The sequence below is a fragment of the Astatotilapia calliptera genome, chromosome 3, assembly GCF_900246225.1.
Source record: "Astatotilapia calliptera chromosome 3, fAstCal1.2, whole genome shotgun sequence".
Classification (NCBI taxonomy): Eukaryota; Metazoa; Chordata; class Actinopteri; order Cichliformes; family Cichlidae; genus Astatotilapia; species Astatotilapia calliptera.
Window position 1 is genome coordinate 20,824,143 of NC_039304.1, and position 124,250 is coordinate 20,948,392.

The 124,250-nt window shown below is 41.7% G+C and overlaps 6 protein-coding genes and 2 non-coding genes across 11 annotated transcripts; 6 read left to right on the forward strand and 2 right to left on the reverse strand.

Annotated features, from left to right (window-relative positions):
• The first annotated feature begins 5,674 nt into the window (after window positions 1-5,674).
• Window positions 5,675-38,068, forward strand: tesk1b (testis associated actin remodelling kinase 1b). Its single transcript, XM_026162284.1, has 11 exons — window positions 5,675-5,939; window positions 6,792-7,361; window positions 23,517-23,638; window positions 24,572-24,620; window positions 26,876-27,022; window positions 27,871-27,953; window positions 33,575-33,665; window positions 34,231-34,314; window positions 35,500-35,586; window positions 35,971-36,067; window positions 36,146-38,068. Exons 2-11 carry the CDS (start codon window positions 7,173-7,175, stop codon window positions 37,273-37,275), a joined length of 2,079 nt encoding a protein of 692 aa, XP_026018069.1. The 5' UTR covers window positions 5,675-5,939; window positions 6,792-7,172; the 3' UTR covers window positions 37,276-38,068.
• A 611-nt stretch (window positions 38,069-38,679) lies between these two features.
• On the forward strand, window positions 38,680-42,216 carry LOC113018901 (uncharacterized). Its single transcript, XM_026162317.1, has 6 exons — window positions 38,680-39,105; window positions 39,316-39,436; window positions 40,644-40,813; window positions 40,946-41,124; window positions 41,409-41,571; window positions 42,035-42,216. The coding sequence occupies exons 1-6, from the start codon at window positions 39,042-39,044 to the stop codon at window positions 42,163-42,165; spliced, it is 828 nt and encodes a 275-aa protein (XP_026018102.1). The 5' UTR covers window positions 38,680-39,041; the 3' UTR covers window positions 42,166-42,216.
• An 8,678-nt stretch (window positions 42,217-50,894) lies between these two features.
• On the reverse strand, window positions 50,895-65,028 carry pik3c3 (phosphatidylinositol 3-kinase, catalytic subunit type 3). The gene is made up of 25 exons (XM_026162280.1): window positions 64,456-65,028; window positions 62,828-63,016; window positions 62,509-62,652; window positions 61,320-61,449; window positions 59,542-59,628; window positions 59,239-59,334; window positions 59,070-59,141; window positions 58,856-58,960; window positions 58,159-58,251; window positions 57,840-58,025; window positions 57,386-57,516; window positions 56,857-56,938; window positions 56,682-56,749; window positions 56,484-56,589; window positions 55,890-56,006; window positions 55,458-55,589; window positions 54,476-54,604; window positions 54,238-54,307; window positions 54,072-54,136; window positions 53,908-53,992; window positions 53,745-53,819; window positions 53,131-53,299; window positions 52,568-52,658; window positions 51,344-51,469; window positions 50,895-51,191 (listed from the first exon to the last, which is right to left on the reverse strand). The coding sequence occupies exons 1-25, from the start codon at window positions 64,518-64,520 to the stop codon at window positions 51,177-51,179; spliced, it is 2,628 nt and encodes an 875-aa protein (XP_026018065.1). The 5' UTR covers window positions 64,521-65,028; the 3' UTR covers window positions 50,895-51,176.
• Window positions 65,029-69,159: 4,131 nt separating this feature from the next.
• On the forward strand, window positions 69,160-71,275 carry msmp1 (microseminoprotein, prostate associated 1). The gene is made up of 4 exons (XM_026154613.1): window positions 69,160-69,232; window positions 69,298-69,411; window positions 69,538-69,646; window positions 70,410-71,275. The coding sequence occupies exons 1-4, from the start codon at window positions 69,160-69,162 to the stop codon at window positions 70,600-70,602; spliced, it is 489 nt and encodes a 162-aa protein (XP_026010398.1). The 3' UTR covers window positions 70,603-71,275.
• A 9-nt stretch (window positions 71,276-71,284) lies between these two features.
• Window positions 71,285-76,544, reverse strand: rgp1 (GP1 homolog, RAB6A GEF complex partner 1). Of its 4 annotated transcripts, none has more exons than XM_026162295.1 (9): window positions 76,232-76,544; window positions 75,923-76,038; window positions 74,918-75,051; window positions 74,518-74,601; window positions 74,184-74,333; window positions 73,693-73,839; window positions 73,299-73,426; window positions 73,009-73,186; window positions 71,285-71,561 (listed from the first exon to the last, which is right to left on the reverse strand). In XM_026162295.1, the coding sequence occupies exons 2-9, from the start codon at window positions 76,036-76,038 to the stop codon at window positions 71,338-71,340; spliced, it is 1,161 nt and encodes a 386-aa protein (XP_026018080.1). In that variant the 5' UTR covers window positions 76,232-76,544; the 3' UTR covers window positions 71,285-71,337. The 4 variants fall into 4 exon arrangements, with proteins under 4 accessions (XP_026018080.1, XP_026018081.1, XP_026018083.1 ...); XM_026162296.1 differs by lacking the exon at window positions 76,232-76,544 and adding an exon at window positions 75,614-75,706 and having other exon boundaries at window positions 75,923-75,988; XM_026162298.1 differs by lacking the exon at window positions 76,232-76,544 and adding an exon at window positions 75,578-75,706 and having other exon boundaries at window positions 75,923-75,988.
• Window positions 76,545-76,870: 326 nt separating this feature from the next.
• On the forward strand, window positions 76,871-97,189 carry gba2 (glucosidase, beta (bile acid) 2). Its single transcript, XM_026162281.1, has 18 exons — window positions 76,871-77,295; window positions 77,422-78,089; window positions 82,988-83,079; window positions 83,347-83,462; window positions 85,385-85,603; window positions 86,365-86,604; window positions 86,786-86,888; window positions 88,104-88,257; window positions 89,557-89,682; window positions 90,021-90,205; window positions 90,481-90,585; window positions 90,683-90,790; window positions 91,175-91,326; window positions 91,434-91,540; window positions 93,631-93,773; window positions 93,995-94,110; window positions 94,996-95,187; window positions 96,436-97,189. Exons 2-18 carry the CDS (start codon window positions 77,896-77,898, stop codon window positions 96,634-96,636), a joined length of 2,553 nt encoding a protein of 850 aa, XP_026018066.1. The 5' UTR covers window positions 76,871-77,295; window positions 77,422-77,895; the 3' UTR covers window positions 96,637-97,189.
• Window positions 97,190-98,427: 1,238 nt separating this feature from the next.
• Window positions 98,428-98,501, forward strand: trnan-guu (transfer RNA asparagine (anticodon GUU)). The gene has a single exon. It is a non-coding gene; the product is annotated as a tRNA-Asn (tRNA).
• A 1,184-nt stretch (window positions 98,502-99,685) lies between these two features.
• Window positions 99,686-99,759, forward strand: trnan-guu (transfer RNA asparagine (anticodon GUU)). The gene has a single exon. It is a non-coding gene; the product is annotated as a tRNA-Asn (tRNA).
• The last annotated feature ends 24,491 nt before the right edge of the window (window positions 99,760-124,250 follow it).

The window sequence follows — 124,250 nt, forward strand, 5'->3', positions numbered from 1 at the left end:
CACCAGGACAGACCTCCATGGTCATTTGTAAGGAGTTGAGTTCACTATAACTTCTGTTTGCCTAATTTGCATGCTTTAAAACTCTGGAGCTTTTTTGCGTGCAGACTTTGACCTACAGCCAGTTAACCCACATTATAGCTGAGACCCAGTGTGTCGCCTTCAGCGAATAAACAACACTTTCTTTCGGCAGGATGACGTGACGGTCACAGAATAAAGGCATAAATGTTCCTTGACGGGTACACCCAGTCTAAAAAAAACAAAACATAAACGTATCACAATACCAACCGAGTGGAGAAAAACAGACAACCTGATCACCTGTAAGGCGACACCTGAGGCCCAGACACAACTGCTGGGCATGTAGAGACAAGAAGGGAAAACCAGGGGAAACACACAACTGACGGCGCTAATGTCTCTGTGTAAAGCTGCAGGAAAAATGTGGCCCGCAAAGCAATTATAGCTGCATTTAAAGTGTGTATAATTTTCCGGTTGCAGGGAGTGTAGCTTGCGGTCTTCTGTGTTTTAGGAAAAACCTTAAAGGCTTTGTTAGTGCACGCCTTCGGGGTAAAATGATATGGGGTCAGTGAACAACACAAGGAAGCCTTTGGGCGCTTTTCCATCTTCTTTCCTGTGTCTGCCGACATGAGATATCCACCAAATGCACTCTAGCTGCGGCTCATTACTGTGTCTCTCACAGTTTACACACAATGGAAACAACTCAAGCAGCGTCACCTATTACAGCATCCAACCGACAGACGCCAGCTGATAATGTTAAAGCCTCTGCTTCCGGATAAATCAGACAAAGCATCGCCCAGACGTTTAATTTTTCTAATGAGATCACAGACGTCAAATCCAGTCATCCTTCACCGGACAGTAATTTACTTTTCAGTTTGTTTTGAAAGGAGCACTTTGCTCTCATCCACTTTCCAGCACCTCCACTCAGCCCTGGAGACCAATGCAAGCTGATCTGGCTGTCCCTCGGGGTGCCAGAGCAGAGTGTCTGCAACTGTTGTGCCTCTAATGGACAATTTTCATTATTAAAATGACAAGTATTTAAAAGGTTCCCCCACATTCCTCTGCGCAGGGTCAGAAAATCTTCTGGAGATAAAGAGTCACCAATATTAGGGAAAAAAGAAAGATACAAAAATTATTTTCAATTGCATTAAAAATGCAGTGTGTGAAAATGGACAAGTCAAAGTGGTTGACACAGGAAAAAAACACAAACAAAAAAAGAAAAAGGACATTCCACCTCCCCCCCCCCCCACACACACACACACACTGCAATTCAATTCCAGCAGCAGATTAGAATCAAGCACAACAACATTTCCACATTTCTGCATCAACAAGTTCATAAATGCACACTCCACTGATAATGCAATGCACAGTTTACGCTTCATTCAGGGCTTTTACAAAGGTACAGATGCACATCCTGCACATATAAAACATATTCACCCAACAGAGAATCTATATCACCTTTAAAACATTCTGTAAATAAAAGAATCAGTGAAGACGTGGTGGTTGCACAGGATTTGAAACTGAAACTTTCAAAGTAACCTTTTCCTGACTGTGTTGTGTGTTCAGCATCGGTTACCACAGTGATTTAGCCAGGTAGAAAGAGAGTCACTTCTGTGACACAGAAAACTGTCTTTAAGTTCAACCTAACCTGCTAACCCATTAATTTTGCTTCCTAGTACACCCCTCTGGTTAAATAGGCTCAGCCCTACACTGAAAACAAATCCATAGACAATACAGAACGAGGTACTATTTTAAAGTGAATTCACAATAAGTAACCTGCCTTTGTTTATTAAGCCATGGTGTTTTTCTACAGGTCCTGCATTTATAAGGAATTAATATAGAGAAAAACGCAACTGATGTTAATTTTTGGAGTAGATAGTAAATAGAAGAGTGTATTATTTACTGTATATTTTTACATGCATGTGCCATGCGGTGTTTCTTAATGCAGCTCCCCTCACCAGCTGCAGCATCTCTGTTCTCTTATCTAGCTTCACGTTTTCTTCCACAGTAGGAGGAGGGATGGGGGGAGCTGAAGTGGAATGGGCCCAGGGGGAAGGTCCCATTGTGGCAGCCCCTACCTTACCCCCTAACCCCCTCTCACCTCACTGGTCCTCCTTTGGGGACCAGCATGCAAGCACATGAAACAGCTGGTGTGCTCCAAAAAGCAATTATAAAGCCCCGGGCCCCCTGCCTGGCTGACCGGGGCAGGGGATAGTGTGGTCATTAGCACCCCCGGACGAGTTTTAACGAGAGGCCACCACAAGGACGGTTGGAGGGGAGACCCAGCAGGTTCACATCACTTATATCAGGTGGAAATTGGAATTTCAGATGAAGGAGAGGTGTGTGTTTGATCTTTTATTTACACGTTTTTTGAGGGGTAAAACAGGTAGTCCATACAGTTTTTTTTTCTTCAGTTAAAGCATAAATGGCTAAAATAAACAAATAAATAAATGAATATCAAGCCAAGTTTCTCTATGCTGTGGGGATGTTATTCAGTTGGTGAAGCTAATGAAAAGCCTGTGTATCTGAATTAGTCCTTGTTCCTGTTGTGCTCTCTGTGGATTGATTTGTCCCCTGAAGGGAACTGGAAGCTCAGGTGTTGACTGTGCTATTGATTCGCCTCCTACCAAGTGTTGTTAAAACTCTTCAGTGGGGGAGCAGAATGAAAAACCACATGAACCAGCCTCATTAAAATACATGTTTTGGCCCCTTCAGGTGACTGCAGGAAAAATTGAGTGAGAATGATTTTTCAGCCTAACGCTACATGTAACATTTATATAACGATCTAGTAAGATCTAGTGGCTCAGATAACTGTGGTCTGTAGACTGTGCCTCAGACATTTACATACTGATTTGGTTCTTTGATCGAGGTTATTGACAGCAGTCGCCTATCCATTCATCAGGAAGGACACAGTCCACAGATCACTGATTATTTAAATGTCATGCTAGCTCAAAGATGATTAACAGGCTCCAGAGGTCTAGTAAACTTAGAGCAGATCTGCAGACCTTATCAATCCATTTCATCAGGCACACAGAGTATAGCCACTGTGATATCACTCACAGGTTAGTGAAGTCCTGTAGTAAAGCTGTAAGCTTAGCATTTTTGCAGTTAGCCTCCTGGTGTGTTGAAATCACATATGATGGAAAGACTGGTTCTGCTTTTTAGTGCTTTATGCATTTATATACTTACTCCTCAATGCCCAAGTGCGTTTTTATCTAGCATTCACATACAGCAGATATCTATAGGCTGTAATGTTCATGCGGTTTACATGAACAAGTAAAGCATCTCTGGCACTACCTGATGTGGTCATTCCTTGTGAATAAGGAAGTAGATGAAAGTAGCTTTTTATGGACTGTGCTTCTTTAAATAAGACTTGAAACTAATGACTGAGACATAAATCCATCATTAAAGTGTTTACTGATGTCACAGAGCAATAGAGCAGGGGGGTCTTCTTCTCATAGAGCCCTCCAGCCAGATGTGTTGCCCCCTGCTGGCCATTACAACAAACAGAAACCTCTGCGTTTACTTCACAATTTAGACCTGGAGGATACATCACTGTTTGCTCTGCACCAAATTGCAGTGCAGTCTGCACCATAGCTGCTGAAACATTTCACCAAAAAACAAAAATGTGAACCTCAGTGGCCCTAAAAGTCGCCATCTTCTTCTCCTTATTCTTCTTCCTCTTTGGGCTGCTATCTGTAGGTTCACCACAGAACCTACAGATAGCAGATTAGGGTGTGTCTCTGTCACACCAACCCTCTGCATGTCATCCTTCTCTATATCCATTAAGCTCCTCTGTAGTCTTCCTCAAAGCATGCCTTCTTCTTCTTCTTTGTGTCGGGTGCCGTGCCTGAAGCAGCCCTTCTCATTCTGGGCTTGTCAAAACATGCAAATGGAAAGTTAGACATTTTAATCCCAGAAAAAAAACCATCTGATTGCATAGAAAGTGATAGTTTTATTTTGGTGGAGAACTGCTCAGCAGCGTGATTTGATTGTTGTTTGCTCTTCTCACATGAAATTTATCTGAAGTCCGTGTCAGGACAACAAAAACTAATCAGAGGTTAAAATGGGACACATCAGTCGCTCACGTCACTGGGGAAGGCTCAAGTCTAGTACAACTCAGGGAGGTCAGCGGGGGTCAGAATAATCCCCCATCTCTCTCTCTCTCACACACACATGCATGAATGCTTACACATAATCCCCACAGCATGCTCAGTGAAGCCCAGCCTGGACTCACAGCAAATCAACAGTTGTTGTGATGAATAAGTGATCAGCAGGACTGAATAATAAATGACATGTTTTATTATAATGTGACTTCAGTGTTTTATTTTTTATTTCCCCTGCTTTCAGGATAGAGCTCATAAGGAAGAGAGCCACTAGCCTCCAGCTGTATGTGATAACGATGTGTCGCCACCCGAAGTATGTGGCTGTGAGGTGTGAGATGGCTCCACGCCGTATGATGGGCTTTTTTTTAATGCCTCTCTGGCATCCAGAACCTTCAGGTGCCCCCAGGCAGGATTCACAGTTGCCTGTAATGAACATCAAAATAATTTCATGACTGAATCTCATCTTAAAACAGGGACATTTATTTATTCAGCTATTTGTTTTACTTTACATCACCGGGGTTGATTTGGTTTGTACTCAGTTTGACTAAAGTTGTTTGTTTTATTGTATTTAATATTCTGTGCTGATATGAATTAACCTACTCTGTAGGTGAAAAACATGTTTGCAGCTGCATAAACGCACAGAACATTCAATGAGCCATTAAAGGGCTTTTTTTCTATGCACGTGAGCCTCATTATGACGCTACCCTGAGTATTTAAACCAGTGTAAAAATGTTTTAGGACACATTAAACCATAAATGTCTTAACATAAGAGAAAAAACTGTAATTTCAACACCACGTCTCAAGATTTCTATGTAAAGATGTGTAAAATTATAGAAAATGACAGAGAAAATCCTCCTAGCTCATTATGCACCCTGTCTTGTATTTATAAGACATACATGTTTTGTTGATTCACAGAATTTTTTATTTATGTTTATCTGTTACTTAATTCCTTTTTGGTTCAGCGTGAATAGCTATGTGGGAGCAATCAGCAGAAAAGGCTTAAAACTGATGAAAATACAGTTAAATGTCCAAAAATAAAAGCCAATCACATTTTCCAGCCTTTTAGTGGACCTGATTGGAGTCTTTGCTGGGCCAACTGTAGCCCCAGAACCTAATGTTTGACACACCTGCATTATATATATATATATATATATATATATATATATATATATATATATATATATATATATATATATATAGTATATTATAAGGCTGACACGTGTGCAGTAATGGGAGGCAGTGGATGGTTATCGGGGCCCAGCAGCCATGTTTCTCTGCCGCAGGGGTCTCCTGGGTAATTACAAACAGCCCCAGTCAGTGAAAAGCATCCAGACTTTGGATGAGGCAGCTCGTGTTTATTGCCACTGAAATGTCTTGCTGATCTGTTAGAAAGGAATCATAATAAAGATCGTGTCTAATATACAGCTCAGGGTTTCCGCACAAACGGACTCCTCATCTTCTCCAGACACTAAGCGCATGCACGCAGCAGCACGACCTGGGGCACTTCAGGCGCCCCCACAGGTGCATTTTTGCGGTGATCACGTGTGTGCCCGCCCCGCTCAGCAGCCTCCAATAAAGCACGGCAAAAGTCACCGCTCCTCTCCCTTCTAGCAGCCAACACCGCAACGAGGGAGGCACAGATCGGCAGCGGTGACGTGAAACGAAACAAGCACCGAGTCCGTACCCGCGGCTCCAGGAGGCTTAATTGGTAAACTAAAGCTCTCGGTAACCGGACGCCGCTGGTGGTGCTGGCTCGGAGCTCGGCAGAGGACACCGGGCCGTCCGGCGCATGTCGAGGTTGTGTTTTTCAGAGAAGGCCAGGTAAGTCAGACCCTCCTCCTGCTTTGCGGTGAAGCACGTCTCCGCTCTGTTTCAGTGCAGCTTCTTTTTATACGTCAGCGTATTTCTGTTTGAACCATGAGTCTGATGACCATGTGTGCGTGCGTGCGTGCGCTCGTGTCAAACTCAGCTCACCATAATTTAGAATCCGCAGTGAGCAATGCTCCGGGTTTTTGCGGAGCATCAGCACCGGAGGCACACACGCGCTGTCTGAGGATTGCTGAGAAACGACCCCCCACCACCCTCCTACCCTTTCGGCGTGACCGTGGGACCATTAGAGCTGTAAATGCCGGCTGAATCAGCTGTAAAAAGCGACTGTGTGTGTGCAAAGTGCAAGCAGCGGCAGCCAGGGCTGATATGTCTGCGTTCTGCGATGTTATCAGAGAGCAGGACATGGCAGACTACCCCAGGAATGAGAAAAAGAAAAGATATTTAGACTCCATCGTGGAAATCCATTCTACAGACTTCACGAGTGCACATCATATTTCAATGGGTAATGTAAGAGTCGCAGTTAAACCCAGCCACGCTTTTCCAAAATCGTCTTGTTTTATTTTTGTGACATATACGATGATTCGTCACAGCTGTAATTAAAGTATTGTCCCCCTCAGCACAAGCAGCAGGAGTTTTATTTACAGACTGATCGCATCAGACGCGCACACTTTATGATTTATTGAATTAACGCCCCTGTGCACGCTCCGCTCTCCCTCTTTAGTTTCAATAGGCTGGAGCTCGAGTGAGGCAGGTCTGCGCGCACTGGAAGCCTGGGATTCAATTGGTGGAAGTAGAAAGTGGAGCCCCGTCCTCCTTTCTTTTTCTTTTTTTCCTTTGCTGCAGGAGGAGCAGACTTGGAGGAAATTGAGAGAGACGCCGCTCAGCAGCAGCAGCAGCCTGCGCAGTTTAGAGAGAGAGCACGGCATGAGGGACTTCACCCCCAAACTGCGCACCGACTCTGCAGGATGCACCCCTGCAGCTGTGTAGCTGCTTGAGGACGCACTGAGACGAGCTCGTTCCGGACGTGTGCAAGAATCTGAGGGACTGGGCTTGACTGGTTTCAGACCGCAGCTGCAACATTTGGTTTATCGTTCCTGCTCTCCTGAGAGCCGTGCGCTGTGGCCTTCTAGCGGACATGGGAAATGTAAACAGTAGTCGGGCTGGATTTTAAACTACGCACACGTCCCAAGTCCGCCTCCTCCTCCCGGGCCGTCCGAGACGGAGATGGAGACGGAAAGGATCGTGCATGAGCAGGAGGGAGAGGCTGAGCCGCCCATGCACCACGTCCATGGAACCAACCGGATTAGACCGTCCTCATACCGGGCCCTGCGCAGCGCCGTGTCTACCCTGGCCCGCCTGGATGACTTCAGCCGCGAGAAGATCGGCGCAGGGTTCTTCTCTGAGGTGTTCAAGGTGAGAAAACGGGGTCTAAACGGGGGGACGGGACAAGTTTTCACTTAACTTCCACGAGCTGATTTTGAGTCTCGTTTGTGACAAGCTCGAAGTTTAACGTGCACATCCTGCTCTCAGTGGAGCCTCTAAACTTTCAGTATTTTAAGACTGCAAATAGATGTACTTCCTGACGCCCCAGAATGAGTTGTTGACTTCCTGTCAAGTTTCTTGATGGTGCTGAATAACTGCTGAGGAAGCTGATGATGCATTTTTCTTTTTCTTTTTTTTTTGATGGATGGCATCATGGTGTCCACACCTGTTTGCAGTGACCCATTAGTTGGTGAAAGATGGACGCAGTGTTTTGTTTTTGCCTCCCAACCCCGTGTGTAAGGGGATATGGTCAGTGCAGGTAGATCATGTACACCTGTAAGGTGACCCTACTCCTGACTCTGCTTGCACCAGTGGCCTTCATCCCCTTTTGTCACGCTGCCTTTTCAGTTGCGTCGAGCCTAATTCTGAGGTACGCCTCATTAATGATGGCTCTGAGTTGCCAGGGTGTGATGGCGTGAAAGAGATCACTCCAGGAGGAGCTGGCTGCGAAGAACCTTAATGCAGCGTAGCAGGTATAGCTTTAATCTCTCGAGTCTGTTTCATCACGGTTGTCTAGCTGCACCAGGAGCTCCCGGCAAGGTGTTTTAGCAGGTGTTTGTCTTTGTCTGAGGAGATTTTGTCAGCATAATGGTGTCACAACTGTCCACAGCTCAGTTATGAAATGTTACAGGTGTGTAGTTGAATTGGCAGGTGGGTGTGGCGCGACCTAAGACTTTATTAGGCTTGATTCAAAGATTATGAGGATTAGGGGGTTAATCTAGAGCATACTGGGGCTTTATGGGAGCACTTGTTGTCACTGTTGATAAAGCTGATGTTTTTTTGCTGCAGATTAATGAGCTAATGGTTGCAGCTCTGTATTTATTCGCTGAGCAGCAGTGCAGGTGACTGCAGCAGCATTTGGTATAAATGAACAGTTCAAGCTTCGTTTTTTTTTTTTTTTTTTTTTTTTTTTTTTTTAAGAATCTAATAGGATCAAAGTTGGAACAATAATTTAAGTAGGTTTCGTTGTTTAATGAAGGCAAAACGGCCTCATTTCTAATCATTAAGTTGACTACCTGCTCTCTTAAGCGTTCTGATGAAAGGTGTTTGCCGTTTAGTCTGTTTCTTCTTTCATACAGACTTGGAATTAACCGAAGTACTGCTAAAACCTAAACCCCCAAAATTCTCAGGCAGCGCAGTTGTCAAGTTAAACGATCCAGCTGTAGTATTTTATAATGGTGTGTTTTTTCACACCCTACATCACACTCGCATGTGATTCGACAGGCTTTTGCAATAAATCTGCGTCTTTAAATTGAATTTACTGTGCAAAAAATAATTGTTAGACACTATTCACTCTATAGGTGATGAAGGCATTCCTCTGGGGTTATAGCTTCTGTATATTTTTTTAATAAACTGTTCAAGTTTTATTTAATTTGGTTTTATGTTGGTAGAAGGAAATGAACTCTGGGTTAGTGCGTTGGACTTTGTTTAACCTTTTAAGTGCTCGTACAAATGTCGGTGTCAGTGAGGTTGCTGGTGGAAATAATTTGGGTGCAGCTCTTATCGTGTGCTCTGCTCGTATACGATCGCCACACTTCTAGCAGCAATGCTTCATAGGCTGTATGTACCAGCCTGGACTAAAGCTTTAGAGTATTCATAGTTGCATTTAAGTTGCAGGTGTGGATTTCCTCCATATCACTCCTGTCACAAGTGTCTGTGTGTGGCTGGTCAGGCTTTCTGTGTGTATGTATAGAAATAGAAACACTTGTATGTTAACCTGCCCTACAGTAAATCACTGCCTGGCTGAAGAATTTCTTAATTATCAGTTGATGTGTTTGACTTCAAAAATCTAAAATATTAGAAAGGGACAATGTGATTTAATTTGGTAAATAGTTTATCAAAGGATTGCGAGCTCTGCTGTTCAATACTGACGTCAGTGCCTATAAAATAAACACTCCTTAAAGGTAAATCTGTCTACAGTAATGACTAGTTCTTGTTAAGAGATTATTTTGAGCTCCTTCATTTTGACTTGCCAAACACCCAGATGAGGTAATGTGTCTGATCTTTGGATCTGTGGTAACTCACAGGTTAACAGCTGGCTGTAAACAGCTCCAGTTGTTTTCAGTGTGATGATCTTGTCTTTAAAAGCATTAGTGGGACTGTAGAGGATGAATTTGGTCCTCCTGCAGATTGTTGCACAACTAAACTCGTGATATGAAATCACATGGAGTGGGTGCATAAGATGCTGAGTACAGTAATTATTTCCATCATCGATCATACTGTTGAACAGGCGTTTGTCAGAAATGGTGGCACATGCTTATTGTGGCAAATCATGAAAATGAAAGGGGTAAAAAACACAAAATGATCAGTTTCATGTAAGGCAAAGAAAAGCAGCAAAGGTTTTCATGTCAAAACGGGACATTATTTCAAATATTTCTAAAAAGTTGGTCTCTACTTCTAACATTTTAAAGGTTAAAAAATTAATTGGCTGGGCTGTGGAGTCTAATGCCGTTTTCACACAGGCTTTGGAGGCCTGGACTTATCTACACGCGTAACCCAGTTGGCGTGCACGAGCGATCACAAATGACTCAGGCATCAGGTGCCCTTTATCACGTCCGTTCCTTGGTACAAAGTTTAAGGAAAAGTGATGACTGTGCAGCATCTACGCCGTCTCCTGTGCGCTCTGCTCGGGCCAGCGGATTTCCAGAAGGGGGAAGTCCTGATGATCATTTGTGCATTCATTTGTGAAATAAGAATGTTGTTTTCACAAGAAGTTGACTCATTATACAAAACACGATTAAGTAAAAATATCTAATTCTTGCTTTTGAGTGCTTCAGTTTAAAAGAAGTCCGGCTCAGGTCGACCTTCACTAAACGAGGCTTTTTGTGTTCGGACTTCACTCTTTGTGCTGTTCTCGTTCTCAAGGAAAAATGTTCTTGAGGCCACTCGGCTTCTTGAAGCCACTCCCTCAGCTTTGCCCTTTGAATGGCCAATGAGCATGCAAATGTCACTGTGCTCACTGCAGGCTTGTTAAGTTGCCAATTGAGTCTGGATGAGTGTGCTCTTTGATAGTGCTATATAAATGCAAAATTGTTACCACAGCTATCAGTCATATTTATAAAGTGTGCTGACCGAATAGTCGCTCCTGTGTCCGGGTTTAGCCCGGAGGAAGAAGGCCCAACTGTTCTGCAGAAAAATCCCCCTACCTGATGTTTTGTTTATGAAACTTTACTAAACTGAAAGTGTGTATGGGCCACACTTTGAAATGGATGCTCCTGCACTTACTCACAAAGGCCTCCTGGCCTCCTGCCATGTGTGTGCTGCTGTTGTGCTTCAGATCAATGGTGACTCGCAGCAGCACAAACGGGCAGCCATTCACATCTCCAGAGTGAAATTGTGCAATCTGGGAGGGGTCGGGGGGGAATAGAGGGCAGGGCGATTTAAAAAAAGAAAAAAAAAAAAAGAAGGAAAAAAAGGAGTGCACGTGTTAAGACAAATCCTCCAGGTGCTGTAATTTGTCTTTTTAATATTGTTCAAAGCAAAGTTCTGGACGTGTCTGTCTGTAAGTGCCAGCTTTTGCACTTGTGCAATACTCCTAATTCATCAGCCTGATAACCCAGAGGCTCGAAAGCAATAAAGCGCCCATTCACAATTAAACTGCATCATAAGCCAAAGGTTCAGTTAACTGTAGGATGTGGTTATTTATTCTGTCCCTTTCTCAGGGCTGCAGGGAGTTGAGCAAACAAATTGGATCAATTTCTAATTGGATTATTGTTTTACTTCATATTACTGCGTCACGCTCCGGCTGTTTCTCTCCTGATAATAGATGGCATGTTTGTGAACGCAGAGAATGTTAGATGTCCAAGAACAAGCACACGTAGAAGATTTGGTTCTCATTTGGACCTTCTCCATCATTTACATGAGACATGGAAATCTCAGCGTCCACAGAAAATCCCACTCTGCAAAGGCAACTTTGGTGTATCATTTGATGTTTTGTCTGTTCAGACAGGGTGTGTGTGTGTGTCTGTCTGTCTGTGTGTCTGTCTGTCTGTCTGTCTGTCTGTCTGTCTGTCTGTCTGTCTGTCTGTCTGTCTGTGTGTCTGTCTGTCTGTCTGTCTGTCTGTCTGTCTGTCTGTCTGTCTGTCTGTCTGTCTGTCTGTCTGTCTGTCTGTCTGTCTGTCTGTCTGTCTGTCTGTCTGTCTGTCTGTCTGTCTGTCTGTCTGTCTAGTCCGTCTGTCTAGTCCATCACAAACCTCAAGTGCTTGAGGAGTCTGAGGCTGGTGATATTACGTCACATTCGTGGCACAACCGAATTCACAGATCACTGACTGTATATGAAAGTTTCCATGTGGGTTCCACACATCGAATTCAGCTCACTGTGGCTCTGGAAGTTGTTGCACACAGGAAGTGACGAGGAACCGGATCCCGGGCTGAAGACGTCACGTGACTGCAGTCACACCTGAGCTGCAGCACACCTCGCTCTTAATGTGTGAGGGCTCTATCACGTCTTGTTCTTTCAGTTATAAATGTAAAACATGAACTGATAGTTGGCTGGGTAAAGGTAACATTTGCCACCTAGATATGGGAATTAAGCTGGTTCCAGATCCTATCGAATTTCCCAGAGGAACCCACCCGAGGGATTAATAAAGTTCTATCTTCAATTCATTGGACTTGTATACCTCAAAGCTTATCAGAGTATCTATTATCAGTGCTGGTATGTGTGTGGGGTTTTTGTGTTTGTTTGTTTTTTTTTGTGCATAGCTAAACTGTGATGTCAGTCTCATGCCATTGCACACCTCCACATGCAGTTTTATTCTCTGCCGCTCTGCTCTGTTAATCAGTTGGTAGTTGATGCTGAAAACTTTTCTTTCCCACACAGAAATTCGATCACATAAAGTAGCTGGTGAATAATCGAACCTTTAAGTAGAATAGGCAGATGTGCTGCTGTCAAAGTTTTATCTGTACTCATCCATAGTTCTTCCTCCAGGTATAGCTAAAATGATTTAATCTCATTATTTTTGACCTGTCTATAAATACATGACTGCCTAATTTGTAAATTATATAAAGCAAAATTTAAGCTGCTAACAACTGCTGTGCATTTGCAAGCCTCTTTGCAACCCACCTCCCTTCTGGCTTCTCCTTTTCATGCTGTTTCTGATTTAATCAGTGTCCTGTTACTGATGCCTGCCCTGCTGTGCGCCCTGTCTCCAGTTTTCCAAGTATGTGTATCGAGTTCCCAGAACGGAGCCATACCAGCAATTATAAAATTACTGCAGATGGACCACTAGCAGTCTTATTTTTCACTTACTGTGCTCCTGACTGAGCTGAGCTTAATAAGGTCAGAGCCCAGATGTTATCTTTCAGTGTAGCAGTTGTAGTAGTTTCACCAGTGCGTTCCAGTCTTTCTGCTCATTACTACAAGCAGCCTGTTATCTTAGTGTTATATTTAACAAACATGCTGTACGTGATATAATTCCCCATTTCCTGATTGCTTTATTCTTTTGGTAATTGAGCTTCAGCATCACTGCCAGTTTTCTCACAAACACTGAATTTCCATGAAACTCCTCACTGTAAGAAAGCCAGTCTTCCTGGTAATTATCATACATGCTGTGATTAGCCCGACTGGAGGCTGTGTGTGCATTTGTTTTGGACTCTGCCTAAACCTGATGTAAGATAACAAGCTCATGGAGAGTAAGTGGATAAGAAGTGGGATTTAGGAGTGTTGTCCCTGTGATTGAAGTGTGTCGGTCAGCTGTATGTGACGAGTTGGTAAGATGAAGGAAATGGTTTGTCAAACGCTGCTGTGCTGCTGCTGTTTGAGTGTTTATCAAGTTTATATCTGCCATCAAGACCTGTTGCTAGGCAAAAATTCACTATCATCAGCTATATTTGGCTTCTAGCAATTAGACTGTTTCCTGCTTTCTTAAATGTAGGGATTTTTTTTTTCTTAAAAAAAAAATTGTAATAAGGGCTTTGATATTTGAACATTTTAAATCAGGTTTAACATAGAGCTAGATTATTTTCAGCCCACCCGCTATAGTTAACAAGCTGTCATTTATCCACTATTTGTAGACCTGAAATTAATTTTGTTTAGTTTGTGAGTTATATGTACATTATATTTAGCAAATAAACGTGCTAGCTAATAAAGTTTCTTCCTTAAATATTCCTTAATAGAGTATACTTTGTAGGTAGGTTGTATTTTTATTCAATTTCAGGATTATTTTATTTAAGCCACTTAACATTGACCTGTGAATCATTTAGGTACATAAAGATGCCTAACTCGATAAATGAGCTTGTATCGTCTGCATATAACAAACAGCATGGTAAACAATGAGACTGAAGTTATGTCTTTTGGCACTTTGTTACTGGCAGCCTGTCACAAAAACACAGAACTTGTTCCAATTTCATTAGTTGAATCTATAAAGTGTGTGTGTGTGTGTGTGTGTGTGTGTGTGTGTGTGTGTGTGTGTGTGTGTGTGTGTGTGTGTGTGTGTGTGTGTGTGTGTGTGTGTGTGTGATTGATTAAAAAATTGAGGAAAACTGGGCAAGTAGAGGACAAAAGATGTGTCAGGACTGGGGAAAAAACATCTACAGTAGATTAACGATATCTGAAAGTCCTTAAAGTGGGAAAAATCCAGCACAGGACCTGACTGATGCATCTGGCCCTTCAGTCGACCCATGTACTGTTCACTGAAACCTCATCAGAAATGGTTGCAAGTCTTACAGTGGGGCAAAAAAGTATTTAGTCAGCCACCGATTGTGCAAGTTCCCCCACTTAAAATGATGACAGAGGTCAGTAATTTGCACCAGAGGTACACTTCAACTGTGAGAGACAGAATGTGAAAAAAAATCCATGAATCCACATGGTAGGATTTGTAAAGAATTTATTGGTAAATCAGGGTGGAAAATAAGTATTTGGTCAATAACAAAAATACAACTCAATACTTTGTAACATAACCTTTGTTGGCAATAACAGAGGTCAAACGTTTACTATAGGTCTTTACCAGGTTTGCACACACAGTAGCTGGTATTTTGGCCCATTCCTCCATGCAGATCTTCTCGAGAGCAGGGATGTTTTGGGGCTGTCGCCGAGCAACACGGACTTTCAACTCCCGCCACAGATTTTCTATGGGGTTGAGGTCTGGAGACTGGCTAGGCCACTCCAGGACTTTCAAATGCTTCTTACGGAGCCACTCCTTTGTTGCCCGGGCGGTGTGTTTTGGATCATTGTCATGTTGGAAGACCCAGCCTCGTTTCATCTTCAAAGTTCTCACTGATGGAAGGAGGTTTTGGCTCAAAATCTCACGATACATGGCCCCATTCATTCTGTCCTTAACACGGATCAGTCGTCCTGTCCCCTTGGCAGAAAAACAGCCCCATAGCATGATGTTTCCACCCCCATGCTTCACAGTAGGTATGGTGTTCTTGGGATGCAACTCAGTATTCTTCTTCCTCCAAACACGACGAGTTGAGTTTATACCAAAAAGTTCTACTTTGGTTTCATCTGACCACATGACATTCTCCCAATCCTCTGCTGTATCATCCATGTGCTCTCTGGCAAACTTCAGACGGGCCTGGACATGCACCGGCTTCAGCAGCGGAACACGTCTGGCACTGCGGGATTTGATTCCCTGCCGTTGTAGTGTGTTACTGATGGTGACCTTTGTTACTTTGGTCCCAGCTCTCTGCAGGTCATTCACCAGGTCCCCCCGTGTGGTTCTGGGATCTTTGCTCACCGTTCTCATGATCATTTTGACCCCACGGGATGAGATCTTGCGTGGAGCCCCAGATGGAGGGAGATTATCAGTGGTCTTGTATGTCTTCCATTTTCTGATGATTGCTCCCACAGTTGATTTTTTCACACCAAGCTGCTTGCCTATTGTAGATTCACTCTTCCCAGTCTGGTGCAGGTCTACAATACTTTTCCTGGTGTCCTTCGAAAGCTCTTTGGTCTTGGCCATGGCGGAGTTTGGAGTCTGACTGTTTGAGGCTGTGGACAGGTGTCTTTTATACAGATGATGAGTTCAAACAGGTGCCATTCATACAGGTAACGAGTGGGGGACAGAAAAGCTTCTTACAGAAGACGTTACAGGTCTGTGAGAGCCAGAGATTTTCCTTGTTTGAGGTGACCAAATACTTATTTTCCACCGTGATTTACGAATAAATTCTTTACAAATCCTACCATGTGGATTCATGGATTTTTTTTTCCACATTCTGTCTCTCACAGTTGAAGTGTACCTCTGGTGCAAATTACTGACCTCTGTCATCATTTTAAGTGGGGGAACTTGCACAATCGGTGGCTGACTAAATACTTTTTTGCCCCACTGTATATAGCGTCTTTCTGTGTGTGTGCTTGCAAATATGTCTCACTGTCCATGTAAAATGTAAAGAAGTGACGGTTTTCCAAAGAGTTTTGCACAGTACTGTACTCGTTTATGTTTGCATTTTCATAACATTTCTACTCTGCCTCTCACTCATTCGGTTTTTATTGGATTAGCTGAGCTTAACTTTCAGTGGATCCTCTAATTACTGAAGAAATGCCCCCGATGTACCTGTTACTCAATGTTGGAATTTCTGTGATGGTGGCAGGAATGTTTTCCTCTTCTTTCTAACATTTTATAGATTTGGCGGTTGCTTTATGGATTTATTACCCAGGTCGATTTATATTAGAAAAAACGACTTTCTTGCAGAAAACAAAATCTTTTCTTCCATCGTATTGGTCTTACACTTCCTGAAATGGCATGGGGGAGAGGGAAATAAAACATTTTTGTAACCAGCAAATCTGGGAATCTCCCAGCAGGACATGTCAGGATGTAATCGGTTCTTAGTAAATCCCGGTGGCTGGAACGATTTCAGCTCTGGAAATCTAAAACGACAACAAAGGAGGAGAAAAAAACAGATCTCCTGTGTTGCATACACACAAACCACGATCCATCATCAGCTGTCTCCTGTGTGCCTGTGATCATTTTCAGTGTTTGGGATTAGGAGGCGGGCTGGGTGTATGTGCTTGTGTTACTGTTGGATGGTGGTGTTGGTATGGGAGAGCCAGTGCAGACTTGAAAATGATTGCTTTTAGTGTGGCACTTTCCCTCATTATTCCCTTCCTCTGTCATTCCAGTCGGGGCCTGCTTTGCTGCAGCTCGCTGCACAAATATTTATCTTTGTTTATATTCTGCACGGCCACACAAACTCGAAAGTGCTGAGCGTGTGGTGTTTCACGTCTTCATTTAAACCGCTGTGTTTATTGAATGCAATTTTTCAACTTGACTGTGGATTAAAATAGGTAGTTGGGCAAGAGTTGCCCAACACTTATGTTTTCAGGTCCTTCCCTTTTTTTTTTTTTTTTTTTTTTTTTTTTTTTTTTTTTTTCCCTTTTTCACCCCCTCTCGTGGTTACCAATAGATTTATATCAGGAGACACTTTGTGTGTTTACATTGGTGCACAATGAGCGTTTCCTCCCGTCCACTTGTTGGTGGGGCTGTAGTCTTAGCTAAACCTCAAGGAGAGCAACTCCCCTGTAAGAAGGTAAACAAGTGGTTCAGTATTTGTGTCGCCAGTGACGGTGGCTCAGTTCACTGTTCCATTAAGGAGTCACCTCAAGAAAACAAGATGTACTCTCTCTCACTACTTGCAGTATTAAAGCCACACATGGTAATTTATTGGCTGTTTGTGTTTCATACATATATCTTCCTCCAAAATCTGCCACTTCCAAATCCAGCGGAAATATGTCCTCACTATATTTGATAAAAACATAAATTCCCCTAAAAATCTGAAATTAAGGACAAGTAATAGTCAGGTAATTACAAATAACACTTTCCAAAGTGTACCTGAATGAATTTCCACCTTGGACTTTGTTTCTTTTGGTCTTTTATTTTGAAATTCACTTAAAAATTAGGCCTCCGGATGATTTCCTTGCATTTAAGAAGGTTAACACGGCAAGGACCCAGGTCTGTCTTTCTTACTAGACTCCAGCACAGCTCCCAGGTAGATCCAGTCTTGGGGAGGCAGGGGTTGTTAGGTAATAATTTTTAAAAAGTTGGTGTTGTCATTTATGCGCATGGATTTGATGAGGTGTTACTTATATTGTATTTAATATGGACTCTAGAAGCTATCACTACAGCTGTATAACATCTTGTATGTCCATGTATCAGTGAAGGAAGTAATTTTTCTAGAAATAATCAGACACTCGATGACCTTAGTTAAAAAAAATAAATAAATAAAATAAAATATCGGTCATGTCTCATGCATGTATTAATCCAGTCGATCCAGACCTGGTCCTCATGTTCCTCTGTCTGCTTTAGCAGCCTCTCTGGGGTCAGCGATGATGACAGTGTGTTGCTGCATGCGTGAACTTAAATGACCCCTCTTTGTTTTGGCCTGTGTGTGAGGAGGCGTGGCCGGCTCAGTGTTGTTGTTGTGCAACAGACAGTGATCGGTTTTGTGACAGCTCGTGGACTGCACGCCTCCTGGATCAGGTTGTGTTTCTGAACCTGACCTGACCGCGCAGAGTGGGACCTCCCTGCTCGTTCACTGATGGACCAGCGCTTGGCTGGGTGCCTCGTCTCGGTCGTTTCCACGCGTGCGTTCTTATTGAAACGCAGTCTGTAAGCTTCTTCACGCTATAACTGAGAGCAGTGCCTCAGGCAGCAGCTTAAGCCTTGAGTTGTTTTGCAGAAGTAATTTTATCCATCAAACACAAGTTTACTTCCCCCCCCTCGGGACTTTGCTTGGTCTCTTCACACTTCAGCGTAAACCTCACGTGTCAGTTTGGTTGATGTGTTGCTTCCTTTGTTAAAAATGTCTTGAAATGCTGATTGTGAGATAAATGTTGCTTTCCTTTTGTTAAAATACTGTGTAGGAAGCACATTTAGTGATGATGATGATGATGATTATTACTTTTTTTGAAAGGGATGTTTTTCTTTCATATGCATCTACAAGCCAGTACTGTGAGGAGATTTGCCACATTTGTTTTGCTGTATACTACAAGAAACGCATTTTAGTCCAGTCTCCTTGTATTTCCACTTTCTGATGTGGTTTGAAGGCTGATTTACTTTTCATTAAAGTAGCCAGAGACGGGCTACTGCTGGTGGGAAGCTGAAGTAACCATGAAATCCTCAAGGCCTTTGGAGTTGACCCCATGTCTGGAGGCAAAGTCAGTGTGTGTGTGTGTGTGTGTGTGTGTGTGTGTGTGTGTGTGTGTGTGTGTGTGTGTGTGTGTGTGTGTGTGTGTGTGTGTGTGTGTGTGTGGTTACAGCCAGCCACACTCCACCCTCTGCAGCAGTGTGTGATCTGTTCAGCACAGATTTTCTAGTCGCCGCTACAAGGTGAAATCACACAAAACACACCACAAAACATAGCATTACATGAAATGAACATCAGCTTAAATGTTAGTGAAGCTTCTTTGATATTCAGGAAAAATTGTGTTTGCATATCATAAAATGTAATCTGCATTTTACACTTTACCAAAAACATTTGTTTGTTTCATTTATGTTTATAGTCCAAAATCCTTAAGGTTCACTTGTTTGTGGTGAAACCGATTTGTTAAATAGGTGGTAGTAATAGTAGCAGTGACTGCATTTTTCAGTGTATTATATTCTTCGTGCCAACATAAACAAAATGATTTTTTTTTTTTTTTTGGTTAATTTTCCCTCTTATCCACTTTGCCTCAAAGTCAGTTAGCAGCTCTAGCTAACATTAGAAATGGATTCATTAATATTAAAAAATATTAATCGCAAATGCCAAAACAACTGCCGTGTTTTGGCATTGAGACTCCTTACAGCAGTTCGCGGGCTGAGGGTACCTTGCGCTTGGATTAAACCCTGGCTGCAGCTTGCTGCATTAACCGTAAGAAGCCTGGCAGTACCGCAGCACTGCAGAAACGACCATCTGTCAGGTTAAACTACAGGTCTGGTCTCTCTGAGGCTGCAACAAATGTGTAGTTTTTCTCATAGTACGGTTTACATATGCTCTTTTCAAACCAGTCTTTCCTTCCAGTGCGTTGTCCATCTGCATCTCTGGCACGTCCTTCCCTCCCTCGCTGTGCATCAGTCTGCCTCATCGGGCTGCTGGCTAATGACAGACGCTGCTGCACGTTGGCTCTACTGAGCGAGACGGCAAAAAATGCCAGTGACCTTTCCTCTGCTGACAGCAGCACTTTACAAGGCTCTGTGTGTTTGAAGGCGAGCGTTAGGGTGTGGCTGGGCACATGCATGTGAGCAGAAGTCTTTTTTTGTGTGTGTATGTGTGTAATTGGTTCATATCATGGATAATCTCTCTATGTAGGCATGGACATTCCAGTGGCGAGTCCTTGGAGATGACCATCAAAGTGCTTGGAATGAAAAACACCACGCATACGCTGTTAGCCTTACAGAGTTCAGCTTTTCAGATGGCCAAAAAAACCAAACTGCACACGTAAGAAAGGTTTGCACTTGAGCTCCATGCTGAGTCAGGCTGACTCTGTGATGATGAGTGAGAGGTTGTTTGTTTGGGAGCTTAAACTGTCAGGACAAAATTTGACAGGTCGAACAGGGCTGCAGTTCCAACCACTGCTGTCTCAGCAGTTGGTGCATGTTTGCAATGTAACCTGCCTGTGCGAGTCAGTGTGTGTCTGTGTGTGGCTGCCCGTTAATCACAGGATTACACAGCAGTGTCAAAAAAAAAAAAAGATATCGTCTAAGTGTGTGAAGGCAGAGAAACCTAGACAAGTGTGATGTGAATCCACAGCCATGCAGGCTGCTTTCCAAGAGAAATTGGTGCTAATGTGTGCACAAAGAGGCTTTTTAAGTATAAAGTAACCTTTAATCAGCTTCAAGGCTCCATCTTCCAGCCCACATGAGTCTGCATCAGCCTCTAAGTGCAGCAGATGTATAAAGAGAAGTGGAGATTAGTCCTGCACTTCTACCCTCTACACTTGTGCTGCTCAGCCTTCCTTTTTATTCTGCAACAGGAAGTAAGCGACTGTTCACAAGTGCAGTTGTGTCCGTGTGCGAGTCTTACATGTGTGCACCCATGCATGCGTGCAGCGCTTGCAGTCTGGAGTCCTCGAGCGACCTTTTTAAGAAGAGACACAGCAGCCAGTCGATGAGAGTCGGCCTCAGAGTGTGTGTGAGTGTGTGTGTGTGGCATTACTCACTGCACTCTAGTCTGTACTCTAATAGGCTTTGTGGTTTTTCTATCATCAGTCAGATCCAGAGCTCAGCTAAGATCCAGGCCAGTGTCACTCTGACTTTAGTTCACGACTGCAGACTTTGAGCCTCTCTCACGCTCTCTCACGCTCTCTCACGCTCTCTCACTCCTTCGCTTCACATTTATTATGTCACAAATGAAGATAAAAGGTTACCGGTTTAGCTTTTATTGTTAGCTAAAAGGATATTTGATGTATAGCCAAGCTTTAAGGTCACTGTTTTAGACTGTGCATGTAAATAAGACTCCACGAGACACTGAATTGCATCCTGCTAACCCTAACAAACAGACTGAGCGGGTTTAAAGGGGGTTTAGAGACCGCTTTAGAAACATTTAACACTGATTCAGTCTGTTTGGCATGTATATGTAAATTATACTTCCCAAAACCACATCATAGTGCTGTCAGTGTTAATCTCGTTAAAATGATGTTAACGCCATAACTGCATTAACGCAGCAAATCTCTGTTAACGAGTTACCGCGGATGGCCCCGTGCGTGGGGCTGGCCGGTGTTAGCACGGTTAGCTCGTTAACGCGTTGATGCTGTCCAATGCTTTCCAGAAAGTAAAAATGCTGTTGAATTTCTACCACTGAAAGGTGTTCATGTGTGATCACTTTAACCTTTCTTGGTGTTGTCAGCTATTGAAGGCTCGACTGATGTGATTTGACCGATAGAAAAGAGCAGATTTAAAGTTGGCGGCTAAAAACCTGAGCAAAAGAATGAAGCATGTATGTCTGCATGTGCCATGTAAACGCTTGTACCCTTATACTTAAATTTGTCTGGTTTTCTGACCCGTGTTGTCCAGAGTTATGTCAAAAAAGTTGTAAAAAGATATCAAATGAAGTCTTCTATTCTGTATTAAGACTTTTTATTAATATAGTGTTTCACAGGACAGGAGCGAGTGGATATTCTAGCAAATCCACCCCAAGTTCAGACGGACGTCTCAAATTCTGCAAGCTTCAGGTCACATGTTAAAATTCATGATGGTGCAGTTTTTAAAAAGATAAAGTATGGCCTGTTTGGAAGGATTTCTAGAAGGAAGCCTCTTTTCTCCATGGCAGCATTGTTTCAGTTTTCAAAGATGCATTTGAACAAAGCCGAAGACTTCTAGAGCAATGTGCTTTAGACAGACCAAAGTGGAGATGTTTGGCCGTAATGCACAGCTCCATGTTTGGCATGTTTGCTGTAAACCAAATGTCAGCATGGTAGTGGAGGGATGATGATTTGGGCTTGTACAGCCACAGGACCTGGGGACCTTGCAGTCACTGAGTCGACCATGAATCCCTCTGAATACCAAAATGTTCTAGAGTCAAGTATGAGGTCAGCTGTCTGACACGTGGCAGAAACTGGGTCATGCACCAGCACAATGACCTGCAGACATGGCAGGAAATCTACAACAGAATGACTGAAAAAGAATTAAAGGGTTGTAACGGACCAAAGTCCAGACCTCAACCTGACTGAAATACTGTGGAAATTTTTTTTGAGAGCTGCACATGGTAAATGGCCTGTATTTGTATAGCGCTTTACTAGTCCCTAGGGACCCCAAAGCGCTTTACACATCCAGTCATCCACACATTCACACACTGGTGATGGCAGCTACATTGCAGCCACAGCACCCTGTGGCGCACTGACAGAGGCACATGAATGAATGCCTGCAAACCTTAGCGAATTGAAGAGTGGCCCAAAATTCCTCCACTATAATAAAGGTGGTTCTACAAGCTGCCCAATGTCCTTTTCTCACATTTACGTACTTATTTTTCAGTAACTGGTAAATTTGTAAATGTACCGATACCCTGTTACAATTGTTTGTGGTGAGATGTTACAACAACACTGTTGCGCGTCATAGCAAGGCTCAGCATTTACTGGAGCAGTGCAGCATGTTGTGTTTTTTTTGGTGTTGGCTCCTTTATGCAAGAGTACGCTCTCACAGAGCTGCTAGACATACTTTTAGACATTTTGGACAGGACCCAAAGTAAACCAGTTGAATACACGTAGCACTACTAGAGGACAAATGAGTTATTTTAATTCCAGCTTAATTGGCTGTAACAATAATGCTTTGGACCAGTTAAATACTCTAACATCATCGAGCTATATTTGTTTGCACGCCAAAGTATTTGTGATTGCTTTAATGGTAAAACAATTAACTTTTATAGACTTGTTAAATTACAAAAAATCTCTAAAGGCAGCAGATGAAGCGTGAGGGGTCAGAATGCATAAAATGATAGAAAACGAAGTCAGAATTTAGCAGCAGTCCTCTCTAATTGATTCACAATGCCAACATTTTCCTTTCACACTTACTCGTACATGTAAAACACTTAAAGTGCTGGCCTTTCTCACCACGCACACGCACAGCAAACCTTCCCAGAGTGTTTTGCTTTCATCTGCTGCTCGTACACATTTCTGTGGAAGTCAAACTACTTGCCAAGCAAATATGCACAAACATGCACCCGCCAGGAAGCATGTCGCATCGCCATAGTTACCATACCAGACGGCCTCATTGTCATGGCAGCAGGTTTGGTCAGACGAGCAGCCAAGAGGAGTGTGGAAGAAACTCGACCGACCCTCTAAATGCTTCGTGGCCGGTTTCCAGATATCATTCAGTCAGCACTTAGATTTTTATTGCTTCAGAGGGTGTTGATGGTGTGACTGATGCATGTGTGATAGATCCGTCATCACCAGCGCTGCGCCGCACGCCTACTCTCCTCAGCCATACATCTGTTAACTGTGAGGCGTCTTAAATATTTCTTTCATCCAAATGTGGAGCAGTCATGGATTCTTCCAGGCGTGTGAGGCAGATTTTAAGTGTTTTTGCTTGTGATGACAAATTGTCTTTTCGGCTTTTCAGCTCTCGTTGCTTCAGTTGATCTAAATAAAGCGCTTGTGCTCCTTTCCCTTTCATCATCCAGGTGCAACACCGTGTGTCTGGTCAGGTGATGGCTCTGAAGATGAACATCCTGGCCAGTAACAGGGCCAACATGCTCAGGGAGGTCCAGCTCATGAATCGACTATCGCACCCTAACATACTCAGGTAACTGAAATGTTGGCTTTCCATCTCACTGTTAACATGAACTCAGTTTTTACCTTTTCATTTAAAAACATTTCTTTCCAGTGTTTAATTTTCATTGTGATGGCATGTCTCATCGTACACTGTTTAGAATAATCGGCCTTCAAACACTGGTGATAGATGTGGTTTGTGTGGTCCACAAGAAGAGCCCGCAGACTAGATTTTCAGTGGGTTCATTGTCAGTGATTGCACTGCTGTGTCTGTATCGTTCAGTTCTGTCCGGTGTTGAACTGTTTTGGTTTTGTTTGTTTTGGGGTTTTTTTTTTGCACAATTGCACTTTGTGTAGTCCTGCGTTTGTTTGTCATGTGTAGCACCACATGGAGGAACGTTGTCTCGGTTCACCGTGTACTGTACCACTGCACATGCTTGAAATGACAATAAGGCCACTTGACTTGAAAATAACTTTTTAATGACCTTTTAATAAGAGTCTTTGGCACTTTTTGCCGTAGCCTGAAGTGTACATGGATGTAAAAGCGGGTGGGCTATAAAAGGTCCATAGACCACATTGGTGCGCCACACCTGATTTAAAAACATTTAAAACAAACAAAACAAACGGCAAAACAACTTGGTGCAATTAGCTGCACAGCAGACCATGTTATTGAACGATTGCAATAAAATGCTCCAGAAGCCACAAACTGTCTCGAGTTCCAGCTCAGTGATTCAGATTAGCAGATGCGACACTTGCCCGGCAGCTTCCTCTGTCGGGACATGCCTCTCAAAGCAGCCGTGCTTTGATAAAACCATTTTTTAAACTGTTGACACTGTTTAAATGGTTGTGTAATATACCCTGTGATAGAACCTGTCCCGGGTGTGTCCACCATACTAAAAAAAAATCCTTGAAATGTTTAAAAAGTTTAGACTTGACATTAATATATGTTCCTGTACTTTACCCACAGGTTTATAGGAGTGTGTGTCCATGAGGGGCAGCTCCATGCTCTCACAGAGGTAAGTCTCATTAATGTGCTACAGCACAGATGGCGATCTGGTTTTGATCTCCTCATTTTGCCCTTTGTAGTGGTAACAGGCGGCTGTGTGCATCTGCATGAAAGCAATGATGTGACCAGAAACTGATATTTATCTGCCTTTGTCCTCACTATAAACATTGTAGCAAACAAGATTCCCTTGAAGCAAGAAAAAAAGTCAAACTCATCAAATGGAGGGAAAATATCTGCAGCCTCAGTCTGTGGTTTTTAATTCAGTCTGTATGAGAAAGCCAGCCTAAATTAATGTTATACATTGGTTTTTGAGCTCACTTTACACTGAACGTGACATTTATTGTGCATTTTATATCTTTTACATTATTTATCTAAATGCTTTGAGGCATTTATGAAAAGTTTTGGCTCTTTTGATTTTGAAATCAAATTTAAATTGCACTCTGATCTCACCGTCTGTGTTTTAAATCTGGCCGTAAAGAGATGGTTTCTTCAGATCCTGTACTTCAAACTAGTATGGGTCGAGTTATTGGTCCCGGGGGGAGGAGAAAGAGAATCAGGCCTGCTGTAAGGCATCGGCTGGCTTTTTAATTTGCTAAATATACCCGTCTAATATCATCTTTGTTTACTGTTGTGTAAACTTTACATGTTGCAGTCAGTTATTTTTGAGAGGTTGTCTGACGTAGGCGTAGTGTCAACCTCATTAATTTAGTCAGTTAATTTGAAAATTGATCTTAAAAGACTCATAAATATTATTATTCAATTAACTGAGCCCTGCCCTCCAGTTTAAGTGTTTAGGCAAGTTGGATGAATGTGATTCTCAGGATTTTTCTTCTGAAATTGGTGATTTCATTTTCATTTCTCCACATAAACCCAGAACAGGCGGTACAAGCATCTGTAACTGCGGTACACTTAATCCTGGCCAGACTGAGGTCACACGGTTCATAACAGGTCACCTGTTTCTTAGATGTTGCCATAGTAACTGAGCAGCTGGTCAGTAAAAAGCATAAAGGTCAGGAGAGAAGAGGCGTACCTGCTCTAACGTCAGGTAGTGTCTTTAGTGGGTCGTGTTGGTCAGAGGTTTTATAACTTTTTGTTTTTCTTAATTTTTTCTTTTATTTAAATGATTGATTGACCAAGAGGTTTTATCATCATTCACATTTTTAGAAATGGGGAAATTCTTGTCACCTTGTGGTTAAATTGTTTATCATGCAACCTCAGTGGCTTCCCGTACAAATGAGAGCTTCTGTTGCATATCAATTTACAGAATATCCTGGGGGGGTTTTTTGAGTTTGTTTTTTTTTTTTTTCCCCCCCAAAATTTGGCTGTCAGCTCAACTTCTCATAAATGAAAGTGACATTTTCAACCATTGAAATAACAATGCATACAAACAGATTTCCAGTCTTCACCCAGCAGATGACTTGATGAATATGAAAAGTCGTGGCCTAAATAAACTACTTTAATCTTCAGTGAGGTTTGCCTGGCACAGTTCAACGCAGGAAGATTAAGTGCTTGAAAACTTGAGATTTAATTCTGATCTGCTCTTAACTATAACAAAATGCACTAAAAAAGGATCCGTAGTTGTTGTTGCAGAAGACTTGATGTTTGAGTGCGTATGACAACATTTTAGTTCAGTTACATTGTATTAATATAGCACAACAGCAATGCTGGAGACTGTTTGGCCACATGAACACCTGCACCCTCACATACTTTGGACATGCAGTAAAATTCAAGTATTTTAGGACCATCTGTGTCAACCTCTAGAGAAGAAGGATGCTAGGCTATGAAATCGCTGTAGATGCCATGGCACTGTATCTTGAAGTAAACTGAGATGATGTTTAAACAAACATGAAGAAAAGGAAAGCGGATGCTGCCTTCTTGTAACGTGGATGGTTGTGGACACATGACAGTGTGCTCTAAGAATGCAGCGATGTTTGCAGTATCCAGACTGCTGTTGTCCTTGTTAAATAAAGTTGTTTTTGAAAATAAAATCATTTGACTGAAAGCAATGTCAGGTTAAAGATTAAAACTTACAGTAAGAAGAAACCCAGATGATAAGCATTAGCAAGCATTTGGTGTCTGTGTGGAGGAAGAGCTTCGTTTTTCCTTTTTCTTTTTTTAAATAGGAAAACACCTCTGGAAGCATTTTCCTTTAACAACACTGGAAGCAGCTTTTATCTCAACATTTTTAAGCAGAATGAGATGCATGCATAATCAGTGTAATTAATATAACTAATTGTGTTTTTGTTTGGTCTCCTGATAATTCAGTACATCAATGGTGGCAACCTCGAGCAGCTGTTGGACAGCGACGTGTACCTGTCGTGGAGTGTGCGACTCAGCCTTGCTCTGGATATCGCCCGGGGACTGAAGTACCTGCACAGCAAGGGCATCTTCCACAGAGACCTGACCTCCAAGGTGATTACACACACGGTGCTCATGTACTGCTCGCACACATCACTGAGAATCAACACTCACTGAACCCACTCGCTCAGAAGGTTGTGACGCACATAGGCGTATGAATGCGCCACAATAGCACGAGGGCTACAGGTGAGCGCGCACACACGCACAGGGAGGCGCAGGAGTGTAAATACTTCGTGATTGGTAAACAGAAGGAAGGTGAAAAAGATCTGAGTACAGATTTAAAGGCGCTGCAGGTGCGTTACAAATCGTAAAATTACATCTGATGCTATCACAGAGGTCCAGTGTTGCACCTGGATCTGTGCCAAACAGCAGCCAAAACATCTGTGGGAGTCTTGGCAGGCGACCTTTACACACTTAGAGCCCCTACTCTCGTCTGTTTTTTCTCAAATTTTATTTTTATAGGTTGTTTTTGAGTATGCTACAGGAGCCTGTGTGTTTTATTGTATTTAAAATGCACATTAATAAACATTGTGTAAAAATGTACCAGATTTGGTGATTGCAGGCTTATCATCTGTGCTCCCGGCAGGTCGTAGACTTTTGTAAACTACTGCCAGTAACGTCATTATGCAACAGCTGATAATCCGCTGCATTCAACACTAGTGAGTGGGCATCACGTGTCGTGCGTCCAGAGTATTTCTAGGAGTGTAAAGGAAATAATTTGGGGGGGACGCTGCGATCTGATGCTCTGAATGTCTGAATTTTCTTAAAGTTTTCTTCTTCTTGCAAAAAACTAACCAAAAACATCTTTGCAGGCATGCAGAAAGCACCGCTCTCACATATTGTGGATGCACAGTTTGCTGCAGCAATAAAGTGATTCATGTGACCTTTGCCCCTCTGTTCAGAACTGCCTGGTGCGCTGGGAAGGTAGCGTGTGCTCGGCCGTGGTGGGAGACTTTGGCCTGGCAGAGAAAATACCAGATTACAGGTCAGTCCGTCGACACCTATCAGCTGTGTGATTAGATAAGTCGTGCTCAATAAATTCCACTCCTGCACTCGTCTCCGCTCTGTTTATATTCCATGCCATATCTTTCTCCGTGCACTCTCGAAATATTTCCCTCAACTTCTGCTTTTCTCCTGGAGACGTTCGGATGAGACACAGTCACACACAGAGACTGTTGCTCACTCCCGATCAGTCAGGTTTTTCCAAAGTACACAGGCACACGCTGCCTCCGCTCTGTTTCATAGGTCCAGGGGAAGGCAGACGGGACGGCACTTGGCTCGCAGTGATGTTTTCAGTGGGGTTTTTTTTTTTTTTTTGTTTTTTTTTGTGAGCTTTTATGACACACCACTAACTCACAGCTCTGTTGCTGGTGTCGCGTTATGACTCTTCCCCTTCGTTTTTGCAGCTGCATTTCTAGTGACATTTATGTGGTTTCTACAATTCATCACTGGCCTGTACAGGCTATAAATGACCAGCAATCCTCAGATGTGTCTTTATTTTAATTTCTGCAGCTATTTTTCCACTGACATCATGTCTGTTAAGTGGCGGATGATCAGATTCTTGGCATAAAAGGGCCCCGCTCTAAAGATTGAGGGGAAAAGACGTTAAAATGTTTACAGAAGAAAAAGTGGTTCAACAAAGTGTTAGTAGAGGGGACAAAACACAAATTCTTAGGTTCTCTTTTAAATTGTAGACTTGTTATGCAAACTGTTTTGTTTTTTTTTGTTTTTGTTTTTTTTTTAAATCTGACAGTGATCACATGTAAGTATATTCTCTCTGAATCTGTAAAATGACCAGCATGAGGGTTGTTGCAAGATAGTTGGAAAATAGAGAAATTATTCAAGAAGCAGTGCAGCATCTTAATATTTTCTCTTGCAATGAAAGAAGTGGTGTGATGGAGACGGTCCTGATGTCTGTGCCTGAAGTAAGGAGGTCTTGAAAACTTTGAAATGAAATTGTCCCACGGTTCATTAATTAAAATGCAGTTTTTACATAAATGGAAATGAATTTCCACTAGTTGTTACTTGGCTCTAGCTTCACTCACTTTTATTTGAAGAAAAACGGGCAGTCATGTAAAAGCCATTTGTCTGGAAATGGTTGCTTTGGAGGAAACTTGGGAATGTCACTGTGTGGGCAAAAGTACTGGGCCACACATCTTTGACTTCAGGTGCTTTGAGTACCGCTGCCACAGATGTATTGCATCAAGAACACAGACATGCAGTCTGCTTTTAGACATTTGTGAAAGGATGGATCATTCTGAAGAGCTCGATCAGTTGAGTGTGGTGCTGTAACAGGATGCCACCTTTGCAGCAAGCCAGTTTGTGAAATGTCCTTCCTTGTAGATATTCCACCATCAACTGTAAGTGGTGCTGTTAAAAAGTCGCTTCTAGGGCACCAGACTGGGATTTGGACTTGGGGACTTGGACTTGGGGACTTAGAACTTTTTATTGTCATTGTGCAGTTTCTTGCACAGCGAAATTGGGTAGCTGGACCACAAAGGTGCAAAAGAAAGAAGAGACCAATATACAACAAGGGGGGGATAAATAAAATAAAAAGCAATGTATATGTATACATATATGTGAGTCAGACTATATACACGGTGTATGTATAAGAAACACTGAAACAGACTGGGACCAGAATATTGCACATGAGCCAAAAATATTGCACAGAACATGGAAAGACTGAGATATTGCACATAGATGATCAACAGCAGTGTCAGGGTGGATGTGTTTGGGAAGTCTTTACACACTCTTAGTTTGCATTAAGAGTTCTGACAGCCCACGGGAAGAAGCTGTTCTTTAGTCTGTTGGTTTTGCACTTGATGGATCTGAGCGTTTTTCCAGAGGGCAGGATGTTGAAGAGGTGGGGGTTAGGATGGAGGTGGTCCTTTATAATTGCCCTGGCTCTGGAGAGACATCTTGAGCTGGCAATTAAGTCCAGGGAGGGGAGTGGAAAGCCGATCACCTTCTCTGCAGTTCTGATGACCCTCTGTAGTCTCTTCTTGTCAGCTGTTGTGCAACCAGTGTACCACACAGGGATGGCGTGCACCAGCACACTCTCGAAGGACACTAGTTCAGTCTGCGGCCTGTTACATCTCAAAACCCTCAAGAAATGGAGGCGCTGCTGGGCTTTCTTTACTAGGGCTGATGTGTTTGTGGACCAAGATAGGTCCTCAGATATTTGGGTGCCGAGGAACGTAAAGGAGGAACCTCTCCACATAGTCACCTTTTATGGATAGGGGAGGGGGATCGGTTCTTGTTTTGCAGAAGTCCATGACCACTTCCTTTGTTTTCTTGGCGTTTAGGGTGAGGTTATTGTAGTTACACCATTCTGACAGTCGCTGGACCTCATCCCTGTAGGCGGTGTCATCATCGTTGGTGATGAGCCCCATCAGAGTGGTGTCGTCTGCAAATTTGATGATGTTGCAGGGGTGCGGTCACTGGTGTAGATGGTGTATAAGAGTGGACTCAGCACAGATCCCTGTGGTGAGCCAGTGCTGTGAGACAGGGTGGATGATCTCTGGTTGCCAACCTTGACTGATTGTGAACAGTCTGTGAGGAAGTTTTTGATCCATGCACATGTGGAGGGGGGGGAGTCCAAGTTTACCAGCTTCTCTATAAGAATGTCTGGGATGATGGTATTGAAGGCCGAGCTGAAATCAAACTTGCCCTGGCATCAACATCAGCACAGAAACTGTGCTTCAGGAACTGTATTGCATGGGTTTCAAGGGCCAAGCAGCTCCTGTATGTTTAATGAGTAGGTTGACCACATGGAATACATAGTTTTCGACCTGGAACAGGGCCTTGGGGAGGTGTTTAAGAATGCCTTAACCCAGGCCTTGCTAGACTCCACCAGTTCCTATGTGTCCATCATCCTTTGAGCTTCCCACCTGCAGGAGGCGCTGTAGGGGATCTGTTGCTTTGTGGATTGGAAGGGGGTTGCAGGTGTAGGCAACCCCCTTCCAGTCTGATATCTGGCAGCTTAAAGCAAACAAACAAAACATAATCCTGTGGTTGCATGTGGTGTTCTTTCATGTGTCTAAATGAAAGCCCTTTCAATGTAAGCAAGCCTTTGTCCATTATAGTGTTGGGCTTTCCTTTTAGGAAGAATTGCATGAGGAGCTGCTCTTGTATTGGTGGCCTGAGGGTGCATGCAGCATGGCTTATGGGCAGGTGTTAAAATGCACGCTATGTTGTAATGAGTTCTCTCTTGCTGTGCATGAATTTTGGTGGCTGCTGATGATTAACGCTGTTAGATAAGAAAAGCAGTGACACCACGAGTGCAGCAGGTTGCTGCGTGTTGTTGAAACAAATAGCTGAACTAAATTTATCTGCACAACTATCTGATAAAGAGTGAGTCACTGCAGAGAACTAACAGGTTAATGTAGTATCCACGAGTATAACACATACTTGCTACAAATGACAGCACTTTACTTTCTGCATCAGAGTTTAGAAAGAGGAAATGCGGTACTTGACATCCATCAGTGTTATGAATTTTTTCACTTTTGGAAAATGCCAAAAAAGGAGTTTTAAGGAGACTAAATGTGTCAGACTAAAGAATTTGTTGTCTTTATGTACAGCATTTTTTTGCAGAAAGGTTTTGGCCATTGGTTGAACAATAAGAGTCTGACTACTGTTTTAAAAGGGCTGTCGAGGCTGACCTCAAAGCAGTGCCATAGTCAGTGTGTCTCTGCCCACACATGCAGACAAACTTGACAAACACTCTTGTCTCTTTAGTCCTCATCCTCCTCTGTCTCCAGCTATTAAGTTAAAAACACGACTCCTGTGTGTGTGTGTGTGTGTGTGTGTGTCCAGCAACTTCACAAGTGTGCGTCACTGTCAGGAGGGGTGACTTCGCTTGTCTCTCTTTCTGCAAAACCTGGCAAAATGTGTCAGATGAGCTGAAAAATAAGGCTGACATTTTTACAGATGCGAGTCTTCCATGTAACTGTCACTGTGGACTTACATACATGCATACTTCCACCTATCCAACATGACAGCTCTGTTTGTTTTAGACTTTGTTTCAATAGCAGCTGGTCAATTGTGGTTTGTTTTTTGTTTTTTTCCAAGGCTGTTTGCTCTTGATTCTATTCAAACACTGTTGCATCCTGCAGCAGGCCGCTAGCAGAAAATGGATGATGTTGGTGGGTGTGTTTTTTGAGTGTGTTTTTGACTGAAACTGCTGTGCTTGTGGCATGGGGAGGGGGAAAAAAAAGGAAAGGAAAGATGATGACAGGGGTTTAGCGCTCCAAATAAGGTCAAACTATTCCAGTCCTCCTCCTTTTGCTCTCCCGGCTTTGCTGGATCTCTGCTGTCCCTCATAACAAGTCATATCAGCAGAAGGGCGAGAGTAATCTGATCTGTTTATGCTGATGACTTTTCTGTTGTGGTGTTTTCCCTGTGCTGCCTTCTGCGGTCGCTCAGTTTGTCTCATTTCTTCCGGTCCACTTCTCCAAATGGTGTTTACACTAGGAGCTGTGACCGTCTCGACTCATCCTTTCTCCCTTCTGTATGGTTTTTTTTTTTTTTTTTTTTTTTTTTTTTTGCTGTATCATAGCCCTCAGTAGCAGATGGAAATAGCACAGAGGAAGTATCTGCCAGCTGTGTGTGTGTGTGTGTGTGTGTGTGTGTGTGTGTGTAGGCATGTGTGCAAGCACGTTGTCCTTGCACATTCTTGTCTTCCTTCCTTTTTAATTCGGTCAAAAATTGCACAACAATATCTCCAGATAACTGAAAAACACTGTGGTTTCTTAGATACTGAGGAAGTGCACATAAACACACGTACGCTTGCACAGAGTAACGGCTCACCCCGCACGACCTCTTGATTCGCTTCTGTGTCACTGAATTGGCCTGTGAAGCCTGCTCTTGTTGCACCTTTTATCAATCTGTCATCTTCTTTGGTCTCCTGCACGTCACAGGCTTCTATATAGAAAGTCATCATGTATTGTTTTGCATGCGTCACTACTGGGTTTTTGAAAATGAACATCTGTGTCCTAAAGGCCCTGAAGGTGGCACCATGACAGCTTAAATATGTGAACTGGAACTAGATAAATACTCAAAAGCATTGACTACAAAAAACAGCTGCATTAGTGTTCATGCCAAGCAGCCGATTGTTGCCTCTCCCCATTTTAAGCTGAAGAAAAGCCCTCCTAGGTCGATTTGATTTACAAAATGCTGCAAATTTAGACAAAGATCTTTTACTTCTGTTGAGGAAAAACATTAAACTCTGACATCACATAAAAATAACTAAATAGACTCTCAAAGGGGAAAAAACAAGCCAAAGCATTACATCGGTTTGCTGTTCTGGTAATTGTTTTTTCTGAAGTGGTGAAATGGCCCAAAACGACTCACGATTACGAAACCTCAGGAGCTGCCTTTGAGTTTGTTTTATCTGACCAGTTAAAAATCAGATTAAATTCAAATGTCGATTGTTTGCGTTTTTATATTAAAGCGTTGGAGGGTATTTGCATCATGAAGAAATCACTTTTAACAAAGTCGAGCATAGAGTCCACGCACATTATCTTAACAAAGCTTAAAAGCAAATTTAACCTGATTCCATTAAACTTGTGCATTTAGAGGTTTTGCTTCTTTCCTGTTTTCCTGCAGTGAGGAAGAAGGCCAGGAGCCTCTGGCTGTGGTTGGCTCCCCCTACTGGATGGCTCCGGAGGTGCTCAGAGGAGAGGTGTATAATGAGAAGGTACTGACAGCTCACTTTCTTCACTTCACTTCAGCTGCATGTTGTTTCAGAAGTCCAAGGTCCACAGTGGGCGTGATGAGAGCTGCTCAAATAAACAGAGGAAACAGGCAGTGATGTACAGCAATCAATATTTAATAAAGTGGTTATGTGGTTATGTAATTGGTGCACTCGTTGGCCTGGGTTATGACTGTTTTCTGTGTAGTGTAGTGGGAATCCTGATTGGCTGTAAAATGAGCGTTCACTGTGTTTTGGACTCATTAGAAGCTCCAGTTTGGTATAAACTACATGCAGAATATGGTGCGTATGTACAAAAATGATAAATTGGCTATAAACTACATACTGTTGAAAGCTGAGAGAAATTACAGCAGGCTTGTTTTGTCAAGCAAGCTTAAACAATGAAAAAGTGACAGACTTTTATCTTGCTGTTTATCCGATCTGAATTTAAAGTACACAGATAATATTAGAAGCCATACGTAGTCTGCATGCGTGTCTTTCCACTTATTTGGTCTTATCTTCACCTGCTGTGTTATCTCTGGCTGATAGACTGTTCGTCCTCTCTCTGCAGGTGGACGTGTTTGCATACGGTATCATCTTGTGTGAGATCATTGCGAGGATACAGGCTGATCCCGACATCCTGCCACGCACTGAGGTACTGATGACGATGTTTTCATCGCCTATCCTGTTTCCTGACACGCTCGTCATCTCACTCACGCCTCAGTCACAATCTGGCCTCTTTATTAAGGAAGTGTGGGGAACGTTTCTAACAAAGCCATTATTGATTTAATGTTTGTCTCCGCTCGAGGACAGACCCTCAAGCCTGTCGCCATCTGAAGTGCTCCTCCAGAGCGCGATGGTTGTGCAAGCAGCACTGTTAAAATGGCTCCTAAGATTGAGCAACAGGCGAGAGAGATAATTAAAAATATTTGAAATGATAGCTGCTGTAGATCATTTTAAAATCCTCTGAATGTCATTGCGGGCAAACAGAAAGCTGACTGACTTATTGCTTGTAAATCGAACGCTTAAAGGGCTCAAAAGAAGTGACGTGCGGAGCTGCGCTACCTGTTGTTTAACTCTCGCCTCAGGGACAAAGTCACCAAACCTCTCATTTTATACCTATTTATTTGTTGTTCTTTATTTTCTTTTTTTTAAACTGATTTTAAGTTGTTGTCAAACTGGAACATCAGTAAAACTATTCAGAACAGTCAGTGTAGATGGTAAAAACCAAAAGAAAGGAGTATGTGAAAAACATTTAAAGATTTTTGCCTCTTCTTTTTTTTTTCTTCTTCTGTTTTTGCTTTGATTTTGTAGTTTTACACCAGCCTTTATTAACAGCATGATAACATAGCATTTAGCCTTAATATTAAATCATAGTACTGTGTGATGCAGACAGGGGGTTCCCATTTGGTCCACTGGATGGTTTTGTGGAAGATCAAACTACTCCAGATTTTGGGAAATCTTTAAGGAAGTGAGATAAAGGGTCTCGTTTACTCAGACTACTCAGCTTCTCCAAAAAGCTGTTGGCTCTGGCCAATATTCCAGTTCATTAAATGGGCTTTCTGGTGGAACCTGCTTGAGATCAGAGTGGGCTGCATGTGGCCTATGAGCTAAAATGAGTTTTGACATGCCACAGACTGTATTAATCTACTTTAAGACCTTTTGAAGCTATTACAAGAGCACTGCTCCTCCTTGTGGCCATTTAGCAGTACAGCAATTGAAGATTCTGGTTGCAGTCGCTTGTCTCTGTGATAGAAAGAAGATGGAGTAAGGAGACTCTGTTTAAACAAAGTGCTCACATGTACTGAAACAGAACTTATTCGGTTTTGTGTTCTTTCAGGATTTTGGTCTGGATGTGGAGGCCTTTCGACATATGGTGGCAGACTGCCCATCTCACTTCCTGAATTTGGCTATCGCCTGCTGTAATGTAAGAAATACATTTTGTCTCATGTCATATGTGCTGTTAGCTCACTGCTGCTCGCTTTGTCATCTTGACTTGTGCATGATGTAACCTCAAGTGCAGTGCACTGACCAAAGGTTTGAGCTTCAGTACGAGAGATCAAATTGTTTTGCTGTTTGAAGGAAGAGTGTCCATTTTCATTTAGTTACAGTTGCCAAGAGCTTGTACACTTGATCCTGTCATCTTTAGATCTAACAGTAGTTATTGACTCTTGTAACTTGAGCTTAAATGCCAAAAATCCAGAGGAAATGTTTCAGATGCCTCCACATTTTAGTTTTTTTTTTATATTTATAATTGCTGCCTGTTTTATGACCCGTTTTAACTTTCCATCCTTTTCCTCTAATTTGACAGATGAACGCAAAGCTCCGTCCATCTTTCTCCCAAATCGTAGCAGAGCTGGAGAAGAAACAAGCTGAGAGAAAACAGAAGGTCGAACCAGCTGTCAAAGGTGAGCCATTCTGTAGAGGCTTCACTGAAGAGAACTCTGTCTCACTTCTGTAAACTAACACGATTGTTCTGCTTTCAGAAGCAACTTCTCCGCCTGTCAGCCCTGTGCGAAGGCGATCCCTGGGCCTGCTGTTAGACCAGCGTCTCTCCCGCAGCAAATCCGACATGCTCCATCCTTCAGAGACGCCGCCTACTGCTACCTTGGCTCCTCCTGCTCGGTTTAACCCCTTCTCCCAAAGGGAGGATCTCAAAGGCGGGAAGATAAAGCTGTTTGACACGCCCAGCAAGTCTGTCATCTCCCTGACCTTCACGCTGCCTCCTCCACCAGACTGCGATGACACCACTGCATCTGATGCGGATGCTGTCGACATGCCCAGGAGGCACAGGCGCTGCCACTCGCTGCCTTGCACACCTCCTCCACACCTCACGTCGGCACCAAACACCGTTCTCTCTGAGGAGTCTCCGTCTGAGACGGAAGTGAACGACGCAACTGAAGAGGACTGTCTTCTAGAAGACAAGGATGCTTACAGGGCGAGCGATTCAGGTCTCCCTCTGTCTCTCGAGGCGCTGTCAGTAAACATGTTTGACCATGAGAAGGAGGCGAAGCTGCAGCAGCAGCAGCAGGAGGAAGGGAGGGAGGAGGAGCCAATGGACTGCACTAGTTCCCCAGACATGCAAGACAGCACTTCGTCTCCTTACTCCAAACTTTCCTCTCCTCCTTCCCATTTCTCATCTCCCTTACAACCATCCAGTCCTCCTTTCTCAAACGGCTGGGGGTCGGCCATCTCTAACGGGCCTCCGTGCCTGCCACCGCTCTCCAATTTGGTCAACAATAATGTGGTTGTGAGTCGACCACTGGGCTGGAGCACCGCCACCAACAGCACTCCCACAACCAACAACAACGGCTACCACTCCCCAACAGGAGACCCCGCGGGCTCTTCTCCCTTTGGCTCTGGCAGCGGACACTCTCTGGACCAGGAGGAGGTCATCTCCTCATGTCCTGGCTGCTGCCTGGCTGGCCTCCGGTTCCCCTCAGTGTGTCTGAGAGCTCCTCCACGGTGTAACCCTTACAAGAACTTGAACGGAGACCACGCGGCCTCTCACGGGCTGCTTTGTTCAGGACCCAAGGGCCTTCCGCCCTCCCCCACACCCACAACCACAACCACCAGCCTGGAGCCGGGACTCGCCTTGCCTGGGGTGCAAACATAAACCCTGATTCTTCAACACCAAATGCACATAGAGCAGACGTGCAAACTGCACCAAAAGGTCACATTCTGGGGAATTAAGCAGGTCCTCTTTAAAATTTGCACAGATTTTAACGCAGCAATACTCTGCTTATTTTCCAGACACACTTTTTTGGTGCACAGGTGACTCTTAAGTGTTTGGGTCGCCTTACAGAGAGACTCCAAAACCGGCTGATTTTCTCCAACAAAGCCATGGGACGTAAAACCTTTCAGGCGACGCCCTCTGCTGGACTGAGGGTGGCACAGCCTGTGACGTCAGCCGTGCCTGTATAGATCTGATCGGCAGCGTCCAGAACTGATCAGCATGTAAACACTCCAGTCTGGGATCCACATCAGTTGGATGTTGAATATTTGCAGATGTATAGATTGATATGTCAGAGGATCCTGGAATGAGGAATGTTCAGCTTAGTATTATCGTTGTTGCAATGATGTTCGGTGCTGAATGAACAGGCAGTTTTGCTTTGTCTTTAATTATCAGGTGTATGATGCTCTGCTGAGGTGTGTTTGTGAATTGAATGCAGGTGTGTGTGATGGATTCAGAGTGTGTGTGATGCACACCATTCTTAAGACTATTTTTGTTGCTGTATGATCTCTGTTGGTCCTTCTGATTGCCTGGTTAAGCACTTCAGCTGTATTATTGTTAATAAGGAAACTGTTTATCATTATATTTGGGAATGAAGGTCTTTGACCTGCTTAAGAGATGTACAGATTCTTATTATTTAAACATGGCATTGAATAAAAAGACAGAATGCACTCATGTCTTTGATCTGCTGTCTACTTTGTTTTGGCTGCTTTAGATTCCTGGGGTGTTTCTTATAATCTTTCATCTCTATTTCAGGATAAATTGTCAACAGTTATGACCAAAATCTACAACCCCCATCTGCTTCAAATGTATTTATTTACATTGGAGCAATCCTAAACAGTCGTGAAACCCATTATTTATTCTGATGAGCAAAGACAAATCTTTGTGTATTTCCAAAAATTCAGCCCTCCTTTTATTCTCCACATTATGGAAGCTTGTTTTGAGGGGGGGGGTTTCAACATTTTGGGGGTTTTGAGTTTGCGCTCACCCCCATTTTTAATGAAGTAATAAACTGAATGAAAATGTGCAGTTTGGTTGACGTTGATCACAAAGAGGAAATCATACATTTAAATAAACATTTAGGTTATCCTTGATGTTGCAGTATAAACGCTGCAAACTGGAAAGTTTTGCCGCGTGTTGTGGCAGTTTGGCAAAGCACCTTTAATAACGGTAGAAAGGAAATTATTTATTTATTTTTAAATGACTTTTTTTTTTTTTTTTTTGTGACCTAAAGGTGTTTGTGGTTTGGTAGCCAAGCATAAAATTGACAACTGAAATGGGGTTAATGAGTACAGGAGCACCAAACGATCAGTAGAATGAACACTTCTTTCTTTACCTAATTTCCTCTGGGATTAATAAAGTATTCTGAATCTCATTACCATCCCAGTCTTGATTTTTATGGCCCTCCTCTTTAAGGAGATTAAAGCCTTTCCTCTCCCTTACAAAATCACCAGCCTTCAATTAAATCCTTCTCTCTCTCCACCCCTTCCACCGTCCTGCTGTCCTCAGGCCCTCATTCTTGCCTGCAGCTTACTCCGTCTCAGTGCTTCTTTACAGGTGCATTTGTCTTGCTTTAAAGGGAGTCAGTCACCTCCAGGACTTTACACGCTCTATAAGCCCTTTCCTGATCCAGAGGTCACCAGGTTGTCATGGAAACACAAAGTATAACCTGGTTGATGGTGCTGCTGGGGTTGTACATCCTGTTCATCACAGGTAGGAACTGAAGTCAGCGTTGCTGTTAAAGCCCCCTGTTCAAACTGTGCTAAAAACCAGTTTGCATCAGGTCTTCTTCTCCCTCTGTGTGCGCTCGTGCTTTAAAGTGTTAACAAAATTGGCACAATCGGAGTCTGCTGACCAATGAAAACCTCTGTGTGTGTTATGTGTGTCTATTTTTGGTGTACGGGTTTCGTGCGAACTTCCCAGGGTCGAGCGAGTTAGTCTGTTACACTGCAGTGGAATCACTGGACTTAGGTTGCCTCCTGCAGTGGGATTGTCCCCATGCCAGTCCTAATACCACCTACACTGTGCAGACAAAGACGCAGGGGTAAGTCTGTCTGAGTGTGTGTGTGTGTCAGAGAGGGAGACATATTCCTGTAACCTCACACACTGATTTTACTCCCACCAGTGCACAGACACTTTGCAGTTTATTGTGTCACGTTTAATTTTTTAATTTTTATTTATTTATTTATTTCTGCTGGTGTCTACAGCATTAGGTACGTTAAATTAGATGATCATGATTTTATTGTCTTCAGACACTTTTGGATTTGGCATTGGATCAGCTGTTAATATATAACTGCACAGTTACATTGTGCATACTGATTACAATAAGAATACTGAATAATGTGTATAACAAGAAATACAAATAATTTAGATTCTTGTGGAAAGGCAAACAAGTGTGTATCTATAGTACAGAGAAGTAATGAAAATAACTCATGAATTTCAAGATGAAAAGAGGATTGAAATGCAACAAATGCCCAATGTATCTATTTACCGGCCTCATGCTAACATCTAAGGTATTGTGAAACTTCTTGAGCCAGCCCTCATTTCTTCAGATTTTGCTAGGAGAATGGGAAATGATAAATTATTGAAACATGCGCAAACATGCATGAAAATGGAGAATATGAGGCAAAAATAGAGACAATTCTAAGAGTCAGTATTTGGTATGACCACCTGGGATCACTGTGGTGCTGAAAAATGAAGCTGCTGCCAGTGTGAGATGATATTACATTGTGGATAAAAATTTTCTTTTCTGTATTCATAATTTCATCAATGTTGACAAAATTTCCAGCAGCACTGACTAAAATAGAGATACAGAAACCATGAAAGAGCCTCCACTGTGTTTTATACTATGTGTTTTGTGACAGGCTGCTAGTATCCCCTAAAGATAAATGTTTAAATTGGCTGTTTGCTAAGTTGTCTGTTAAGTGTAGACATAACACTTGGTTGTAGACAAAACCCCCGAGTACAAGGACTGGACTGAAAATGGATGAAAAAGCATCCAAGATCCTAAGAAAAAAACTTAAGAGACCTACAGGAAGCCTGCTGTTCAAGAGCACTTTAAAAATGACAGGATAGTCTGATTCAAAGAAAAAAGGGTTGGCTTAAGACATTCCAAAGTCTGCTTTGCAGCTAGCTCTGACGTTACATGTTTAAATGGTATGCATATATGGTAAATTATATCATATGTAACTTTAAAGTTAATTCTAAATGCAATACTTACTTGTTCTTTAATTTTGGTGTTACTATTGCAGGGACCCGTGGCAGGATGTGCCATGGTGCATCTGGATCTCGTCCCGAAGCTGTGACATCTCTCAGGTCTTCTCAAACTTTGAGCTCTACAACATGATTCGCCTTGGTGTTCACCTCAGTCCCAGCTCCACTGTGTGGCTCAAACCACGCAAGTTTGACTACAGTGACTTCAGTAAGTAACAGTCCATAATGTTTCTGTAATGAAGCTAAGTGAAAATGTGCCACAGACTGAGGAGACTCTGCAGGTTTACTTTTCAAATATCATGGGTGGTTTGAATTTGAAGCCTCTGTCTCTCCTCTGCAGACTTCAGTCCACCTTCTGTTTCCGTCTCTTTGAAAGACGACCAGATGGTGGTGCAGGTGCACTTCCCCTGTGCTGCCAACAGGAGGTGCTCTCTGGAGAGGTGCTGTCCCATCTCTAAGTTGATTGATCCCTGGACCACAGTGACTGTGTATACTGAGCCGAGTGGTGCAGAATACCAGGTGTGGCTATGCTTTGTCTCCAGTTCTACTGATATTTAAGAACAAGGAAGTATTGTGTTCAAAAGGAACGTTAAAGCTAAATACACTTTAAATATGTAGTGTTAGCTTTAGGGTTTTCTTTGGCTGCTTTGCTACTGATTTTCAGCTCAGTTCTTGTACCTGACCATTTTCAAGGGAATGTTTGTTTGTTAAGCTACTTCAGATTGACCTATGAATCATTCAAGCAGCAGTACCAGTAGTGGTAGTAGTACCAGCTACACATTATACATGCTTGTTTCTTTCAGAGCCGCACAGTCTGGACTCAGGAGGTCGTGTCGTATGTGGAGTTCTCCGGTTTGCCTCTGGGTCAGAAATATTGTGCTGAGGCCAACTTCTCCTTCCCAACCTTTGCCATGGCGGCTTCACCGAAATCAGCCCCTCAGTGCGTTGAAACAGTCGCCAGTTCAGGTGAGGAGATGAGATACAGTTTACTTTAAAAACTAGAGGTTCCCAAATTAGCAGCTACCTGAACCATCTTCACGTTCGATAGCTTAAGAAATCACTGCTGCTTCTATAGTTTTGACACTGAGTACAGAAAACAGACCTGTCCATGGATCATTCACAACACATCCTACTTTCATTAGTTATGAGGTCCAAAATACTGCTTAGGTGCTATTAGGATACTAAGAACCTCCCATGAAACTGCAAGAAAGCCTCATAAAGACAGCTGTGCTTGGATCCTTAAACGATGTGAACCGCACTTTATAAGTCCAAGAGGTCAGCTAGATCTACTGCAGAAGCTTGGCTTGCCTCTTCCTACAGCTTTTCTGGTGATACAACTTGTAAATCTTGGGTCTGAAATGATTTAGTGTAGTTCTCTGCTTTTTTTGAGCAGAGACATGTTCAACCTGCATGCATTTCTTCCCTACAGGGCTGCTGCCAGCGCTGTGTATGGGAATCGGGCTGACTTCCCTTCTTCTTTTCCCAATTCTCATCATGTATCTACAAAAATCAAGACAAGCTACACCAGCTACTGAGAATCAGCCCAAGGTTCCGGTATGATTTATTGTGTTTCACTTTATTTCACCCTCTGTTTTTATAAAATACTTAAACACATGCAGTTTTCCAGATTAAAACATTTCTTCTTTCATTCCTTAAGTCGTCTGCTCAAGAGCCGATCCCTTTGGTTCCTCTGTCCCCGGGTATAGTTGACCCTTGTGAGATCCACTTGGAGTTTATTCCTGACCATGTTTCCACTGAGCCCTTTTCTGGCATTGTGTCCAATCAGAATCTAAATCACAAACAGGGAAGCATGCACTCCAGCAATCGTCTCAATTATGACACCAAATCGGATGAAGTGTACTGGGACAGCGGAGGGATGGAGCTAGATCGCGGCCTGGACTCTGGCATCAGCATCCCACTTGTTTCTCGCTCTTCTGAAGAGACATGTGAGCCCCATGGAGACTGAAAGGTTGAGAGCTTTCTCTTCGTGAATGTTGCTCTGTAAGGCTGGAGTTTGCCTCTTTCTCCCTCAGGGATGAAATAGGAGACTAAACTGCTCAAAGTATGGACTGGTCCATTTAAAATGTTTGGATGTGTTTCATTTATTATGGTCAAACACATTATGATTATCTGGAAGTTGACAACAAGTTGTCTTCATAGATTTTGGAAGCTAGACCTTTAAGCAAACATTGATGAGAAGGCCCTAAACACAGGATAAATTGAAGCCTTAAAAACTATAGTTTCAGAAAACCTTTTCTGCTGATGAAAACCAAGTGATAGGACTGAAACCTAGTGACTGACTGTTAAATAGATATCCAGGTTCAAAAATGAACTGTAACAGGAAACAATTGTCTTTTCCCCAGTTTGTAAGTACACATACATAAAATCTTTAGCTGAAGTCAAGAGCACCTGGTTAGATTTTTTTGTCTACAAAAAATAAATAAATCTGCAGAACTGAGTTAACTACAATTACATTAAAAAAAGAACATTTTCACAGGACTGGATAGAGTCTTAAAAAATGAGTACACCCCATGATTTGGGTGTCCAGAGGAGTTCATGGTTCATGGTGTTTTTCTGTTTTAGTTTTTCTGTGAAGAACTTTGTGATTTTTGTCTTGAAAGGTGCTATACAAATAAAATTTTACTTTACTTACTTACTTACACAATGACTCCAAGGTGTCCAGGTCCTGTGCCTGCAAAACAAGTCTAAATCATCACCCGTGCATCACCGTGTGTCACAGTGGCTATGACGTGTTTGGTTTTCTCCAAATGTGGTGCTGTACTTCATGGCCACACATCTCCATTTAGGTCGCATCTGTCCAAAGAACATTGTTCCAGAACTTCTGTGGTTTGTTCAGAAGCAACTTTGCAACCTCAGCCGAGCTGCCTGGGTTTTTTTTTTTTTAGAGAGAAGAGACTTTCTTCTGACAACCTCTCCAAACACATCAAAAAATGCTCTGTTTTTTTCTAATTGTTCTGATATGAACCATTTAAGTGACTAACTGAGCCCTGTAGTGTCTGAGAAACAGCAAAAAACCCAAGCTATGTCTACCTTGAGGTGAATTTGCTGGGATGGAAACTCCTGGGAAGACTTAGCAATGCGTTAAAACACAAATCAGATAACTGCCAAAACGTCTGCTTGCATAGAGGCTGTCAGACTTGCTGATGAACAGGTAATCAAGTGCATTTGATTATCACCACCCTCTTCATTTCTGTGGAAGCAGTAAAAGATGTATTTAGTTTTTCATAGGATTACACCGAACCTGCAATCGCTTACTTTTTCACATGACTGCAGACGGCTCAGCACTGCAACTACAAAGACAACAGTTTGAACCATTAAGATCTGTTAGCTTAATATTTTAACCTTTATTCAACTACTTCTAGTACAAAATAGCAGTGATACGTTGTGTTCACCAGTGACCATTTTCCCCCCAGTTATACGTTATCAGCAAATAATTTCAGTTGTGCTATTAGCTATTTCGATTGTTATCCATGCTGTTAGCTTGCAACTGAAATGCTAGCCATTGCAGTATTGTGTTTCTATTGTCTATCCATGATATTCAGTGGTATCATTAGCTTCTCAAATATCTCTAACTGTTAGCCATATTGCTTTTTAATGATCAATTTCTATCATTTGTTCACATTTTGGATGTGTATAGTTAAAAGTTATTACATGGGCTGACCTCCTGGGAAGATTGTAGCAACACATTAACGCACAGTTGTGCTATTAGCTATTTCAGCTGTTATCCTTTTTATCTTACAATTCACATGCAAGCCACTGTACTACTGTATTTTAACTGTTTATCCATTATATTCGATGCAATATCGTTTGAAATATGATAGCCAGACTGCTAATTACCGTTTTCTATCATTTTGACCAATATTTTTTTAAAATAATTTATGCATATTGCTGTTACTTAGTTTTTTAATTCTGCTTCTTATTTTTTTTTGAGCGGGGCGCTGTCATGCTTATTCAAGTCCACCCAGTTCTGTAAACCCCCAGCTGCTGTACAAACAGGCTACATCCTAATTGGGAGTTACTGTGAGGCTTATAATGGGTCCTCAGCACCCAATACTTGTCTTCTATTTTGGTTCTAATTATCAGACTGGCTGCTGTGTTGGTTGGTCAGGGGGCACCAGGGTTGTCCAATGAGTTTTCATGAGTTCACACCCCCCAAGGAGCGTCTTTGACGTGGATAATGGCTCCCTTAGGTTTGTTTGGGTGCCGTCTGTGCTTAACTCGGACCTCTGAACTTTCCTTCTCAGATTAGGCATCACATTGCAGAGGCAGCGATAAACAGAGGCCACCGGTTTACTGCTCACACTATGATTGTGTTTTGTTGTCCGCTATGAAGTAATAGAAATGTGGCTCCTAATCTGAAACCTACAAGCAGATTCCTGTCAGATATGAGTCAGTGTTTCAGGAAGAGGGTCAGAGAACTAGATGGTGAGTGAAAATTATCAGTCAAGCAAAAATTGTTTATCTGGGAGGTCCAAAAGAAGCCGTTTTGTGTGCGTGTGTAAACGTCAACTTACTCGGAGAGTGGTTCTTGTCCCCCCTGCTTTTTGTGCTGTATTCCACTCCAAACCATAGCTTCATAAACAAGAGCTAGGAAAACTTTAGACCCCCCACATACTGCCGGCAGCTCTGCCGATAACATAGTGTGTTGTTTTTCTGTCATTCATTGCTGTAAAATGTTTCTGACTCACAGTTGCCCCATCAGAGCTTTGCTGCCTCTAACCCGTGACTCGCACCTCATCCTGCACGAAGACAAGAAACATCTTGACATCTCACTTTTTTTCCTTCTGTTTTGCTGGTGTTGCATTCTTTCCGCAACATTGGGAAGTCCTGCGGGTTTGGCCATCCAATATTGTTTGTTTCCCCATCTGACTTTTCCAGAGTCCACAGAGACCTGGGGGTTACCAAAGCTCCACATACAAGCCTTTGGTTTGGCTTTGTTAATAACTACAGCGCATTATCTGCCATTTGTATTATTCAAGAAGTTTTCTTGGACAGGGTATTTTTTATCAGCCTCCAGTCTGTGACAGCTCTCTGCTACCTGATAATGACATGGAGTTTACCTATAACGCTTGTTTACAAACTGATAAATTATCCTTGTAGCAAAAACTGTCGTAATCTTAAAGGTAATCACGTTTTCCTCGTAAGGCTTAGTTAATTGTGTTGAAAGTGATGGCTTTTTAATATCATCCCTAATACCTAATCTACATGTAGTTTAACACAACGGTACACAATAATGTTTAGAGCGCCTCTTGATCATTTCGCAGCAGTGAGGTTTTTATGTTTTTCTGGTTTGGATGTGTGCTGGCCCTTGAGAGACTCCTAATTTAAAAAGTCATTGCTTCATTGTATAAAGCAACAAGCAATGTGAAGAAAAAAAATAATATATTTGTGATTTCTAATCCTTGAATGCAGCTCAGCTACAAAAGAGTTTGATCAAAATAGGACTGGTACTAAAACACTGCTTACAGTGTAGCAAATCTCTTCATGAGCGAAATGAAGAGTAACTCCTACCTGGTATTGTGTGAAAAACAAATTGCCTCCTAAACCTAATAACTGGTTTTGCTGTCCTTCCCACTAAGAACTGCAATCAGGCATTTGTGATTACTGGCAGTGAGTCTCTCACATCACTATGGAGATACTTTAGCCACTCCTCTTTGCACAACAGTAGTCACTTTCCCAGCATGAGCGACCTTTTGAAGGTCCTTTTAAAGGTCATGCCAACATATTTTAATTGGATTTAAGTCTGGACTTGGACTAGGCCACTCCAAAACCTTCATTTTGTTTGTTTAGCCATCTTGAATTGGAGTCCCTGCTGTGTTTCTGACCATTGTCCTCCTCTATAACCTGAGTGCTCTCGAGCTACAGGGCATGAAGTGATGATCCAATACTCTCCTTCAAGGTTGTTTGGTAGAGAGAAGAACTCATAGTTCCAACAATTACAGCAAAGCAGCCTCAGACCATCACACTACCATCACCATGTTTGACTGCTGGTATGAAATGCTGGCTTAGTTTACTTCTGCTCAAACAGGACTCCAACCCTTCAAAAAGTTAGGTCAGTAGTAGTTTTTTCCTTGAACTCTCCCATGGATGTCATTTTTGCCCAGTCTCTCTCATATTGTTGAATCATAAACTCAGAAATCAGTAAAAGGGGCGAATACGTCTTCTCTTTAATATAATAAAGATGCTGTTGGATGATTAACCATTGTGAAGTAACCCCTGTGGGTTAAAAGTTCAGCTAATACTGAACTAGATGAGGTTTGTTTTCAGTGAAGATTTCAATCATACTGGAGGGACAGAGGACCTGACCTTAGTTGAGGTGAGGTAGGTCCAGAATTTCCAGGAAGGCCTCTTTATTTATTCTCTGTCATCTGATCAGGATATTTGGTTTTGATAGATTTGTTTTATACCAAAGGGCATCTTCTTGAGCCAATGTGTAAATCTTCCAGGTCAAAAGAACGATTCTGTTTGTGGTCACCGTTCCTGGGTACAGAGCAATCGCATGGCGAATGAAAACTGCCAGTTTGTGGTTAAACCTGATGTATTTGGACTGTTTTTGAGAGCCATTCAACAGCTGCAGTCCAAAAGTTGCATAATGTCAGGAAAAACCAAAACAAACCAAACCCCCCCCCCCAGATGTGCTTACAGACTCAAAACATTGGTTCAGTTTAGTTTAAGTATTAAAGTGTACACATCACCTTGCTGATAAATGACACTAATATTCACCTTTAATTCTCATATTAACATTTAAGAGACCGAATTAATAGTTACAGATTTTAATAAGAGCTACCATAAAAGTTTATGGGCAGAAATCTGTGCCATCAGAAACTGAATTTGAATAAGTTCAATTTGAATTTGAATTGCTCAGATTGAATCTGAATTGTAACTTGAATAAATGCTTTTGAAAACTGAATTTGAATTAGTCTAATTTGAAATTGAATTTATGGTTTGAAAATGATCATCACTAATTGAAATTGAATTTTATATTTTGAAAATGAATTGATTTGCTTTGAAACTGCATTTTATCCTTTAAAAATTCAGCTCTCGAATAATTTCAGTTTCACTTCTCACCATTCAGTTTCAGTTCCAAAATTCAGTTTTTTGGAACTTACATCCGGTTCCGGTTCAAGCGCAGATTAATAGAACTACGTTTTACTAGCGGACCGAAAGTGTTACTGACGGGAATCTACAGCGTCTTGAGCTGAATTAAGACTTCAGAAGTCATTCGTCATGTCGATTGACCAGCGGATAAACTCTCAGGTTGGTAATAAATGTATTACATGTATAAGAACAAGCGTCATGTTAACAAAAGATAGCCGTAAGGTAACTTTTATGCTTATTGTAGCTGTTAGCTAAAAGCGCTAATTTAGCGTAGTTTGCCCTGAATTCAGATTTGACAACAAATATGATCGACTGTTTCTAGTAGAATTCCAGAGTTGTCATCTTGGACCCTCTCAGAGTATACTACACGACGCACGATGAAGGCCAAAATCGGGCCGATCGCCAAAACGGTCGCACGACTCAAAAATCGGCTCAAAATGGGCCAAAAATCGCACAGTGTGAGCCCAGCATAACACAGCATCCCAACTCTTTAGCTAACTTAATAACTTTAGCTAAAGTGAATAGTTAGTCTAATTCATTAGTGCAGCATTACTGGATCACCTCTGTTTGAAGTGATATAATATGATATACAACTATCACTGAAATAGCAAACTTTGTAAATAAGCAAACAACACTTCTCATTCTCTAAACGTTTGGCCACAGCTGTAGATTACACTATCAGTGCTTGTTCACTCTTGACAATAATAACATTTCTAAATTTACTTTGTGCATTTACAGATAAACAATATCTAATATTTTATCTAAATGACTGCTTTGTCTTTGAAAAGGGTGAAGAGCCTGAGGCCGGTGACAGTCCAGTTCTACTCTAAGTACATCCTTACAGTGGCTCACAGGACAAGGCCACATTCCTGTCCTGCCAGAAGAGAAGAGAAACTTCAGAGTCTTCATGCAGTTCAACCACACCTGTCATATTCCGTATGACAGGGGTCTCAAACTCCAGTCCTCAAAGGTCAAAGTGTCATGCAACTTTTCCATGCCCTCGAGGACTGGAGTTTGAGACCCCTGCCGTATGGTGTTCATGCTGTTTTCTACCCCACAGTTACAGCATGTCTGACTGCCTGTTCAGCATATGCAAAAATATATGATGAGTTTAAGCATGTGATGACTAAGGCTTTCCATTATGGTGTTTGTCATCACATGTCACAGACATCTGGATGATCATTTGGAATAAATAAAATACTAAAAACGTGTTACTTCATCTTTTATCTTTATTATTATTGTTCTTATTTTACACTTTTCATTGTTAGACATTAGGTTTATTTGTAGTAGTCCTTTCCAACGTCTTTCCCTCTTCCATGTTACTGTGGCAGCTTGTCAGCATCTATTTGGGTTTGGAAGTGGAACAGAAAGTAAAGAAATCCAAAGTGCCATTAAAACCAGGAGAGGTTCTTATATTTCAGAAGAAGGGATTAATTCAAAAGAAATGACCTCAATGCCATATTTTATTTAGGAACCCTAGAGAGCACTTTGCAAAATAACACATTCTTATAATTTCACCCTCAAATGAGCCAAGCTACGACTGTCAGGGAAGGTGATGTAGGTACAGAGCATATGAGAGTGGTTAAGTTAGTCTCTTGTCTAGATGAAGGCACAAGAGGGATCAATGGCAAGGCATAGAGATTCAGTATCTTCAGTCTTCAGTGGACACTCCATTTCTGGCACAAAACACCTGTAAAAGATGGTCGATTTAGGAGGTGACCCGACAACTTCAGCCTGTCAAACATATTAATGGAGCAGTATGCTTTAAAAAAAAAAAAAATTAATTAAGCATTCACTCAGTACCCTAAGAATTATTATGGTAGTTAAACACTGATAGTTGTATATCATATTATATCACTTCAAACAGAGATGATCCAGTAATGCTGCACTAATGAATTAGACTAACTATTCACTTTAGCTAAAGTTATTAAGTTAGCTAAAGAGTTGGGATGCTGTGTAAGACATAAATAAAGCTAAAATACAAAGGTTTGGACACCGTTTTGCATGTTTCCCTACTGTAGGGGTCTCTGCAAGCATACAGAGGGGTACTCTGAGAGGGTACAAGATGACAACTCTGGAATTCTACTAGAAACAGTCGATCATATTTGTTTGTCAAAGCTGAATCCAGGGCAAACTACGCTAAATTAGCGTTTTTAGCTAACAGCTACAATAAGCATAAAAGTTACCTTACGGCTATCATTTGTTAACATGACGCTTGTTCTCATACATGTAGTACATTTATTACCAACCTGAGAGTTTATCCGCTGGTCATTCGACATGACGAATGACTTCTGAAGTCTTACTTCAGCTCAAGACGCTGTAGATTCCCGTCAGTAACACTTTCGGTCCGCTAGTAAAACATAGTTCTATTAATCTGCGCTTGAACCGGAACCGGATGTAAGTTCCAAAAAACTGAATTTTGGAACTGAAATTGAATGGTGAGAAGTGAAACTGAAATTATTCGAGAGCTGAATTTTTAAAGGATAAAATGCAGTTTCAAAGCAAATCAATTCATTTTCAAAATATAAAATTCAATTTCAATTTAGTGATGATCATTTTCAAACCATAAATTCAATTTCAAATTAGACTAATTCAAATTCAGTTTTCAAAAGCATTTATTCAAGTTACAATTCAGATTCAATCTGAGCAATTCAAATTCAAATTTAACTTACTCAAATTCAGTTTCTGATGGCACAGATTTCTGCCCATAAAAGTTTGAGACTGTTCATTTCTTTGTAAATGAGTAAACTTACAAATCGAGCAGGTGATGAAATAATTATTTCATTTAGAGTAAGGCTGAACTTGATAACTAACAGACCAAACACTCTGGGTCATTTAACATATTTTAACTTGTTGTTACACACTTGTAAAACAAATAACCAACTTATCAGAAATGAATACTAATAAATGTATATCTTCTGCTTGAATCACACACACTGGCTTATGTTTCATGTCTCTGTGCCAGGCAGGAAATACTTAGTCACTCGTTGAGTGACTCATCGGCCCTCTTGGGGTTCGACTTGTTTCCACCCCCAGCGTCGACAGTATGGCTGTCTGCAGATGGGCAGCAATGCTCAATTAAGAAACATGCTGCATGTCAAAAATGCTGCATGTCAGCACCCTTTTTGGACTCAAACGCTAAAAGAAAAAATACACAGACCATCCAAATAGTCGTTTAGTTGTAACAACAGTCTTTTATTTGGCCATACATTAGATTTCAATCATTCGTTCAGGATTTAATATACACGATATATACATAAGCAAATAAAAGACATCAGCGTCCTCGTCTTGCAGTAAAGGTTGGCAGTGCAATCTTGGCCTTTTTAACAGTGTCACTGGGTTCCTTTCATCTTCTCCCACTCACACGTGCACCCACGCAGACGGCGTCGGTCGGCTCGGAGCCGTTTGATCCTGCTGCTCAAGTTCAGTCCAGTTCAGCCTCTCTCCTCTGTTCATCTGCGCCAATACTGAAAAGGGAAAGAACAAAGTGAGCTTAAATCAGCAGTTTGAACGCTGAACAACAGAAAAGCTGGGTCTCATCTTGGTGGAGGTATTGGAAGAAAGGTAAACTTATGCTATCAGCTATTTAGCTTCTGCGTTTTGAATTATTTACACCTACCTGTGCAAATTTGTGTATCTGCTCGACGACAGCAGCGAACAAAGCTCCGACGCTCTCATCAATCAGACTCTGCATGTAGTGAACCGCCTCCTCGTCCGACAGGTCCAGTCTGAACTTATCCTGCACCTGGAGCCACATAAATATCTACGCATTAACCCTTTATTCATCATTGTATTATTTTAGGGTCTTTAAAATAATATGTAAAGCGCCTTGAGGCAGCTGTTGTGGTGATTTGTTGTTATAGAAATAAAACTGAACTGAATTACCACAGGACCATTTTACAAGTGCGCTTTAAAAGACCTTAACTCCGTTTGTAGTAGAGACAAAATTCAAATGCAGAGAACAGAAGACAAGCTTTACAGGTATATTCATATTATATCACTGTAGCACAAAGCATTCACCTCCACCTGGATTTTACCAGATGCTCTTCACATTACTTTAACTCCCCAACCATTTTGAGCTAGAGGGAAAATTCAAATGGTTCCTGAACGAAGATAGTTATTTTATCATTTTAACCTCCTAGGACCTGCCGTCCACATATGTGGACATCACATTTTGGGTTATTTAGACCAAAATACTCAATTTTGCTCTACAAGGGCCTGATATCTACTTATGAGGACATTCTACTGCTACTGTGCTATTGAAATTTTAAACGAATATCCTCTTATTTGTCTTAGAAACAAAAATTAGGCAAAAAAAAAAAAATCTTTGCTTTACATTCATCAGGTCCCAATCAGAACAAATATCAAAGAGAAATTAAAAACGCATGATGTGGAGGAGTTCGGGTCTTAGGAGGTTAAAACCAAAATTACAAAATGACTCATCCTGTGTGATATTTGGGTCCCAAAGGTTTAAGTAATGTGAACTTTAAGGGTTAACCAGACATTTCTTGGTTACAGATAATGGGATGCTCCACAGGATCACGCTGTAATCTTAATCACAGGTTCATGGCAGTGCAGTAACAGCTCTTTGACTCAGTTTGTCTCAAATTTACTTAAACTTTACTGAACAATATTCATTATAAATAAAGCATGATTTGTTTCATGACAGCTAGTGTCTTCTTAATCCCCCTCAGGAAAACAAAAGACTTTCTGTAGGAGGCTACAAAGACAACCGATCTGATCTCCCCAGTACCCTTAATGACCTCAGCCCTGAAAAGAGCTTTAAGGGTGACTCCTAGCAGACTTTCAAAGGGTAAAGAGCTAAAGCTACCAACCACCTTACCTTTTTAACAGTTTTGTCAGGCTCAAGAGCGATGTCAGGAATATTGGCATCCACCATGAGAGAGAACAGGTTCAGGATCAGGTTGGAGTACCTGAGGAAGTGGAAGACGAGGAGCATATTGCACATTAGCTACAGTGGTGTCCATTAAAAACTGACAATGCTTTCCTTGTATTACATGTTTGCAGTTTTACTTGAAAGTAGCTTTTCAAGCTTTAAAGGTGCAAGTAAAAGTAAAATATAACTCCCAAGGATGATTAATCAAAGACAATATTTGGTAAAATTCACATCAAAGTGTTTTTTCCAATCACAGCAATGATCATCGTCATTAAACGTCTTTCTCAGACAAATTTAAAGACTTTTCAAGCTGCTATACAGTTTAGATTTTTTGCTTTTTAAAAGTTAAAACCAGTCTGATGATGGATTAGTCCTGTTTAATATCCCTTTAATCCACTGATTAAATAAACTCACTTAAAACCATGTTGGTATGTTTGTGTTGTTACTGTCCATATTCACAGTTTGCTTGGCTCAGAATCATCGTTTTGCTTTTATGTGTTTGCATGTACCTCCTAAGATGAAGAAAGGCGGTGTAGCACTGCTTCCTGAACTCCTGGTACTGTTCGCTCTGCATGCCTCCCATACCCTCCACCATCTCTTTGCTCAGCTTCATGGGCGGAGGCAGCGGTTTGGGGTCTCGGCCAAGGATGTAGCCGAAGTCTATGTGGAAGAGCTTCCCTGGATGGAGAAATGTGACAATTAAAAAAAAAAACTTAGAAAGTAGGAGGTTTTGATTTCTGAGATCATGAAATCCTCCAGCGTGGAACTACGGAAGCTTCTTAACTCAAATTTCTGAGAAAATAACGTGAATTTTCAAGTCAGAAATTTGAGATATTAACTTCCAATGTCAACTTAGGTCTACCAATCAAGAAAAAAACATTTTTTCCCAATTGACAGAAACGAGCTTTCCTTAGCCTCTGATTTCTAAGAAAAACAGATACATCTACTGGGGCGCTTGCAAGGTTGTCCTTTAAGTCCAGTCGTTTTAAGCTTTGATACAGTGCCAGTGGATAATAATCTAACAAATAAGCCCTGTAAACATATGGAAGTCACACAGCTACCTAAAGCTACATTAGAGATGACACACAGGCTTGATGTTAGTAAGTTAGTGTGTTTGCCTCACCGGTCTTTGTCAGCAGCAGGTTGTCCAGGTGTCTGTCTCCCACTCCCAGGATGTACGTGATGACACAGTAACCAGCTGGGAAATAACGAGAGGCACATTGATCAGATATTCAATCGGCTCCTCCAGCAACTAAATGAGCACCGATCTGTTACGAGCGTCTCACCGCAGCTCTTGACGTAGGTATCCATCACCTCTGAGCTGATGCCGTACGGCCCTTTTTCACTTGGCGCGTGCTTCCTAAAGAAGCTCTGTCAACACGGGATTAAAATGAGCACTTAAATCAAAGCAGCGCCCTGACGCGCCGTGTCTCTGACAAACTCTGCTCACCTGGATGTTGCCTTCAGTAGCCAGAACTTCAGCGACAGGAACCGACTGGACAAACTGCATAAAACCTGAGCACGCAACACGTTTTCTGCATTAGGCTGAACATCTTTAATACTTTGAAATCATAACAGCTTAAAACGCTGCTGCTGAGTTACTTCATTCTTCTTACCGTGCTTGGTGCTTGTGGCCAGAACTTTATAGGGTGTCAGCTTCAGGTCCAAATTCTCTTTTCTTAACAGCTTTAAGACAGAAAAAAATGATGATACACACTGACACAGACTCCTGACTTATGAAGATAATCTTGGACTTTGTCTCTCGTCAGTGATGAGCTAAAATATTTTTTTAAGCAAAAAACATCGTCTTCAACTTCCTGGGGGCATTCCCGTCTGTTAACGAGCACTTCTTACTTTGTCCATGAGCGAGATGATCTGCAGGATGAGCTGATCTTGTCTCAGGTCGTCTCCGTGTTTGAAGATGACTGGATATGTAGCTCCATCCTCAGCCTTGAAGATCAGTTTGGCGGGCATCAGAGCACTCTGACACACAAACACACAGAGAAAAGCCTTTTATTTTCGCATAGATACTGCTCGTAATCAGGACAATCTGCACCAAAGCAAACTGCACTGAAATCAAAGGCGGACATTCAAGCCTCTGCCTTTCTAACAGCACCACTGACGACTGAAGGGATATAACACAGTGGTCAGGGGATCACATCAAGTACAAGTAAATAAGTACCTGATAGTGAAATTAAACATGAAAGCACCCCTGTTTTTCTAATGTGCATCAAACACACTGTTAGTAAGAGAAAAGACAGTCTATTTCCTCTTAAGTGCCTGCAGAGGCTCTGTGTGAGATCTGATGCTATGGAGGAAATGAACGATGAAGTGAGCAAATTTGCACTTTTGATGAGTAATGACCACACCCGCGGTTACATTTACAAACTGTCTGAAGGCTGTAGCTGAGCTGCTGTTTAGCTACTCCACCTGCCTGATCATTGAATTTACAGTGCCACAAATCACCATTTATTCTCTCATGTTAGCAGTTTATTTAAATGGTAAATGGACTGATTCTTATATAGAGCTTTTCTACTTTAACTGAGCACTCAAACATATCACATTCGCCCGTTCACACACATTCATACAAGCACTGTTTCCTTTCTATCTAACACTCACACTCTGATGAACACAGAGATCAACTTGGGGTTAGCATCTGGCCCAAGGATACTTCAACATGCAGACTGGAGCAGCCAGAGTTCAAACAACCAGCCTTCAGATTAGTAGATGGCCTCCTGAGCTACACCCCCAGTCTCACAACGGCGAGACTGGGGAGCACTTTTAATGCCTTTTAATTGGTCGTGACAGCGAAAGGATGAGGTAAAGGCTTCTGTACCTTGAAGAGTGTGGCTGTCTCTGGGATGATGCCTTTGATCCTGATTTGAGGCTCCAGAGGAAGCGGAATCGCCTCGATCTCTGACAGGTTCACCTTCTCGTTGTCAGCCAGCAGGGCCTGAAGTCGCTCTGTCTGCAGACACACATGAAGGTTTGCTGACATTAACACAAGTAAGCAGGATCAGTGTCACCAGGAGCACACACCGAAGTCAATTAAGTGTTTGTATGTGTGAATAAGGAGTGCTTTTATTAAAAGGACAGTGTACTGCTGCGTATTAAAACAGGAAATAAATACAAACACTTCTCATAAATAAACCATGTTCAGGAAATATCTGTTGATTTACTCAGATATAAAAAAAACATGGGAGCCTACACAGGTGGGTTTTTTTAAAAGCACATTTAACACCGAAGCTGTTTTGAATATCTTTGCTACCTTCTTCTTGCGGTTTCCGCTCTCCCGTTGGACAGCCTTCATCAGCTGCACCAGTCTGTCTACAAACGTCTGCTGGGCAGCCAAGAGCGACCGCATCACCCTCACGGTCTTATCACCCTGGAGAAAAGAAAAAGTGTGAGCACACAGCAGTGGAGACACACACACACAGTCAGTTCTATAAAGCTTTGCTACATATTACATCAGTCAGCCGCTTTTATTGTACAGGCTTATCAGACCGGGGCAAATTTGGAACAATCCAGAATTTTAAAAATGACCCATTTACACTCAACTCTAAACTCTTTTTCTTGACAATATCCTTAAATCTCATCTAATAATATAAGTCCAACAAAGGAAAATACACTGAGACTTATTTTTATAACATTATGATCCAACTATGACACAGCTGGCAGCGTTATTTTGGGTATGCTCTTTGATAAATGAAGGCAGAAAGTGATTAAAACAAGACACCTTATTGGTAAAAGCATTGGGATGCAAATAGATTTTTACAGAGTAGCAGGGTGACATGATATATAACACTAACTCGCACTCGATGAGACATCAGCTAACTTTGCCAAAGTAAGTTAAAAATCTGACCTTTAGCAAAGCCTGACTGAACCTCCTCATGACGTTCAGGTACATCTCGTGGGTCTTTGGATCTCTCTGCTGTGTGTCCTGATCTTCACACTCCACAATCACATACCTGAGGAAGAAACGTGGATTTATACACACATTTTTATGACTAACTTCTTTTTGTCCAGGCAGAAAACAAAAAGCACTGTAAAGAGGACTCACCAGTACAAATAGTTGGCAAGTGTAGAGTTCTTGCAAGCACGAGAGATCAGGAACGTGCAAAGGTCTTGCTGCAAAGACATGAGGACACAATGCTGTGTTACGAACAACTGATAGGACAACATGACAGAGCAACGCACTGTCCACAGGTCCTTTATGGGGATTTTTATTTGCTCACCTCTAGATTCTCACTGTCAGCTCCCTCCTTTCCCTTCTGTGGCGTAGTGGATGATCCAGATGAGCCAGAAAGAATTTGGGAACTGCAAAGCATGTGACAGTTTTACACATCTACTTAAAAGGATTGTGTATATGTTACTGACAGCTGATTTTTAAAACTGACAGCTTCTTTTTAAAATGTGTGCATTGTTCATTCTTATTTCATTCCACGTGTAAGACAGCATTGTGGCAGATCTGCAGCTGTCTGGATCCAGCTGCAGATCTGCCAGTAAAATCATAACATTCAATGAGTTCATCGCGGTTTCTGAAAGAGAAATAATCAGATCCTGCAGATCGGCTGATGCTCTCTCAGCTGGGGAACATTTGGGGGTAAATTTAGACCCAGAAAGTGAACAAAAAAAAAACCACACACATACTTGAGTCATCTCAAAGCCACTTTTAGACATTTTCAGTTTCAGAGCCAGAAGAGAAGCTAATGCGATCAGCGGTGTTGACTCATTTATTAACCAGAATGGCTTTAAAGTACTGACCTGTCCAATGCAGCGTCATCTGAAAGTCCCTGGCCATCTCTCTTGCTGCCTGGATCTAAACCACCCTGAATATCACTGAAGTTCTCATACTTGAGCGCCTGCACCAGCTGAAGCAGGTACATCAGCAGGTCCTAGAGAGGAGAGACAGGAATTATCATTATGATTTCAATGTAATTGATTTAATACTCCTGGTTAAGCTTGATTTAGAGTCCTGCATTCCCCGCCGAGCCTATAGTGTAGTGATAGGGATTGTTGGTGGCTTTTATACTTCTGGTTGCATTGCTCTGCCATTACAGAGGAAGTGGAGCTGATCGTGTTGGAAAGTTTCATACAACACATGAACAAATAACAGTCAGACTTCAAGTAATTGAAAGAAAGAATAAAATGGAAAAACACATATTTGTATTCAAGTTTTTAAAAGGTTTTTCCACCCACACACGACCTGTCCTCCTACCTCATCATCAGCCTGCTGTAGCCGAGCCACCGCATAGCGTCTCACTGTGGGGTTGGTGAAATGGGATGACAGCAGCTCCAGAGAGTCCTCCACATCCATGGGCTTCCACTTTCCCAGCAACTCCAGAGCCTGCTTGGCCTCCTGGGGCAGATCCCAGTTCACACACTTGAGGAACTTTGTCAGGGCCTGCAGTCAGAGGAGGAGGAATCATTGAACATGTATACAGACGTAGCAGCAGCAGTCGCTGGGGGAGGAATAGTTGGAAGTTACACATAGTAATGTACACTTGGTTGTAACGGGGAAGACACCAGCAGCACACCTTTTCCTGTGTGGTGAGGTAGTATCTGAACTTCCACACCAGGTCCTGCTCTTCAGAACTCAGCTGCTTGGTTGGAGGGTAGCTAACGATGATCTGTACATGCAAACAAACAATTTTAGATTAAAGCAAGCAAAGTTATTATAGAAACATAATTGTTCTAACGATTCTTTCATTTTTTTTTCACTGATCTTTTGTGATGTCTACACTCAAAAGCATCCGTCTTCTTTTAGCAACAGTGTATAAACATAACACAGAACAGTTTCCAGTTCAGTACATTTTAAATGGGTTTCTGGATCGTGTTCACATATGGATTCTTTTTCTCATGATGGAGCTTTATCCTGCATTTGTGGATGCTGACAGAGAACTGTGTTCACAGACAGGATTTATTTATGGAAGGGTTCATGAGCCCATGTGTTGATTTCCATGACAGAATCGTGTTTTTTTCCATGAAGGCTATAAGATCACAGTCATACAATACTGATTTTTGTCCCTTGCACACAGAGATTTCTCCATATACTCTCAATCTTTTGATATCATGTGCTGTAAATGATAAGATTTAATGCTTTCTTTGTTCTATAGTAAATAAACTGTAGGTTTGTGCGATTTACCAATCATTGCATGTTATTTTGATTTATGTTTTACACAGCGTCATAGCATTTTTGTAGTTCTAAAACTTGAGTAGCTGCTAGCTACTCACATTGAGCTGGTCACGTGTGGCAGCATTAGGCTTCAGGTCATGATCTGAGGGCCCACTGCGAAGGCTACGAGCCAGTTTGTGATGCTTGCTCTCTACCAGGTTTTCCTGTGAAGGAAAAGAAAAGCCAAAGTTACAGCACGTGAATGAAATGATGTGTGAGCAAACTAGCACACAACATTTATATTTCTTCAACATCATGAAATCATTTTCTCACCATCCCCATCTGTGGGTCGGGAACTTTGACAATGTCGCAGCTGGTAAGAACTGGTGATGCATCGTCTCCATCCTTAATGGCGACAAAGGAGAACAGACCAATCAGCCGACACCGTTCCAACACGTGGTATCTACCTGCTGTGTGCTGGCACTAATAATCAGGAAATTACCTTTTCATAATAGACGATGCTGTACTCCTTGTCATTTGATTTGACACGAGGAAACTCCACCATGAGGTACATAAAGTTGGAGCTGCGCTTCTCACTCTGCAGAAAGACAATTTCACATTTTTCAATTTGAAAAATGTAAATAAGCGCGAATTGAACCGCAAATACAGTTGATGATTCAATTCCTCCTAAATAAGCCTTCATATCCTTCTGAGACTAATCTTCACATAGTACATCTTATTGATGCTTTCTCGACTCGACTGCAGAGTCGGCCTGTGCAACCAGAATCGAGCTTAACAAACTCACTTCATTGATCATCTCAATCTCTCTGAAGGTCAGCCGGTCCAGCCAGTCCACCTTCACCATGTGGCCCTGCCGATGAGCCTTTGTCAGCTGGATGGAGAGATGGGAAGGTTTGCAGAGAAATGAGCACATAATTTTAGCAAAATCAAAAGAGAAAAATACAGAAACGGCCGTTCTGTTGAACTGATCACAGCATGGCGGCTGGTGTGCAAACAGCCCGACCGATCATGCACAGTGCCAGCGGCCAATCCAGCATCTCCGCACACTCAGCAGCCAGTCCACTCATCAGTTAGTGAGTGTGGGTGTTGGGAATGTAAGCACACACTTGGCCACGAACAGGAAGCCCACAACTCAGCTGCGTAGAATAAATACTTACTCTTTAAAACAACATATGAACTGGTAGCAGCCTGAACACAACCTCTAATATACTTAAGCCAGCTGCATTTATGATGAATAATAATAATAATAATAAAACATGGGGAATCAGTGTAGTTGTTTTAGGAAACAAAATTTTAAAATAAAATTAGCTAACGTTGAAATAAAATGTACTCCCTGATAACCTCTTCTAAGTATCCCATAAAGCTACAACGAGTCAATGAATATAATTGTGTGTCCACATAAATATGAAATCCATGCACACACATGAAAACACACCAACATGTGAAATATGGAGGACTGAAAGTGCCAAAATCAAAAATAGAGTAAAATAAAAAACTGATAAACAAATCAATATGCACTCTATTTCCTGTTTCTTACCTTTGTAACAATTCACTTGTTTATTTACTTTCACATAATTTTCTAATTTATTTTAAAAAAGTACTGTATTATATTATTTAGGTATTATATGTCCTTAATGTGTTTCCCATACGTATTTCTTTTATTTTGGCATTTCTTTATACTTCATTATGCAGATAAATAGGCTTTATTATTGTCATTTTAAGTGTGTAGTTGGCTCATGATAGAAAGGTTAGCCTCCAGTCCGGTATGGTGACTCTCCAATACAGTTATGTCAAAAAGAAGGTTTTCACAAAATACTGACATACTTGACTATTATATTATTTCATATATTTATTATTTTGCCTAAGCATTTCTTTAAATATTTAGCAAACAATATTCATATTTGAACGATATTTGAATTAAGTGTTTATTAATGTATCTCAAGTCATTCATTTCTTAATTTTGGCAGTTTTAATCCTCCATAACAAGCAGAAAACTGATGTGTGTAAATGCTTTAAAAAAACACAGCCATACATCTTCACAGACAAAAAAAAAAAGTTTTCACACCAAAACCTGGATCAAAATGTATTTGTAAACACACTGAACAGATTTATGCTGTTTACAGGTTTCCCACATAGAACAGTGCAAAGTGAACAGAGGTCTGACACGAGGAGGAAGTGAGTACTTAATGTCCCTGCCACAGTTTGAATTGTCCTGATGTGGTAACCATCATTTTCATACCGTGTTATACAAATGGAAATCTATTTGCAGATACATTTTGGCCATGGCCTTGTTCATACATATACAGTACACACACATAATCTGCATTGCCAACACTAACTCCTGCAGTGGTACTCACATCACTGAGTACCTCCAGGTCAGGGCCCTGGAACAGATGATGGTTTAGACAGTGCTTTGCATTGGATGGTTTCTTTTTATCCAACGTTTCCTGTTCACCTTTGACTCTACTTCATTGCCCAATCCTTTCCTTTCAGTCCTTTAATCACTCATCCTCATCATCATCCTCCTCTTTCCTATCCACACACATGTATACAATATTATACCTTGGCGAGCCTGCCCATCTGGTCCTCTGCCAGGCTGCTGCTGGTGCGTCCCGGTGTGGTTGTGGGCTCTCCTCCATCCCCTTCCACGCCTGGCCAAACCTTCAGGTCATGCATCCCTTGCCGGAACATGCTAGAGCAGGACGGGAGGAAGGTATTTAAACTCACGCACACTACTACATACTCAGACCTTTAAACACTGATTTCAGCACGGCAGCTTTTGGAGACCACAGCAGACCAAAGGACAAGGCAAAATGTCAAGGTCCACCTGTATTCACAACTACACAACATAGCCTCACTGTCACCTGCCATGTTATCACTTCTTCTTTTCAGACTGAGCTTTTGGTGGCCCAAAAGTGCAATACAAGGGCCTAGCATGACACTAGATTTTGCTTCCATTGATGTTTCTCCTCCGTCTTACCTTCTCCATACTTTTCTCTTCTATCATCCTGTTACAAGTTAATCTTCACTTCATCAGTCAAAGGTAGATGCACCGAAGTTCTGTTTTTCTCAGAACTGCGTCGGCTCTCTTAAACGTTTTCTGGTAAAGTGTAATCTGACCTCCTTGCGTAACCAGTGGTTTGTACCTCGTTCTAAACTCTATATTTAGATTCATGAAGGCGTCTCTTGATTGTAGACTTTGACACTGGCTGACGACCGCCTGTGCTACGCCTCAGCCTCCTAGTAGACACACCTATGGTATACATTTAAAATTCTGATTTTCATAAAAGTTGACCTCTGACTTTGACGTGCACCTATGGTATCAGATTAAAACTTCTCCTTGAAGTATCGCATTCACAAGACTTTCAGAAAACTTGACCTCTGAACTTGACATTCAAAGTCATTCGAGATTTTTGGTAGATGCACCTCAGGTATCAACTTCAAAATCCTACATAGCCTCGTTCTCAAGTTACCACATTCATAAACTTGAGTGTCCATGCTGTCTCTTGAAATAAAAGCTGAAAGTCTGCACTTCAATCACTTCTTACCGTGTTTGATTTAAAATTCCCTGCAGGGGAGTACATTAGTAAAATTACATAAAACATGTGGACCTACATGTATCTGTGTGTTGTAATAATAGGGAAATGTCATAAAAAATTGCAAGGCAAACCTAGACTTTTCTCTCACCAGCGTGCCTTGACACATCACCTGGAAACCACTGCCAAAAGTAACAGAGCAAGGACACACTTACCCATATTTGCCAAACAGAGTCACGGTGGTTCCACCGACTGGAACGGCTCTGCCGGGCCCATAAATGTCCCACACTGTGAGAGCAACCTGGGCACTTTGGGGAAGGTCGGGGTACTTGACTGGCAACCGCAGCCACTCGTTCCAGCTGCACCGGAAAACAGGATAAACAGAGAAAATAAAATGCACATGTAGAAGTGAGTAGCTGATGGCCATTTTGCTACAGAACTTTGAAAAAAAATTCCTTTGCTTGACTTTTACAACCTCATAATCAGTGCATTACATCATATTATAATAACACTAAAACCCAGCATGGTTCTTACTTCCAGCGTGTGCTGAATGCTTTGTACGAGGTGCGAACAGGAAGGGCCAGAGGCTTTCCTTCAGCAAACACCTGACAGGTTACATAGAGGTCCGAGCAGTTCTCCTGGTAGAGCCCAGAGAAGCGCAGCATCGGGTCTTCGAGCAGCGCTTTGTAGCTCTTCTGCTCTCGCTTTCCTTCTAAACTGCCTCTGAAAGAGGGGAGAAGAGAAGGTCAGAGTGTGGAGCTGCAGTCTGATTGTTTGCTGATGTTATCAAGAGTGCTCCAACTTGTCTAGCTTCTCTTCTCACAAGTAAGTCAATATTTCTTTTGTGTTTCCTACAAAACAGATTTTCAAAGCCTGCCGAGTCAAAATATCCCCCAACAATGCTGAAAACCTTTATTTAACTCACCTTTTTTGCTCTTCGTATAAAGAAAACCCTCCAAGTATGGAGTGCAAATACTGTATTTAGTCAAGATACCATGAAAAAAAAAAAAAGATATTTGCTGTTACTGAGAATTTCAATACCGCAGCACTAGCTCCCCCCACCAGCAAAGAGGTTTCTGGCCTTCAATAAAAGGGAATATACCCCGGCCATGATTTATAACATGCTCAAAGTACATTTGTGTTTAAACAAATGGCCAGAAATGACAGAAAGATACACAGACTGCTGTTAAATAAGGTAACACACACTCCTACCATTCTATAAAACTCTACAATAACTCTTACCTGTCAGGTATAAGAGTCCACACACATATTTCTGCATTATAGCTTATTGCAGCTGTTTCTTAGACTCACAAGGGGCATATTATTTATGAATGCATTGCAATAATCTTGCATTATCTCAGTCTTACTAGTAGTACAGTCGACTGTACTATTTTTATTCATTATCCTGCTGCTGCTACACAATAAATCCCCCTGTTGGGGATAAACAATAAATGATCTGTTTATCTTGCAGGTGTAGTCACCCCCATTTGGAGGCAGAAAACTCCAGTGAAAATCTGACCAAATTGTGGAGCTATTTAATAATAATACGATCATAATGCAATAATAAAACTCATGAGCTGCACACAGGATTTAAATATAGGACACACTGAGCTCAGATAATAAGAGTTTAGCTCAGGGGGGCATATGCTACCTGAGTCATGATGGTAACATTAAGCAACCGACTGGCCTAACAGTGCTTCTGTCTCTCCTCCCACCCCAAAAAGGACAATAAACACAATACAACACTGTAATTCATCAGAACGACGTAAAGCAGAACCAGTGTTTCTAATACATGTGGACTGAGTCTTGATGAACAGAAGAAGGCTTGTCTCTTCCTTTTCTGTAGGTACAAATGTAATGTAATTATACTTTCATATAACCTAAAATTACTGCAAATGCATGATAATCTTACAGTTGCACATAAAGTAAGAGAAGAACAGCAAATCGTAACTCTGGGGCTTGTGATGGCAGTCTGCTGTCTCCTGTTTGACTGTTTGGTTTATGTGTGCGCGACAAACAATGTGTTGGACAAACTTCAAAGTCAGAAAAACGTGTTAACGAGACACAACGCGCGCGCACACACAAAGGAAAGCATCGCGTGAGGTCACAAGATACAGGAGTTTACGCCGCCTTGACCCAAAGAGACTCAGTGAAAAACTCACATCTTAAGTTGAACATTGATGTCCATATCACAGCTGTAAACATAGTTGAATTTATCAGTGTCCATCTTCCGACGGGGAAACTCTGAATTCCAACCAGAGACCGGATGACTTCAACATGAAATCCCGGACAGTTATAGGAGACTTTGCGAGCGGTTGTGTTTGCGACCAGGCCTCGGATCAGCACCCCGCAGAGCTCAGCTAAAGGTCCCGCCACACGGCTGGAGACGCTGTAGGTCCGGACACGAGTTTAAAAGGATGTTAACTGCCTACATTCACGATAAAGACATAATTCTAACGGCTGTCTCGCCGGGCATGATTTGGTGTTTTTGTTAGCTACCTACACAACACAGCAGCAACCGAAACCTACAGTCAGGCGAGAGCAGTCGAATTGCGATATAGTGACTGAGACGACTGAACGTGGGATTGTCATATCGTGGGGTTGATTAACCGAGTCTGATGCGGAAAAGAAGGAAGTAAAAAAAGAGGCGGAACGTTTATATTAAAGGAGCAGTGCACACGAACTACATCAATAGAACTACACAAATACACTGGGGAAAATATTCACTCACTCATCCAATTCACTGAATACAGGTGTTCTAACCACTTCTATGGCCACAGGTGTATAAAATCAAGCTACTAGGCATGCAGACTGCTTTTACAGAAATTTGTGAAAGAATGGGTCGCTCAAAGGGATGCTGAATTCCAGCATGGTACCGTGACAGGATGCCACCTATACAACAAGTACAATCGGGATATTGCCTCACTGTTAACTATTCCACAGTCAACTGTTAGTGGAAATATAACAAAGTGAAAACGATTGGGAAAAACAGCAACTCAGGCACGAACTGGTAGGCCACGTAAAATCACAGAGCATGGTCAGTGGACACATGGTGCACAGAGGTTTCCAACTTTCTGCAGAGTCAGTCTTACAGACCTCCAAACTTCATGTGGCCTTCAGATTAGCTCAGGAACAACCATAGAGAGCTTCATGGAATGTCCGAGCAGCTACATCAAAGCCTTACATCGCCAAGCGCAATGCAAAATGGTGTAAAGCACGCCACCACTGGACTCTAGAGCAGTGGAAATGTGCTCTCTGGAGTAACTAATCACGCTTTGCCGGATGGCAATCTGATAGACGAGTCTGGGTTTGGCCGTTGAAATTTTGGACAATTTCACGCTCCCAACTTTGTGTGAATAGTTTGGGGATGTCCCCTTCCTGTTCCAATATGACTGCACACCAGTGCACAAAGCAAGGTCCATAAAGACATGGATGAGCGAGTTTGGTGTGGATGAACTTGACTGGCCTGCACAGAGTCCTTACCTCAAGCCAGCAGAAAACCTTTGGGATGAATTAGAGCAGAGACTGTGAGCCAGGCCTTCTTGTCCAACATCAATGTCTGACCTCACAAATGTGCTTCTGGAAGAATGATCAAAAATTCCAATAAACACTCCCAAACCTTGTGGAAAGCCTTCCCAGAAGACTTGAAGGTGATATAGCTACAAAGATTTGACTGACACTATATTAAACCCAGTGGATTACAAAATGGATGCCACTCAAGTTCATATGCGTTTGAAGGTAGACACGCAAACGCTTTTGGCAAAATATATACAGAAATGTTGCATATGGCACAGAAAGAAAGGCAACACAGCAGAAATATAATTCCAAAGTATTTAAAATAAAAGCAGAACTTTAAAGAAAAACAAAATACAGTTTTAAAAAAATCAACAGTGAAGCTGCAAATCAATTTAAACGTAACATACAAGATGAGCTGGTTTTAAAGCTTTTTTTAACAAGTCTCACTAAGGGGTCAAATGCACTCTAACTAAAGAGCACACCACCAAATATAAAAATGCTGCACACAAAACATATCATAAGCAGAAGTGGAAGTGTTCAGGAAACCACAATAACTGAGCCATGAAGTGTTTGACCACTACAGAGCAGGTGACTGAGTGCTGAGGTGCATAGTGGGTAAAAGTTTTGCTGACTTTATAACTGCAGAGCTCCAAAACTCCTTCCTCTTCTGTGCCTGAGCAGCTACTGTAGGTGTAATGTGCAGGTGACCCAGCACCTTTATGTTTACCTGATTGATTACAGTTTTCATCTGAAAACCGTTGAGGAAGGGCTACGACTTTATTCCCATCTATTGTGGCCATTTTTGTCTACTACTACTTTTGTCTATTTCTAATCTGATATTCACTAAAATTTTTAAGTATTTAGTGTAAATTTTAGTTTAAAAATGAGAAAAAAGAGACTGATGCACCTTTGATTTTTTTTTTTTTTTTTTAGCTTTTTTCCATTTAATCAATACAAACAATCCACTTGTGAAACACTGACGATGCTAAAGACAAGGATTTCATGCTCTGTGAACTTTTCCCAACCCAATTAAAAAACACTTGTACCCAATTAAGTGCATATCCATGAAGGACGAGAGGTGTGTGACAGGAAAATCTTTTGTTTTCAGAGGTCCTCCCTTTCCATCAGCACTGACGACAACATATTTGTCAGATCAGGCTGTGAACTCTTTGCCAGCATATGGGACCCCATAGGCTCCGAGGAGGTCTCCGCCACCCAGGCTGAACTATGGAAAAACATCTGCATCTAAATACTGACCTCAATCAGGCCTTTACGTAGCCTGACTGACACCTTAGTCTTCTGCGCTGCCCGACAGAGGCAACTGTGAGTTGGACTGAGTGAAAGAAGAAGCACCCTTGGTCGATCAGGGAGACCTATCAACACTCTTGAACTATAGAGAGAAGGCATGTAAAGCGCCATGTTACAGGGCCCCGGGGGCTCCTGTGAGAGGCATGAGAGGATTTTTCCTATGACCTCGAGCTCAGCCTGCAGATAGTAAACAAGTGGAAGAAGATGAGATAAGGTTTTGTTGGCGTGTGGATTGATACCACACTGCAACATATGCTCAGATGACATATTTAACTTTTGACTTAACGCCATTTTCCTTGGATGAACAATCCATGAAAAATTGCAAAAGAACCGGGCAACAAAGAAATACACCTGTCTGCATTACAGACGTTATGAATATGAAGACACATGTTTCCAGTGACCAACTGTGATAAGAGGAGCAGTTCAAACTTTATCTTTGATTGTTGTTTAAATGATTTGACATGGACCTTTTGGGATTTTTTTTTCAGTCAAATCTTTTTCTTAAATGTTAGCTTAGTTACAGTGGGGAAATAATTATTTGATCCCCTGCTGAACAGTTTCATATTTTTATGGTAGGCTCATTTTACTGGAGAGAGACGGAATATCAACAAAAATTCCAGAAGAGACACACTCCCTAAAAGTTATAAACTGATTTACATGTCATGTATATAAAAGAATTTGAAACAAACTTGATGTTAGCGTCGGCTTGGTCAGTGGTAAATTGAGGTTTGTGCAAAAGAGCAGGAGGCTGAAATAATAAAATCCGTCATCATCATTACCCGTTTCCCCTTGGGGGTTCTTAATCAAGATGACTGAGCTCTGTTCCCTATGTTGCTCCACATCCTGCTAAGGAAGCAATCAGGAAAAAGTGAGAACAGCCAACATCTACATTAACACACACTCTTTTAATAAACTCTGCAACACAGAATTTAGGTTTAAATGACAAATAATTAGAAATTGTAAGCAGCTGTAACTAAGGTTTTCATTATGATACAGTTAGGATGGCCAGTCTCCCACTGTCCCTCCACTTTCCACAAACTGTTACTTAATTAATTCTCCCAAAAATCAACTAAACCCAATAAAAAATCCCTCCAAAAGAAATGTGTACATCTTTCTCATTTAGCTTTCAGTATCCATCATTTATCGATACTGAAGCTGGAATTATGCCTTAGGCTCATTAAACTCCTGGTCTCTCGGAGACACTCCCCAAACATACTTCCATCATATAGCAGGAAATATGTTATCATCCAAAGTCCCATGTAAGTGTTTACATCAGGTTAAAAGAAATCTAAATCTACAAAAGCCCTTGATCTACATTCACATATGTTGTTCCCACATCTGACAATTCATTCCTTCCCTTTTAATTTAATTACATTTAGACTCCTTTCAGTATTGAATTTCATTTGTATGGTAGCAGTTCACAAAACAGTCACCTGAAAGCGCTTTTTAGATTGTAGTGTAAACACCTCACCACATGAGAGAGAAAACCCCAAGAATCAAAGAATTCCCGAAAAGCAAGCAGTTTGGTGAAAGTGGGAAGGAAAAACTTCCTTATAACAGGAAGAACCATTCAAAAGCAGAACAACCATGGAGAGAGAAGACCGCATTGAACGACACACAGTTGTGGCATATGGACACTATGGACATATGTAGCTGCCAGAGCTGAAAGCACCTCGCAGAATCATGATTATATATTTAAAATTTATATTTGGCACATTTTCTGGGGCTGTGCGGTGATCCTCACAAAAACCAAGAGGGAGGCTGAATGATGATGAATCATGTTTTACATTTCCATCGCCCTCTCTCTCCACCTCCTTCTCTCCTTGGACGTAACCGCTCTTTCTCTCTCTCTGCCCTCCATCTCACCTCTCTGCTACCCTTCCCTCTCTTAGTCACCGCGTGGATGTGTCATTGTTTCTAACACTTCGGAGGTTCATGCCTGCTGAAGCGCATCGAGGAGATCTCCAGAGTGCCAAAAGCGTGCCAAGATACAACTTTACCCTCCCCTCTACACAACACCTCCACCTCCTCATTCCCAACGGATGGCACCGCTGACACTCTCCACAGCCAAGTCTGTGGGCCACATGACGGTGCAAGCCACACCTCCACGCCATGGTCATGAACCCTCAAAGCATATAAATGAGGGAAGAAAAGGAGAAGCGGAATCACAAGCTGACCAGACGTGATAAAGATGGAGCTCTTCAGGGTTCACTTGTTGCTTGGAGCCGTAGGGTTTCTTCTGTGGACCAGCGGTGGCTCTGCTGCACCCATGGAGTGCCACTTCAGCTCCAGAGGTGAGATCCAATTCTTTATAACCCTTTTTAAAAAAAAAACCCAAACATTTACCTTTAAAAAAAACCCATCAGTTTATAAAAAAATGTATTATTTTGAGCTCTTCCCCCCACCATGTGTTCGTCCAGCTCTGTGTGTGTACGAGGGGAGGCACTACTCACTGGGTGAAACCTGGATGGACAACGCTTGCATGCAATGCACCTGTCTGCACCCTGTTGGGGTCGGTTGCTGTGAGACGTGAGTACACAAACAGACGGTGTGATTTGGTGTCCAGATGCCAACATTTTCTAAACCGCATGGTTTAAAGAGACTGAGTGACTTTGTTTTCATGGTGGAACAGCAGTTTCACCAGATGTTTTGCTTAAGAATAAAGAAAGTGGCCACAAATGTTGTTAGTCTGCAGGAATCTTGTCTGTGTGGGTTTTTTTTACTGATATTATTCTAGTGTTACTATTGTAAATCACAGGTGGCTGCGCCTTACTTTGCAGATACTTTTAAATATTTTAGGTAATGCTTTAGAAGCCAAATATGGTCATATTTAATGTTTCTAATTACATTTTATCACAACTTTTATAAGCTTCTGTTTTTTTTTTCAATAAAACAAATTACATGTTTTCATTTGGGCACATAAAAATATTCAGATTTGACAAAGTGTTTCGAGTTTTCTGTGGGTACCCAAAAAAATATCCCAGGGCTGTAGCAAGAATGTCACTAACCTGTGCAATCTCTGACTCAAACACACATAGATATGTACATATCTATGTTTTTAGATTCTATTTTTACTCTATACTTTGTTAGAAACTCTTTATTTTTGTATTTTATGAGTACTTAGATTGCTTTCTTTGTACTGAATGGGACCGCATATAATATCGTTGTGCTTTTGGCAAAAATAACAATAAAAATGAGATTCTGATTCTGAAAAAGTTTACATTTTAAAGCGTGAAGTGAGAAGTGCAAAGAAGGTTTGACACGCTTTACCTTCCTCTTAATTACTGCCCAGAGTGCATCGGCCGGTGGATTTCCCCGCATGGTGTGAAGTGCAGGTGGAGCAAGTGACCTGCAAAGTGTCTCTAGTCCAGTCAGCTGACCCCCGCCTGCCCTGCTCCCCGGGTCAAGCGAACAAGGACCCGAGCCATGGATCGCTTCAGCTGCAGCAGCATCTCGAAGGCTGGAACGCAACTAGCACTGAGTAACTCTGCCGCCACTCTGCCTGCCCATGGAGCCGATACTCATTACAGTTAGATATCCATAACCATTACTCATCTTCAGTATATGAATTATTCATGTAGGGAATATGATGCTTAGCAATTTTTAAGCAAATGTGCAGCAATTTACACAAAATAATTTGAAGTCTTAACAGATGTAGAAAATATAGGTCCCTGCCTGCTTTAGAAGCATTTTAATTTCTGTTTACGCTTATATCAGTTAGCAACTTGTCTAATCCCAGCTGAGCTTCTTATGAAACTCCTTTTAAGTTTACAGGATTTTAAAATGCTAAATAACATCAAACCGTTAAGTGTTTCTTTGTTCAAAGATCCTGATATTAATCCAACTGCTATCTTTAATTAACCCACTGATGACATTCTGTAAATATATAAATGTACTTTAATATAAATGTCTGTTCAGTTTGACCTGTTTGCTGCTGTAACTCATTTAACCTCCAAATAAAAGTGTTGTTTACATGAAGAAATGACAGAGATTTAAGTCACGCTTTTAATTTTCTCTTACATCTTGATTGAGCGTTTTGCTCCAGATGAAAGAAAAAGCTCTGATTAACCATCGGAGGAGAGTCTTTGTTCTTGAAATGTGCATCTACATCTCTCTCACACACACACACACACACACTCACACACTCACACACACACACACACACACACACACACACACACACACACACACACACACACACACACACACACACGTACACGTTAAATGGTAATGGTGTTGGTCCCTGTAAACTGGGACACGTAGGAAGCCAAAGCCGGGTTGGTGGGCAGGACTTTGATCGGTAGATTCCAGCTGAAGGTGTCCACATCCACATGCTCTGCCCCAGCCCACACTGTGACCTCTGATTGGTTCTGCAGGACAGTGGGCGGTTCCATAGGCTCCCGGGCAGTAACGAATTCAAAGTGCAGGCGCCACCTCAGGGTCACTAAATAAACAAAAGAGCCGGAGTAAGTAATTTTCTTTTCATATACATTCTATGAAAAGTACCTAGGTTTATGTGTAGATGTTCCCGGTCGTGTCCTTTTTTACTCTTTTGCCGGCACGTTCCTACATTTCTTAGTGTGCAGCCACAAGGAAAAATAAGGAATGCTCGTCACCCACATGCTTGTAAAACTTTCCATATTAATAGGTGTGAATCATTTTTATTAAAATTTAGTCACTGCCTTAAGGCACTGTAAACCCACACTGGTTTTTGTGTCCTTCTCTTCTGTGGTTAGCACATTGAGTTTACGTGTAATTGATATTGTCATTATCCAGGTTCAGACTACACAGCATCAGCCCGATTATGACTCAGCCCAGCTTACACAGGGTGTTGTTTTGGTTCAGAAACAAAATGTGCATCGTGCATAACAACTGATCATTTTATCCTGCACTCCATCAAATAATGGATGAAAACTCACACTTCATCTGGGAAGCCTGGCCGGTACTTTAATAAAAATGTTAAAATACTGCCTTGGAACATCTGCTACAAATTATGAGTGAGAAGTAAGTAAGAAGCATTGGGTGAAGTTTAGCCCCTTTATCTTAAAAACACTAAATTTCACAAGTATTAGAATTTATTATAATCTTTGGCTGTCATACATAAATATGAATATTTTGAAAACTACATACGAAAATGATGGAGAACATCTATTTGATATGGCTAACACAAACTCACGCTTTCTGAAAGAGGTTAATATGGGTTTAGGATGTGGTGTCATACCAGGGGAATATCGTATTCGATTTAGATGAAACTTTCTTATTCAAACTTTAATATTTATGAAATCCTTGGCCTGCATTTGTATAGCGCTTTTCTAGTCCCTAAGGACCCCAAAGCGCTTCACACTACATTCAGTCATTCACCCATTCACACACACATTCACACACTGGCGATGGCAAGCTACATTGTAGTCACAGCTGCAATGTATTTATGAAATCCTTTACTTATTTTGAACCATATTTTGTGCCTTGCATATGAGAAGCTACAATATCTAAGTCCTCTACCTGCAAAACTATGTTTCTACAGGCCTGTGCTGCAGAATCTGCTGTCAGCAATAGGACATTCATTCTATCTGAACTTCATCCACACTACTGAGAGTCTATATGGAGCCATAGTACAGACACTCAGAAAAGTTTGAAGGACTTTTCAAGATTATGTCATTTTTAGATGCCTTCTGAAAATGTATGCAAGGAAAACATCTAAAAACATCCTGACATTCATCGCTTGAAATTTTTTTCAGAAAACTAATGATAGTAGGAACCTGGAATTGTGCTTAGCTTATATAGGCAATTGATGAACTATGCCTACTTAGTTTGTATGACACTGATCTACAAGTAATTGTTGAGATATGATTGAGCCGTGAGTCAGACATAATTCAGCTTGAGTGACTTACCAATGTCTCTGCTGAAACCCGGCGTGACATTCAGGGGTATGGGAAGAGAGAAGTGGCTGAAGGCCGTGTGGAGGCAAGACTCCAGATGTCGCCCGTGTCCAGTCACACTGGGAGTTTGTCCTGGTCTACGCTGGTACTGCTGCTGGATCTCCTCCTCACTCTGAAGGCTCACTGAATACTGAAACACAAACACACACACACACACACACACACACACACAGCTTTAGAGAAAATTCAAAGGGTGACTGAATTGGAAAGTGCATCGTATGAAAATTGTAGAGCAAACACACCTGCAGGCAGGGAATGTCTCCCTCTGAAAAGTTAAACGTGCCGATGATGTCCTCCCCGAGTCTGTAAACAGTCTTAAAGATGCAGAACTTTGCTACTTTCCCACGCATGTTGGTGATATTAAACATATCTGGAAAAAACAAAGACACACACATCAGATGTGGAGACACAAAAAGAATCTGCTGCTTTTATTTTTGCCTTTCAGGTACCGAATGAAGCCACCATTTTATAGATGTACACGCTTATGTGAATGTAACAACTAAAATAGTGAGAAAACAGTTTAATTTGTCAAAATATTCCCAAAGAAAAAAGGGGTGACGCTTACGTTAAAAACAATTTGCACAAACTAGAGTTTAAACTCCTGCAAAGAGCAGAAGGGCAGAGAATTCGACTCACGGGGGTAGCGCCTCGAGGTGGTGACCATTAACATGTCCAGTGCTCTCTCCAAAGGCCGAGAGTCCCTGCGGCTCACTTCCTCTTCCTCCAGGAAAGGGTTGGAGGGGCAAACCTCTTCATCCTGGGGAAATGGAGGCTCTGGCATGCCTATGTGGGTACATGCAAAAAACACCAACATCAGATAAAAGATTCTCATTTTTTAAAGTCAATTTTCTTGGCAACGTTTTAAGTACTTTCTATAAAGCAAAGAGCTCTGGTAACTGTGACATAATCAGACTCTTTTTGCTGTCCAGAGAAAAATGAAAATCTACATGCCTGGTTAAGAGACCACAACAAAAGTTTATATCCACAGTATTTTTTTTGCCAATACTTCTCTGGTTTTGCTGTCGTTCTAATATTATACTACAGCCGAAGCAAAGATCTTTCAACCCCTGTTTCTCTGTGGCTACAACTGTAAAATGAAAGCCAGAGTCGGTCAAAAGTCCATTCACCTTGCAGAACCAACACTCTAAAGGGAACACGAAGTAGCTTGATGGGCGAGTTGACCCTTTGACAGCCAATGGTCAGTTTGTAGACGTACTTCACCGCCTGACCACGGAAACTGGGAGGCCCATCAATGGGAACAACCTCACTGTATGAGTCTGTGAAAGAATGACAATGTTTGCAAGACTGAGTCTCACACACACAAATGAGATAATGCTATGTATGGGAAACCATCTAGAAACCTCATCATTATTGTGTTAAGTGTTTCATTCTTTAACAGCAGTGTAGATATTTCACTTCACATTATTGTTAACTTTTTCCCACAAATGTAAAGACATGTACATGTTTTACTCTCTCCAGGGTCCAGGCGCAGGTCGCAGAATAATATCTTAGGAGGAGTGTCCAGCACACACTGCCCTCGTTCTCCTGGAGAACAAAGCAGGAGATGTTAAATGTATTACACACTAAGAAAGCTATGGAAAAAAGGCTACTAATATGTTGCTACTTTTCATTGTGTGTGAAGACTTGTTAGCAGACACAGCAGCAAATTTATCCAGTATTGGGGATGTTCTTTTTTAAATTCACCTTGTGAACCTTGCATGGCTGTAAGGCAGTTGGATGTATGACCCATACATCCACTGAAGTGGTGTCAATATGCAAATGTACTGTTTATAAGATTGGGGAAACCCAGATAAGTTTATACTATTTCTGCCAGTCTTAGATTTCATATTTTATTTCTTACCTCTGCTTGGGATGAGCACAGTCTCGCTCTCAGCCTGGACATCCTGTTTGTTGCCCTGAGCCGGCAAGGCTACTCTGTTCTCACTTGCATGAAACTGACAGTGGATCTGGGCACTGGCCCATGCCAGCATCTCACTGGAACAAAAATCAGAATCAGACAACAAGGTTTACACAAGGGTACAATTATTTCAGTGTCCTCTGTGTTACAGTCTACCAACAACACTAGGTCACAAGACACCATATAAATCCTAATAACTGTGTTAAAAGAAGTGAAATAAAAAAAAACAACTCCTTCCTGTTTTAGCTGCTCCGTTTACAGGTTACCACAGTGGATCACCCGCCGCCACCTCACCCCATCTCCAGCATCCTCTGTTAACCCAACCCTCCTCCTTCACTACATGAATCTCCTCTAAGGTCTTCCTCTTTTCCACCTGCCTGGGTGGATAGTTGATCCCAGGAATTTAAGTCTCCTTAAATGTTCACTTTTCCATCTGTCTCCCTCTCATTCACACACATGCATTTTGTCTTGCTTCTACTGACTTTCATTCTTCTTCCCTCCAGTGCATACCACCACCTCAGTACTCAGGGACTCTTGCCTGACCAACACCACTGCAAACAAGAAGGGGCACAGAGAAGATCCCTGTTGTAATCTTACCCCTACCTTGAATCCATCTGTCTCTCCTACTGCACACCTCACCACTGTTTTGCTGTCCTCATATATTTCACCACCATCGCACGCTTTTTCTAGATCCTTCCAGAAGACGTGTAAATCCTTCTAACCTTCTCTATACTTCCCAAGGAAATAAAGAAATCATTTAGATTACAAAATATTCTAACAGCAGTGTTATTATTAAGAATCCTTTTCTGTAAATCTTGCCAAAACAAAACCTACTCTAATTAAAAGCCCGCATATTAACATACGACAGTCAAAACAAAGAATAACACATGGCTGATATTCCCTTATTTTTAATCTCATTGAACAAGGAGCAAACTTGTAAAATCCTACCTGCTCGCCGAGGTGGAAAGATGAGACATCGGGTTGGTGAAAGTTACAAGACACTCCATGAGCTCCCCGGCCAGAAACACTGAGCCTCGGGCCATAGAGGCCACAACCTCGATCATCTATAACGTTACGAACCGACAACGCTACTTTAGAAAATGAAAAACGTAAACGATAATATCGTGAGCACATTGCAGTTCTATCTGATGTACTTTTTTTGTCGTTACAGTTTGACCTACATACAGCCAGTATGAATTTCACTTGTTGGCCCTCTTTGCTAATGACTGTAGTTTTAAGGACAAGTTTATCACATACCTTCACTTCACGCGATACTGCGGCAAAGCAAATACGCAATGTTCTCCCCGAAGAAACCTAAATACACTTCTTGAATAAAAGTATACCAAATTTCTCAATTCATGCCAATCCGAGCATAGCTTACTTAGCTAGCATTCCAGCTGGCTACAGTAAACAAAAAAAAAAAATACGTAGACATTCTGTTTCCGGTGCTGTTTTACCAATCACGAACAACGGGAAACAGAAATAAGATTAATAACATATAAGAATATATATACATATATTTTTCCTTTCGTATGATATTTTAAGATTACCTTTAAAATAATACGTTATTTAAAATTTGGATATATTAAAAAATATAGTAAGCGAGTGTGTGACGTTGCTATGGTAACATATACGGAAGGGGTAAACTCAGTGATTACAAAGAATCTTTGATTTGTAGAATTTATGTTGAAAGTTTTAAATTATAACAGACAAAAATTTTGAATATTCTGTTGAATTTCATATTCATATTATACCATGCATACAGTGTCAAGTAGAACTTAAATGAATAGTTGAAGACCAGAATGACTCCATTCCCCCTTTTCCGTCTAAATGGTATGGTCTCCACCGGAGGCCTTTTTTTTTGGCTTGCACTCTCGTTCCTACTATACCCAGAGTCAGCTTTGTCAGGCATTATTAACTGCTATTTATTACTCCGTGTAATCGTAACAGTTAACGCTTCCTCTGTTAGATCTAATAAAAAGTTAGTGCTCTGATTGAAGCTTGGCGCTATCGAGTTTAAAAAAAGGGGCGCTATCAGAACGTGGCTTGAGAATATTGATGCCTGATAGACAACGAAAGGGGCAAAGGTTTCTCGATATCTATGACAGGCAAAAAGGTTTTGCATACTGGGCGCCGAGCTAGCAGAAGCTACAGGCACTTCACTGAGATCCGCTCGAGTCTGGATATGGATAACGCTGTCCCTCTGGCATTTTCAAACTCATTTTTATGCGTCTCTTGCTCTTAGAAGCGGGCTAACTTGTAAAGTCGCATTCTGTTGCACGGCTTTAAAGCAAAGAGGCGTTCCGTGGTCACCGTTTAAGGTGCGATTATATTGTGTGTTTTCGGCGTTGCAGCTAACCGGCTGTTACTTGATGTTGGCCCCCTGAATGTGCACAGTGTAAATGTGATTGCCGCATTTTAACCATTGCTTTTTGTTCTGTTCTTAGGTGTTCCGGCTAAAAAATTCTGCTGGTATTTCGCCGTCAGCTATCCATCCACCCATCCGTCGGTGCTGACAGCTGCATATCCACATCCGGACTCAGTGCTGAGGAGTGGGTGGGGAGGGGGTCGACCAAAACAGAAATCAAAGGGTGGGGGGTTGCATCAAGACGCCCATGAGGATATGAAAACACTGGATGAATGCTACAACTAAAGAATGGCACAGGAACTTCCAACTTAAATTTGGATTCATTCATTGAGCAAGCCTTAAGAGCTTATCAGTGGAGAACAGGTTTAACCCACTGGAATGACACCGGCGCTTTTATTACTCCTGAAACCTGTGACTGACTACCACATTAGTGGTTTTGGTCCGTGGTGAGGGCACTGTAAGCTGGCTCTGGCTACAATAGTTGTTGGCAACTCCCTGCTTGTAAGTGTTTCAAGACCTGAAGTTTCATTGTCATTGTTTAAAAGTCTGCAAAATGACTTCAGAGTGGAGTGAGAAATCCACAGCAGACCTCATGAGCAGGTATGTCTCCAAGGAAATGGGATACAATGTGCCCAAGGAAGGTTGGCGTATCTGTCTGGCGCACGAGTTCAAGGAGAAGAGAAAGCCCTTTCAAGCAAAAGACGTCTCTCTGGCCAACATCTGGGGGCATATCGGCCTTGGAGTCAGGTTAGATCTTTTTCTCAGCACACCCTGCCTGCTTCATGTTACACCTCAATGCAGCCAGCCTTTTTATTATTCACTTTACAATATTCATGTTAACATGGTGGAGAGCCATGGGAGGCATCAGACTATAGTGTCACGTTTCTCAGATCACACCTGAGCGCAAGCCTGCAAGTGCAGTGTTGACCTGAAAATGTTACTGGTGCTTCTCTGAAAATTAAGCATCAAGACGGCCAGCTGCAGGAGTCCATTTTTTTTAGTTTCTTCTGCAGTGCTCCCAGCCCATCAGTTTAGTTTACTCTGGAGCAAAATCCCAAATGATGCTCACAAAAATCTTATTTACATAAGTTGAACTTTTTTGTTGCAATACATACAAGTTCAGCAGTAATGCAAAATGTTCTAAGGGTTTCCTGTGTTAATAAATATAGTAGTTAAACCTCTTTTCCTATGGTCTGTCAACTCTGGTTCCAGGTCAGTGCCAAGTTCAAAGTGCATGTCATTTATGGCTCTTTGACTTTAAAACCTCTGTAGCAATAAAGGCAGCGAGTGAGGTTAAGCATTCACCATCCCACAAACATGATCTTAATGCTCTTAATGTTGCCTCCACCTAGAGAGAAATATCCAGCCTGGCCTTCAACGCCTGTAGTGACTGTTTTTTCTGAAACCTGCTGATATCTGAGATGCAAAGTAGTACATTCTGCAGCTTTAGTGGACTGTACAGCCAGCTGTGGTACTGTTTAAATCCTGACAATGTGCCTTGACGAAGGAGTATGTGTCTGTCAGAGTGACTCTGCGAGGCTCACCAGTCATTAGGACTGCTCCTTGACTTGGGAAAGAAAAGAAAAGCTAGCTAGTTTCCCTACAACTTAATTGGCACACTGTGTGACACAGTGGACTGTTTTTCAGACTCACTGTGGAAAAGATGCCCGTTTGAGCTCACACAGCTTAGGTTGAGGTTCACAGACTGGTCTGCATTCATAGATCTGCACCAGAGTCTGGCCATTGTTTGCTTTTGTACAGAATAACAAAATCCTGACAATGGCCTACCCTGCTGTAGCTTCAAATAACATTGTTTAACAAATCCTTTTCACCCTGACTGGAGCTGTATTGATAGACCATTGTTCTACCTCTGGTTTGAACTCTGCTCTGAAGTTATTGTTTGGAACTACACTGTCATGCACAGCAGTTCTGCTGTTGCACAGGATCTTCCTCACAGCAAGTAGAAAGCTCTCTGTGGCTGAAACCTTAACAATAATTCTGGTCTGTTTCCTATTTTAATGCTGCACAAGTGTTGTTTGTAATTCAATTAAAAATGTATTCATATAGCTCACCTGACTGCAAACAATAACCGCAGATGGTTGCCCCTCCCTGAGCCTGGCTCTGCCCGAGGTTTCTTCCTGATAAAGAAAAGAGTTTTTTCTCCCCACTGTTAGATAAGATAAGATAAGATAACTCTTTATTGTCATTGCACAGTCATACATAGTACAGTAGTACAATGAAATTGGAAAAACTGTCCTACGTCGGCACTACATATAACACAACACGACACGATATGACACATCACAACGCAACAAACAACACAACACAGTATATTAACTTAGTATAAAAAAGAAGAATAAGTGTATGTGTATTGCACACTGTTATTATTGCACATTAATTATTATTGCACCTTGTTATAAATATAAATATTATTGTTATTGTTTTAAACATTGTTACCTCCCCCCTAAAAAAGTCCAGGGAGGTATCCAGTCAGGTCAACTATTTACATTGATCAGGGCTATTGCCCTGTTGTAAAAGCTGTCCTTGAGTCTATTTGTTCGGGACCTCAGCAGCCTGAACCTCCTGCCAGACGGCAGCAGCTTAAACACCCGGTGTCCTGGGTGTGTGCAGTCCCGTAGGATGCTGCGTGCCCTCTTGAGACAGCGAGTGCTGTACAGGTCCTTCAGGGAGGGACGAGGATGTCCAATGATTTTTTGGGCCATGTTGATGACCCTCTGGAGCGCCTTTCTGTGTGCTGTGGTGCAGCTGGAGAACCACACACCGATGCAATATGTCAGCACACTTTCAATGGAGCAGCGGTAGAAGACGGTCAGCAGCTCCTTCTTCAGGTCCATTTTTCTGAGGATTCTCAGAAAGTGGAGACGCTGTTGGGCCTTCTTTAAGACCGCAGAGGTGTTAGAGCTCCATTGGAGGTCTGTGTCTATGTGCACACCCAGAAACTTGAAACTGGAGACCCTTTCCACGCACTCCCCGTTGATGCTGACAGGCTGCAGCTCGGACTTCCTCCTTCTGAAGTCAACTACCAGTTCTTTTGTCTTGGTGGTATTGAGGTCCAGGTTGTTATCTGCACACCAATCTGTCAGCCTCTGAACTTCAGCTCTGTATGCAGTCTCATCTCCCCCTGAGATGAGCCCCACCACGGTGGTATCATCTGCAAACTTGATGACTGTGTTGTCTGGGTGGGAACTAACACAGTCATGTGTGTACAGAGTGTACAGTAGGGGACTCAGTACACAGCCTTGTGGAGAGCCGGTGTTGAGGCTGAGTGCTGAGGAAAGATGAGGCCCCACTCTAACTCTCTGTACACGGTCTGAGAAGAAGTCTCTGATCCAGCGGCAGGTGGTGGAAGGAAGTCCAATTTCCAGCAGTTTAACTATTAGTCTGTCCGGGAGTATCGTATTGAAAGCAGAGCTAAAGTCACCAAAGAGCAGCCTGGCGTAACGGCCCTGCACTTCCAGGTGAGAGATGGTGGTGTGGAGCGTTGTAGCATCTTCAGTTGATCTGTTAGCTCTGTATACAAACTGGAGCGGGTCAAGTGTGGGTGGCAGGCAGGACATGATGTGACGTCGGACCAGTTTCTCGAAGCACTTCATTATAACAGGTGTTAGAGCAACTGGTCGGTAGTCGTTGAGGCTGCTAATGTTAGTACGCTTTGGCAGTGGGACAATTGTGGCTGACTTTAGGCACGGCGGGATGCAGGACTGGGACAGTGAAGTGTTGAAGATCTTAGTGATGACCCCAGCCAGATGGTCTGCACACTCTTTTAGGACCTTTGCGGTTACCCCATCTGGTCCGGTGGCCTTCCTGGGGTTCACTGCCCTCAGTGTGCGCCTCACCTCATATTCCTGCACTATGAGGCTTGGGCTGCTGCTGCTGTCCGATGTTTTTGCTGCTGCTGCCTCTGGTCCCTTCACCTCAAAGCGTGCGAAGAAGTGGTTCAGCTCCTCCGCAAGCTCTGCGTTACCCTCAGTCAACGTGGTATTGCCAGGTTTGTAGTTGGTTAAGTGCTGAACTCCCTGCCATACCTGTCGTGAGTTTTTGGTGCTGAAGTGGTCTTCGATCCTTCTCTTGTACGCTGCCTTGGCCTCTCTGATGCCTCTTTTCAACTCAGATCTGGCTGCACTGTACTGCATACCATCACCGGATCTAAAAGCGGTGTCATGTTGCTTCAGCAGGACCTGGACCTCTTTAGTCATCCAGGGTTTCTGGTTGGAATACACCCGGAGACGTTTGTCCACAGTGACACTGTTGACACAGAAGTTAATATATGAGAGCACTGATGTTGTGTGCTCTTCAAGGTCCTGATGTTCGAACACGCTCCAGTCCGTGTTTTCAAAACAGTCCTGTTGCCAAAGTACTTGCTCATAGGAGTTCATATGATTTTTTTTTGGTTTTTTTTGTTATCGTAGTCTTTACCTTAAAGTATAACTCGCCTGTTGAGGCAACTGTTGCTGTGATTTAGCTTTGTATAAATAAAATGGAATTGAAATGGAATGGGCTCAGCGGGGCAGTCATTTGCTGCGACCATTTGGGCTGAGGGGAGGGAGATAGAAGAAAAGACACACACTGTGGAAAATGATTTTAAATGAACAACTTCCTATATTAAAGACCACCTAAACTGACATCATAACGATGTAAAACATTAACCTTTATGACAAAGAACTGAGGTGGTCTTTTGTGCTAAAAAACTCATATTTGCAACTTGTGTGACATCCCATCATCGGGGTCTCTGCGGCTCACCACCTTGGCTTAAAAAGGTATTCTTTGATGACTGCCACTGCAGATGCCTATATCTCAAACAACATAAAAGACTCAGCCAGGGTGCTGCTTTGCTGATTGCTGTCTTCCCCTCAGAGAGGGTTCTGTGCTCAGGCATCCAAATAGAGAAGCCAATAAAATGTAACAAATTGCAGCGTGTACAGAGTTGATCACAGAGTCACTGGTTTTGTTCAGCAACCCGTCAGCTTGCTGCAGATTTATCATGGTCATTTCCCCAAAGCTCTTCAAAGACCCTTCAAGAACACTCGAGGCTCAAAAGTCTTGACTTTTAAAATAAAAGCATAAAAACCCACTGTGCATTAAGAAAATGAGCTAAAAGCTAGAGACCGTAAATAAAGATGTCTTAGCTGTAAATGTATGTTAAATGTAACGAAGGCTCGTGCTAAACAAACAGTCTTGTGCTATAGATCTTAGATCAGAGTGCAAACAGATTAATGACTCAACTCTCAGGCTCTGAAAGCAGTTTGAATTCTTTTGTAACGTGGCCTAATTATTTGACAATGTATTCTTGCTTGAAAGGAAGTGCGGGCCCACCCACACATTTACACATGCTAGAATCCAACTGTCACTTCGACTACCTTTGCAGGCACTTCCGTTAAGCAGTTGCACAACTCTCTTTTTTTCTCACAGCATGCTGGTGTGTGCAAATTGTTTGATTCAGCTTTGGCTGAAAAGGTGCCTTTAACACAAAAACAAACGAGCAAGGAGAAAAGGCGTGCTCATGTGACTGACCTGGTAATTTTCTAAATCTCTGATTGTTAAAGCATTCCCAATCAATGCTCTTCAACAAAACCAGATCAGTGTCTCAGTATTTCTAGATATTCCTGTTGCTTGTGTTCATCCAGGTATCTAAAGTTTTGGTACAAGAAGACGCAGGTGGAAAAGAAGGCTCCGTTCATTGATATGTTTGGTGCCCAACCCTTACGCCAAATCTACGGTGAGTGTTTTTACAGACTGAGGCTCAAATTTTTTTTGCAACTTTTTATGATAAATCTTAACATAAAACACAGTTCTGTTTACTTTAAATATAATCATGATCAATAGTGTGCAAACAAATTGGGATCATTGAGAACCTGTTGAAGTCTCACAGTAGGAAATACTTTGCAACCTCACGGAGAGCGACGAGTGTGTTTGTAGACTTTCCTGTCATGCTGCTTAGGATTATGCAGTTTTTGCAATGTTGACTCTGTTCTCTGATTTACAGGTGCTCCACTTGGCGGCATTGGAGGAGGTACCATCACAAGAGGTTGGAGGGGGGAGTTCTGCAGATGGCAACTTAATCCTGGGATGTACCACTACAAAACAGTCATACCCAATCAGGTGATTACAGTGGCTGACATGACAGGATGAATTCTGTAATGAACTGAAAAAACAAAAACAAATTGGATTACAATGCATTTTTGTTTCTTTGGAAGTCAGAAAATAATTTCCTCCTATTGCTGGCAGAGTCTCAGTTTACAAATAAGTACCTGCTTATCAGCTGGTGTAGATATCATAAAAACATAAAAAGCTGTACAATCCATTTTCTCATGCAGTAACTACATTGAGCTAGAATGTTTTGAGAGAGGGTGTGACTCCACGGTACTGGAACAACCCGCACACGTGTTTTTATTGTCACGAGTGTAGCAAGTACATAAGCTAAAATAATTTAAGTTGGTTATGAATAGTTGGGCTAATTCAGAAGATATCAGATTCGGCTCTAGGAGGTGAGTGAAGTACAATAAACGTACAACCACAGATATTGTGATTACAATTGTTATTTATAGTGAAAATAAAGTGCAATTACCAAACACCAATATTTACAAAATCTGCAGACAAGGAAAAAATAAAACAATTCAAGCTTGTAAAATATCCGCTGCACGGCAGTGCAGGAACCTCGTCCAACCTCTGGCAACAATGTCCATAAAGTTTATTTCATGAGTGATATAAGTCCAACGCGTATGACAGTCTAGACAGGTTGAAATTTGAAGTAGGATGATCAGCACTAAGATTCCAAAGCTGAAATCTCAGAAGTGAGATTTAGGGGACTAAACCAAGAGGGGAGAGTGTAGGCCGCAGCAGCCTCCTACCAGACCGCAGGAAGTTGTAGCTGGGGTTCTGGCTCGTTGGGCCTAGCTCGCCATCCAAAGTAGTGGTGTCGCTGTGGTCTCTCCAGGGCACCACTAGCCTGCACTATAATCACAAAACCACTATTAGCAAAATTCATCTAAACTTCCCAAGCTAGCTTTAGTTCCAGTGTACACATAAAATCCATGAGAAAATACAACAAATACATATCCAACCATTGTAATGAATTAAAACATATGACAATCTCAAATAACAAAACTACAGCCACATAAAGTGAGAGCAGTAGTAATGCAGTAAGCCTCAGCCATCCCATCAGCTAATAGCACTGGCATACTGATACAGATTACAAATACAAACAAACATTCAGACTCACTCACCATTCACTACGTGCGATGTCACATACGAGCCCCACGCATCTACCCACGGCGGTATCAAAATACTGTTGAACGCAATCCACAATTAATTCAAAAACAAGCCAAGATAGTAAACAGCGAAAAGCGCTCGCCCCACGTACCTGTTGCTTCCATCCGCTAACGCCTCTCCCCCGCGTCGTTTCGAGGCGACAACCCGGAAGGCATATATCGGTGCCTCGCGAATGTGATTGGTCACAACAGGCATGTGCAGCCTCGCGGCGTGGCGTGCGTCATGACGCACGATGCCTTCACAGACACGCTCCGGTTGGAATTTAAGATTCCAATTTAGTTATAGACGCAGTTCTTTTTATTTTTATGTGGGTTACACGAGCACTATTGTTGTCTTCATCTCAGTGTGCAAATGGCAGCTGGGAGCACTTTCGCCTTGAGAAATATCACAATGTAGAATGACAAGGCAGACAAAGTAAGCACTTCCTTGCTTAGATGACATGAGAAAAATATTTGAGCTGTAACTTCAGTGGTCACTGGGAAACAAACTGCACTCGTAGAATCAGTCAAACCTGATTTTAAAAATGCTTAAAAGGTTTGGTGTATTTGCTCCAGGTTTTAAAAGCTTCTCATCAAGACTTTATGGCTTTACTAATAGCTTACATTTGGGCATCTCTGGCTAATGCCTACAACACTGAACAAACTGAGTTTTTTTTTTTTTGTAATGACTGTGCAAATGTTTTGTCTCCAAAGACATACCATAAAACGATTATCTGTCAACATGTCCCTCTTCTCATTTTTCTGTGTTCACAGTTCACTGTGTGTTTGCGTCGTGAAGGAAAAACTGTTTACCAGCAGGTGTTATCTGTAGAGCGTCCACCTACATTACAAGGCTGGAACTGGGGCTACTGCGGGGAGTACGCCTTCTATCACGCCTTGTATCCTCGCGCCTGGACGGTTTACGACCTGCCAGGACAGAACGTCACCCTGACCTGCAGACAGATTTCCCCAGTCATCCCTCATGATTATCAGGTAACCTACAGTTGAACTCCCTCCTTTATTGCACTCAATTTGTAATTTTTACAAGGTAAAAAGCTGGTAAACTGCCGTTAAAGTGCTTAAAAAAAGTCCACTATTACCCAACAAATCAAGTACACCAGCAGTCCCCAACCCCCGGGCCACGGGCCGGTACCGGTCCGTGAGTTGTTTGGTACTGGGCCGTGAGACTTGAGGCTCGGGTGGGAAATTTATGGTTTTCAGAGTTTTTACCGTTAACTCTGTTTCCCTCGGTCTTTCCTGTGTTGTAGTTGTGTGTCTTGTGTAAATATTTATTTCAAAATGATACCATAGCGACCAGAGAGCATTAAGGCTCAGAGAAGAGGATGTTACTCTCAGTGTTGTTGGCGTGTTTCAGGAGGACGCTGCTAATAAAGTTACACAATTACACAGTGAATTTGTGCTTATTATTATATTTACAAAATACAGTTTTTATCTTGGTCGTATCATTTTATTTTGTTGTATTTAACTGCGACACCTTAAAGGCCCGTCCGTGAAAATATTGTCTGACATTAAACCGGTCCGTGGCACAAAAAAGCTTGGGGACTGCTGAACTACACCATACCACACCACGGTATTTATAAAAAAACAAACGGGGATGATCACAGGTGCTGCACAGTGAAACCACGCATAAAAAGACGGATGAACAGGATGTTCATTAGCAGATTATATGTTCTAATAAGGAATAATACTGATGTGTTAAGGTTAACTCATCATCTACATCTACATCCTCTCAGGACTCAAGTCTCCCAGTTGCAGTATTGGTGTGGGACATAGAGAACAAGAACGAGTACGATCTTGATGTCTCGATTATGTTTACCATGGTCAACGGATCAGGACAAAAGGACGACAAGTGTGGCGGACACTGGAATGAACCATTTCACCTGGAGAAGGAGGGGGAGGCGGTGTCTGGGGTCCTACTTCATCACTGTACTGCAGTGAACCCTTACACTCTGTGCATCGCAGCCCGAGAGCAGGTATGATTTTTAGCAGCTGTAAGAAGGTTTTTGTGCTAAATAGGCGTACAAGTATTTCCCTGGGAATGAACTCTGGACTTTTAACAATAGTCTCTGTTGTTTGGAAATGTAATCTGTTGGTATTAATGAGTATTAATCTTTAGATTTGCCAACAAGAGTGTGTTTGTGTGCACGTTACCAGTCTGACAGGGAGATCAGCCACCAGACAGCGTTCAGTCCAAAGGGACCCTGCTTCAGTCTGTGGAACGACCTCATCGATGATGGACGGCTGGACTCTCCTACAGGTCAACACTTAGAAAAATATACTGTGCAGAGAGGAGACGGATGTCTAAAAAGTAGAATGAAACAAGATTAATGCTAAATAAATCTCCACTGTGGCATTAAAATTAGTGAAAGAGAATACAAAATGTTTTATAGATTTTAGTGTAACCATATTTAAAGTAGCTTAAAAAGATGTGGAATGAAAGAAAACAGTAGTGTGTGAATCAAATTTTATTTGATTATAGTTATTTATTAAATTGTGAGTCATCTTTGCAGGCATACTTGCCAACCTTGAGACCTCAGAATTAGGGAGACATTCAAAAAAGAAGGGGAGGGGCATACATATACATATGCATACACATATACAAATTTTTTTTAAAGTAAGTTAAATGTCACCGTTATTAGCCTACTGTCCCCCAGCTGGGGCTGTCCAAATTCAGAGGCTGCATCCACCTGTGGACCCGGCCTTTGTGGTCTAAGTGGGCCGGGTCCTCCGAAAGCCGGGTAGGCCAGTAGTGAGTGACTGTGACGATCTCGCCTTTAGAATTACGTCATGAGCTCTCTTGGTGGAGCTCCTTGCTATCTAAATATAACCGGACGCTGACGTAAATTCTCGACTATCTTACACTTCTGTTTAATCAGTTTTCTGTTTGACGTTTATTCAGCTGTGTGAAAACCCGGAGGAACCCTCCTGAGGGATTAATAAAGATTTATTTAATCTAATCTAATAACTTTAATCTCAGCCAAACCGATTTACTCAGGAACAAATAATAGTAATATTAAAACTAAGTAGCTTCCGCCATTGTTGGAAACTGGAATTGGCTGGGATGAATGAATGAATGAATTCTGGGATACGGTTTTTCATTTTTTTCATTTTTGTTCTCCGGGTGGAAAATCAGGAGAAATTTGGGAGAACGGTGGCTCTAGGAGATTTTCAGGAGGGTTACTGAAATTGGTGATTCTCCCGGAAAAATCGGGAGGGTTGGCATGTATGGTTGTAGGACAAATGGTCTTCTAAAGCCACATTCCAGTCCTCCAAGTACAACCCTGGATTAGTTTCATATCTTTTCTCACACTTGCTGTCATTTCTTTACTTTTCTCTCTTTAAAAAAACACAAAATTACTTTAAGACACTGAAAACAAATTATATTATTTTATTTTCGTTCTCTCTAAAGTCATCTCTGAAATATTAGAGTTTACAACAAGTCATTAACCTCTTGTCTGTCTTCCCTCTGCAGGATCCAGTCCACCAACAGTTAAAGGAGAAAAGGTAGCTGCGGCAGTAGCTGTGGGCTGCTCGGTGCCAGCTCAGGGCCATAACTCACTGGAGTTCTGCTTGGCCTGGGACATGCCCAAAATTACCTTTGGGTCTCGGGAGAAGGGGCACATGAGGTAGCTCAAACACAAAAAGGAAATACACAGACAGTATGTTGCTTTTATAAAAGACAAAAATGTCACCAAAATGTGCTGGAAGGCTTAATACTGCATTTTTCAACTATGGGCTACTTTGTAAAGAAGCACTTTATCTTTTTAGCGTGTTTCCTGTGTTGTGAGTCTTTGCTGTTGCTAAATGTAAAACAGCTTGTTTGAATTTTGCTTATTTATTATAACTACAGCAAAAAAGCATCTCTGAAGGTGATGGGCAACAAAATATACATTCATATATATTAGAGCAGGGCGATATGACCAAAAATATTTATCACGATATACATTTGAAAATTTGCGATAACGATATAACTGACGATATAATTGACACTAGACAAAGTACTTTACAACTCCACAACTTTATTTGTGCAAAAAAAAAAAAAAATCAACGTATTTTCACTTAAACAAGCAGCTGTTTTTTATGTGCATTAAAGTTATATAAAAATTTTAAAATGCAAATTCCTTACTGACAGTTTAACCAAAAGGCATTTCCAGTGGGAATTGGCCAACATGTCCTCAGCATAACCATGTATAATATCCACAAAACTTAAAAAGAGGTTATACACACAATACGGTAATATTATGTTGAAGCACAGTACGTATCACTCTGCAAGGCTCCTGCCTACGATGGCTGTAACGCTCCGACAATCCATCAAGTGGTGCGGGTTCGTAGCTTAGCAAAGTCGTACTGAAACGTTTGACAGATTTTCGAGCGCCGTGTACATAAAATCGTTTCGAGGTCATTAAACACAACCAGAATTCATACATAAAGCACACGGGATTATAAGGTAAGGGGCACTGTCGATTTTCAGAAAAATCAAAGGATTGATTTAAAGTGTGCCGTATTTTCCAAAAAACAAGGTAATAACGACGGCCCGCTAGCATGCTCTACCAAAAATAGTGCTTTGTTGTGTATCTGACGGACGAAAGCTAAACCAGTTCCACACCACTGAAGTTGCAGCATTTTTACAAACCAATTCTGGTTCATCCGTTTCATTCAACGACCGGCTTTCGCTCTTCTCATTCTGCGTCGCCGCCATGTGCGTATGAAAACAAAGGCACTGTGCATGCGCGTTCTACCCATATTCTATCGCCATATTTCATTTTCTCATCGTTGCCCAACATTATACCGGTATTACCGTGAACGGTATGATATGGCCCAGCCCTAATAAATACACACACACACACACACACACTGATTGTCTTGATGAGTGTGTAGGATTTTGAAACTTGGTTTTTTTTTTTGTTTTTTTTTATTGTTTGCAGGAGATACACTCGTTACTTTGGGACCACAGGAGATGCATCCCCCTCACTCAGCCATTATGCCCTAACACACTACAAGCAGTGGGAGAAAAGCATTGAGGAGTGGCAGAGACCCATACTGCAGGACAGGTGCTTTATTGCCCGTTATTGCACTGTGGACAGATACAGTTTAATGGCAGAGTTTGCTTCTTGTAGTATATTTAGAAAGCCATTTGTGGTGTTTTAATTTGCTTCATTGAATTTATTGAGTACAATTTCTTCCTTATTGGGCTCTTTGTTTTGTCATAGTGTATTTTATTTTGTTGAGCTCTATATTTAACTAGCTTTATCTAAAATTAGATTTTATAGCACTGAAAGCTTTGCAGGTCAGAAACATCTACAGCTAATATTAAATAAATGTGGTATATTAGTTCAGAACCTCAGTAGCTAAGCACTTTTTTACTTTCTATGTCTCTCATGCGCTGCAGTTCTCTACCTTCCTGGTATAAGTCAGCACTGTTTAACGAGTTATACTTTGTGGCGGATGGTGGGACCGTGTGGACGGAGATAATGGAGGATGTTGACATCAGTGGCGGCATACGTAGCGAGGACGGAGGTCTGCCAGCTCAACCCACTGTCATCAAGGAGTATGGACGTTTCGCTTACCTAGAAGGTAGGCAAGAAAAGGGGTGCAGGGAAGTTATGAAAAATGAAACTCATATCCTTCAACTGTGACATGTAGATGGTAACAATTAATTAAGTGCATACTAACATAAAAGTGTTACAGTTTAGCATTTGTTTTTTTGTTAAACAAAACATTTCCAGTTTTATGTTACTCTCACAGTCTGGGCTATTTTGTGTGTGTGTGTGTGTGTGTGTGTGTGTGTGTGTGTGTGTGTGTGTATGTATATAAGCTTGTGCTTTGACCACACATTACCTGTTTTCCAGGTCAGGAGTACAGAATGTACAACACATATGATGTGCACTTCTACGCCTCTTTTGCACTTATCATGCTGTGGCCCAAACTTGCCTTGAGTTTGCAGTACGACATTGGTGAGTGTAGTGTGCATTTTTATCTGTGGTCTTAAGCTTGTGTGTTTCATAAAGAGCCATCCTAAGACCTAGTTTTACAGCATTACCCTCTTCTCAGCTGGCAGTGTGATTCAGCAAGACCTCACGGAGAGACTCCACCTAATGAGCGGACAGTATTCTCCCATCAAAACCAAAAATGTGGTGCCTCATGACATCGGAGACCCAGGTATGACAAAAGCAAAAACCTTACTTACATTTTATTTCCAACAAAGGCCTGTTGGAAGCAGCATGTCTATGAAATGGAATGTAGAGAGCTGTGCAACACACTTTATTTATTAAATATGACACCCGACGATGTCACAGTCATGTTGTAACCGGATGATATTGTTGTATTGTATTAAAATAATCTTAAATACCAGAGTTTTAGTATACCCCTTCCTTGCCCTTTGCGGGGAGTTGCAGTCTTTGAGTGCTCTTGTTAAAAAAATAAATAAAAGATTGATGGCTGGAGTACCTTTTAGGCAGTTATTTTTCAGTTCAGCCCTTAGCAGAATTAAAATCATCTTCCTGACACTTTCTATTATCGTTTCTTGAAACTTTTTTTCTTTAGATGACGAGCCCTGGGTGAGGGTGAATGCCTACCTCATTCATGACACCGCACACTGGAAGGACCTGAACCTGAAGTTTGTCCTGCAGGTATACAGGGACTTTCATCTTACCCAGGACAGGCAATACCTCCAGGACATGTGGCCCATCTGCCAGGTATAACTGGTGACATATTCTTAATTACACTGACTGCGAAGGATAATTCATTTTAGACATCGCATACAAAGGTGGATGTATATTAAATTTTTTTGTTTATCTATTAGGCAGTGATGGAGTCCGAGTTGAAATTTGACCTGGATGGAGATGGCCTAATAGAGAACTCTGGATATGCTGACCAGACCTATGATGGCTGGATAGTGACTGGACCAAGGTGAGAGTTGGACAATTAAAGTCATGTCAATTCAGTTTTATTTTTATTACTTAATGCCAAATCACAAAAACAGGCACCTCAAAATGTTGAATATTTTAAGGTAAAGACCATGCAGTAATAGAGAGAAACCACCAATGAGCAGATGACCCACTTTGAGCAACCACTTGGTGACAAATGAAAAGGGGAGGCAAAAAATCTTTTAACAGGAAGAAATCTCCATAAGAACCAGGCTCAGGGAGGGCAGCCATCTGCTGTAAGCAGTTAGCAATGAGAGGAGGGAGACGAGACAAAAGACACACTGTGGAAGACAGTCAGAGATTAATAATAACTAATGATTAAATGCTGAGTGATGTATAAACAGACAGAATGTCTTTATACACAAGTAAGAACACAGCAGCCCAGGCCTATTGCTGCATAATAGCATTATTGCACATGTGTATCACATCAATGATGTGTCTTTGTACTTGAAAACTGGGGGTCAGGGATGACCTGCGATGCAGAAGCTCCTCACAGATCTGAACTGGCTTCATTTGAGCTGGAAAATAAGGTTGTTTTTATTTTTCACTTGCTAATTTTGTGCTTCAAGATGACACTGAAAGAAAGTAGGCAAAGTACTAAACACACATCAGATGTACTAGTCCATTTTTTTAAATCTTGAAAGTTGTTGATTTTTGTTTTGTTTTGCAAGATGAATTCAGGAGTAGTAATTTTGAAATTTATACTGGCCAAACACTTAATTGGGTACACCACCAGCAACCTGAACTGTTGATACAAGGCAAGATGGAGCTATCCTTCCATGCTGATTTTTTGTGTTTGTTTGTTTCAACATTTTTATTTTAAACTTTAGATGTAAACAAAACAAGAAAATCAACATTTATCAAACTTGTATTTCATTCTGTACCTCAAGTTTCAGAAAGCCAGCTGGTGAAAGGAGACCAAATACAGTTATACTGATAAAGTTTGTCTAACAGACCATGAGTCACTTTTTCGTAGGATGTTTAACCAACGTCATTAACCATTCTTCAAAGGAAGGGGGCACTTTTCCTGGTCTTTCCTGGTCTTAGCAAGACCCGTTTAGCCTTGGTAAGAGGCAGGATGATGCTTTTTTTATATGGGGGGAGAAGTCGCAGTCAATGTTCTATGGTTATACTAACCATGGAAAGTTTTGGTGAGACGCGAAATGTTCTTTTCAGAACACTGAAAATGACCTCCAGGATATTTTCCCACCAGTCCCAAAGTGCTGGATAGCTCCATAGAATATGTAGAATCAAGGCACTCTGGCCATCACATCTCCAGCAATTGTCCATAGGAATCAAGGTTCATTTGTGCAACTGTTGCAGTGTTCAATACCACCTGTGGATTATCTTTAACTGGATGAATCTGCTGCCTATCTCCTTATACATGGTAATAATATTATGAAGACATGACTCCCATTCAGCTGGAGAAATGTCCACTGCCAGATCTTGGGCCTAGCAACCTTTAACGTTGGAAAGAGGGTCAGCTATCTGATCTTGCATTAAATGGTAGATCTTAGGGGTAATACCTTTACCAAAGGGTGATCTTGAAAGCAGTGCTTCCACAGGGCTGCCCGCAGGGCAACTCCTGGGACTTCCCAGCTATTTCAATAAAGAACTGCACATTTGGACATATCTCCAGAATCAATTGTGCTCCAAATTTTATATAGCTCAACAATCTGATTGAAGCCCAGGAAATGGTTTGTTCTGCAATAAAATAAATATGATACATAGAGGATGCCTGCCTTCCATGCTTTTTACACCAAATTCAGAGCCTGCCATCTGAATGTTGCAACAGAAATTGAGACTACTCAGACCAGGTTTCTCTTGTATACCATCAGTAATTTAAGCATATTCGTAATAATTTGGCTTTTAATCAAATATAGTGAGAATAAAATTTAGAGACAGATATTTTGGCTTTACATGCAAAGGTTTTGGGTAAATCTAAGTACTGAATCAGAAGTGATAACCAGATTTTTCTTTTATGTGGTCCAAAGTAGTTTGCATCTAACAAAGAAGTAATATTAGTAAAAAAATATTGACTCCAGTATAATTTTTTTTAATTTGTATTTTTAGTGCCTACTGTGGTGGTATGTGGGTGGCATCGCTCTGTGTGATGTGTAAAATGGCCAGACTGTTGGACAGCGAGGAGTTGTACCGTCACTACAAAGACCTGTTGGACAGAGGCAGTGCTGCTTTTGAGAAACTACTGTGGAACGGTGAGTCCAAACAATGTAGTCCTGACTTAAAATGTAATTCTTATGTTTTGGTCAGTGATGATGATAAAATGCACAAACAAATGCTTATTCTTAGGCTGGTAATAAAAAGTAATTCAAAGATGTCACATCTGTCTTTAGCTATTTTTAAATAATGTTTGACAGTGGACTGCTTGAAGACCTAAAGTGACTTCCCTTTTTGTTTCTCATCCCATCAAACACAGGCAAATACTACAACTATGACAGCAGTGGGAGAGATCTTTCTAACAGTGTCATGTCGGACCAGTGTGCTGGCCACTGGTTCCTGAGAGCATCTGGGCTGGGAGACGGAGAATTTCAGGCAAGTCTTTTATTGAGCTAGCATTAGTGTTCAGTTCAAGAGCGGTGTTTGTAAAAATGTGTTTATTATTTTATTGTTGTTTTGTGCTCTAGACTTTTGCAAGCTTAATGTGGGAGGAGCTAAATTGAAACATGTACACCAGAGTGGAGGAAATCTTTCCTAATCCTTCTGGAAAAATCACACCTTGCTGGAAACTGTTGTTAAAGTAAAGCTCATTCAGAGTTTAAAAATGTTCAAACTTCATTTCCAAGCCACTTTATACTGGAGAAACCCCCAACAATCAAACGAATCTCTGTGGTAACAGTGGGAAGGAAAAACTCCCATTTAACAGGACGAAACCTCCAACAGAACCAGGCTCACGATGAAATATTTCATCACTCATCCTAGTGATTTCTCCCACTAAAAACTCTACATTTAGATGAATAGAATCAACTTTCAGTTTTCTATTCAAGATTTTTTTTTTTAATCTTAATATTTTAAATTCCATTCTGAATTTAACAGGATGCCATGAAGAGAAGCTATTATGGGAGGAATGTCTTTTTATGTCCGGAAGATTGAAGGGAACGCTTGGGTTTTGACATTAAATGACTAGGCCTAAGTTTGACACATTTTGTAGCTGAAAAGCCACAACAGCTCTGACTTTACATTATTGATTTAAACTATCAAAAGATGTTGGTTTTTTTTTAATGGTTTCTTTTTTTAATTGTAATGCCTGCACTGTACTAACTCCCTAAAAACGAATTAAAAATAAGTACAATTGCAAATAAATAAAACATAATATCATGTCTTTTCTGTCTGCGGGACTCCAGAATACATGTATGTTACTCGAGGAATGTTTCTGAAGGAAGTTATATGGGTTAATCATTGCTTCTTCTCTTCTTTTAGGCCTTTCCAAAAGAAAAGATCCAAAGTGCACTAAAATCTGTGTTTGACTTGAATGTAATGAGCTTTGCTGGAGGCCAGATGGGGGCAGTCAATGGCATGCGCCCTGAAGGAGTCCCTGATCGCTCCAGTGTTCAGTCTGATGAAGTGTGGATTGGAGTTGTATACGGTCTGGCAGCCACAATGATCCATGAGGTATGATCGATCTATCAATCTTCATCTTTTCTCTTTTTCTTATATCATTTTTTTAAAAGCAGCATTTTCAAAATGTCACTCTGGGTCATGGATACACTGGACAGTTGTTCAGTCAGCAGGGATCATATGTACCTACACGTTTGATTTGTTGGATTTTTATGCTGGATGCCCTTCCTGATGCAACCTCCAAAGGGATTTGTCTCCTCCTGGGATCAAACCAGGGATCTTTTGCTTGTTAGGTGAATGTGTATACCAGCTCAAAATAACTAATAAAATAAAATAATCATATAGTGACGATCACAAAATACATAAATTCTTTTTTTTGTTTCTTTTTGTTTCTTTCTTTTTTCTTTTTTTCCCCAACAAAACACGTGAAGTGCTTTTTTCTTGCTTTTATAACAAGCTAAGGAGTTACTGGAATTGATAAACGGGTTTCTGTTAAAGCAGAAACCTGTTTATGTTATGGAATACTTTTTGATTCATGTGATTGTTTCCTGATTTCTAATGCAGTCTTTTTACTTAAATCTCAGCAAAGAGGCAATTAAGTGTCTTCTATGAAAATGTCTCAGTTACACAGGCCTAAAGACTGGTCGGCAACCCCCTGGCAACCGCTAGTCACTAGAGCGATTGCTGGAGGGACCGTGGAAGTGGTGTTGTTGTTGTTGATTTTTGTAGCCATTTAAAAAAATTGTGGTTTTGATTTTTGTGGCATGGAGTCTGACAACATCACATGTTGTCATGTTGTTCTACCTGCTCGGATTGCTTAGAATCCTGTCTGAGCAGGTACTATTTTTGTACCTGGTACCAGGTACTATCACCTAATGGAAAACCCTTAAAACTGTGGCAACCTGTGCCAAGTCGATCCAAGTGAGTGCTAATGAAAAAGGGGCTTTAGTTTCACTCCTGCTCAGTGTGTGTTTTCAGATATGTTGGTGCCTTTCTCAGGCAACCGTGAAAATCTGCTAGAGGCCAGAGCAATCATTAGGTTTTTGTTGCAGGGCCCTTTTTGTGACCATACCCAGCAACCAATAGCCATCCACTCAGGAGATGGTGATTTACATAGTGACAAGAGGTTGCCCATCAGTTTCTAGCCATGTGTGACTGAGGTACAAGCTGCACAATTAACATTTACTACCCTAAAAGTGACTTGATAATACTTGACAGTGTGGGTGTTTCTAAAGTTGTGGAGATATTGTGATCCTGAATTAAACACTACCTCAAGCCTGCAACTATTTGCCTTTTCCTCAGGGAATGCAGGAGGAAGGTATGCGTACAGCGGAGGGCTGCTACCGGACGGTGTGGGAGAAGCTGGGCATGGCCTTTCAGACCCCAGAAGCCTACTGTGAGAAGAATATCTATCGTTCTCTAGCCTACATGAGGCCTCTGAGCATTTGGGCCATGCAGCTCGCCCTGAACACTTCACAGAAGGATCAGACCACAACAGCTTAGACTGGAGTCACATACTGAACTAAGACCCGAGTCATTACAGGAGGGAACAGGAGTTCCTAGAAACTCTGCTGTAGCCACCACTTTGATCTGGACTGACACTTTGAGGTGCTGTTTAACTGTTTACAGACCCAGAATTAAATTTTCCCAAGTTTGTTTCACTGTAAATGTTTGAGGCTATGGTACCGGATTGTACATTTTCCTCTACAAAGACAGTAGGTGTGAAATAGTGATCATATTGTTAGGCAAGCACATTTGATTTTCTTTCTGTGTATGAAGTGTTAGCCAGGTAATAGCAAAAAATAAATGAATAAATCATAGCCTGTGTCTATTAAACAAATTACTTTGTTACAGAACATCAAAATACTGTTTGCATACACATAAAAAAGCAAACACTACACTTCGCTGTTCACAGTCATGGCTATAATACCTGCAACATGTTTATTATCTGATTTTCTTTATCCCCTCCCTTCATCCCAACTTGATTGCTGTACTAAGTGGTGTAATTTTTGATGAGTGGTTTTGGAGATTAAGCCTGTAGTGAAAAAAAAAAAAAAAAAAAAAAAAAAAAAGATATATATATATATATATATATATATATATATATATATATATATATATATATATATATATATATATATATATATATATATATATATCTTTTTTTATATAGAATTTGGTGCATTCTTGTATGTTGACCAACTATATCTACAGTATATAAATGTGGCAGCAAAATTTTCCGTTTTGTAAAAATAGAATATTCATGACAATCATGCTGAATAAATGACTGAATAACATACAAGGAGATATTTGTTTTCCTTTTAATTAAGTATAGTTGGGTATATCTTTAAAACAGAATTATTTTTTTATTTATTTACATGTTTACTGAAACATCTTTTGATTAAAGCCTCTCACCTTTTGCTTCAAAGGATGCACATTTAAATTGGATGAAGTGTTTAGGTTGTTCATCTCCTTAACATTTGGATGTTGTGGCGCAATCGGTTAGCGCTTTCGCTTGTTAACCGAAAGGTTGGTGGTTCAAGCCCACCCAGGGACGATATCACTATTATTGCCAGGTAATGCAGAAAGCTGCACAAACGTGCAGTGCAACTGCATCCTGAAAAAGCACTGCTTTTGTTTCACAATAGCATCCATGCTAGACTCGGTCGTTTGATGAACGCAGTCAACCGTTTTATCAAGGGTGATATGCTTATTTGGATTGGTGTTGTTTGTCCGCAACTGCATACTGACTGCCACCCACGGACCATATAACTATTACTGCCAGGTAATGCAGAACGCTGCAAAAATGTGCAGTGCAGCTGCTGCCTCAGAATGCGATAGTGTTGTTTCACAATACTCTCAATGCTAGACTTGGTCGTTTGATGAACGCAGTCAACCGTTTTATCAAGGGTGATATGCATCTTTGGGGTGGTGTTGTTCGTCCGCAACTGCATACTTGCTGCCAAGTTCATTACCCACAAGTCACATATTTTAAACAATCAAGGCGGTATGGAGAGGAAGTACCAGAGCACCTCCATCTAGCCACCCGGTCCTCTCTCGACGCCCCTGCTTGGCTTCACTCAGTCTCTGTTGCAAAATCGTATACCCCACAACCAAAGAGACCGGAACACCCTCCCCCAGTCCCCCGTCCAGTCTCGACACCTGTGGGTTGCGGGTTGTCAGTCTCTGTGGCGCAATCGGTTAGAGCTTTTGGATGTTAACAACCAAAAAAGACCGGAACACCCTCCCCCAGTCCCCCGTCCAGTCTCGACACCTGTGGGTTGCGTGTTGTCAGTCTCTGTGGCGCAATTGGTTAGCGCATTCGGCTGTTAACCGAAAGGTTGGTGGTTCAAGCCCACCCAGGGACGATATCACTGTTATTGCCAGGTAATTCAGAATGCTGCACAAACGTGCAGTGCAACTGTTACAGTGGGGCAAAAAAGTATTTAGTCAGCCACTGACTGTGCAAGTTCCCCCACTTAAAATGATGACAGAGGTCAGTAATTTGCACCAGAGGTACACTTCAACTGTGAGAGACAGAATGTGAAAAAAAAATCCATGAATTCACATGGTAGGATTTGTAAATAATTTATTCGTAAATTAGGGTGGAAAATAAGTATTTGGTCACCTCAAACAAGGAAAATCTCTGGAATCTCTGAAACATCATGCTATGGGGCTGTTTTTCTGCCAAGGGGACGGGACGACTGATCTGTGTTAAGGACAGAATGAATGGGGCCATGTATCGTGAGATTTTGAGCCAAAACCTCCTTCCATCAGTGAAAACTTTGAAGATGAAACGAGGCTGGGTCTTCCAACATGACAATGATCCAAAACACACCGCCCGGGCAACAAAGGAGTGGCTCCGTAAGAAGCATTTGAAAGTCCTGGAGTGGCCTAGCCAGTCTCCACACCTCAACCCCATAGAAAATCTGTGGCGGGAGTTGAAAGTCCGTGTTGCTCGGCGACAACCCCAAAACATCACTGCTCTCGAGAAGATCTGCATGGAGGAATGGGCCAAAATACCAGCTACTGTGTGTGCAAACCTGGTAAAGACCTATAGTAAACTTTTGACCTCTGTTATTGCCAACAAAGGTTATGTTACAAAGTATTGAGTTGTATTTTTGTTATTGACCAAATACTTATTTTCCACCCTGATTTACGAATAAATTCTTTACAAATCCTACCATGTGGATTCATGGATTTTTTTTTCACATTCTGTCTCTCACAGTTGAAGTGTACCTCTGGTGCAAATTACTGACCTCTGTCATCATTTTAGGTGGGGGAACTTGCACAATCGGTGGCTGACTAAATACTTTTTTGCCCCACTGTATAACACTTATGTTTGTTATACCATGTTTTAACCAAGCATGTTATAACCAAGCATGTTATAACCATGTTATAATCAACCAGTTATAATCAGGACGGTCATTTGATGAACGCAGTCAACCGTTCTATCAAGGGTGATATGCATCTTTCGGGTGGTGTTGTTCGTCCGCAACTGCATTCTTACTGCCAAGTTCATTACCCACCAGTCACATATTTTAAACAATCAGTCTCTGTGGCGCAATCGGTTAGCGCTTTCGCCTGTTAACCGAAAGGTTGGTGGTTCAAGCCCACCCAGGGGCGTTATCACTGTTATTGTCAGGTATTGGAGAACGCTGCACAAACGTGCAGTGCAACTGTTATGTTGGTTATACCAGGTTATAACCAAGCATGTTAAAACCATGTTTTAACCAACCATGTTTTAACCAACCATGTTTTAACCGACCATGTTATAACCAACCATGTTATAGCCATGTTATAACCAACCATGTTATTGCCATGTTATAACCAACCATGTTATAACCAACCATATAACCATGTTATAACCAACCATGTTATAACCATTTTATAACCAATCATGTATTTATCATGATATAACCAGCCATGTTATAACCAACCATGTTATAATCAACCATGTTATAACCATGTTATAATCAACCATGTTACAACCATGTTATAAACATGTTATAACCAACCATGTTATAACAAACCATGTTACAACCATGTTATAACCATGTTATAACCAACCATGTTATAACCATGTTATAACCAACCATGTTACAACCATCTTACAACCATGGTATAACCAACCATGTTATAACCAACCATGTTACAACCATGTTATAACCATGTTATAACCAACCATGTTATAACCATGTTATAACCAACCATGTTATAACCAACCATGATATAACCGACAATGTTATAACAATGATATAACTAACCAGGTTATAACAATGTTATAACCAACCATGTTATAACCATTATATAACCGACCATGTTATAACCATGGTATAACCAACCATAACCAACCATGTTATAACCATGTTATAACCAACCATGTTATAACCAACCATGTTATAACAATGTTATAACCAACCATGTTATAACCAACAATGTTATAACCAACCAAGCAATCGGTTAGCGCGTTCAGCTGTTAACCGAAAGGTTGGTGGTTCAAGCCCACCCAGGGACGATATCACTGTTATTGCCAGGTAATGCAGAATGCTGCACAAACATGCAGTGCAACTGTTATGTTGGTTATACCAGGTTATAACCAAGCATGTAATAACCATGTTATAATCAACCATGTTATAACCATCTTATAACCAACCATGTTATAACCAACCATGTTATAACCAACCATGTTATAACCAACCATGTTATAACCGTGTTATAACCAACCATGTTATAACCATGTTATAACCAACCATGTTATAACCATGTTATAACCAACCATGTTATAACCATGTTATAACCAACCATGTTATAACCAACCATGTTATAACCATGTTATAACCAATGTTGGCATCTCCCAATTCTTTGAATCTTTGGGCTGAAGGAAGGACAGTACTCGGTGTATAAATGCTCAATCAACAATCATTTATTTCCATACAATTCAACACAAAGAGCATTTAGAACCATCATGATGGGGAGACCTGCCTGCAGAGGGTCACAGCGAGTCTCGAAATGGTAACGTGTTACTCAGCTTCTTATAGCCGCTAGTGGCCCCCACCTAGTCGTAAAAGCCCAAACATTAACATTCTTTCTCTGTTACGGCGCCCAAGTTACGACCTCGGCTCCCTGTCTTTCTCTGCTCTCTGTAAAGGTGGGGGTATGGAATGTGGTCTATCTCCCCTGTCTTAGACACAGAGTCTCCTGCTTACAACCTTCTTTTTATGATTCAACAATAAAGCATGTCAAGAAAACAGTGTAATACATTCACAGCAGATCAAGGATACAGAGTGATGCACACTTATCTAATAAACTAATAAGTGAATATGTTCTTTTAACTCAAAAGTATAATGAGAACTAAACTACATACACAGCACACCATCTAAACTAAAGGATAATATATGACCTACAGCAGTTAACATAATTCAACTACTTTAACTACATATATAAGATAACATATAATAACAGAATAATCTAATACCAACCATGTTATAACCAACCATGTTATAACCATGTTATAACCAACCATGTTATAACCATGTTATAACCAACCATGTTATAACCAACCATGTTATAACCAACCATGTTATAACCAACCATGTTATAACCAACCATGTTATAACCATGTTATAACCAACCATGTTATAACCATGTTATAACCAACCATGTTATAACCATGTTATAACCAACCATGTTATAACCATGTTATAACCAACCATGTTATAACCATGTTATAACCAACCATGTTATAACCAACCATGTTATAACCAACCATGTTATAACCATGTTCCTCCTTCCAGAAGCTTTATGGCGTCTTCTCGGAGACCTTTAGACAAGGCTGCGTCCCATGTGTCTTCGAGGCAACGCTTTACTTTTGCACATATAGGCCGGAGACTTGGCTTAGCAGTTCTCGCCTGGTGAGTGGATCAGGTGTTTGTTCTCTGACTTCTTCTCTGAGCAGGTCTTGACCAAGGAGCATTTTCCTCCTTTTCTTTGAGAAGTTCACTGCAACCATGACATGAAGCTTGTCATCATTGATGGTGTAGCCAAGGCCAAGGGCTTTGTTGTCATCTTCTGTCAGCTGGTTCGGCAGGATCATAGTCTTTGGCTCTGATCGAGGCAACTCTTTCTTTGACTCCTCCCTCCCACTTTGACTGGAGTAGACCCAAGGCTTCATGTAGAATCCTCCAGCTCTCAGGATGTGCTCAATGTTGGCTGTTAGGCGTCTCAGATGGTCGAGGTCATTGTGTGATGTCAGGATGTCATCGACATAAGCATCTTCTTCCAGCACACGTTTCTCCTCTGTGAAGTGACTGAATGAAGGTAGGTTTGCGATTTCTCTCATGGCGACTTGGGCTATGCAACCAGCAGGTTTGTCTCCAATATTGACTCTTGTTATGGCATAGTCTTCTATGTCTGCATCTTCTGTGTCACGCCACAAGAATCTGTGCAAGTGGACTTCTCGATCTTCCAGCCAGACCGAGTTGTACATCTTGCGGATGTCACCAAGGGCGGCGTGGACACCAGCTCGGAACCTCAGCAGGACAGCTCTTATCGGGTTCAGGACATCAGGACCTTTGATGAGGATGTCATTCAGGCTGAGGCCTCTGTACTTCTGGCTGCTGTTCCACACCAACCTCACTGGGGTAGAGACAGAGTGTGGATTTGGCGCGATGAGGTGGCTTATATACCATACTGGCCCAGTCCAACTCTGCAGGACTTCTTTGGACAGCTTCACTGCAGCTCTGCGGTTTACCATCTCATGAACTTGTGCAGCATAGGCCGTCTTCCATTCAGGTTCTTTAGATAGCTTCATCTCGGTTCTGATGAATGTTGCTTGGTAAGGTTGCTGGATCTTCTACCCATGGGTATTTGGCATGCCAATGTGGTTCACTGCTGTGGTCATCTCCAGTTGAATAAGTCAGGCCGTTCCTCACGATCTCCATCTCCCTCTCTTCTGCGAGCGTCATTTCTTTGCCACCTGGCTGGCAGCTCCCACAACGACACCCTCCACATCTCGGCTGGCAAGCGGCTCCGATGCTTTCCCACCTCCACCACTTCAGAAAGTCTTTGCTGCTTGTAGCTGTGGTGGATAGAGTCTCAGGGTGATCAGGATGCTGACAGGAAGCTAGGTCTTTAGTGAATTCTTGGTACTTGAATGCAGCAGCTCTCATTGATCTTGCGAAGTGAGTCTTGGAGGTGTGGGCCATCAAGGTGACTTCCTCAAAGAGGTCTGGATGTGCGCCCCCAATTGTCTTGCCAAGTGGACCGTCCCAGAGAACCAGGTCACCGATGGAACGGATCTTTTGGGGCACCAGCTGGCCTTCTTTATGGCTGATTAGAAGCTGGATCTCTCTGGGTCTGATGAGGTCTTGGAGAGGGATGTCAGGGAAGATCTTTTGTAGCTTTTGAGGTGGAACATGTCTTGTCACTTCAGCAATCCTGTCAAGACCATAGCAGACTAACTGGTGAGGCTTTAAAGTTCCTTTTGAGGTGTTGACACGGATCTTGAGAAGGTAGCGCTTGGTTGCCACAGACACCTTCATACCTCCGATACCCTGGATGACAAGCATGACGTCTTCACTGCGGAGGTTGAGCTTACTTGCAGCTTTATGGGTTATGTAGTTTGTGTCAGATGCTAGATCAATTAGTGTCCCAATTCTCTGCCCATCATTGGCGATGACGTCAAGGAGCATCAGGATCACAGGGTACTCTTTTAGACCAGTCTCCTCCAGTAGACCTCTCTCTGCTGCCATGGAGTTGAAGGCTCGTGATGAGACGTTGCAGAAAGCTTTCCGACACTGCTGCGCTAGCTCTGGCGATAGTTTTGAGATGAACTCTTCTTGAACCTCTATGTACCTCCTCCCCTTAGCTCTCGCCGGACCAGACTTGGGCCTTTGTGATAAGGGTCGTGGCAAGGGACAAAGAAGGTAATGATGCTGGTCTTTGCACTCTGGTTTTCCACACAGGTAAGTCGTCTTTCTGCAGGGTTCATCGTGGATCTCGAGGCATCTCTTGCAGGCTCCAAGTTGCTGCACTGCATCCTTTTTCTCCTGTAACTTTGTGTTGGTTCTAAACCGTCTGCAGATGTAGAGCTTTCTGTTGTGCTTTGGGTCCCCACAGATGATGCAGCCTGCTGGATCAGTACTGGATTTAACTGACTTGGTACGGGCGTACTTTACTGGGAACTTTGTTCTCTCCTTGGCAGGGTCGATGTCTCTCAGTTGGTCTAACTGCTCGTAGATGGACTCTTGAGATTGGAGGTAAGCGAGCAGCTTGTCAAACCGGTTCTGATGAGTCACAGCATTCTTTGGATCAGCAGCGTGGGTGAGCCAGTCTTTCTTTAGGGACTCAGGCAGCTTGCTTTCAATAGACTTTATTACCAAGAGGTTCTTTATGGCATTTGCTTCATCCAGCTCACTCAAATCATAGAGGGCCTTTTCAACTGCGTGGATAAGCTCTATAATTCTTCTAGACTGGTTGCTACGAACAGGAGGGATAGCTTGAAGCTCCTCAATGATTTCAATGGCGATGGTGGCTTGATTTTCATAGCGGTTCTCGAGGACTCTGAAGATCTCATCGGCCGAGGTGTATGTGGACAGGCGCAGATCTTTGGCCACTTTATCATCGAGGCTATCGAGAAGTTGGAATTTCTTTACTTCCACGGACCCGGTTGGTTCACCTTGCTTTTGCAGAGCCTCCCATTCCTTCCGCCATCTGTAGAACTCACGCTGGCTGCCGGTGAACTTTGGTAAAGCTGTGGCTTTCAGTTTTATGGCTGCGACCGAGGCTGCGTTGCGGACTGTGACAACTGCTTGGTTGGCATCCTCTCTGCTTTGATCAGGACTGCCTTCCCTGACACCAACTTTGGAAGGCAGGTTTCGAGCTCCATTAGTCGACGATCACAATCTCGCCTCTCAGCAGGTGGAGCCCAGCGGTTCCATGTCTGGTGTGCCTGCTTAGCTTTCTTCACCAGTTCTTCCAGATGGTGGAGAATAAAATCATATGCCTCCAGGGGTGTATCAGGCTGACTGGATGTGACGTTCTCACACGCCATTTCTGCTGATTTTAGAGCAAGGGTCAGTTCTCTTTCACCATATGATGTCCACAGTGTCTCTCTGATCAGGTGCTTCACCTCCTTCAACTTCTGCTCACATTCTTTCTCCGTTTTCTCGACGTCTGCTCTCTGTTGGCCCATCAGCTCCGGTGTGCCCTCTGATGTATGTTATAACCATTTTATAACAAGTCATTTTTTTTACAAACTATGTGATAACCATGTTATAACCAACCATGTTATAACCAACCATGTTATAACCATGTTATAACCAACCATGTTACAATCATGTTATAAACATGTTATAACCAACTATGTTATAAACGTGTTATAACCAACCATGTTATAACCATGTTATAACCAATCATGTTATAACCATGTTATAACCAACCATGTTATAACCATGTTATAACCAACCATGTTATAACCATGTTATAACCAACCATGTTATAACCAACCATGTTATAACCATGTTATAACCAACCATGTTATAACCATGTTATAACCATGTTATAACCAACCATGTTATAACCAACCATATAACCATGTTATAACCAACCATGTTACAACCATGTTACAACCATGTTATAACCAACCATGTTATAACCATTATATAACAAGTCATTTTTTTTACAAACTATGTGATAACCATGTTATAACCAACCATGTTATAACCAACCATGTTATAACCATGTTATAACCAACCATGTTACAATCATGTTATAAACATGTTATAACCAACCATGTTATAAGCATGTTATAACCAACTATCTTATAACCATGTTATAATCAACCATGTTATAACCATGTTATAACCAACCATGTTATAACCATGTTATAACCAACCATGTTATAACCATGTTATAACCAACCATGTTATAACCAACCATGTTATAACCAACCATGTTATAACCATGTTATAACCAACCATGTTATAACCAACCATGTTATAACCAACCATGTTATAACCATGTTATAACCAACCATGTTATAACCAACCATGTTATAACCATGTTAAAACCATCCATCCATTCGCTTCCGCTTATCCTTTTCAGGGTCGCGGGGGGCGCTGGAGCCTATCCCAGCTGTCATAGGGCGAAAGGCAGGGTACACCCTGGACAGGTCGCCAGTCTGTCGCAGGGCCAACACACAGGGACAGACAACCATTCACACTCACATTCACTTGCACATTCACACCTAGTGACAATTTGGATTATCCAATTAACCTATCCCCACAAGCTGCATGTTTTTGGACGGTGGGAGGAAGCCGGAGTACCCGGAGAGAACCCACGCAAACACGGGGAGAACATGCAAACTCCACACAGAAAGACCCCGGCCTGATGGTGGAATTGAACTCAGGACCTTCTTGCTGTGCGGCAACAGTGCTAACCACCATGCCACCGTGCTGCCAATCATGTTATAACCAACCATGTTATAAGCATGTTATAACCAACCATGTTATAACCAACCATGTTATAACCATGTTATAACCAACCATGTTATAACCAACCATGTTATAACCATGTTATAACCAACCATGTTATAACCAACCATGTTATAACCAACCATGTTATAACAATGTTATAACCAACCATGTTATTACCATGTTATAACCAACCATGTTAAAACCATGTTATAACCAACCATGTTACAACCATGTTATAAACATGTTATAACCAGCCATGTTACAACCAACCATGTTATAACCATTGTAAATAACCCTGAATCCCTTTCCTTGCACCTTATTTTGGCACTCATTGCTGTTTTCTACTACCAACTTCCTGTTCGTGTGTAGAAGCTTTTATTTTGATGGTGTTAGGATGCCTGGGTCGTTGACCCAGGGTATTTGAGTTTATTATATTATTTATACTTTTTAGTCTTTGGTTTCTTTGAGTTCTGTCTTATGGTTTATGTCTCTGTCTTCTTTAGTTGCTCTGTCTCCCCTATCACCTGTATCCCCTTGTCTAGTTCGCATCTCTGTGTATCCTTAGTTCCTATATCCCCGTGTTCAGTCAGTGTTTGTGTCTGCCCTGGTCCCACGTCTCTGTTCCCTCTTTAGTGCCTGCATGTGAGTCTGTGTTATGTGTTTCCTGTTTTACTTTGAAGGTCTCTGTCTTATCTCAGTGTGTTCAGTTTACGCTTCCTTTTGTCTCGTCAGTTCTGATTTGCCCCAGCTGTGTTTCCCTCCTGTTATTCATTCCCTGATTGCTCCCTCTTTGTATTTAAGCCCTGTGTTTCTCTGTGTCCGTGTTGCGATCTACCGTTTATTTTGCTGTGTGTTTTGCCAGTCCACCGGTGTTAGTTTATTTTCAGTTTTTCCCAGTTATGTTATGTTTGCGTTCAGCATTAAAGCTGTTTTGGTTTAAGTTTGTCTCCGGAGTCTGCACCTTGGGTCCTATTCCTGTTTGCACACAGCCGTCACCTAACAGATGGGACAATTTCCTGTAAAACTGTTTTTGGCGCAGTTTTCAGCAGCAGTCGCGGGAGTTTTGAAATGTGATGGCTTAACGGAGCCTATGGAGATTTCTTTTGTCATTAGCAGCCCCCTTGATAGAGGCACAAGGTATGGTTATGATATAAATGAGGACACTTTTAGATGTTTTTGTGACAGTCGCTACATTTGTTAAATGTTACGTTGAAACGAACTTCATGTTATAAGGTTTACGATTGTAAGAGTGTGGATTATTTTGCTTACACGCTGTTTCTATGTATACCTCCTCAGTTCTTACGGTGAGATTGATGGTTTACTGCCATTAAACCTTCAAAACGTCATCAGTAAAGTGTCATCCTTCATTCGGGGGGGTTCGCTACAGTAAGAGCTTACCTCCGGCAGCAGTAAGAGCTTACCTCTTAGAGCTTACCAGAGAGCTTACCTCCGGTTGCACAAAGGTCTGAACTAGAGCGTTTACAAGCAGAAAAAGAAAGGCAAGCAGCACGTGCAAAATTAGAGATTTATGACAAAGAGTTTAAAGTTGATATGGACAGTCAGTTAATGTTACAGAGCAATGGGATGTCTGTTATCAACCAAAGCTTTGCACAACCAGCCTCAGGGCTCTCTACAGGTTCATATCACCCACATGTGGAACAATATGCATCCATCCCTGTCAATAATCCTCTACAACAACTGCACTCACAAATTGTCACTCCATCGCCTCCCACAGACGTATTGCAGCTGGCTAAAGCTATTCAAGACAGCATAGCAGTAAGCAGAATTCCAGTGCCTGTGCCCATCGTGTTCAGCGGAGATCCCATCACCTACATCGAATGGAAGGCTTCCTTCATCTCACTAGTGGCCCACACAAAGGTATATCTCCAGCTGAAAAACTGCATTTGTTAAAAAGGTATATCACTGGTCCTGCTCTTAAGTGTCTTGAGGGCACGTTCTACCGCAGTGATGAAGAGGCATACAAAGATGCATGGAAAAGACTTGACCAACGCTACGGTCAGCCATTTGTTGTTCAAAAGGCATTCAGAGACAAACTGTCAAAGTGGCCTAAAATCCACTCAAAAGATGCAGAAGGTCTACGGGCCTTTTCTGATTTTCTCACAACTTGTCTGCAAGCAACACCACATGTAAAGGGCTTAGAGATACTAAGTGACTGTGAGGAAAACCAAAAGTTATTGCATAAGATTCCAGAATGGCTTGCAACGCGTTGGAACCGTCAAGTCACAGTTGCTCTCATGAAAGGCAAAGATTTTCCCTCCTTCAAGGATTTTGCAGAGTTTGTAGCACTCGAGGCAGAAATTGCATGTAATCCTGTGACTTCTTCATATGCACTCTATTCATGCAGCTGATTCTTGGAGAAAAGATACATAAGGGAGACCAAACCAAACAGATCTGTGACTCAAGTCTTTACTACACAAGCCACAGTACAAGGAGAAAAAACTAAGTCAAATGACACAAGGTTAAAGGTGGCCTGCATGTTCTGCAAAGATGAAAGTCATCAGTTGTCAAAGTGCCCAAGCTTCTCAGAGAAGTCACTAGACCACAAACGGACATTTGTGAAGGAAAATAAACTGTGCTACGGGTGCTTAAAGGTGGGCCACAATGCCAGAGACTGTCGTCATTGCCACAAATGTGACACTTGCAAAGGACGACACCCCACCTGTTTGCACAATGAGAGTCACATGGCAAATGAAAGGCCTCAGAGCTCTACAAACGTCGCTTCAACCACAGAAAATGATACCATGGCAGCCACAGCTCTGAATGTTACTAAGGTGGGTCAATCAGGTAGTACCTCCATGATTGTTCCTGTGTGGGTTTCCACTACTCAGAGTCCATCTAAAGAGCAGCTTGTGTACGCTTTATTAGACACACAAAGTGACAACACATTTGTCAGTGAGGAGATAACTAACCAGTTACAAGCAGCATCCCATCCAGTTAAGCTAAAACTAACCACGATGCTGGGAGTTCACATGACAGTCAAAAGTCAGAGAGTAGCAGGGTTACGTGTGAGAGGTTATAATTCAGATGTTCACATTGACCTTCCACCCTCCTACACAAAGGACTACATCCCATTTAACTATGACAACATACCCACAAATGAAACTGCAAGGCAATGGCCCCATCTGTCAGAGATCGCTGATCAGATACCCCCTCTCCTGAGTTGTGATGTTGGACTACTCATTGGATTTAACTGTCCCAGAACTCTAGCTCCAAAACAGGTTCTACTCGGAAAAGACAATGAGCCATTTGCCATACAGACAGACCTAGGGTGGAGCATTGTTGGTGGCTCATCAGAGTCAAATGAAACTGAAACAAGTCTGTGCCATAGGGTCATGGTAAAGGAAATGCCTGCTGTAACACCAATGGACATGATCAATCTTCTTGAATCAGATTTCAAGGACACAAAGGCACGTGACAAAATGGTCTCACAAGAGGATCTCGTTTTTCTGGAAAAACTTAAGGAAGGGATAAAGAAAAATGAACAAGGACACTGTGAGATGCCTCTTCCATTCAAGCAAAGGCCAAACTTACCAGACAACAAAAGGCTTGCAGAGATCAGACTGGAACACTTAAGGAGAAGGTTGAACAAGGATGAGAACTACAAAAATGAACTGCCCACAGCACAACCTGTCGAGCTGCATCTGACCATAGGAGATCCAGAAGTCAGAAAAGTACAGACAATGCTTACTAAAGTCACAGACACTGTAAGTCTTGCTGAATGTCTAAGTAAGTTCTCCTCCTGGTCCAAAGCAATTAAGGCTGTAGCACATCTCATAAGAAGGGCTAGACACATCAAGTCAAATGCATCAGCTACAGAGAGTGAGCAGAAAAATGCTGAACTTGTGATCATTCGACATGTACAAAGTCAAAAGTATGAACAGGAAATAAAACAGCTGAAGAAAGGAGAACAGCTCCCACATCATAACAAACTGTTTAAACTGGACATTTTCATGGATACAGATGGTCTCCTCAAGGTGGGAGGGAGACTCCAGCATGCAACGAGTGACACCTTCAAACACCCGATCGTGATCCCAAAAGAACATGTGCAGCCAAACTCATAATATCTCACTGTCATGACAAAGTAAAACAGCAAGGAAAGGAATTCACCATAAATGAAATCAGATCCAGTGGCTACTGGATTCCTGGAATGAGTAAAACAGTTGCCTCATTCATCCGACAATGTGTGATCTGCCGCAGACTCCGCAAAGCTCCAGAGGGTCAGAGGATGAGTGACCTACCTCCACATCGCTTAGAGCCCTCTCCTCCCTTCACACACTGCGGCATGGACTGTTTTGGTCCATTTGTGAGGGGCGATCGTGGCTCAAGAGTTGGGAGTTCGCCTTGTAATCGGAAGGTTGCCGGTTCGAGCCCCAGCTTGGACAGTCTCGGTCGTTGTGTCCTTGGGCAAGACACTTCACCTGTTGCCTACTGGTGGTGGTCAGAGGGCCTGGTGGCGCCAGTGTCCGGCAGCCTCTCCTCTGTCAGTGCGCCCCAGGGTGGCTGTGGCTACAATGTAGCTTACCATCACCAGTGTGTGAATGTGTGTGTGAATGGGTGGATGACTGGATATGTAAAGCGCTTTGGGGTCCTTAGGGACTAGAAAAGCGCTATATAAATACAGGCCATTTACCATTTAACAGAGGGAAGAAAACAACACAAACGGTATGGACTCCTACTTACTTGCTTTTGTTCTCGTGCCATTCACATTGAGTTCTTAGAGGACTTGTCTACTGATGCATTTATTAATGCATTAAGATGTTTCATTTCAATCAGAGGTGCAGTTCGAAACATCCAATGTGACCAGGGAACGAACTTTGTTGGTGCTCAGAATGAGATCAAAGCAGCTTTAAATGAGCTAGACACTCAGAGACTAAATACATACTTGACTGAAAAACAATGTGACTTTGTGATGAACGCACCCCATGCTAGTCATGCAGGGGGAGTGTGGGAACGTCAGATAAAGACTGTCAGAAGTGTGCTGAATACCACTCTGTCACTGGCTCATGACAGACTCAATGATGCTTCATTACGGACGTTATTCTATGAAGCCATGGCTATAGTCAATAGCAGACCCCTGACTATAGATAACTTGAACAGCCCCAACAGCCTAGAACCGCTCACACCCAATCATCTGCTGCACATGAAATCCAATGCACCGTTGCCCCCACCTGGTGCCTTTTCAAATGAGGACCTGTACAGCAAGAAGAGGTGGCGCCGCGTGCAGTTCCTTGCAGAGCAGTTCTGGAGCCGCTGGAGACGAGAATACATTCACAACATCATTTCAAGGCAAAAGTGGCACTCACCAAAGAGGAATCTAAAGGTAGGTGATGTTGTGTTGGAAATGGATGAACTGGCACCCAGAGGGGAATGGAGACTTGCAAGAGTTGTAGAGACTGTCAGTGGATGTCAGTGGAAAAGATGGACTTGTGCGAAGGGTAAAGATCTCACTTGGAGAAAAGAGACTCAATAATAAAGGTCAACGCTCTACTAAACTATCAGTTGTTGAGCGTCCAGTACAAAAACTTGTATTATTGTTAGAAAGTTCCTAAGGTAACTCCTACACGGGTTATTTTGTTTGGGAAAATTGTTCATTTTGGTTTTTATGTAAACCAATTATTCGTAATTTTGGTGGGAGTGTAAATAACCCTGAATGCCTTTCCTTGCACCTTATTTTGGCACTCATTGCTGTTTTCTACTACCAACTTCCTGTTTGTGTGTAGAAGCTTTTATTTTGATGGGACGATTTCCTGTAAAACTGTTTTTGGTGCAGTTTTCAGCAGCAGTCGCGGGAGTTTTGAAATGTGATGGCTTAACGGAGCCTATGGAGATTTCTTTTGTCATTAGCAGCCCCCTTGATAGAGGCACAAGGTATGGTTATGATATAAATAAGGACACATTTAGATGTTTTTGTGACAGTCGCTACATTTGTTAAATGTTACGTTGAAACGAACTTCATGTTATAAGGTTTACGATTGTAAGAGTGTGGATTATTTTGCTTACACGCTGTTTCTATGTATACATCCTCAGCTCTTACGGTGAGATTGATGGTTTACTGCCATTAAACCTTCAAAACGTCATCAGTAAAGTGTCATCCTTCATTCGGGGGGGTTCGCTACAACCATGTTATAACCAACCGTGTTACAACCATGTTATAACCAACCATATAACCATGTTATAGCCAACCATGTTTCAACCATGTTATAATAATAATAATAATGATAATAATAATAATAATAATAATAATGGATACTTTATTGATCCCCATGGGGAAATTACTTGTTTTTCTCTGCATTTGACCCATTCACTCAGTGAAGCAGTGGGCAGCCCACTAAGAAGGCGCCCGGGGAGCAGTGTGTAGGGACGGTACCTTGCTCAGGGGTACCTCAGGGTAGCCGTTAAGTGGATTCGAACCGCCGACCTTCCGATCATGGGGCGACCACTTTACCTACTGAGCTATCCCCCTGTTGTTATATCCATGTTATAACAACCATGTTATAACCATGTTATAACCAACCATGTTATAACCATGTTATAACCAACCATGTTATAACCAACCATGTTATAACCATGTTATAACCAACCATGTTATAACCATGTTATAACCAACCATGTTATAACCATGTTATAACCAACCATGTTATAACCAACCATGTTATAACCAACCATGTTATAACCAACCATGTTATAACCATGTTATAACCAACCATGTTATAACCAACCATGTTATAACCATGTTATAACCAACCATGTTATAACCAACCATGTTACAACCATGTTATAACCAACCATGTTATAACCATGTTATAACCAACCATGTAACCATGTTATAACCAACCATGTTACAACCATGTTATTACCAACCATGTTATAACCATGTTATAACCAACCATGTTATAACCCTTTTATAACCAGTCATGTTTTAACCAACTATGTTATAATCATGTTATAACCAGCCATGTTATAACTAACCATGTTATAACCATGTTATAACCAACCATGTTATTATCATGTTATAACCAGCCATGTTACAACCATGTTATAACCAAACATATAACCATGTTATAACCAACCATGATACAACCATGTTATTAACAACCATGTTATAACCATGTTATAACCAACCATGTTATAACGCTTTTTAATAACCAGTCATGTTTTAACCAACTATGTTATAACCATGTTATAACCAACCATGTTACAACCATGTTATAACCAAACATTTAACCATGTTATAACCAACCATGATACAACAATGTTATTAACAACCATGTTATAACCATGTTTTAACCAACCATGTTATAACGCTTTTTAATAACCAGTCATGTTTTAACCAACTATGTTATAATCATGTTATAACCAACCATGTTAAAACCATTTTATAACCAGTCATGTTTTAACCAACTATGTTATAACCAACCATGTTATAACCAACCATGTTATAACCATGTTATAACAACCATGTTATAACCATGTTATAACCAACCATGTTATAACCATGTTATAACCAACCATGTTATAACCATGTTATAACCAACCATGTTATAACCATGTTATAACCAACCATGTTATTACCATGTTATAACCAACCATGTTATTATCATGTTATAACCAACCATGTTATAACCAACCATGTTATAACCATTTTATAACCAGTCATGTTTTAACCAACTATGTTATAACCAACCATGTTATAACCAACCATGTTACAACCATGTTATAATCAACCATGTTACAACCATGTTATACCCAACCATGTTATAACCATGTTATAACCAACCATGTTATAACCAACCATGTTATAACCAACCATGTTATAACCAACCATGTTATAACCATGTTATAACCAACCATGTTATAACCATGTTATAACCAACCATGTTATAACCATTTTATAACCAGTCATGTTTTAACCAACTATGTTATAATCATGTTATAACCAACCATGTTATAACTAACCATGTTATAACCATGTTATAACCAACCATGTTATAATCATGTTATAACCAGCCATGTTACAACCAACCATGTTATAACCATGTTATAACCAACCATGTTATAACCATGTTATAACCAACCATGTTATAACCAACCATGTTATAACCATGTTATAACCAACCATGTTATAACCATGTTATAACCAACCATGTTATAACCAACCATGTTATAACCATGTTATAACCAACCATGTTATAACCATCCATGTTACAACCAACCATGTTACAACCATGTTATAACCAACCATGTTACAACCATGTTATAACCAACCATGTTATAACCAATTTATAACCAGTCATGTTTTAACCAACTATGTTATAATCAACCATGTTATAACCAACCATGTTATAACCAACCATGTTATAACCATGTTATAACCAACCATGTTATTACCATGTTATAACCAACCATGTTATAACCAACCATGTTATAACCAACCATGTTATAACCAACCATGTTATAACTATGTTATAACCAACCATGTTATTACCATGTTATAACCAACCATGTTATTATCATGTTAGAACCAGCCATGTTATAACCAACCATGTTATAACCATGTTATAACCAACCATGTTATAACCATGTTATAACCAACCATGTTATAACCATGTTATAACCAACCATGTTACAATGATGTTATAAACGTGTTTTAACCAACTTTGTTATAACCGTGTTATAATCGACCATGTTATAACCATGTTATAACCAACGATGTTATAACCATGTTATAACCAACCATGTTATTATCATTTTATAACCAACCATGTTATAACCATGTTATAACCAACCATGTTATAACAAACCATGTTATAACCATGTTAAAACCAATTGTTGCGGCTACTCCAACCAATGGCCGCGGCAGGCTAAACATGAGGACATCGATGACGCGCAACAATTAACGCATAGAACACTTCTGTATCATTTGCTTCTTTATTTACACATGCCACTGTCCAAACTACAAATCAGCACATGGGATCAACTGTCAAACAAACGCACAGAATATCAAATCATTCAAATTGCGACATGTTGCGATATGTTGCGATATGTTGCGGTCAACAGAAAGTTTTGCCTCGTGCTCACCCTACCTTCTGCTCATCAACATCAGGTGAAGTGAACAGGTGAGTGCAACCACATTTATTATCTACCACACCCATGAGACACGCCCCACACCCATGCACCAATACAGTGAGTCCATTTAAACCAACCCACTTAGTCAGACGGAAACAACTCATATGGCTCCTACATACCGGCCCCTAATTATTTTAGAGCAATAATTACATCATACTTACCATGTAGGAGACATACTGATAAACATGATCAATCTTTTATCAAACATTCAAAGATACAATTTCAATTCCAAATAAATAAATATACATTAATGCAAATAGATATTTGAAAAAAGTCAATTTTCATGACTCTTCTGTTTCCTGTAGAAGACACACTTTAGTGATCGGCCTGTCCAAACAACCAGTCTTTGTCTTAACACAAACCCGACGTACAAGACCTTTACTGTCAGAAATTGCTTCCACAATCCTTCCAGTCACCCAAGAGTTACGAGGCACAGAATCATCGACAACGATAACCACATCCCCAGGAATGAATTTCCGTCCGATTCTCCGCCACTTCTGACGCTCTTGAAGCTGGGGCAAGTACTCCTTGACCCAGCACTTCCAGAACAGGTCAGACATGTACTGAACTTGCCTCCATCGATGTTGTCCATACACGTCCCCCTTCTGAAACACTCCTGGTGGTATCAATGGCTTGGTCTTAAGCAACAACAGATGGTTAGGAGTCAAGACCTCCAAATCATTAGGATCAGTAGAGGCTTTAGTTATTGGTCTACTGTTCATAATAGCCTCTGCCTCACAAAGAACTGTACAAAGGCCTTCTTCGTCCAAATTCTGCACTTTCAAAATGGAATTTAACACCTTCCTGACAGACCTAATGAGACGTTCCCAAACACCGCCATGATGGGAACCAGCAGGAGGATTAAAGATCCACTTTATGCCCTTTTGCAGCAGCGTCTCATGAATCTGTGCCTGATTCCATCCTTCCACTGCCTCTTTCAACGCACGTTTGCCACCCACAAAGTTCACAGAGTACACTTCTTCCAGTGTAATCTCCTGGTCCAGTATTATGTTATTTCCTCTGGGAATATTCCTGTCCTGTTGCTGTCGGTTGCCACCAAACATGAACCCAAAATCACCAAAGAAACTGGAGAAGATATTGCTGCGAGAGCTGTGGTGACCCTCTTTGAGCTCGTACTCTCCATACACGTCATACTGTTTCCTTTTCTCCTTATCTGAGAGGACCTCATAGGCTGCCCCCAAATCTGCAAACTTGTCCAGGGCTTGCGGGTCGTCTTGGTTTCTGTCGGTGTGTAACTGCAAAGCCAGCTTTCTGTAGGCCTTCTTGATGTCCCTGATTGATGCACTCTTGTATTCATTTGCATCAACAGCATGAACGAAAATGGCCATTTTAATCTCTGGATCATTAAAAGAGATCTTTCCAAAATCAAGGTTCACTGGCCAATTAATTTCTGGTTCAACGAGAAACTTTGGCCCTGACAACCAGGAATCATCTTTGATAGACTTCCATTTAAGGCTTATAGCTCGCTGTTCTACAGCCTTCCTATTATTTGACATTTTTACCTGATTGCACCTAAAAGGTAAACCAATGGTGTAATGACCATTAACCAACTTAGCAGAATCCATCACTGACTTCATAAACTGCTGATCTTCTCTAGACAAAGCAAATTGCTCATCCTGAATACATTCTGGGAAGTCAGTCTTCATTTGACGTTCCCACAGCTCATCCAATCTTGCCACGGAAATCCTATTAACACTCACATCAAAAATGTCAATCTTACAATCCTCTCTGAGAGGACCATTCACCGTCCAACCCAGCATAGATTTTACTGCATAGGGACCTCCATTTTGACTTCTGATAACATCCCATGGCTCCAAAGCCTTGGGCACATTGGTCCCGATCAACAGGTCTACCCCAGACTTTATCTCCAGTATGTTAATATGGCGCAAATGTGGCCATCTGTCGAGATCTTCCTGTCGGGGAATATTACATGGATGCACAGGCATGGTTTTCTGAGTAAATAAGTCAGGCAAGTCACAGTAGTGATCTAAATCCAAACCAGCTACTTCCAAACCTGAAACCACGTAACTACTGACCATTTTCTCCTGACCCATTGTCTGCAAAAGAATGCCAGTTTTCCTTCCTGAAAGATTCAGCCTATTCATGAGTGCTTCTGTACAAAATGAAGCCGAGCTCCCAGGATCTAGAAAAGCATAGGTTATCAGTGACTGATTACCTTTCTTGGACTTCACTCTAACTGGTATTATGGACAGAGCACTATTTTGCTCACCGGCCCCAGTAACACCACTGCTTTGCACCGCACATGAAGGACCTTCATCTGGTGGCTCTCTCCCTCCTATAGTTTGCACTGCAACACTTTCCCTCTGCTTGGAGTGAATATGTAAGAGTGTGGGGTGTTTCTGATTACAAACTTTACACAAGAGACGTTTCCTACAGTCCTTGCTTCTGTGCCCAATGCGCAGACAACCAAAACACACGCCATTCTCTTTCAAAAAAGATAATCTTTCAAAGTGCAACTTTCTTTCAAATGAAGGACCGAGGGGCCTGTTCAGCCTCCCGTCTCCGCTGGAGGGCCCGAGGAGCCCATCCAGCCACCTTCTGCTTCTGCTCCAGCCTGTGCTTCGCCTGCTGCAGCTCCAGCCTGTGCCTCGTCTGGCCCAGCCTCAGAGTCTTCGTCCTCGTCTGGCCCAGCCTCAGAGTCTTCGTCCTCGTCTGGCCCAGCCTCAGAGTCTTCGTCCTCGTCTGGCCCAGCCTCAGAGTCTTCGTCCTCGTCTGGCCCAGCCTCAGCCTCTGCCACGCCTGGTCCGGCCCCGTCATCGCCCGGTCGAGCTCCAGCCTGTGCGTCGCCTGGTCCGGCCCCGTCATCGCCCGGTCCGGCCCCGTCATCTGCTCCGCCTGGTCCGGCCCCGGCCTCTGCTCCGCCTGGTCCAGCATCGGCCTCAGCTCCTGCTTCGCCGTCGCCTGGTCCAGCATCGGCCTCAGCTCCTGCTTCGCCGTCGCCTGGTCCAGCCTCAGCCTCTGCAGCGACGCCTGGTCCGGCCCCCGCATCGCCACAGTCTGATCCTGCCTCGTCTGGTCCTGCCTCGTCTGGTCCTGCCTCGTCTGGTCCTGCCTCGTCTGGTCCTGTGCCCACCGGGCCATGGCCAGCACGCCTAACACTGGAGAGCCGCTGCTGCCTTCCGCGTGGCCGGCCCCCTGAACTGCTCCGTCGTCTCCTTCGCCGCCGCCGCTGCCTTCCGCGCGGCCGGCCCCCTGAACTGCTCCGTCGTCTCCTTCGCCGCCGCCGCCTTCCGCGTGGCCGGCCCCCTAAACTGTTTCCACGTCTCCACCGTTGCCGTCCGCATGGTCGGCCCCCTGAACTGCACTGTGTTTTTGGGTTGTTTTTCTTGGGCTCCGGTGTTTGCTGTGCTCTTTTGTTTTCTGTTCCGAGCCCTCCGTCCTGGGCCCCCGCCGCCCGCCCTGGGTCGTTTTCTGTTTGGTTTTGTTTTTCTGTGTTTGGGCTGTCTGGTGCCACCCCTTAAGGGGGGGGTGATGTCATGGTCCTGGGCCATGTGGGCCCAGTATTCTTAGTTCCTTGTATTTTTGTATTTCGTTCCTTAGGCCATGTTCCCCGTGCTCTCTCTCCTCCTGTCTGAACCTCTGTACTTCCTGTTTTACTTTGCCCGTCTCCCGTTAGTGTTGTGTTCACTCCTGCCGTGTCTTGTTATAATTATCAGTGTCACCTGTGTTCCCCGTGTGCTCCCACTTCCCTCGTTAACCCTCTGTGCATTTATGTCTGCGTCTCCCTCAGTTCTGTGTCGCGTTCTCCCTCATGTTGTGTGTGTTCCTCCCTGTGTCTCTTGGCGAGCTTTGTATTTAATTTTCCCAGTTTAGTTTTGTTTTTCCTACGTTCTGCCTCTCCAGCATTAAAGCTGTGATTTTTTGAGTTCATCCCCGTGTCTGTGAGTTTTGCATTTTGGGTCCTCCTCCTGCCTGCCACACAGCGATCCATGACATTCTGACCATTTCTCTTGGATGGCCTTTAGTATATTGCTCGAGAAAATATAAACAATCCTTAGCACTGTGAGTTTGACTCTCCACCATGTGCTCAAAAGCTCTCATAAATGTTTGATATTGCAAAGGATCGCCATCAAATAACTGAATGTCACGCCTTGGTAACAAAAACAGAGACTGCTGCTCAGCTAATAAAGTTGTAATTTCATTTTGTTTCTTCAAAACTGTGACTAGATGATCATGACCCTCACCACCTTGCACTGTATGTGTGAGAGGTTTTGATTGTGCGTGAGACTGCGAAATCATCTGAGTAGTTGAAACTGCACCTGGAAATACTTGATGTAACTTTGTCTCTGCCCTTTCCAATGAAACGACCTTGGGTTGAAAAGTATTTTTAAACTTGGGCCTTACATCCAATACCTGTGCTTGATGATCACTAGCATCCACACCCTGATATGGTTGTTCTGGTAACACAGGTTTAAACGTCGGAGCATTAGGATTTAAAACGGCTAAACGCCCCTGCTCTCGTTCTAAATACGAATTCATTCCATCAGATTTAACATTAGCAGCACTTGAGACTCGGGACATTTCAGAAGTTTTTAAAACATTCACCTTTGCTGTTGAGGCTGCTATTTCTGTTATTATCATGATATAACCAGCCATGTTATAACCAACCATGTTATAACCAACCATGTTATAACCATGTTATAACCAACCATGTTATAACCATGTTATAACCAACCATGTTATAACCATGTTATAACCAACCATGTTACAATCATGTTATAAACGTGTTTTAACCAACTATGTTATAACCATGTTATAATCAACCATGTTATAACCATGTTATAACCAACCATGTTATAACCATGTTATAACCAACCATGTTATAAGCATGTTATAACCAACCATGTTATAACCATGTTATAACCAACCATGTTATAACCAACCATGTTATAACCAACCATGTTATAACCAACCATGTTATAACCAACCATGTTATAACCAACCATGTTACAACCATGTTATAACCAACCATGTTATAACCATGTTATAACCAACCATGTTACATCCATGTTATAAACATGTTATAACCAGCCATGTTACAACAAACCATGTTATAACCATGTCATAACCAACCATGTACAAACCAACCATGTTATAACTATGTTATAACCAACCATGTTATAACCGTGTTATAACCAACCATGTTATTATCATGTTATAACCAACCATGTTATAACCAGCCATGTTATAACCAACCATGTTATAAGCATGTTAATCTTAATGATACTCCTGATATAAGCAGTGGCACTTTATGGGAACCATTAAAAGCGTATATACGCGGACAAATCATTTCATACAGTGCTGGTGAAAGGAAAAGAAGAATGAAACGTACCACAGAATTAATGAAAGCAATAAAAGAAGTTGACCGGGCAAATTCTATGACTCCATCTGAGGAGCTACATAGAAAAAGGATTTTGCTCCAGACTGAATATGACATTCTGACAAGTCAGCGCGAGGAGGATTCATATCTTAGGTCAAGACAAGATCTCTATGAGCATGGTGAGCGCACCGGTAAACTCCTGAGCTACCAGCTGAAACAATCAGCAGCTGCTGGTATGATAGTAGAGATAGGAGATAATGTGGGTAATAAAATTATACATCAGAAGGGGATTAACAATCAATTTAAATCTTTTTATGAGGACTTGTATACCTCAGAACTAAATGATAGGGACCGAGTGAAGAATTTTTTTGAAAACCTTGAAATACCACCACTAGAGCGTTATGTCAAAGAAGTGATTGGATTTTTACTGAAAGTCTTCACGACTCCTGATTATATTAGGATTGTGAAAAAATCATAGGAAATAGTTTAAAAGTGATTGATTGAATTGTTCAATGCTGAGTCACAATCAGAGTTTCTCAGGGTTGTAATGCTCAACTGCCTTGTTAAATGGTATTTATAATAGTATAGAAGTCTTATAGCAGCCACAATCATGACGCAATGGCATTGTAATAGAGCAGAGACATTTACAAGTAAAGATAAATAAATACTGTAGCAATATTGGCTTTGTGAGATTCATATCTACATCACATTATTTATGATATTTGCCTCCCAAGAGTGCATTAATATTGCAGAGGGGTTTACTCTGATGGATAAAACCCTGGGAGCTGAGAATGTTTTGTTAAAGGTCAAGTTTGCCAATACAGAATAACACTCTGCGTTTCACGCAGGGAGGGTGTTCGGATTGGTTGAGGATTTTAAAGAAGGATTTCAATGCGTCTGTTTAAAGTTCTAAAGCCTTGAATGTTAATGTGGCACATTTGGTTGTTGCTATTCATTTATTCCCCTAACTGTTCCTGTTTAAGGTGTAATATTTTCATGTTTTATCTTTGAATAGTATTTTTAAGTACTGTTATGTACTGAATATATCTCATTTGTATCATGATTATAATGATTTGTTTGTTTTTTCCAAAGATTTTACCCCTAATTGGTCTTCCATGTTTGTTTGTTTTTGGAGGGGCCGTTTTTTGTTCAGACAGCTTCCGGTGTCACAAGCAATAACTTTGGTCAAAGCCTGCTGAATAGAGATACACGTGGACTTGAAGAGACAATCAGGATCAGATCAGATGAACTAAAAGAGGAGAAAAAAAGCCACCCTTTAATCTCAGGACTGCAGTTGTGATGTGATTGGAGAAGCTGAGGGCAATGGCCAATTTTAAGACATGGAGTGCGCTCCTATTCGGCTTCATAACAATTGGTAGATGATTCGGGTAGAGTTTAAAAATGAGTAAGTTGAATGAGGATTTGAAGGGTCTCCCCATTGAAATACATGGGAAATTTTTGTTGAATAAAGTTGAATAAAATTAAAAATATAAATGTTAAAAATATGAAAAATAGAAGCAGTGTTGTCCAAAAGAATAGGAATCTAACGGTGTTTGAATGGTTTTTCTAAGTTGAACGGTTTTGAAGGAGTAGGCTTTGAAAAAACGTACGGAAAAATAAAATATAATAATAATAATAATAACTAGAAAGTGCATTTTCTGAAGAAACTGCAGTGTGAATGCTTGAATCTGAATGTATGCACTGAAATGAATTAATTGCTGAATTTTGAGTTAAAAATATTGAATGAGATTAAAAAAAACCCCAAAAAAACCCGAATTTAACCTGAAAACAAAGGTGCTGAACTGCTAAAAGCTGAACGTTACACAGAAGAAGAAGTTGGAAAAAAGCTGAAAATGTTTTAATTGTAAATTAGAAAACCCTAAGAATTTAGAAGAGAACATTTAGAGTCAGAAAACATCTGAATGAATATTAAAAGTTCATATTCTTTGAATCACTGAATAACTAAAATGTGATCCCTCTGCTTGGATCCACACAGTTTAAAAAATTTAAAAGTCTGAGCTTTGAAAGACACGGTGTTGGAAAGAGAACAATAATGGCGACAATTTGAGGGTAAAATGATGGCTGTAACACTGTGGACACAGCAGCAGTTGAAAGAGAAGTGCTTAAGATGAATCTTGGCACAGTGGCAGGCAGAGCTCGTTAAGCAGGCAGGTGTGAGCCTGGTTGCTATAGTGACTGCACCCAATGGCTCCATACACACGTACACAGACATGCGCCTCACTTTTGCTGCTTAAAATGAACAGAAAAGTCAGGCCGAAACAAATCGCTCCCAAATGAAAAGTAAAAGTCGTATTGACAAAATTCTTTCACCGTGAGCGACAGCAGCTTCTAGTCTACCTAATTCTCAGTTTTCATGCCTGTGGAGCTTATTATATGGACGTGGTGACAGTGGAAAGACACCATGCTCTTCTGATTTTCAAACCAACCTTCTGAGCCATTTTAACATTAGAGTCTATGGAAGAGTTGGAGGGAGGAGGCTGTGCATTGGTGACATTTATGAAAGAACCGTAACACCTAGGACAATAGTAAACACATTGGATGAAAGAGGACAGCCATGGCTACGTTTTGAGGGTAAAATCATACCTGTAGAGCAAACGCTGCGGACACAGCAGCAGTTTTAAAAAAGATTTTAAGATAAATTTTTTTGCTCCTCTCACTCTAGCAGTTGAGCTGTCTCACTCTAGCCCCAACATTCCGTCCCATACACACCCATTATAAACTTTGAAACGGGTGAAAAAACATCATGAAACTTAAACTGGAACTGAAGAAAAAGTATAATAGATATTGAAAAGATAAATACAAGTTCAATAGTTGAATGTCTTGTCTTCGTTTTAAAGTTTGAATGGTGGCTCTATGTCAATGTATGTGGAAGTAGATACAGTTTAAAGAGGAGGAAGTTGAATGAGAATTTGAAGGGTCTCCCCATTGAAATACATTGTAAATTTTTGTTGAATAAAGTTGAATAAAATTAAAAATATAAATGTTAAAAATATGAAAAATAGAAGCAGTGTTGTCCAAAAGAATAGGAATATAACGGTGTTTGAATGGTTTTTCTAAGTTGAACGGTTTTGAAGGAGTAGGCTTTGAAAAAACGTACGGAAAAATAAAAT

Excerpts from the sequence above, each read along its gene's own strand:
- tesk1b (XM_026162284.1), top strand. The coding sequence starts at position 7,173 with ATGGAGACGGAAAGGATCGTGCATGAGCAGGAGGGAGAGGCTGAGCCG. Across the intron at positions 7,362-23,516 it reads TCTTCTCTGAGGTGTTCAAG|GTGCAACACCGTGTGTCTGG; the intron begins GTGAGAAAACGG and ends TTCATCATCCAG. Across the intron at positions 35,587-35,970 it reads TGGCTATCGCCTGCTGTAAT|ATGAACGCAAAGCTCCGTCC; the intron begins GTAAGAAATACA and ends CTAATTTGACAG.
- LOC113018901 (XM_026162317.1), top strand. The coding sequence starts at position 39,042 with ATGGAAACACAAAGTATAACCTGGTTGATGGTGCTGCTGGGGTTGTAC. Across the intron at positions 40,814-40,945 it reads GTTTGACTACAGTGACTTCA|ACTTCAGTCCACCTTCTGTT; the intron begins GTAAGTAACAGT and ends TCTCCTCTGCAG. Across the intron at positions 41,572-42,034 it reads TGAAACAGTCGCCAGTTCAG|GGCTGCTGCCAGCGCTGTGT; the intron begins GTGAGGAGATGA and ends TCTTCCCTACAG.
- pik3c3 (XM_026162280.1), bottom strand. The coding sequence starts at position 64,520 with ATGGACACTGATAAATTCAACTATGTTTACAGCTGTGATATGGACATC. Across the intron at positions 59,629-61,319 it reads AGATGGGCAGGCTCGCCAAG|CTGACAAAGGCTCATCGGCA; the intron begins GTATAATATTGT and ends CTCTCCATCCAG. Across the intron at positions 56,750-56,856 it reads CTGACAGTGAGAATCTAGAG|CAAGACCTTTGCACGTTCCT; the intron begins GTGAGCAAATAA and ends ATGTCTTTGCAG.
- msmp1 (XM_026154613.1), top strand. The coding sequence starts at position 69,160 with ATGGCACCGCTGACACTCTCCACAGCCAAGTCTGTGGGCCACATGACG. Across the intron at positions 69,233-69,297 it reads AGCCACACCTCCACGCCATG|ACGTGATAAAGATGGAGCTC; the intron begins GTCATGAACCCT and ends CAAGCTGACCAG. Across the intron at positions 69,647-70,409 it reads GGGGTCGGTTGCTGTGAGAC|AGTGCATCGGCCGGTGGATT; the intron begins GTGAGTACACAA and ends ATTACTGCCCAG.
- rgp1 (XM_026162295.1), bottom strand. The coding sequence starts at position 76,038 with ATGATCGAGGTTGTGGCCTCTATGGCCCGAGGCTCAGTGTTTCTGGCC. Across the intron at positions 73,840-74,183 it reads TAGAGTGTTGGTTCTGCAAG|GCATGCCAGAGCCTCCATTT; the intron begins GTGAATGGACTT and ends GTACCCACATAG. Across the intron at positions 71,562-73,008 it reads GGGTTTCAGCAGAGACATTG|TGACCCTGAGGTGGCGCCTG; the intron begins GTAAGTCACTCA and ends TTGTTTATTTAG.
- gba2 (XM_026162281.1), top strand. The coding sequence starts at position 77,896 with ATGACTTCAGAGTGGAGTGAGAAATCCACAGCAGACCTCATGAGCAGG. Across the intron at positions 83,080-83,346 it reads ACCCTTACGCCAAATCTACG|GTGCTCCACTTGGCGGCATT; the intron begins GTGAGTGTTTTT and ends TCTGATTTACAG. Across the intron at positions 85,604-86,364 it reads TCATCCCTCATGATTATCAG|GACTCAAGTCTCCCAGTTGC; the intron begins GTAACCTACAGT and ends ACATCCTCTCAG.